The sequence below is a fragment of the Heterodontus francisci genome, chromosome 27 (assembly GCF_036365525.1).
Source record: "Heterodontus francisci isolate sHetFra1 chromosome 27, sHetFra1.hap1, whole genome shotgun sequence".
In the NCBI taxonomy this organism is placed as follows: Eukaryota; Metazoa; Chordata; class Chondrichthyes; order Heterodontiformes; family Heterodontidae; genus Heterodontus; species Heterodontus francisci.
The window spans coordinates 3853076-3976302 of NC_090397.1; the positions used below are offsets into that span (position 1 = coordinate 3853076).

General features: G+C 48.4%; 2 protein-coding genes and 1 pseudogene across 2 annotated transcripts; all 3 read left to right on the forward strand.

Annotated features, from left to right (window-relative positions):
- Positions 1 to 7942: 7942 nt before the first annotated feature.
- Positions 7943 to 79247, forward strand: dldh (dihydrolipoamide dehydrogenase). The gene is made up of 14 exons (XM_068058742.1): positions 7943 to 8023; positions 13110 to 13182; positions 16145 to 16224; positions 30525 to 30593; positions 30739 to 30808; positions 34843 to 34943; positions 35734 to 35877; positions 36213 to 36314; positions 39181 to 39371; positions 39523 to 39693; positions 74624 to 74813; positions 77319 to 77456; positions 77548 to 77637; positions 79010 to 79247. Exons 1-14 carry the CDS (start codon positions 7985 to 7987, stop codon positions 79073 to 79075), a joined length of 1524 nt encoding a protein of 507 aa, XP_067914843.1. The 5' UTR covers positions 7943 to 7984; the 3' UTR covers positions 79076 to 79247.
- Positions 79248 to 82041: 2794 nt separating this feature from the next.
- On the forward strand, positions 82042 to 82172 carry LOC137385058 (U2 spliceosomal RNA; annotated as a pseudogene).
- Positions 82173 to 89059: 6887 nt separating this feature from the next.
- nopchap1 (NOP protein chaperone 1) lies at positions 89060 to 98500 on the forward strand. Its single transcript, XM_068058743.1, has 4 exons — positions 89060 to 89159; positions 90702 to 90785; positions 91395 to 91531; positions 92953 to 98500. Exons 1-4 carry the CDS (start codon positions 89093 to 89095, stop codon positions 93133 to 93135), a joined length of 471 nt encoding a protein of 156 aa, XP_067914844.1. The 5' UTR covers positions 89060 to 89092; the 3' UTR covers positions 93136 to 98500.
- The last annotated feature ends 24727 nt before the right edge of the window (positions 98501 to 123227 follow it).

Consider the following 123227-nt stretch of genomic DNA (forward strand, 5'->3'; position numbering starts at 1 on the left):
GACTGGGTATTGTGCAATGAGAAAGTATTAATTAACAATCTTGTTGTGCAGGGTCCCTTGGGGAGGAGCGACCATAACATGACAGAATTCTTCATTAAGATGGAGAGTGAAGTAGTTGAATCCAAAACTAGGGTCCTGAATCTAAATAAAGGAAACTACGAAGGTATGAGGCACGAGTTGGCTATGATAGATTGGGGAACTTTACTAAAAGGGTTGACGGTGGATAGACAATGGATAATATTTAAAGAACATGTGCATGAATTACAACAATTATTCATTCCTGTCTGGCACAAAAATAAAACCAGAAAGGTGGCGCAACCGTGGCTTACAAAAGAAATTAGGGATAGTATTAGATCCAAAGAGGAGGCATATAAAATTGCCAGAAAAAACAGCAAGTCTGAGGATTGGGAGCAGTTTAGAATTCAGCAAAGGAGGACAAAGAGATTGATTAAGCGGGGGGAAATAGAGTATGAGAGTAAACTTGCAGAGAACATAAAACTGACTGTAAAAGTTTCTATAAATATGTGAAGAGAAAAAGATTAGTGAAGACAAATGTAGGTCCCTTACAGTCAGAAACGGGGGAAATTATAATGGGGAACAAAGATATGGCAGAACAATTAAACACATACTTTGGTTCTGTCTTCATAAAGGAGGACACAAATAACCTCTCAGAAATGTTAGGGAACCAAGGGTCTAATGACAGGGAGGAACTGAAGGAAATCAGTATTAGTAAAAAATAGTGCTAGGGAAATTAATGGGGTTAAAGGCTGACAAATCGCCAGGGCCTGATAATCTACATCCCAGAGTACTAAAGGAAGTGGCCCTGGAAATAGTGGATGCATTGGTGGTCATCTTCCAAAATTCTATAGACTCTGGAACAGTTCCTACAGATTGGAGGGTGGAAAATGTAATCCCACTATTTAAAAAAGAAGGGAGAGAAAAAACAGGGAATTACAGACCAGTTAGCCTTCCATCAGTAATGGGGAAAATGCTAGAGTCCATTATAAAGGATGTGATAGCAGAACACCTGGAAAGCATAAATGGGATGGGGCAAAGTCAGCATGGGTTTACGAAAGGGAAATCATGCTTAACAAAACTACTGGAGTTTTTTGAGGATGCAACTAGTAGAATAGATAAGGGAGAACCAGTGGATGTGGTGTATTTGGATTTTCAGAAGGCGTTTGATACGGTCACACATAGCAGGTTAGTGTGCAAAATCAAAGCACATGGGCTTGGGGGTAATATATTAGCATGGATTGAGAATTGGTTGACAGACAGGCAAGAGAGAGTAGGAATAAACAGGTCTTTTTCCAGGTGGTAGGCAGTGACTAGTGGGGTATCGCAGGGATCAGTACTTGGGTCCCAGCTATTCACAATATATATTAATGACTTGGGTGAGGGAACTAAATGTAACATTTCCAAGTTTGCAGATGACACAAAACTGGGGAGGAATGTGAGCTGTGGGGAGGATGCAAAGAGGCTCCAATGTGATTTGGACAAGTTGAGTGAGTGGACAAATACATGGCAGATGCAGTAAAATGTGGATAAATGTGAGGTTATCCACTTTGGTTGTAGAAAGGCTCACTATTATCTGAATGGTGATAGATTGGGAAAGAAGGAGGTGCAACGAGACCTGGGTGTCAAAGGGATCAAGGGATATGGGAAGAAAACGGGAACAGGGTACTGAATTAGACAATTAGCCATGATCTTTTTTGAATGGCGGAGCAGGCCTGAAGGGCCGAATGGCCTACTCCTGCTCCTATTTTCTATGTTTCTACTTGTGTGGCACGAATGTTACTTGCCACTTATCAGCCCATGCCTGGATATTGTCCCGGTCTTGCTGCATTTCTACACAGACTGCTTCAGTATCTGAGGAGTCACGAATGGTGCTGAACATTGTGCAATCATCAGCGAACATCCCCACTTCTGACCTTATGATTGATGGAAGGTCATTGATGAAGATGGACCAAGCTGAAGATGGTTGGGCCTAGGACACTACCCTGAGGAACTCCTGCAGTGATGCCCTGGAGCTCAGATGATTCAACTCCACAACCACAACCATCTTCCTTTGCGCTAGGTATGACTCCAACCAGTGGAGAGTTTTCCCCCTAATTCCCAATGACTTCAGTTTTGCTAGGGCTCCTTGATGCCATACTCAGTAAAATGCTGCCTTGAAGTCAAGGGCAGTCACTCTCACCTCACCTCTTGAGTTCAGCTCTTTTGTCCATGTTTGAACCAAGGCTGTAATGAGGTCAGGAGTTGACTGGCCTTGGCGGAACCCAAACTGAGCGTCACTGAGCAGGTTATTGCGAAGCAAGTACCGCTTGATGGCACTGTCAATGACACCTTCCATCACTTTACTGATGATTTGAGAGTAGACTGATGGGGCGGTAATTGGCCGGATTGGACTTGTCCTGCTTTTTGTGCACAGGACATATCTGGGCAATTTTCCACATTGCTGGGGAGATGCCAGTGTTGTAGCTGTACTGGAACAGCTTGGCTAGGGGTGTGGAAAGTTCTGGAGCACAGGTCTTCAGTACTACTGCCGGAATATTGTTAGGGCCCATAGCTTTTGCAGTATCCAGTGCCTTCAGTCGATTCTTGATATCACGTGGAGTGAATCAAATTGGCTGAAGTCTGGTCTCTGTGATGCTGGGGGTGCAGCGATTCAAATCAGGAATGCTCAAGAGACCAGAATTGGAGAAGTGCAAATACCTTGGAGGGTTTTGAGGTTGGAGGAGATTACAGAGGTGGGGAGGGGGCGAGGCCATGGGGAGATTTGAAAACAATGCTAAGAATTTTAAAATTGAGGCATTGTTTGACCGGGAGCCAATGCAGGTCAGCGAGCACAGAGGTGATAGATGAAAATGCCTTGGTGTGAGTTACGATATGGGCAACACTGTTTTGAATGAGTAATATAAAAGCAACCTACTGCAGATGTTGCAAATCTGAAATAAAAACAGGAAATGTAGGAAGTACTCAGTAGGTCTGGCAGCATCTGTGGAGAGAGAGAGAAACAGTTCCGATAAAGGGTCACCGACCTGAAACATTAACCCTGTTACTTTCTTCATAGATGCTACCAGACCTGCTGAGTATCTCCTGCATTTTCAGTTTTTATTTCAAAGGAGTACAAGCCAAGTCTATTGAAAGAGAATGTTGATCACTGCCACTTCCTGGGACACAATGCACGACTGGTCACTGTGTAAATGACAGGACATTACTGGAGAACACAGCAGCAAGCTCCAGATGACTGTTAATGGATGCTTTCCTGATCTCACACAGCCCAATCAGCTGATGTGATGCCAGAATTCAAAATTTGGGCAAAACATGCAGCATCTTTGTTATTCATGCTGCAAAAAGCAAGCATGATCCTGCAAAATGGGCCCTGCACAAACATTATTTCAAGGGCCAAGCCCCCAAAGTTAGTATTTTTGGAGCTATTTTGGTTGTTGAAAGTGCTAGAGATTGGTGTTGGACCTGTTAACTGGGGTTCCTGGTCTGTTCACAGTGTGATATTGCAGTGAGCTTCATTCCCTCTGTGCGATGTTCCCGGTCTATTCACGGTGTGATATTGCAGTGAGCTTCACTCCCTCTGCTCGGGGTCTCCTGGTCATTTCACAGTGTGAAATTGCAGTGAGCTTCACTCCCTCTGCACGGGGTTCCTGGTCTGTTCACAGTGTGATATTGCAGTGAGCTTCACTCCCTCTGCACGGGGTTCCTGGTCTGTTCACGGTGTGATATTGCAGTGAGCTTCACTCCCTCTGTGCGATGTTCCCGGTCTATTCACGGTGTGATATTGCAGTGAGCTTCACTCCCTCTGCTCGGGGTTCCTGGTCATTTCACAGTGTGATATTGCAGTGAGCTTCACTCCCTCTGCTCGGGGTTCCTGGTCTGTTCACGGTGTGATATTGCAGTGAGCTTCACTCCCTCTGTGTGATGTTCCCGGTCTATTCACGGTGTGATATTGCAGTGAGCTTCACTCCCTCTGCTCGGGGTTCCTGGTCATTTCACAGTGTGATATTGCAGTGAGCTTCACTCCCTCTGCTCGGGGTTCCTGGTCTGTTCACGGTGTGATATTGCAGTGAGCTTCACTCCCTCTGTGTGATGTTCCCGGTCTATTCACGGTGTGATATTGCAGTGAGCTTCACTCCCTCTGCTCGGGGTTCCTGGTCATTTCACAGTGTGATATTGCAGTGAGCTTCACTCCCTCTGCTCGGAATTCCAAGTCTGTTCACAGTGTGATATTGCAGTGAGCTTCACTCCCTCTGCTCGGGGTTCCGGGTCTGTTCACGGTGTGATATTGCAGTGAGCTTCACTCCCTCTGCTCGGGGTTCCCGGTCTGTTCACGGTGTGATATTGCAGTGAGCTTCACTCCCTCTGCTCGGGGTTCCGGGTCTGTTCACGGTGTGATATTGCAGTGAGCTTCACTCCCTCTGTGTGATGTTCCCGGTCTATTCACGGTGTGATATTGCAGTGAGCTTCACTCCCTCTGCTCGGGGTTCCTGGTCATTTCACAGTGTGAAATTGCAGTGAACTTCACTCCCTCTGCTCGGGGCTCCGGGTCTGTTCACGGTGTGATATAACAGTGAGCTTCACTCCCTCTGTGCGATGTTCCCGGTCTATTCACGGTGTGATATTGCAGTGAGCTTCACTCCCTCTGCTCGGGGTTTCTGGTCATTTCACAGTGTGAAATTGCAGTGAACTTCACTCCCTCTGCTCGGGGTTCCGGGTCTGTTCACGGTGTGATATAACAGTGAGCTTCACTCCCTCTGTGCGATGTTCCTGGTCTGTTCACGGTGTGATATTGCAGTGAGCTTCACTCCCTCTGTGCGATGTTCCTGGTCTGTTCACGGTGTGATATTGCAGTGAGCTTCACTCCCTCTGCTCGGGGTTCCTGGTCATTTCACAGTGTGAAATTGCAGTGAACTTCACTCCCTCTGCTCGGGGTTCCCGGTCTGTTCACAGTGTGATATTGCAGTGAGCTTCACTCCCTCTGCTCGGGGTTCCTGGTCATTTCACAGTGTGAAATTGCAGTGAACTTCACTCCCTCTGCTCGGGGTTCCGGGTCTGTTCACGGTGTGATATAACAGTGAGCTTCACTCCCTCTGCTCGTGGTTCCCGGTCATTTCACAGTGTGAAATTGCAGTGAACTTCACTCCCTCTGCTCGGGGTTCCGGGTCTGTTCACGGTGTGATATAACAGTGAGCTTCACTCCCTCTGTGCGATGTTCCCGGTCTATTCACGGTGTGATATTGCAGTGAGCTTCACTCCCTCTGCTCGGGGTTCCTGGTCATTTCACAGTGTGAAATTGCAGTGAACTTCACTCCCTCTGCTCGGGGTTCCGGGTCTGTTCACGGTGTGATATAACAGTGAGCTTCACTCCCTCTGCTCGTGGTTCCCGGTCTGTTCACGGTGTGATATAACAGTGAGCTTCACTCCCTCTGTGCGATGTTCCTGGTCTGTTCACGGTGTGATATTGCAGTGAGCTTCACTCCCTCTGTGCGATGTTCCTGGTCTGTTCACGGTGTGATATTGCAGTGAGCTTCACTCCCTCTGCTCGGGGTTCCTGGTCATTTCACAGTGTGAAATTGCAGTGAACTTCACTCCCTCTGCTCGGGGTTCCCGGTCTGTTCACAGTGTGATATTGCAGTGAGCTTCACTCCCTCTGCTCGGGGTTCCTGGTCATTTCACAGTGTGAAATTGCAGTGAACTTCACTCCCTCTGCTCGGGGTTCCGGGTCTGTTCACGGTGTGATATAACAGTGAGCTTCACTCCCTCTGCTCGTGGTTCCCGGTCTGTTCACGGTGTGATATTGCAGTGAGCTTCACTCCCTCTGCTCGGGGTTTCCGGTCTGTTCACAGTGTGATATTGCAGTGAGCTTCACTCCCTCTGCTCGGGGTTCCTGGTCATTTCACAGTGTGAAATTGCAGTGAACTTCACTCCCTCTGCTCGGGGTTCCCGGTCTGTTCACAGTGTGAAATTGCAGTGAGCTTCACTCCCTCTGCACGGGGTTCCGGGTCTGTTCACGGTGTGATATAACAGTGAGCTTCACTCCCTCTGCTCGGGGTTCCTGGTCATTTCACAGTGTGAAATTGCAGTGAACTTCACTCCCTCTGCTCGGGGTTCCCGGTCTGTTCACAGTGTGAAATTGCAGTGAGCTTCACTCCCTCTGCTCGGGGTTCCTGGTCATTTCACAGTGTGATATTGCAGTGAGCTTCACTCCCTCTGCTCGGGGTTCCCGGTCATTTCACAGTGTGAAATTGCAGTGAGCTTCACTCCCTCTGCTCGGGGTTCCCGGTCATTTCACAGTGTGATATTGCAGTGAGCTTCACTCCCTCTGCTCGGGGTTCCCGGTCATTTCACGGTGTGAAATTGCAGTGAGCTTCACTCCCTCTGCTCGGGGTTCCCGGTCATTTCACAGTGTGATATTGCAGTGAGCTTCACTCCCTCTGCTCGGGGTTCCCGGTCATTTCACGGTGTGATATTGCAGTGAGCTTCACTCCCTCTGCTCGGGGTTCCCGGTCATTTCACGGTGTGATATTGCAGTGAGCTTCACTCCCTCTGCTCGGGGTTCCGGGTCTGTTCACGGTGTGATATTGCAGTGAGCTTCACTCCCTCTGCTCGGGGTTCCGGGTCTGTTCACGGTGTGATATAACAGTGAGCTTCACTCCCTCTGCTCGGGGTTCCGGGTCTGTTCACGGTGTGATATAACAGTGAGCTTCACTCCCTCTGCTCGGGGTTCCGGGTCTGTTCACGGTGTGATATAACAGTGAGCTTCACTCCCTCTGCTCGGGGTTCCGGGTCTGTTCACGGTGTGATATCGCAGTGAGCTTCACTCCCTCTGCTCGGGGTTCCGGGTCTGTTCACGGTGTGATATAACAGTGAGCTTCACTCCCTCTACTCGGGGTTCCGGGTCTGTTCACGGTGTGATATCGCAGTGAGCTTCACTCCCTCTGATCGTGGTTCCCGGTCTGTTCACGGTGTGATATAACAGTGAGCTTCACTCCCTCTGCTCGGGGTTCCGGGTCTGTTCACGGTGTGATATCGCAGTGAGCTTCACTCCCTCTGCTCGGGGTTCCGGGTCTGTTCACGGTGTGACATTGCAGTGAGCTTCACTCCCTCTGCTCGGGGTTCCGGGTCTGTTCACGGTGTGATATTACAGTGAGCTTCACTCCCTCTGCTCGGGGTTCCCAGTCTGTTCACGGTGTGATATAACAGTGAGCTTCACTCCCTCTGCTCGGGGTTCCAGGTCCGTTCACGGTGTGATATTACAGTGAGCTTCACTCCCTCTGCTCGGGGTTCCGGGTCTGTTCACGGTGTGATATTGCAGTGAGCTTCACTCCCTCTGCTCGGGGTTCCGGGTCTGTTCACGGTGTGATATAACAGTGAGCTTCACTCCCTCTGCTCGGGGTTCCGGGTCTGTTCACGGTGTGATATCGCAGTGAGCTTCACTCCCTCTGATCGTGGTTCCCGGTCTGTTCACGGTGTGATATAACAGTGAGCTTCACTCCCTCTGCTCGGGGTTCCGGGTCTGTTCACGGTGTGATATAACAGTGAGCTTCACTCCCTCTGCTCGGGGTTCCGGGTCTGTTCACGGTGTGATATAACAGTGAGCTTCACTCCCTCTGCTCGGGGTTCCCGGTCTGTTCACGGTGTGATATTGCAGTGAGCTTCACTCCCTCTGCTCGGGGTTCCGGGTCTGTTCACGGTGTGATATTGCAGTGAGGTTCACTCCCTCTGCTCGGGGTTCCGGGTCTGTTCACGGTGTGATATTGCAGTGAGCTTCACTCCCTCTGCTCGGGGTTCCCAGTCTGTTCACGGTGTGATATAACAGTGAGCTTCACTCCCTCTGTCTCAGGCTTCCTCAGAGACAGTTCCCTGAGCCACGCCCCTTCCAAGGACTGGCCAATCCACAGCCGCGCTGTTTCTGTGTCCGGGTTACGGTGACTGTATTTTTGCTTCCGGGTCAGTGTCAGCTGGGACGATGCGGAGTTGGAGTTCGATGTTCCGGCATTTCGTCAAGGTCAGCCCGGTGCCCGTGTGTAGGCCGCGCCCGGAGCCGTGTCCCACTGGGCTCCCTTAACCTCACGCCATAATCTCGAGGGAGACCGCGGACTTGCTTGGCTCCAGGCCCGGCCTTCTCTGCCGTGGTGGCGGCACCGCCCGGGGCTCGGATCGTCCGGGCTTCAAAGTCAGGAGTCGGCGCCCTCCTGCTCAGCGTTCGGTTCCCCACCACCCTCCCCCCCCCGCACCCTCCCTCCCTCCCACCACCCTCCCCCTCACACCCGCCCCCCCCCCCCCTCCCGTCCCCGCCCCCTCGCCCTCACACTCCCCCGACACCCCCTCCCTCGCTCAGTCCCCCGACACCCCCTCCCTCGCTCGCTCAAAGCCCCTCTCTTGCTAACCCCCCCGACACCCCTCTCCCCGCTCGCTCACCCTCTTTCCCCCCCCCCCCCCCCAACACCCCTCTCCCTGCTTGCTCACCCCCCTCCCCAATGCCCCTCTCCCCGATCGTTCACCCCCCCCCCCCCCCCACGCCCCTCTTCCTTGCTCGCTCACCCCCCCCATGCCCCTCTCCCTCTTTCACTCACCACACCCCCTGACACCCCTCTCCCCTTCTCACTCCCACACCTTTCTCACTCCCATACCTCTTTGCCCCTTATTTTGGCTCTTTCCGCTTTAGAGGTTAGGATGACCAGGATTGGGTCCTGAATATTGAGGGTTATATAACATTCAAGAAGAATAGGAAACTATGTAAAGATGGAGGAGTAGCACTGTTAATCAAGGATGACACTGGTGCAATAGTTAGAGATTACCTTGGTTCTGGAGATCAGGATGTCGAATCGGACAGTGGGTCATACATTGGGAATGGTCTACAGGGCCGATAATAGGAACCAGAATGTAGGATGAAGTATATAAGAAATATTGAGTGCTTGTGGTAAATGGATGGCAATAATCATGGGTGTTTTTAATCTACAAATGAACTGGAAAAATCAGATTGGCAATAGTAGCCTGGATGAGGAGTTCATAGAATGCTTTCGAGAGAGTTTCTTAGAGCAGCACGTTCTGGAACCAACCAGATTATATATTATATAACCAGGTTATATTAGACTTGGTATTGTGTAATATGACAGGATTAGTTAATGACCTCAGTAAAGGCACTTCTAGGTAGCAGCGACTACAATATGATTGCATTTTACACCCAGTTTGAAGGAGAGAAACAAAAACAAAAAGTGCTGGAAAAACTCAGCAGGTCTGGCAGCATCTGTGGAGAGAGAGAAGAATTAGGTTTTAAGCAAGTGAAGGGAAGGGGGTGGGGGGGAGAGAACAGATGGGAAGGTGTTTGATAGGGGAGGAGGGATTAAATAACAAAGCTGTCCTGGGAAAAAGGCAAAGTGTGTGTTAATGCTTGTGGTGAAAAACAAAGCATTAGTCCAGAAAGATTGTTAATAGTGGAATAATGAGCAGCTACATGACTACTTGAAAAGCAGGCACATGGTTTTTTAAAAAAAAAATGTAAAAAGGCCAGTCATGCTCTGAAGTTATTGAACTCAATGTTCAGTCCTCAAGGCTGTAGAGTACCTAATTAAAAGATCAGGTGCTGCTCCTCGAGCTTGCGTTGATGTCCAGTGGATCTGCAGCAATCCCAGGACAGAGATGTGGGCATAAGAGCAGGGGGGAGTGTTGAAATGGCAAGCAACTGGAAGCTCGGGGTCATGCTTTCAGACTGAGTGGAGGTGTTCCGCAAAGCGGTCACCCAGTCTGCATTTGGTCTCCCCAGTGTAGCGGAGACCACATTGTGAGCAGCGGATACAGTATACTATATTGAAAGATGTACAAGTAAATCGCTGCTTCACTTGAAAGGAGTGTTTGGAACCTTGGAGAGTGAGGAGGTAAAAGGGCAGGTATTACACCTCCTACAGTTGCATGGGAAGGGGACGAGGTGTTGGGAGTAATGGAGGAGTGGACCAGGGTGTCATGGAGGAAACAAACCCTTTGGGATCATTGAGTTCAATAACTTCAGAGCCTGACTGATCTTTTTTTAATATTTTATTTTTCCGCTATTAAGAGTCTCGGGACTAATGCTTTGTCTTTCACCACAAGCAATAACACGCACTTTGCCTTTGTCCCAGGACAGCTTTGTTATTTAATCACCCTCTGCCTTATCAAAACCTTCCCCTCTGTTCTCTCCTTCACTTGCTTAAAGCCTAATTCTTTTCTAACCGTTGCCAGTTCTGATGAAAGGTCACAGACTTGAAATGTTAACTTCCCTTCTTTCTCCACAGATGCTGCCAGACCTGAGTTTTTCCAGCACTTTTTGTTTTTGTTTTAGATTTCCAATATCTACAGTATTTTGCTTTTATTGAAAGAAAACTAAATATTATAAACTAAAATAAGGGTAACTATGTGGGACCCGGATTACTAGGCTAGGAGATAGCTCAATAGAAAAGCAGTGGCAGACATTTAAGGGGATATTTCAGAATACACACAATAAGTAAAGAAAGATTCTAAGGGAAAGACCCACCATCCTTACTTAAAGAAGTAAAGGAAAGCACCAAACTTAAGGAAAAAGCATATAATTGCGCAAAGATGAGTGGCTGGTCAGAATATAAAGAACGGCAGAGAATTACTATATGGTTAATCAGAAAGAAATTAGTATGAGAGGAAGCTAGCTAGAAATGTAAAAACAGGAAGAGTTTCTGCAGCTATTTAAAAAGGAAAAAACTAAGTAAAGTGAGTGCTGGTCCTCTAGAGAGTGAGAATGGGGAGTTAATCGACACTAAGGAAATGGTGGATGAAATGAACAAATATTTTGCTTCTGTCTTCACTATAGAGGATACAAAAAAACATTCCAGTAGTAGCTGTAAATCAGGAGGTGGAAGGAAGAGAAGAACCTGGTGAAATTACAATCACCAGGGCAGCAAACTGTTGGAGCTGCGGGCTGGCAAGTCCCCGGGTCCTGATGGACTTCGTCCTAGGGTCTTAGAAGAGGTGGATAATGAGGTAGTAGATGTGTTGGTGTTAATTTTTCAAAATTTGCTGAATTCTGGAAAGGTTCATCAGACTGGAAAATAGCAAATATAACCCCTGTATTCAAGAAGTGGGGGGGGGGGGGAAGGCAGAAAACAGGTAACTAGGCCCGTTAGCTTGACATCTGTCACAGGGAAGATGTTAGAATCAATCATTAAGGAGGTTATAGCTGGGCACTTAGAAAAACTCAAGGTAATCAGGAATAGTCAGCATGGTTTTGTGAAAGGGAAATTATGTTTAACCAACTTATTAGAGTTCTTTGAAGGAGTAACATGTGCTGTGGATAAAGGGGAGCCCAATGACATACTGTACTTGGATCTCCAGGAGGCATTTGACAAGCTGCCACATAAAAGGTTATTGTGCAAAATAGGGGGCAACATATTTGTGTGGATAGAAGATTGGCTGGCAGAAAACAAGAGTATGTATAAATGGATCCTTTTCTGATTGTCAGGATGTGACAAGTGGAGTCCCGCAGGGGTCTGTGCTGGGGCCTCAACATTTTACAATTTATATCAATGATTTGGATGAGGGGAGTGATGGCATGGTAGCTAAATTTGCAAATGACACAAAGGTAGATAGGATAGTATGTTGTGAAGAGGACATAAGGAGGTTGCAGACTGATATAGAAAGGTTGAGTGAGTGGGCAAAAATCTGGCAGGTGGAGTATAATGTGGGAAAATGTGAAATTGTTCACTTTGGCAGGAAGAATAAAAAAGAGTATTACTTAAACGGAGAACAACTGCAGAATTCAGAGATGTCGAGGAATCTAGGTTTTCTAGTGCATGAATCACAAAAAGTTAGTATGCAGGTCCAGCAAGTAATAAAGAAGGCTAATGGAATGCTATCCTTTATTTTGAGAGGAATTGAAAATCAAAGTAAGGGGATGTTATGCTTCACCTATACAGGGCATTGGTGAGACCACATCTCGAATACTGTGTGCAGTTTTGGTCTCCTTATTTAAGGAAGGATGTAAATGCATTGGAGGCAGATTGATACCTGGAATGAGTGGGTTGTTTTATGAGGAAAGGTTGGACAGACTGGGCTTGTTTTCACTGGAGTTTACAAGAGTTAGGGGAGACTTGATTGAACTATGTAAGATCCTGAACAGTTTTGGCTGTGGAAAGGATGTTTCTTCTTGTGGGTGAGTCCAGAAACTAGGGGGCACTGTTTTAAAATTAGGTGTCTCCCTTTTAGGACAGAGATGAGGAGAGATTTTTTCTGAGGGTTGTGCGACTTTGGAATTCTCTGCCTCAGAAGGTGGAGGTAGATAGATTGTTGTTAGGCAAGGGAATCAAAGGTTATCGGGTAGATGGGAGTGTGGCACTCGAGTCAGAAACAGATCAGACATGATCTTATTGAATGGTGGAGCAGGCTTGAGGGGCCGAATGGCCTACTTCTAATTCATATATTCATTAGTCAGAATGATACCCTAATGACTTATTGATAATACTGTAGTGATTTGCTACAGCTTAGTACTTTATCGCACTGTCATCGAATCACAGAATTGTTACAGCGCAGAAGGAGGCTGTTCGGCCCATCTTTTACGCACTGGCTTTCAAAGCAATTTGCTCAGTTCCATTCCCCTTCCTTCTCCCCGTAACCCTGCACATTCTTCCTTTTCATATAACTCTCTAATTCCCTTTTGAATGCTTCAGTTGAACCTGTCTCCACCACGTCATGTAGTTATAAAAGTCTAAATTACATTAGGAATTTGTAAAATAAAAATGTGCAATTTTAAATTGTCATCAATTTGTTGAATAATTTATATTTTTATATATAAATCTGCAGACCTAATCAATCCTGATCGGTGCAGATTTAAAGTCCTGACAGTTTGCGCCATCTGTAGTAAGAGATTTTCTTTCAACAGTGGAAATAATTGAGCAGGAGCAAGAGTGGTCTCATTCTGTTTAGTGCAGTGCTTGACCAGGCTTATTTTCAGTGCCTTTCTATGAGAAGAGGGAGTCTGGAGCCTAGAAGATAATGTGTGGGTTGATGGCAGAACTCTGGACTGATGTTTTCAGCTTTTTTCTAGAGGCTGTTTCTAACTTAAATGGTGAGCTGTGTTTTTCTTAATGCAGAGTGGACATGCTTGCCGCAGATTCCAGGGCCTTTCAGCAGTCAGACTGCGGACCTATGCTGACGTTGCACCAGGTATGGTATGTGCATTCAGACCCTGCTAGGTGTGAATTTCTCGCCCTTCCATTGATCACCGAGCTGCTGGTGTGTTCTAACTTCACTGTGATTTTCAACCTTTTGTAACTTTGGGGCAGCACAGTGGCGCAGTGGTTAGCACCGCAGCCTCACAGCTGCAGGGACCCGGGTTCGATTCCGGGTACTGCCTGTGTGGAGTTTGCAAGTTCTCCCTGTGTCTGCGTGGGTTTTCTCCGGGTGCTCCGGTTTCCTCCCACAAGCCAAAAGACTTGCAGGTTGATAGGTAAATTGGCCATTATAAATTGTCACCAGTATAGGTAGGTGGTAGGGAAATATAGGGACAGTTGGGGATGTTTGTTGGGAATATGGGATTAGTGTAGGATTAGTATAAATGGGTGGTTGATGTTCGGCACAGACTCGGTGGGCCGAAGGGCCTGTTTCAGTGCTGTATCTCTAATCTAATGTAAAATTCAGGCACTGATAGTTCACCAGCAACTTTTATTAGTGAACATTTGAACCTGATTGTAAATTATTTATGGTTTGCAAAGAGGAGCACGAAAGTAATGCGCACATTTAAGGGATTAGATGTTTATGTGCTGGAATTAAGTATAGGCTGGCAGAGGTAAAAAAACACTTCTCAGTTCCGAGTAGGCTAGAGTGAGACTGTGCATTGATGAATTTGGAAGCTTTACTTTTCAGGCTAACTAAACACATCTAGATCCATCTTAAAGATGTTCCTGATGAAAAGTGGTGTCTCTGCTCCCTCCAGTTAGTGTGATTAGTGACAGGCGTGTTTTCCCATATGACAGTAAATGATACTGAAGGGTTGAGTCCTCAGATAGGCTCTCGAGAGGCCCAGTGCCACCATCTATAACCACGTTCTCTCCACCTCTGGTTGTGGCCAGTTCAAGTCAGACTAAATCTACTGGTTAAAGAAAATGAAGAAAGAACTCCTATTTCTATAGTACCTTTCATTACCTCAGAACATCCCAAAGTGTTTCACAGCCATCAAAGCACTTTTGTATTGTCATCACTGTTATAATATGGGGAACATGGCAGCCAATTGGCACAGAGCAAGATCCCATCAACAGTACTGAACTAACTAACTTTGTGATGTTGGTTGAGGAACAAATATTGACCAGAGTATCAGAGAGAGTTCCCTGCCCCTGGAATAGTGCCATGGTATCTTTTATGTCTACTTGAAGGGGGCAGATAGGACCTTGGCTTAATGTCTCTTCTGAAAAAGGGTGCCTCAACAGTGTGGCACTGAAGTGCCAGCCTCGATTTTGGGTTCAAGTTTCGAGTAGGAGTTGAACTGTCAACCTTGTCGCCTGAAACCTCTATCTCCTCAATAAGAAAATCGAAAATGTAATTTAAGGAGTTTTGAAGAAATTACAGATGATCTTGTGAATCTCCTCCTGTTTTGCTAAGTCCAAATGAAAGGAAGCTGATTGTGTGTCAGCACAGTAACGCAAAATGGGCCAGTCTTCAAGCAGATATGCTGTTATGTGCAGTGTCCATTTTTACTCTTCTGTGAGAAAACTTGGATGTCTTGAGATGAATCTGCTGCCAGTTTACTGTGCAATCCTTGAATGAGGATAATTTGTTTGGAATTAGATAACATTTGAAGTCTGAGGTAAAGTGCCAGGCTCAAAACTATCTAAAGCAGTTATTTATTTGAACTGTATTTAATGTGTTGGCTGGTTTCACTTATTGCTCCTGGATTGAAGGTTGATAAATCCCCTGGACCAGATAAGCTCCATCCCAGAGTGTTGAAGGAGGTGGCTATGGCAATAGTGAATGCATTTGCGGTTATCTTTCAAAATTCTGTAGATTCTGGAAAGATTCCTGCAGACTGGAAAGTAGCAAATGTAACCCCACTATTTAAGAAAGGAGGGAGAGAGAAAATGAGGAACTACAGACCTGTTAGCTTGGCATCAGTCATAGGGAAAATGTTAGAATCTATTATCGAGGATGTGATAACTGGACATTTTGAAAATAATGATTGGACAGAGTCAACATGGATTTATGAAAGGGAAATCCTGTTCGACAAACCTGGGTTGCAGGTTATGCCTGGTAGTGAAGGGTCACTGCTGGTGGGGGGGGGTGTCGAGTGGAACTCCTGACAGTCCCTTTTGTCAGTTGCACTTTGACAGCTGATTGTTCCATTCAATAATTTCTCAATAACAGAGAGCTCGCAAACATCCTTGTTAACTGAAGTGTGGTTTATACATTGGCTTTATTCTGGCCCATATGTTTGAGAACATACGCTCTCAATGTGAAAGAATTGTGAACTGTACTGGTGACACATGAGCAAGCTGGGACACCGGCAAAGTCTTTCCCTGAGCTGCTTCAATTTTATCAACATAGGAAATTTCAGGACTAGAAAATAAACTGTGGAAACTGCAGTTACTCTTTTAAATGCATTGCTTCCATCAGAAATAATCACGAAAATAAGTTCTTCTGAAAAAGGAAACTTCAAAGAAGCATAATAACAATCAGTAAAATATTTCAATTATTCAACAATTAAGATGGTGTGCATACATCACGAATCACAAATGTGATTTCTTTCAAAGAAAAGTGATTTTTATCAAACTAAGTTTATATTTTATGGCAGAGCAGATTTCAGATCAATTTACACTGATTAGTTATAGATTTAGTTTATCTGTAGATTATTAAACGGATCTTTATTGTACTTTTAATCTACAGAAATGTGTGGCATTAAGTAGCTTTTTGTTCACTTTGCCGTGTTTCAAAGTTCTTGTCCAGTTCCTGCCTCCTGTGGACTAGATTTCACCCTCCCTTACCCCACGGCCTCATTCTTGGGGCTCTGTCGGCTTCCAGTATATCTCAGACTGTGATGTATGAAGGTTCGTGGCCTCTTGATGAGTGTTGGGATATTATTGATGTATTGTATCAGTGATGAAAGGTCATGCTGAAGGTATTGTTTTTCTCATTCCAGTTGATGCAGATGTCACAGTGGTGGGCTCAGGCCCAGGAGGATATGTCGCTGCCATTAAGGCTGCACAGTTGGGATTTAAGGTAAGTGAAAGAATGGCTAGCTGAATATGAATTGGCATCATGTTTATTCTCAATGATTTAGATGAAAGCCATATATCCAAATTTGCCAATGACACAGGCAGTATTGTAAGCAGTGTAGATGGAAACATAAGATTACAAAGTGATATTGATAGAACCAACAAGAGGGAAAAACCTACTAGATGTCCTCGCCAATCTACTTGTTGCAGATACATCCATCCACGATAGTAGTGGTATGAGTGACCACCATACAATCCTGTGAAAACGAAGTCCCATCTTCACACTGAGGATGTTCTCCATCATCTTGTGCGGCACTACCATCATGCTAAATGCTAGATTCAGAACTGATCTGGCAGCTCAAAACTGGGCATCTGTGACGCGCTGTGTAACATCAGCGCAACAATTGTATTCAAGTGCAATCTGTAACCTTGTGAACTGGCACATCCCTCACTCGACCATTACACAGAATAGATACGTTCCAACGAGAAAGAAAAGTTCCAAGGGGAGGACCCACCATCTGTGGTTCGCTAAAAAAGTTAAAGATAGTTATCAAACTTAAGGAAAAAGCGCACAATTGTGCAAAAATGGGTGGCAGGTCGGAAGATTGGACAGAATATAAAAAACAGCAAAGAATGACAAAGATTAAGAAGGAGGGAAAAATTAGAGTACGACAGAAAGCTGGCTAGAAATATAAAAACATAGTAAGAGTTTCTATAAATTTTTTTTAAAAGATTTAACAAAGTGAGCATTGGTCCTATAGAAAGTGAGTCTGGGGAATTAATAATGGAAGATAAGGAGATGGCATTTTGCATCAGTCTTCACTATAGAGGATACAAGTAACATCCCAGAAATAGCTGTAAATCAGGAAATGGAAGGGAGGGAGGAACTCGAAGTTACAAATCACCAGGGAAGTGGTACTGATCAAATTGTTGATCAGGGTTGACAAGTCCCCGGGTCCTGATGGACTTCATCCTAGGGTCTTAAAGGAAGTGGCTAGTGAAATAGTTGATGCATTGGTTTTAATTTTACAAAATTCCCTAGATTCGGGGAAGGTTCCATTAGATTGGAAAATAGCAAATGTAACTCCTTTATTCAAAAAGGGAGGGAGACAGAAAGCAGGAAACTACAGGCCAGTTATCTTAACATCTGTCAGAGAAAATGTTAGTTATTAAAGACTTTAGAATAGGGCACTTAGAAAAATTCAAGGTAATCAGGCAGAGTCAACATGGATTTGTGAAAGGGAAATCATGTTTAACCAATTTATTGGAGTTCTTTGAAGAAGTTGCGTGCTGTGGATAAAGGGAAACTGATGGAAGTACTGTACTTAAATTTCCAGAAGGCATTTGTTAAGGTGCCACATCAAAGGTTATTGTGGAAAATAAAAGCTCATGGAAGCAGAGATGGCATAAATGGGTCATTTTCTGGTTGGTAAGATGCGGGCAGCCATAAAGACAGGGCTAAATTGTGGCGAGTCGAAGAGACTTAGTAGTTGGCAGGAAAAAAGACAGAGGCGCAAGGGGAGAGCCAACTGTGCAACAGCCCCAACAAACAAATTTCTCTGCAGCACCTGTGGAAGAGCCTGTCACTCCAGAATTGGCCTTTATAGCCACTCCAGGCGCTGCTTCACAAACCACTGACCACCTCCAGGCGCGTATCCATTGTCTCTCGAGATAAGGAGGCCCAAAAGAAGAAGATGTAATGAGTGGTGTTCCACAGGGATCAGTGCTGGGGGCCTCAACTTTTTTACAATTTATATAATGACTTGGATGAAGGGATCGAAGGTATGGTTGCTAAATTTGCTGATAACACAAAGATAGGTAGGAAAGTAAGTTGTGAAGAGGACATGAGTCTACACAGGGATATGGATAGGTTAAGTGAGTGGGCAAAGATCTGGCAAATGAAGTATAATGTGGGAAAATGTGAAATCGTCCATTTTGGCAGGAAAAATAAAAGCATATTTAAATGGTAAGAGATTGCAGAGCTCGGAGATGCAGAGGGATCTGGGTGTCCTAGTGCATGAATTGCAAAATATTAGTATGCAGGTACAGCAAGTAATTAGGAAAGCTAATAGAATGTTATCGTTTATTGTGAGGGGAATTGAATACTAAAGTATTACGTTTATGCTTCAGTTATACAGGGCATTGGTGAGACCACATCTAGAGTACTGTGTACAATATTGGTTTCCTTATTTAAGGAAGGATGTAAATGTATTGGAAACAGTTCAGAGAAGGTTTACTCGACTAATATCTGAATAAATGATTTGTCTTAGCAAAGGTTGGACAGGCTAGGCTTGTATCCACTGAAGTTTAGAAGCGTAAGAGGCGACTTAATTGAAACATATAAGGTTCTGAGGGGTCTTGACAGGGTGGATGTGGAATGGATATTTTCTCTTGTGGCAGAATCTAGAACTAGGGGTCACTATTTAAAAATAAGGGGTCGCCCATTTAAGACAGATGAGGAAAAATTTTTCTCTCGGGGTCGTGAGTGTGTGGAACTCCCTCAAAAGGCGATCAGAGTCTTTGAATATTTTTAAGTTAGAGGTAGACAGATTCTTGATAAGCAAGGGGGTGAAAGGTTATCGGGGGTAGGCGGGAATGTGGAGTTGTGGTTACAATCAGATCAGCCATGATCTTTTTAAATGGCGGAGCAGGCTCGAGGATCCGAGTGGCCTACTCTTGCTCCTAATTTGTATGTTCGTATTACCATCAAGCCAAAAAATTAACTCCGGTTCAATGAAGCGTGCAGGAGGGCATGTCAGGAGCAGCACCAGGCATACCTAAAAGTCAGATGTCAACCTGGTAAAGCTACAACACAGGACTACTTGCGTGCCATCAGCGGAAGCAGCATGCAATAGATAGAGCTAAGCGATCCCACAACCACTGGATCAGATCAAAGGCACAGTAGTCCTGCCACATCCAGTCGTGAATGATGGTGGGTGGACAAACAACTAACTGGAGGAGGTGGCTCCACAAATATCCCCATCCTCAATGATGGGGAAGTCCAGCACATCAGTGCCAAAGAAAAGGCTGAAGCATTTGTAACCATCTTCAGCCAGAAGTGCTGAGTGGATTTCCATCTCGGCCTCCTCCTGAGGTCCCCAGCATCACTGATGCCAGCCTTCAGCCAATCGTATTCACTCCACATGATATCAAGAAATGGTTGAAGGCACTGGATACTGCAAAGACTATGGGTCGTGACAACATCCTGGCTGTAGTACTGAAGACTTGTGCTGCAGAACTGGCAAACAAGCTATTCCAGTACAGCTACAACACTGCCATCTACCTGACAATGTGGAAAATTGCCCAGCTATGTCTTGTCCACAAAAAGCAGGACAACTCCAATGTGGCCAATTACCGCCCCATCAGTCGACTCTCGATCATCAGCAAAGTGATGGAAGGTGTCGTCGACAGTGCGATCAAGCAGCATATACTCAGCAATAACTTGCTTGCTGATGCTTAGTTTGGGTTCCACCAGGGCCCCTTGGCTCCTGACCTCATTACAGCCCTGGTCCAAACATGGCCAAAAGAACTGAACTCTAGGTGCAAGTGATTGCCTTGATATCAAGGCAGCATTTGACTGGGTATGGCATCAAGGAGCCCGAGCCAAAGTGAAGTGAATGGGAATCAGGGTGAGGGGGGGAGCTCTCCACTGCATGGAGTCATACCTAGCGTGAAGGAAGATGGGTGTGCTTGTTGGAGGTCAATCATTTCAGCCCCAGGCCATTGCTGCAGGAGTTCCTCAGAGTAGTGTCCTAGGCCCAACCATCTTCAGCTGTTTCATCAATAACCTTTCCTCAATCATAATGTCAGAAGTGGGGGCGTTTGCTGATTTTACAATGTTCAGTACCATTCTCAACTCCTTGTACTGAAGCAGTCTGTGTCCATATGCAGCAAGTCCTGGATAACATTCAGACTTGGGCTGATAAAGTGGCAAATAACATTGTGCCAGGCAATGACGACTTACCAACAATAGAGAATCTCACCATCTCTGCTTGGCATTACTATTGCTGAATCCCCCGCTATCAACATCCTGAGAGTTACATTGACCAGAAACTGAACTGGAGCAACCACATAAATACTAACACTATAGCAGCAAGTCAGTGGCTGGGAATTCTGCAGCGAGTAACCCACCTCCTGGCTCCCAAAGCCTGTCCACGATCTACAAGATGCAGGTCAGGAGTGTGATGGAATACTCTTCGCATACCTGGATGTGTGCGGCTCCATTAAAACTCAGGAAGCGCAATACCATCCAGAACAAAGCAGTCTGCTTGATTGGCACCCCATCCACCACTTAACATTCACTCCCTCCACCACCAATGCGCACTGGCATCAGTGTGTACCATATACAAGATGTATTGCAACAACTCACAGCACCTTCCAAACCCACAGCCTTTTCCACCTCCAAGGACAAGGGCAGTAGATGTGTGGGAACACCACTATCTACAAGTTCCCCTCCAAGCCACACACCCTCCTGACTTGGAACTATATCGCCATTTCTTCATTGTTGCTGGATCAAAATCCAGGAAGTCCCTGCCTGTTAGCACTTGTGGGTTTACCCGCACCAGTGGACTGCAGAGGTTCAAGAAGGCAGCTCAGCACCACCTTCTGAAGGGCAATTAGGGATGCGCAACAAATCTGGCCCTGATAGCGATGCCCACATGCCATCAAACAAATAATAAAAGAAAATTGAATGAGCAAAACTGTGACAAATGGATTTCAATGTAGGCAAATGTGAGGTCATCCACTTTGGACCTAAAAAGGGTAGAACAGGGCATTTTGTAAATGGTAAAGCTAGAAACAGTGGCGGTCTAAAGAGACTGCGGGTCCAGGTATATGTCATTCAAATGTCCTGAACAGGTACAGAAAATAAACAAAAAGGCTAATGGAATCCTGGCCTTTATATAGAGAACAAGAATACAAGGGGGTAGAGGTCCTGCTTCTGCTTTATAAGATCCTGGTTAGACTGCTCCTGGAGTATTGAGAGCGGTTCTAGCAACACATATTGGGCCTCGGAGGGAGTGCTGTGTAAATTTACCAAACTGATATCTGGACTCCAGGAGTTGAATAAAAGCAAAATGCTGCAGATGCTGGAAATCTGAAATAAAACAGTGCTGGAAGTACTCAGCAGGTCAGGCATCATCTGTGGAGAGAGAAGTAGTGTTAACATTTCAGGCCTTGATCTTTCATCGGAACTCTGCTTCTCTCTCCACCGATGCTGCCTGACCTGCTGAGTATTTCCAGCACTTTCTGTTCTTACTCCAGGAATTAAATGATGAGTTTACACAAGCTGGGCTTGTATTCCCTGGAATTTAGAATATTAAGGGGTGAGTTGATCAAAGTTTTCAAGTGATTAAAAGGGAACTGGTAGGGTAGATAGAAACCATTTCTGCTGTTTGGGGAGTCGAGGATTAGGGACATAAACTAAAAGTTAGAGCCAGGCCTTTCAGGAATGAAGTTAGGAAACATGTCCACACACACCGGGTGGTAGAAGTTTAGAACTCTATTCCGCAAATGATGACTGAGGCTAGATCAATTATTGATGGATTTTTGTTAACCAAAAGTATTAAGGAATATGGGGCAAAGGCGAGTATATGGAGTTAGGTCGCAGATCAGCCGTGATCTCATTGAATGGTACAACAGGTTCAAGGGACTAAATTGTCTCTTCCTGCTTCTATATTCGATGGCAATTAAATGTGCACAGTATCATGGAACCACTACGTGTGTATTTACGTCAAGGGTCACCAACACGTCGATCGCGAACTACTGGTAGCTCACGTTGTCCTTTGATTAGCTGGCATAATGCTCCTGATCACTCGTGTCATCCTGCCAACATTAATCCATGCATGCACATCCTGCCGTCACCACATACTGACATGACGCGCATTATGTCACCAAGTACTGACGTCACAACGGGAAGAGCAAGGGGGGGCCCCATCGTTGAACGCCAAGGGAGCGATGAGTTGGGGCCCCGTCAGCGAGGGAGCGGCAAGTGGCGGAATGCGAGTGAATGGGGAGCAAATGGTGAGGGTGCATTCAAGCGGGGGGGTGGCGAAATGAGCGGCGACTGGCGAGCAGCCTGGAGTGGGGGTGTAGAAAACAGCTATAGGGGGAGGGGTTTGCTTGCCTTTTGTGCCACATTGAGCAGTGCATCTTTATTACTGGCAGCTGCCTGTGATGTTGCGGATGTTTGTCATTTGCAGTAAACACGTTCCTTTCCTTTATCAGCGGTAACTCTCGCTCAAAAAAGGTTGGCAATCCTTGATTTACGTTGATATCTAATCAACGCAAAATGGAAAAGCTCTCACAGTCGGTCTATAGTGTTTGAGTCCTGTGAAATAAACCAGCAGGAACTAGGTCTCCCATGATTCTCCTCCATGGCTAGTTTATGATCTAAAGGGCAGTTTCTCCTGTTTGCCATAGTTCCACTGCAGCCTAAAGATGATAGTGCTGTGGTAGATAAAGAGCTATGGTCACATTTAACTTCATATAATTGTAGAATGGTTACAGCATGGAAGGAGGCCATTCAGCCCATTGTGTCCATGCCTGCTCTCCGCAAGAGCAACTCACTGGTCCCACTCCCCTGCCTTTTTCCCATAGCCCTGCACATCTTTTCAGTTAATTATCTAATTCCTTTTTGAAAGCCACGATTGAATCTGCCTCCACCACATTCTCAGGCAGTGCCTTCCAGATCCTAACCACTCACTGCATAAAAATGTTTTTGCTCATGTCGCCCCTGGTTCTTTTTCCAATCACTAAGTTGGTGTCCTCTGGTTCTCCACCCATCTGCCAGTAGGAACAGTTTCTCCCTATCTACTCAGCCCAGATCCAGTCATGATTTTGAACACCTCGATCAAGTCTCCCCTCAAACTTCTGTAAGGAGAACAGCCCCAGCTTCTCCAATCTATCCTCATATCTGCACTTTTCTGCACCCTCTCCAATGCCTTCTCACCTGCCTAAGTGTGGGGCCCAGAATTGGACACAATACTCCAGTTGAGACCGAACCAGTGTTTTTTCAAGGTTTACCATAACTTCCTTGCTTCTGTACTCTATGCCTCTGATAAAGCCCATGATACCAAATGCCTTATTAACTACTTTCTCAACCTACCCTGTCACCTTCAATGATTGTGTACATATATCCCCAGGTCCCTCTGCTCCTGCACCCCCTTCAGAATTGTATCCTTTATTTAATATTGTGCCTCTTCATTCTTCCTACCAAAATCATCACTTCGCACTTCTCTGCATTAAATTTTATCTGCCAAGTGTCTGCCCATTCCACCAGCCTATGTCCTCTTGAAGTCTATCTCTGTCCTCTTCACAGTTGACAATGCTTCCAAGTGTTGTCATCTGCAAATTTTGAAATTGTCCTGAACACCAAAATCTAGGTCATTAATATATATCAAAAAAAGCAGTGGACCTATTACCAACCCCTGGGGAGCCCCACTATATAGATTTTCCTCAGGGCCAAAAAACAGCTGTTCATATGTATGAAGTAGGAGTAGGCCATTAGGCCCCGTCCTGCCTGCTCCGGCATGGCTGATCTGATTGTGGCCTCAATTCCACTTTCCCGCCTACCCCCAATACCCTTTGACTCCCTTGTTAGTCAAGAATTTATCTATACTCCTACTTCCTGTCACTCAGCCAACTTTGTATCCATGCTGTTCTCTTATTCCATGAACTTCATCTTTGCCGACAAGCTTGTTAAGTGCATCAAATGCCTTTTGGAATTCCATGCACATCCGCATTACCCTCATCAGCCCCCTCTATTACCTCATCAAAAATCTCAAGCAAATTCAACTCAATTTGCCCTTAACAAATCTGTGCTGACTTTCCTTAATTAATCCACATGTGACTGTTAGTTTTGTCCCGGATTATCGTTTAAAAGCTTTCCCACCACCAAGGTTAAACTGACTGGCCTGTGGCTGCTGGGCTCTCAACAAAGGTACAACTTCTGCAATTCTCCAGTCCTCTGGCATCATCTCTGTATCTAAGGTGGATTGGAAGATTATGGCCAATGACTCTGCAATTTCCACCCTTACTTTCCTTTATCCTTGGATACGTCTGATCCGGTCCTCATGACATCAACTTTAAGTACAGCCAGTCTTTCTGATACCTCTATCAATTTTTAGCCATCCAGTATCTCAACTACCTCCTCTTTCATAGAAACATAGTAACATAGAAAATAGGAGCAGTAGGCCCTTTGGGCCGGCTCCGCCATTCAAAAAGGTCACGGCTGATCGTCTAATTCACTATGACTCTGGCAGTATCTTCTTTCTTGGTAAAGACAGATACAAAGTAATCATTTAGTACCTCAGTCATGTCCTCTGCCTCCCCCTTTTTCGTCACTAATTGGCATGATGGTATACATTCGGGGGAGTGACCCTGGGAGGCCATAACATCAGCTCTGAACCCCTGAAGTCTCATTGCATCAGGTCAAACATGGGCAAGGAAACCTCCTGCCACCTAATGGCCTGCTCAGGTCAGGAAAAAAAACCTGACCCAAACACAACCACATCCGAGCCGAGCCCGACCCGGCCCGAGTCCTTCCATTTTTTTCCCACCCCCGACCCGACCATCATGCACTCACTGTACTTAACACTTTTGGAAGGAGGCTGCAACATGAACGCGATGATGTCATAGAGACGTTCACTCACTGACTGTGTAGACTGAGTCTCCCTCCTTGACGTCTCCGACTCCAGCTCTGGTAGGCTTTTCAACTTTTGTCTGGACTTCCCTTTTCCTCCCAGCAGAGCAAATGTTAATATTGTGTGTGTCCGACCCGACCCAAGCCCGAAAGCCAGACCCAACCCGACACATGTCGTCGGGTCGCGTCGGGTTTGGGTTGGGTAGCAGGCCTTTACTGCCATCTAAGTGAATTGCTCACTCAAAGAGCTGGTGCAGACATGATGGGCCCAATGGCCACCTTCTGGGCTGAAACAATTCTGTGATCTGTATCGCCATTCCTTCATTGTTGTTGGGTCAAAAATCTTGAACTACCTCCCCAACAGCACTGTGGATGTACCTACACTCCATGGATTGCAGTGGCTCAGAAGACGGCTCACCACCTTCTGAAGGGCAAAACAATACTGGCCTTGGCAGCCTCACCCAAATCTGAGAAAAAAAGCTTCACCTATCTAGAATGCACCATGTCGTGTGACACACTCCTAAATGAGGTGAACAGGAAAATGTTTAAATCCAATGGTGCTTTTGGAAAGCCTCAGTGTGAGGTTATGCTATAAAAGGGACGCTAACCAAGCCACCAAACTTAAGTTCACAAGGGGATAGTTGGAATGTCTTAACTGTATTTGTGCAATAGCTGGCTTACTAATAGTCACCACATCAAATTCAGGACACTTCCTCAACATTGCCTCAGAAAGGTCATGAAAATTTGGTGGTGCCACAAGATTCTTGGCACCCAGGTCCTCAGAAGAGCAAATATGCCAATTGTAAAAGTGCAGCCAAGGTGGGCTGGTCACTTTGTGCAAATGCCAGATGTTAGGGTATGCAGGAAGGTATTCTGCAGTGAGCTGAAGCTCAGTAAAAGCACTCGTGGTGGTCTGTTCAGAGAATCCAAGGGTTGAATCTAAATAAAGGAAACTATGAAGGTATGAGGCGCGAGTTGGCTATGATAGATTGGGGAATGTTACTTAAAGGGTTGACAGTGGATAGGCAATAGCTAACATTTATAGAGCGCATGGATGAATTGCAACAATTGTTCATTCCCATCTGGCGCAAAAATAAAATGGGAAGGGTGGCTCAACCATGGCTTACAAAAGAAATTAGGGATAGTGTTAGATCCAAGGAGGAGAAATATAAAATGGCCAGAACAAGCAGCAAACCTGAGGATTGGGAGCAGTTTGGAATTCAGCAAAGGAGGACAAAGGGATTGATTAAGAAGGGGAAATAGAGTATGAGAGTAAGCTTGCAGAGAATATAAAAACTGACTGTAAAAGCTTCTATAGATATTTGAAGAGAAAAAGATTAGTGAAGGCAAATGTGGGTCCCTTACAGTCAGAAAAGGGGGCATTTATAATAGTGAGCAAAGAAATGGCAGATCAATTAGATACATACTTTGGTTCTGTCTTCACAAAGGAGGACACAAATTACCTCCCAGAAATGTTGGGGAACATAGGGTCTAGGAGAAGGAGGAACTGTATGAAATTAGTATTAGTAGGAAAATGGTGTTGGGGAAATTGATGGGATTGAAGGCCGATAAATCCCCAGGGCCTGATGATCTACATCCCAGAGTACTTAAGGAAGTGGCTCTTGAAATAGTAGATGCATTGCTGGTCATTTTTCAAAATTCTATAGACTCTGGAACAGTTCCAACGGATTGGAGGATAGCTAATGTAACCCCACTATTTAAAAAAGGGGGTAGAGAGATAAAAAGGCAATTGAAGACCTGTTCACCTGACATCAGTAGTGGGGAAAATGCTAGAGTCCATTATAAAATATGTAATGGAGCACTTGGAAAACAGTGACAAATTCGGACAAAGTCAACATGGATTTACAGAAGGGAAATCATGCTTGACAAATCTACTGGAATTTTTTGGAGATGTAACGAGTAGAATAGATGAGGGAGAACCAATGGATGTGGTGTATTTGGACTTTCAGAAGGCTTTCAATAAGGTCCCACATAAATTAGCATGCAAAATTAAAGCACATTGAGTTGGGGGTAAGGTACTGATATGGATAGAGAACTGGTTGGCAGACAGGAAACAAAGAGTAGGAATAAATTGGCCGAGTGGTTAACAGTGAGATGGAGTATCTTAGGTTACAGGAAGATATAGAGGGGATGGTCAAATGGGCAGAAAAGTGGCAAATGGAATTTAACGCTGAAAAGTGTGGAAGGAGTAATGTGACACGGAAGTATTCAATGAATGGCCTGACACTGGGAAGTTCCGAGGAACAAAGGGACCTTGGCATGTTTGTCCATAGATCTCTGAAGGCAGAAGGGCAGGTTAATAGGGTGGTGAAAAAGGCATATGGGACACTTGCCTTTATCAATCGAGGCATAAATTACAAAAGCAGGGAGGTCATGTTGGAGTTGTACAGAACTTTGGTAAGGCCACAGCTGGAGTACTGTGTGCAATTCTGGTCGTCACATTATAAGAAGGATGTGATTGCATTGGAGGGGGTGCATAGGTGATTCACCAGGATGTTGCCTGGGATGGAACATTTAAGCTATGAAGAGAGATTGGATAGGCTTGGGTTGTTTTCACTGGAGCAGAGAAGACTGAGGGGTGACCTGATCGAGGTGTACACGATTATGATGGGCATGGACAGGGTGGATAGGGAGCAGCTGTTCCCCTTAGTTGAAGGGTCAGTTACGAGGGGTCACAAGTTTAAGGTGAGGGGCAGGAGGTTTAAGGGGGATTTGAGGAAGAACTTTTTTTACCCAGAGGGTGGTGACGGTCTGGAATGCCCTGCCTGGGAGGGTGGTAGAGGCGGATTGCCTCACATCCTTTAAAAAGTACCTGGATGAGCACTTGGCACATCATAACATTCAAGGCTATGGGCCAAGTGCTGGCAAATGGGATTAGGTAGACAGGTCAGGTGTCTTTAATGCATCAGTGCAGACTCGATGGGCTGAAGGGCCTCTTCTGCACTGTATTATTCTGTGATTCTATAAACGGGTCTTTTTCCGAGTGGCAGGCAGTGACTAGTGGGGTACCGCAGGGATCAGTGCTAGGACCCCAGCTATTCACAATATATATTAATGATATAGATGAGGGAATTAAATATAATATATCCAAGTTTGCAGATGACACAAAGCTGGGTGGGAGGGTGAACTGTAAGGAGGATGCAGAGAAGCTCCAGTGTGATTTGGACAGGTTGAGTGAGTGGGCACTTACATGGCAGATGCAGTATAATGTGGATAAATGTGTGGTTATCCACTTTGGTGGCAAAAAACAGAATGGCAGATTATTATCTGGACAGCGATAGATTGGGAAAGGGGGAGGTGCAACAAGACCTGGGTGTCCGTGTGCACCAGTTGCTGAAAGTAAGCATGCAGGTGCAGTAGGCAGTTAAGAAGGCAAATGGTATGTTGGCCTTCGTAGCGAGAGGATTCGAGTACAGGAGCAGGGATGTCCTGCTGCAATTATACAAGACCTTGGTGAGACCACATCTGGAGTATTGTGTGCAGTTTTGGTCACCTTATCTGAGGATGGATGTTCTTGCTATGGAGGGAGTGCAGCAAAGGTTCACCAGACTGATTCCTGGGATGGCAGGACTGAAGTATGAAGAGAGATTGGGTCGATTAGGCTTGTATTCGCTAGAGTTTAGAAGAATGAGAGGTGATCTCATAGAAACTTCCAAAATTCTAACAGGACTGGACAGACTAGATGCAGGAAGGATGTTCCCGATGGCGGGGGAGTCCAGGACCAGGGGTTACAGTCTAAGGATAAGGGGTAAGCCATTTAGGACTGAGATGAGAGATTTCTTCACCCAGACAGTGGTGAACCTGTGGAATTCTCTACCATGGAAAGTAGTTGAGGGCAAATCAATAAATATATGCAAGAAAGAGTTAGATCTAGTTCTTAGGGCTAAAGGGATCAAGGGATACAGGGAGAAAGCAGGAACAGGTTACTGAGTTTGGATGATCAGCTGTATTGAATGGCGATGCAGGCTCGAAGGGCCGAATGGCCTACTCCGCTCCTGTTTTTTCTATGTTTCGTTCTATTCGAAGATCAATCTAGAAAAATGTGACATCTCGGCTGACACTTGGGAGGGAGCATTATGTTTGTGATAGGTAAAAGTGGTGAAAGGTGATCCTTGCTGCATGACAGAGCTTGAAGTAAGTCAGATCCACCTAGCCAAAGGAAAGAGAATCTAAAGGAAATCGAGGACCGATCAGCCTTCAGTCAATCTGACATCCCATGTCCTGTGTATGGGGTAAACATGCCTTTCAAAAACCGGATTTTGTACTCCGACAATAGCCACAAGAGTCTTCATTAATCGTAGAGCCCACACTCCAATCTCCAAGTCCAGTTGACCTATCACTCCTCCCAGCTCTGCTGTACTGTCCATTCCCCCTCCTCCTGTTCTATCATTGCTAGGCGGAGCTTTCAGCCATCTTTGCCTCATACTCAATTTTTTCCTGACACCTCTCTGCCTGTCCGGTCCTCACCTTCAAAAGCCTCCTTTAAACCTCTGTCCTGACCATGCTTTGACCAGCTCCCCCTAATTTCTCTCTCCTGTTTGTTCAGTTCTCACTCCAACTGTGAGGCACCTTGGGATTTGTTCCTACATTAATGTCCCTGGATCAATGGAAATTATTGTTTCCCCTACATTCATATTGATAATTTAAATATGAAAATGATGCAAAGGAGCTGTTGGTAAAAGTCGTGATGCAATACTTGAAGTCACCACTTCCTATCCAGGCCAGTGGAATTACAGCAAATTCATCTGACTGCACTTTTAAATTATAGAATATTCTGAAGAATTGAGCAAAACAATCCTAAAAGCCTAAAAAAAGAACAGAGAATGCCGGCAATACTTATCAGGTCTGGCAGCATCTGTGGAGAGAGTGTTTTATTGTTTCAGGTCTTGTGACCTTTCATCAAACCTGTCCTGAAACATTAACTCTGTTTCTATCTCCACAGATGCTTCCAGACTTGCTATTTCCAGCATTTTCTTTTTTATTTCTGATTTCCAACATCCACAGTATTTTGCTTTTGTATTAGTCTTAAGAGCCTACTTATTTCGACTGGTGCTGGTATCCTGCACATAATTACAACCAAATTCTAATTTAGCAAAGGAAAACTGTTGTCATAGGGATATGGGGGTTGGGCAGGAAAGTGAAGTTGAGGCAGAAGATCAGCCATGATCATCTTAAATGGCAGAGCAGGCTGGAAGGGCCAAATGGCCCGCTTGTTTCTTATGTGCTGATATCATAAGAAAGGGCGGCGCAGTGGTTAGCATCGCAGCCTCACAGCTCCAGCGACCCGGGTTCAATTCTGGGTACTGCCTGTGCGGAGTTTGCAAGTTCTCCCTGTGACCGCATGGGTTTTCGCCGGGTGCTCTGGTTTCCTCCCACAGCCAAAAACTTGCAGGTGATAGGTAAATTGGCCATTGTAAATTGCCCCTAGTGTAGGTAGGTGGTAGGGAATATGGGATTACTGTATGGTTAGTATAAATGGGTGGTTCTTGGTCGGCACAGACTCGGTGGGCGGAAGGGCCTGTTTGAGTGCTGTATCTCTAAACACTGTTGGTAATGTTACGGGTCAGACTAAGGGCTGGTGTTAATCCAGCTCACATTTAACACTTTCAAAATGTTAACTTTCATTTTTAAACCTTTTTTAGACTGTCTGTGTGGAGAAGAATGATACATTGGGTGGAACATGTTTGAACGTGGGATGTATCCCCTCCAAAGTAAGTAATTGCTCAATGTGTGATGCACTGCATAATTTTTAATTAATGCCATATTAGGATGCTGTTGTATAGGTCCGTGTCTTGATGCTTTACATATCGCCTGTATGATTAGCTGCTTAATCAAAGTTGTGATTATTGTCCTAAGGCTTTGCTGAATAACTCCTATCTCTATCACTTGGCCCATGGGAAAGACTTTGCCAGCAGAGGGATTGAAAGTAAGTGTATCTTTCATTTACAATAGAAACAGAAAATGCTGGAAATACTCCACAGGTCTGGCAGCATCTCTAGAGAGTGAGAGAAAGAGTTAACACTTCACGTCTGTGACCTTTCATTAGAACTGGGAAAAGTTAGAAATGTGATAGGTTTTATGCAAGTGAATGGGGCAGGTGGGAAGAACAACAAAAAGGAAAGTCTCTGATTGGGTGGAGGGCAGGAGAGATTAAATGACAAAAGGTTTCATGGGGCAAGGCCAAAGGGAGTGGTAATTGGTCAAGTAAAGAAACAAAAGATGTGTCTAGAGGAGGTGTGAATGGCAGGATCCTGAATATCTGCTGTCTGAAAGAAAAGGAAATGAGAGAAATGAAAGGGGAAAAAAGAGCAAAGGAAAGGGAAACAAAATGGGGGCAGAGGTTACGATCTAAAATTGTTGAACTCAATGCTGAATCCAGAAGGCTGTAAAGTGCCAAGATAAAGATGGGGTGCTGTTCCTCAAGCTTACATTGAGCTTCATTGGAACACTACAGCAGGCCAAGGACAGAGTGGGAGCAAGGTGGAAAATTGAAATGAAAGCAACAGGAAGCTCGGGGTAGCGCTTACGGACTGAATGGAAGTGTTCCGCAAAGAGGTCAACCAGTTTGCATTTAGTCTCAAATGTAGAATAGACCATGTTGTGAGCAGCAAATACAGTATACTAAATTGAAGTACGAGTGAATGGCTGTTCCACCTGGAAGAAGTGTTTGGGGCCTTGGATGCTAGGAAGGTGGAGTTAAAAGGGCAGGTGTTGCATCTCCTGCACTTGCACAGAAATATGCCAGAGGAAAGATGGGGGTATTGGGGGGAGTGAGGAGCAGACCAGGGTGTCGTGAAGGGAACAGTCCCTTTACAGTGCTGAAAGGGCAGGGAAGGTGTGTTCGGTGGTGACGTCGGTGGTGGGCAAGGAAACCTCCTGCTGATTACCACCGACTGCCCCCGCCCCCTCAGTTGATGAATCAGTACCCCTCCATGTTGAACACCACTTGGAGGAAGCATTGAGGGTAGCAAGGGCGCAGAATGTTGTCTGGGTGGAGGACTTCAATGTCCATCACCAAGAGTAGCTCGGTAGCACCACTACTGACCGAGCTGGCCGAGTCCTAAAGGACATAGCTGCTAGACTGGGTCTGCGGCAGGTGGTGAGGGAACCAACAAGAGGGAAATATATACTTGACTTCGTCCTCACCAATCTGCCTGCCACAGATGCGTCTGTCCATGACAGTATTGGTAGGAGTGACCACCGCACAGTCCTTGTGGAGACGAAATCCCATCTTCACATTGAGGATACCGTCCATTGTGTTGTGTGGCACTATCACCGTGCTAAATAGGATAGACTTTGAACAGATCTCGCAATGCAAAACTGGGCATCCATGAGGCGCTGTGGGCCATCAGCAGCAGCAGAATTGTACTCAACCACAATCTGTAATCTCATCGCCTGGCATATTCTCCAAATACCATTACCATCAAGCCAGGGGAATCAACCCTGGTTCAATGAAGCGTGCAGGAGGGCATGCCAGGAGCAGCACCAGGCATACCTAAAAATGAGGTGTCAACCTAGTAAAGCTACAACCCAGGACTATTTGCATGCCAAACAGCGTAAACAACATGAGATAGAGCTAAGTGATCCCACAACCAATGAATCAGATCTAAGCTCTGCAGTCCTGCCACATCCAGTCATGTATGGTGATGGACAATTAAACAGCTAACTAGAGGAGGTGGCTCCACAAATATCCCCATCCTCAATGATGGGGGAGTCCAGCACATCAGTGCAAAAAAAAAAAGGCTGAAGGATTTGTAACCATCTTCAGCCAGAAGTACCGAGTGGATGATCCATCTCGGCCTCCTCCTGAAGTCCCCAGCATCACAGATACCAGACTTCAGCCAATTCGATTCACTCCACATGATATCAAGAAACGACTGAAGGCACTGGATACTGCAAAGGCTATGGTCCCTGACAACATGCCGGCAATAATACTTGCAGCGCCCCTAGCCAAGCTGTTCCAGTACAGCTACAACACTGGCATCTACCCAGCAATGTGGAAAATTGCCCAAGTATGTCCTGTACCAAAAAAGCAGGACAAATCCAACCCGGCCAATTACTGCCCCATCAGTCTACTCTCGATACTCGTAAAGTGATGGAAGGTGTAGTCGACAGTGCTATCAAGCGGCACTTGCTTCACAATAACCTGCTCAGTAAGGTTCAGTTTGGGTTCCGCCAGGGCCACAAAGCACCTGACCTCATTACAGCCTTTGTTCAAACATGGACAAAAGAGCTGAATGCCAGATGTGAAGTGAAAGTGACTGCCCTTGACATCAAGACAGCATTGGACCGAATATAGCATCAAGGAGCCCTAGCAAAACTGGAGTCAGTGGGAATTGGGGAAAACACTCTGCTGGTTGGACTCATACCTCGCGCAAAAGGTGATGATTGTGGTTGTTGGAGATCAATCATTTCAGCTCCAGGACATCACTGCAGGAGTTCCTCAGGGTAGTGTCCTAGGCCCAACCATCTTCAGCTGCTTCATCAATGACCTTCCTTCAATCATAAGGTCAGAAGTGGGGATGTTCGCTGCCGATTGCACCATTCGCAACTCCTCAGATACTGAAGCAGTCAGTGTAGAAATGCAGCAAGACCTGGACAATATCCAGGCTTGGGCTGATAAGTGGCAAGTAACATTGTGCCACACAGGTGCCAGGCAATGACCATCTCCAACAAAAGAGAATCTCACCATCTCCCCTCGACATTCAATGGCAATACAATCGCTGAATCCCCCACTATCAACATCCTGGGGGTTACCATTGACCGGAAACTGAACTGGAGTAGCCACGTAAGTACCATGGCTACAAGAGCAGGTCAGAGGCTATGTGGTCCTGTGGCAAGTAATTCTACCACCTGACTCTCCAAAGCCTGTCCACCATCTATAAGGCACAAGTCAGGAGTGTGATGGAATACTCTTCCCTTACTTGGATGGGTGCAGCTCCAATAACATTCAAGAAGCTCGACATCATCTAAGACAAAGAAGCCCACTTGATTGGCACCCCATTCACAAACATTCACTCCCTCCACCACTGCACAACAGCAGCAGTGTGTACTATCTACAAGATGCGCTGGTGGGGAATAGAGGTGTAAAGGGATTGGACATCCATGGTGAAAAGGAGTTGGTTAGGGATTGTTAAAGTGACGGAGGGCATCGGAAGAATCACGGATGTAGGTGGGAAGAGACTGGTCAAGGGGAGAAAAAATAAAGTTGAGATTGGAAGAGATCAGTTCAGTGGGACAGGAACTGACAGAAACAATGGGTCTCCTGGGACAGTCCTGTTTATGGATATATCTTGCATTTATTGTCCTCTGTCTCCCCTTCCCTTATCTTCTCATACTAATTTGTTTTGATACAAGATTTGGCTTATAATTGAAAGTTAGTATTTGGAGTAGGCTGGGGTTGGTTTTGCTCACGCCACCACTTACTAAATTTTCACCTTTAACATTGCTGTGTTTTATATAAAATTTGAAGAACAAATTAATTCTTTAAATTATTCTTCCTATGTTACCCTGCCTCCCTGATTATAAAATTTAAACTAAAGGAATGAAGCTGGACATCTCATGGCTTATTTCAATACTGGTTATGTGATATCACCTCTTGTTGACTTTATCAGTGAGATAAAGGTGATTTTATGCAGGGACTGTTTCATTCACATCTGTTTATTCTGTTGAGGCAAATGTGCTTTGACAATATTGCAGACATTGTGCAAGTATTTGCGATGGGAATTGCATCAAATCCCCTTCAAATTCAAACATCCACCTTCCCTGCAAGTTACAGTCTGTAACTGGGAGTGGGATATTTTCAAACCTAATGCTTTAAGTAGTACAGAATACTTAATTATTTGATTCCTTACAATTTGTTTCATAAGTTACATTTTATCAAAGATAGATTAATGCACAATATTGAAGGTATGTGCGAAGTTATTTTGATCTTTTAAATTACTTCATTTTGTTCTAAAGTTACAGGAATGCATCTAAACCTGGAGAAGATGATGGAGCAGAAGAGCAACGCAGTGAGGTCATTGACTAGTGGAATTGCCCATTTATTTAAACAAAATAAGGTGAGTTCCTGGCATTGATGCAGCATCTTGAACTAATGAGACTGTTTGCAAATGGTGTTGGGGTGAGAGCTTGCTCCGTGCTTTGCCAGCTCTAGTCAGATAATAGAGAATCCAGGCACTGGCTTCCAAGGAGCTGTGACAGAACATGCCCTAGGTTTGTATTTTTAATACCTGTTCTCTTGGCCTTTACCCCTTGAGCATAAGTCAGAATTCAAGTTTAACCTTTTATATTTTGGAATGTATTTGAAAAATTCATATACTTCTAAATGGAGGAAATTCTGTTTTTAAGTTTGCAAATATTGCTGAATTTTACATTTACCACATGTTTTAAGCATGAAATGTAGAGAACCTAAAGTTGGACATTTTTTGTTTTAATATTTCCTGATGTACAGTCTATGTTTTGTTATTGCAGTGGGGCAGTGTGAAATCTCAAACAAAACCATCTGCCTTATTTTCTCTTTGCACAGTCCAATTCTGCAGTTTTACTAGAGGACCATGTCTTGCTTGTGATTGGTCAACCAGACAGATAAAGCAAATCTGAATGATTGCTTCACTGTCCCAGTGAGACATTTAGTACTCTGGTGAGAACTAACATTCCAAATATAAACCTTTGAAATTGGATTATAAAAAGTGCAATCATTCTTTGTCACTAGGCTTATTCTCCCCCTCCCTTTTCTTTTTAAAAAGGGATGACATTTTAACGGTTGCTTATTTGAAAAAATTTGACTTGCAGTTGGATTAAAAAAAATAAAGCTTGTTGATATTTGTCTATATCTTTTCATTTCTCAAGGTGACACATGTCCATGGACATGGTAAGATTACTGGGAAAAACCAGGTAACAGCTCACTGCAATGATGGCAGCACACAAATCATCAACTCCAAGAACATCCTTGTCGCCACAGGCTCAGAGGTTACACCTTTTCCTGGGATTCAGGTAATTATGTTAATTCCAAGAAAAGGATTATTGCTGAGTTTGAAGAGTTCTCCATGTTTTTGCAATAACTATTTGGTTGATGTACCATCTGTTTAAAAATGTATTTTGCGGAAATTGCAGTACAGCAGATGGCCGTGCAACCCATCACGCCTGTGCTGCTGCAGGCTCATGTTGGCGCTGTCCACATTAATTCGGGTCTATGCCAATTCTCCATGTTTGACATCTGTCTACCTTGAAGACAGTGCTTTATATGTGTGGAACCTGTTCATGTTCTTTACCGGATGGTCAATTTCCTAAGAGTCTAAATTAACAACATTAATATGCCGTATCAACAGATTGATGAAGAGACAATTATATCTTCAACTGGCGCCTTATCATTGAAGCAAGTTCCGGAGAAGATGGTGGTTATTGGTGCTGGTGTCATTGGTGTTGAATTGGTAAGAAACAGGAAAACAGGAAGTGGCATAGATTTAAAAGTATTCTTTAAATGATGTAGGAAACTGCAGAAATGAGGGCCCTCTCAAAATGATAAATCATAGAATTATACAGCACAGGAGACCATTCGACCCATCATCCCTGTGCAGGCTCTTGGTAGAGCTATCCAATTTAGTCCCACTTCTCTGCTCTTTCCCAATTGTCCTGCAGTTTTTTTTCCCCTTCAATTATTTATTCAATTCCCTTTTGAAAGTTACTATTGAATCTGGTTCTACTGACCATTCAGGCAGCGCATTCCAGATCACAACACTAAGAAAAATTCTCTTCATCTCCCTTTTGGTTCTTTTGTCAATTACCTTAAATCTGTGTCTTCTGGTTATGATCCTCCTGCCACTAGAAAGTTTCTCCCTATCTACTCAGGTTATAAATGACCTGGATGAGGGTGTAGAAGGGTGGGTTAGTAAATTTGCGGATGACACGAAGGTCGGTGGAGTTGTGGATAGTGTCGAAGGGTGTTGTAGGGTACAGAGGGACATAGATAGGCTGCAGAGCTGGGCTGAGAGATGGCAAATGGAGTTTAATGCGGAGAAGTGTGAGGTGATTCACTTTGGAAGGAGTAACAGCAATGCAGAGTACTGGGCTAATGGGAAGATTCTTGGTAGTGTAGATGAGCAGAGAGATCTTGGTGTCCAGGTACATAAATCCCTGAAAGTTGCTACCCAGGTTAATAGGGCTGTTAAGAAGGCATATGGTGTGTTAGCTTTTATTAGTAGGGGGATCGAGTTTCGGAGCCACGAGGTCATGATGCAGCTGTACAAAACTCTGGTGAGGCCGCACCTTGAGTATTGCGTGCAGTTCTGGTCACCGCATTATAGGAAGGATGTGGAAGCTTTGGAAAAGGTGCAGAGGAGATTTACTAGGATGTTGCCTGGTATGGAAGGAAGGTCTTACGAGGAAAGGCTGAGGGACTTGGGGTTGTTTTCGTTAGAGAAAAGGAGGAGGAGAGGTGACTTAATAGAGACATACAAGATAATCAGAGGGTTAGATAGGGTGGATAGTGAGCGTCTTTTTCCTCGGATGATGATGGCAAACACGAGGGGACATAGCTTTAAGTTGAGGGGTGATAGATATAGGACAGATGTCAGAGGTAGTTTCTTTACGCAGAGAGTAGTAGGGGCGTGGAACGCCCTGCCTGCAGCAGTAGTAGACTCGCCAACTTTAAGGGCATTTAAGTGGTCATTGGATAGACATATGGATGAAAATGGAATAGTGTAGGTCAGATGGTTGGCGCAACATCGAGGGCCGAAGGGCCTGTACTGCGCTGTAATGTTCTAATTCTAATTCTTCTTATCAAAAGCCCTCATAACTTTGGACACCTATTATAAATCTCCTGTTAACTTCCTCTGCTCTAAAGAGAACAATCCCAGCTTCTCTAATCTCAATGTAACTGAAGTCCCTCCATCCCGGGTACCATTCTTTTTTTTAAAAAAAAAAGCAAAATACCCCGTATGCAGGAAATATGAAATGAAAACAGAATGCTGGGAGTACTCAGCACGTCTGACAGCATCTGTGATGAGAGAAACCGAGTAAACGTGACGAGTTGGTGGGGCAGAGTTCTAGTAAATCTTCTGTTTGCACCCTCTGTAAGGCCTTAACATCCTTGCGTAAATGTGGTGCCTGGAATTGGACACAATATTCCAACTAAAGACTACCCAGTGATTTATCGAGGTTCAGCATAACTTCCTTGCTTTTGTACTCTGTCTTTATTAATAAAGCCATTTATTAATGGGGTCAGTGTTGCAAAATGGTGACCAAGACACCAATTTTAAAATGCAGGTTATTTGCAGTCAAGCCGCAAATCAAAACAACTGCTGGTCTCTTGAAAATCTAAGTCTGGCATCCCATACAACAGATATCCAGACAAATCATGGGTTCCAATTTTAATCTGAATGGAAGTAATAAGGAAAATAAATCATGAGGTTTATTAAAACCTATTTAATATGTTAGGTGAACACTTCCTTTTTGGAGTGAGTTTTGGTATCCTGACTCTACAGGATTTCGCAGCCAGCCCTGATCCTGCTTCCCAATAAACATGCTGATGCCCTCTCTAGCAGGCTGTCAAATGTCTAATCAAGGGCTGGAAGCTGCCTGTTCCTTCTCCTACACAGCAGCCCAGCTACGATCAGCTAACTACAGACTGGAAGCCACAAGGTGACTTCTAATCTGTGCAATTTACTGTTTCCACCCACTAGACCATCAGAAGATCAGTTAGAACATGTAGTTAGCTGTGCTGGGGTGAAGGGATTTTGAAGAATTACCAGGATCTCGAGTGTTGCTAAAGATGGCCCAACATGTGACTGCCAGTTTGGCTTCCAGACATTTAGGCCTCATACATTCTACTGGTCTTGTTTGCCCTGCCTCCTGTGGGAGAATGATGTCCTGGGCAATGTTGCCTCTGAGCTGCAAGGGTGCACAGCTACAGAGTCATTTGGACTGTGTCGTTCAGGGAACAGAGACTCTGCACAAGTAGCAGTCCCTTTAAGATGTGCACGTACATGGGCGCACAGCCTTAAAGGGACTTTGCAGTGCCACAGACAGGCCACTCACAGCAAAGTGAAATTAGAGGAGGTGTTGGTCCTGGGCCTGAGGCAACCTCATATGTGTCAGAAACAGCCTGCAGCATCTGCCTCCCTCCCTGGCAATGAGATTGCTCCAGTGTACTTATGTCTGCTATCACCCACCACTGCCAGAGAGGGGGAAATGAAACCAGTGCCCTTGCTACACTTAGCCCTGCTGCTGTATTGGATGGATCAGTGCGTATTTTGCAGCAATGGGTGTTTGGAAGCTGTAATGTTCATCTGTCTCCAGGGCTCCGTGTGGCAGCGCCTTGGTTCCGAAGTGACAGCTATTGAATTCCTGGGACATGTTGGAGGAATCGGCATCGACATGGAGATTGCAAAGAATTTTCAGCGCATTCTTCAGAAGCAAGGTCTGAAGTTTAAACTTAACACAAAAGTTACTTCAGCAACCAAGAGACCTGATGGAAAGATTGATGTTTCGTGAGTACAAAATGAGAATATGTCTGGAATGGATTGATTGGGGGTGTATTGGAAGAAGTAATCACTGAAAACCCCGCATATATTTGAGTGCAGAAAAGCACATTGAACTCACACCAGACACACTTTAAAGTGTTTTATCTGCTTTTTCTAGTTTTGAGGCAGCTGCTGGTGGAAAAACAGATATGATCACTTGTGATGTGCTGCTGGTGAGCATTGGGCGTCGCCCCTTTACTGACAATCTGGGACTGCGGGAGATGGGAATTGAAGTTGATCAGAAAGGTCGGATACCAGTCAACAATCGCTTCCAGACAAAAATTCCAAAGTGAGTGATCCTTTTTCATAGCTATAGCATTACTGAATCCTCTTTACAGCATGATTATTCTAGTGTGATGGCTATGGACAGTTCAGTGTGTGTATTACCGAGCTGTGGACGGTTAGAAACCTGTTCCGTCATTCACTGAGGTCATGGCTGACTTGTGACTCAACTTCATACCCCCACCACAGTAAGTAGCACGGACTCCAGCCCGATGGAGTACTGCTTCGACAGTGTACTTAACTTGGGGAAAATTGGTGAGTGAGGGAATTTCAAGGGTTGATTTCTTGCTAAAATCTACACAAGTTTTGCATTTAACATTTAACTTTAACCTTAACTTGTAGTTTCTGTCACAGTCTTAGTCAGTGGTAAACAAGCTGCCCACTCACAGCTGTTTGACAGTTAATTAGGTGGCTAGTTAGAATCATAGAATGGCTACAACACAGAAGGAGGCCATTCTGCTCTTCATGTCCATGCCAGCTCTCCAAGTGCAAGTCACCTAGTTGCAACCCCCTCATCTTTTTCTCATAGCCCGGAAAATGTATTTTCTTCAGATAATTGTCCAACTTCCTTTTGAAAGCCACGATTGAATTTGCCTCTATCGCTCTCAGGGACTGCATTCCAGAACCTAACCACTCACTGAGTAAAAAGGTTTTTCCTCATGTCGTCATTGCTTCTTTTGCCAATCACCTTAAATCAGTGTCCTCTGGTTCTCGATCCTTCCACCAATGGGAACAGTTTCTTCCTTTCCACTCTGTCCAGACCCTTCATGATTTTGAACACCTCTGTCAAATCATAGAATCATAAAAAGTTTAAGGCACAGAAAGAGGCCACTTGGCTCATTGTGTCTGTGCTGGCTGAAAAATGATCCACCTATTCTAATCCCACCTTCCAGCATTTGGTCTGTGGCCCTGCAGCTTACGGCACTCGAGGTGCGCATCCAGACTCCGTTTTGAATGAGTTGAGGGTCTCTGCCTCAACTACCCTTTTCAGGCAGTGAGTTCCAGACCATCACCACCCTTTGGGTGAAAAAGTTTTTCCTCATTTCCCCTCTAATTTTTCTACCAATCACTTTAAATCTATGCCCCCTCGTCACTGACCTCTCTGCTAAGGTGAATAGACCCTTCACCTCCACTCTATCCAGGCCCCTCAAAATGTTGTACATTTCAATCCAATCTCCCCTCATCCTTCTCTGTTCCAAGGAGAACAAACCCCAGCCTATCCAATCTTTCCTCATAGCTGCATTTTTCCAGATCTGGCAACATCCTTGTAAATCTCCTCTGTACCCTCTCTAGTGTAATTACATCCTTTCTGTAATGAGGTGATCAGAACTGAACACAGTACTCAAGTTGTGGCCTAACCAATGATTTATACAGTTCCAGCATAACCTCCCTACTCTTGTATGCTATACCTCGACTAATAAAGGAAAGGATTCCATATGCCTTCTTAACCACCTTATCCACCTCCTCTTCATCTCTTCGCCAAGGAGAACAGTTCAGCTTCTCCATTCTATCCACATAACTGAAATTGCTCATTCCCAGAACCATTCTCATGAATCTTTTCTTCACCCTCTTGAATGCCTTTGCGTACTTCGTAAAGTGCACAGTACTCCAGTTGAGGCCGAAACTGTGTTTTATACAGGTTTATCATAACTTCAGTGAAGTAAAATATTGCAGATGCTGGAAATCTGAGATAAAGACAGAAAATGCTGGTAATATTCAGGTCTGGCAGCATCTGTGGAGAGAAAAGTTTCAGGTTGATGAAAGGTCGTCGACCTGAAACATTAACTCTGTTTCTCGCCAACCTGCTGAGTATGTTCAGCATTTTCTCTGTTTATCATAACTTGCTTGCATTTGTACTCTATATGTCGCTATTTATAAAGCCAAGGATTCCGTATGCTTTATTAAACGTTTCCTCAATCTGCCGCCTTCAATGATTTGTGCACATACGCACCTTGGTCCCTCTGCTTCTGCACTGCATTTACATAAGAACATAAGAAATAGAAGCAATAGTAGGCCGTTGGCATTCAAGCCTGCTCCGCCATTCAGTAAGATCATAGCCTTCTGGCCCCCAAAACCCTTTACTCCCTTGTAGATCAACAACCTGTCTAGTTCAGCCTTGAATATATTCAATAACCCAGCCTCCACTGCTCGCTGGGGTAGAGAATTCCAAAGATTAAGACAAAGATTTTTTTCTCTGAGAAGAAATTCCTCCTCATCTCCCAGTAAATGGAAAATCCTTTTATTTTGAGACTCTGCCCCCAGTTCTGGATTCCCCCACGAGGGGAAACATTCTGTCAGCATCTACCCTGTCAAGCTCCTTCAGAATCTTCTCTCTCAGTAAGCTCAACACTCATTCTTCTAAATTACAATTAGTGCAGACCCAACCATTTTTTATTTACTCATTCATGGGATGTGAGTGTCGCTGGCTAGGCCAGCATTTATTGCCCATCCCTAATTGCCCATGAGAATGTGGTGGTGAGCCGCTGCCTTGAACCACTGCAGACCTTGGGGTGTAGGTACACCCACAGTGCTGTTAGGAAGGGAGTTCCAGGATTTTAACCCAGCAACAGTGAAGGAATGGTGATATAGTTCCAAGTCAGGATGGTGTGTGGCTTGGAGGAGAACTTGCAGCTGGTGGTGTTCCCATGCATCTGCTGCCCTTGTCCTTCTAGTTGGTAGAGGTCGCAGGTTTAGAAGGCGCTGTCGAAGGACCCTTGGTGAGTTGCTGCAGTGCATCTTGTAGATGGTACACATTGCTGCCACGTGTACATTGCAGGTGAAGGGAATGACTGTTGAAGATGGTCGATGGGGCGCCAATTAAGCGGGCTGCTTTGCCCTGGAAGGTGTTGAGCTTCTTGAGTGTTGTTAAAGCTGCACCCATCCAGACAAGTTGAGAGTATTCCATCACACTCCTGATTTGTGCCTGGTAGACAGGCTTTGCGGAGTTAGGTGTTGAGTTGCTTGTTGCAGCATTCCCAGCCCCTGACCTGCTCTCGTAGCCACAGCATTTATTTATTTATTTAGAGATACAGCGCTGAAATGGGCCCTTCAGACCACCGAGTCTGTGCCGACTAACCCTGCAGTAATCCCATAATCCCTACCACCTACCTACACTAGGGGCAATTTACAATGGCCAATTTACCTATCAACCTGCAAGTCTTTGGCTGTGGGAGGAAACCGGAGCACCCGGCGAAAACCCACGCAGTCACAGGGAGAACTTGCAAACTCCGCACAGGCAGTACCCAGAATCGAACCCGGGTCCCTGGAGCTGAGAGGCTGTGGTGCTAATCACTGCGCCACTGTGCCGCCCCATTGATGTGGCTGGTCCATAGAATCATAGAAAATTTAAGGCACAGAAAGAGGCTGTGTCAGCCGAAAAATGATCCACCTACTCTAATCTGACTTTCCAGCATTTGGTCCGTAGTCCTGCAGCTTACGGCACTTGAGGTGCATATCCAGACTCCTTTTGAATGAGTTGAGGGTCTCTGCCTCAACTACCCTTTCCGGCAGTGAGTTCCAGACCACAGTCACCCTCTGGGTGAAAAAGTTTTTCCTCATCTCCCCTCTAATTTTTCTGCCAATCACTTTAAATCTATGCCCCCTCGTCACTGACCTCTTTGCTAAGATGGATAGACACTTCACCTCCACTCTGTCCAGGCCCCTCAAAATTTTGTGCATTTCAATCAGATCTCCCCCCAGCCTACTTAATTTTTCCTCATAGCTGCATTTTTCCAGTCGTGGCAACATCCTTGTAAATCTCCTTTGTATCCTCTCAAGTGCAATTACATCCTTTCTGTAATTAGGTAACCTGAACTGCACACAGTACTCAAGACGTGGCCTAACCAATGATTTATACAGTTCCAGCATAACCTCCCTGCTCTTATATTCTGTACCTCAACTAATAAAGGAAAGGATTCCATATGCCTTAACCACCTTATCAACCTGTCTTGCTACCTTCAGGGATCTGTGGACATTCACTCCAAGGTCCCTCACTTCCTCTACACTTCTCAGTATTTTCCCATTAAGCGTGTATTTCTTTGCCTTGTTTGACCTCTCCAAATGCATCACCTCACACTTCTCCAAGTTGAATTCCATTTGCCACTTATCTACCCATCTGACCAAACCATCAATATCTTCCTGCAGCCTACAGCTATCCTCCTCGCTATGTACCACACGGCCAATCTTTGTGTTGTCTGCAAACTTCTTGATCATGCCCCTACATTTACGTCCAAATTGTTAATATACACCACAAAAAGCAGGGGACCTAGTTCTGAGCCCTGCGGAATGCCACTGGAAACAGCCCTCCTGTCGCTAAAACAGCCATCAACGATTACCCTTTGTTTCCTGCCACTGAGCCAATTTTGTATCCACCTTGCTGCATTTCCCTGGATCCCATGGGATTTTATTCTTTCAACCAGTCTGTCATAGGGACCTTGTCAAAAGCCTTGCTAAAATCCATGTAGACCACATCAACTGCACCACCCTCATCTATCTCCCTTGTTACTTCAAAAGATTCGATCAAGTTGGTCAAACAAGATCTTCCCTTAACAAATCCATGCTGACGATCCTTGATTAACCTGTGCCTTTCTAAGTGACAGTTTATCCTGCGTCTCAGAATAGGTTCCAATAATTTGCCCACTACTGGGGTTAGACTGACTGGCCTGTAATTATTCGGTCTATCCTTTGCTCCCTTTTTAAACAGAGTACAATGTTAGCAGTTCTCCAATCCTCTGGCACCACGCCTGTATCCAGCGAGGACTGGAAAATAATGGTCAGACCCTCTGCTATTTCCTCTCTTGCTTCTTTTAACAGCCTAGGATACATTTCATCTGGCTTTGGTGATTTATCAACTTTCAAGGATGCTAATCCCATTAATACCTCCTCTTTCCCTATGTTTATCACATCCAATACTTCGCAGTCTTCCTCCTTACTCAATATGTAGATAGCCTCCCCTCTAGTCGGCCTATGTTGGATTTGGTGTTTGGCAACGAACCAGGCCAGGTGACAGATTTCTCGGTGGGAGAGCATTTCGGTGATAGTGATCACAACTCCCTGACCTTTACTATAGTCATGGAGAGGGACAGGAGCAGACGGGATGGGAAAATATTTAATTGGGGGAGGGGGAATTACAATGCTATTGGGCAGGAACTGGGGAGCATAAATTGGGAACAGATGTTCTCGGGAAAATGCACGACAGAAATGTGGAGGTTGTTTAGGGAGCACTTGCTGCGACTGCTGGATAGGTTTGTCCCGATGAGGCAAGGAAGGGATGGTAGGGTGAAGGAACCTTGGATGACGAGATGTGGAACAGCTAGTCAAGAGGAAGAAGGAAGCTTACTTAAGGTTGAGGAAGCAAGGATCAGACAGGGCTCTAGAGGGTTACAAGGTAGCCAGGAAGGAACTGAAGAATGGACTTAGGAGAGCTAGAAGGGGACATGAAAAAGTCTTGGCGGGTAGGAATAAGGAAAATCCCAAGACGTTCTACACTTATGTGAGGAACAAGAAGATGGCCAGAGTGAGGATAGGGTCGATCAGGGATAGTGGAGGGAACTTGTGCCTGGAGTCGGAGGAGGTAGGGGAGGTCCTTAATGAATACTTTGCTTCAGTATTCACTAGTGAGAGGGACCTGGTCGTTTGTGAGGACAGCGTGGAACAGGTTGATATGCTCGAACAGGTTGAGGTTAAGAGGGAGGATGTGCTGGAAATTTTGAATGATATTAGGACAGCTAAGTCCCCGGGGCCAGACGGGATATATCCAAGGATATTACGGGAAGCGAGGGAAGAGATTGCTGCGCCTTTGGCGATGATCTTTGCGTCCTCACTGTCCACTGGAGTAGTACCGGATGATTGGAGGGTGGCAAATGTTGTTCCCTTGTTCAAGAAAGGGAATAGGGATAACCCTGGGAATTATAGACCAGTCAGTCTTAATGTCGGTCGTGGGCAAATTATTGGAGAGGATTCTGAGAGACAGGATTTATGATTATTTGGAAAAGCATGGTTTGATTAGAGACAGTCAGCATGGCTTTGTGAGGGGCAGGTCATACCTCACAAGCCTAATTGAATTCTTTGAAGATGTGACAAAAGACATTGATGAAGGAAGAGCAGTGGATGTGGTGTATATGGATTTTAACAAGGTGTTTGATAAGGTTCCCCATGGTAGGCTCATTCAGAAAGTGAGGAGGCATGGGATTCAGGGAAAGTTGGCTGTCTGGATACAAAATTGACTGGCCCATAGAAGTTAGAGGGTGGTAGTAGATGGAAAGTATTTAGCATGGAGCTCGGTGACCAGTGGTGTTCCGCAGGGATCTGTCTGGGACCTCTGCTCTTTGTGATTTTTAAAAATGACTTGGATGAGGAAGTGGAAGGCTGGGTTAGCAAGTTTGCCGATGACACGAAGGTTGCTGGAGTTGTAGATAGTGTGGAAGGCTGTTGTAGGTTGCAACGGGACATTGACAGGATGCAGAGCTGGGCTGAGAAGTGGCAGATGGAGTTCAACCTGGAAAAGTGTGAAGTGATTCATTTTGGAAGGTTGAATTTGAATGCAGAATACAGGCTTAAAGACAGGATTCTTGGTAGTGTGGAGGAACAGAGGGATCTTGGGGTCCATGTCCATAGATCGCTCAAAGTTGCCACCCAAGTTGATAGGGTTGTTAAGAAGGCGTATGGCATGTTGGCTTTCATTAACAGGGGGATTGAGTTTAAGAGCCCCGAGGTTATGCTGCAGCTCTATAAGGCCCTGGTTAGACCACACTTGGAATATTGTGTTCAGTTCTGGTCGCCTCATTATAGGAAGGATGTGGAAGCTTTAGAGAGGGTGCAGAGGAGATTTACCAGGATGCTGCCTGGACTGGAGGGCATGTCTTACGAAGAAAGATTGAGGGAGCTAGGGCTTTTCTCATTGGAGTGAAGAAGGATGAGAGGTGACTTGATAGAGGGATACAAGATGATAGGCATAGATAGTGGATAGCCAGAGACTTTTTCCCAGGGTGGAAAGGGCTATCACCAGGGGGCATAATTTTAAGGTGATTGGAGGAAGGTTTCGGGGAGATGTCAGAGGTAGGTTCTTTACACAGAGAGTGGTGGGTGCGTGGAATGCGCTGCCAGCGGTGGTAGTAGAAGCAGATACATTAGGGACATTTAAGCAACTCTTGGATAGGTACATGGATGATAGTAGAATGAAGGGTAGGTAGTTAGTTTGATCTTAGAGTAGGTTAAAGGTTCGGCACAACATCGTGGGCCGAAGGGCCTGTACTGGTCTATGTTCTATGTTAACTACAATATCTGCATTGTCCCCCTCTTTTTTGTGAAGACAGGCGCAAAGTGTTCATTAAGAACCATACCAGTATCTTCCGCTCCTACACATTGGTTGCCTTTTTGATCTTTTATGGGCCCTACTCTCTGCTTAGTTATCCTCTTACTCTTAATGCATTGTTAAAACATTTTTGGGTTCACCCTGATTTTGCCATTTTTACCACTATTCTTTCATGCCATCTCTTTGCTTTCTTAATTTCCTTTTTGATTTCACCCCTCCACTTTCTATACTCTCGGCTTTCTGTAGTATTGAGTTCTCAGGTGTCGGATGTAAGCTTTCCTTTTCTGCCTTATCTTACCCTGTAGGCTCCTTGACATTTATGGGGCTCTAGATCTGGCCATCTCATCCTTTTTCTTTGTGGGAACATGTTTACTCTGAACCCCTCTCCCACTGCCACTCCTTCCACCTGCCCATCTTCATTTCCTAAAACTAAGTCTAAAACTGCACCCTCTCTTGGAGTTTCTGGTCAATAGTGACCCCCAGGGTGTTGATAGTGAGGAATCCAGCGATGGTAATGCCATTTAACGTCGAGCCAAGATGGTTAGACACTCTCTTGTTTGAAATGGTCATTGTCTGGCACTTGGGTAGCAAGAAACATTTGTGTCATGTATCAGTCCAAGCGTGAATGTTGTCCAGGTCTTGCTGCATCTGGGCATGGGTTGCTTCAGTATCTGAGGAGTCGCGAATGCTGCCGAACATTGTGCAGTGAATATCCCCACTTCTGACTCTATGATGGAAGGAAGGTCATTGATGAAGCAGCTAAAAATGGCTGGGCCTCGGACACTATTCTGAGGAACTCCTGGGATGATTGACCTCTGACAACCACAACCATCTTCCTTTGTGCTAGATATGACCACTCTAGCCAGCGGAGAGTTTTCCCCTGATTCTCATTGTCTCCAGTTTTGCTGGGGCTCCTTGATGCCATACTCGGTCAAATGCTGCCTTGATGTCAACGGCAGTCACTCTCACCTCACTCTAACCTGCTTAACCTTTTCTCATAGGGCAACCCTTCATCTCAGGAATCAACCTAGTGAACCTTCTCTGAACTGCCTCCAATGCAAGTGTATCCCTCCTTAAATAAGGAGACCAGAACTGTGTGCAGTACTCTAGGTGTGGTTTCACCAATGCCCTGTACAGTATTAGCAACGACTTCCCTACTTTTATACTCCATCCCCCTTGCAATAAGGGCCAACATTCCATTTGCCTTAATTACTTGCTGTACCTGCATGCAAACATTTTGTGATTCATGTGCAAGGACACCCAGATCCCTCTATTGCAGCATTCTGCAGTGTCTCTCAATTTAAATATATTCTTCCCACCAAAGTGGACAACCTCATGTTTTCCTATATTATACTCTATCTGCCAAATTTTTGCCCACTCCTTTAACCTATCTATATCTCTTTGCAGACTTTGTGTCCTTCTCACAACTAGCTTTCCTACCTATAGCTTTCCTGCAGTTCCGAAGAAGGGTCACTGACCTGAAACGTTAACTCTGCTTCTCTCTCCACAGATGCTGCCAGACCTGCTGAGTATTTCCAGCATTTCTTGTTTTTATTTCAGATTTCCAGCATCCGTAGTATTTTGCTTTTATTTTAGCTTTCCTACCTATCTTTGTATCATCAGCCTTCATCCAAGTCCCTTCATCTAAGTCATTAATATAGATTGTAAATAGTGGTGATCCCAGCACTAGTTACAGTTTGCCAACCTGAAAATGGCCCATTTATCTCGACTCTGTTTCCTGTTAATTGGCCAATCAGCTATCCATGTTAATATATCACCCCCAACACCAGGAGCTCTTATCTTGTGCAGTAACCTTTTATGTGGCACCTTATTGAATGCTTTTTGGAAATCTAAGTGCACTGCATTTACTGGTTCCACTTAATCCACCCTGCTTGTTCACCCTCCAAGAACTCTTAAAGTTGTCAAACACGATTTTCCTTTCATAAAACCATGTTAACTCTGCTTGATTGTATTATGATTGTCTAAGTGTCCTGTTACTACTTCCTTAATGAATTCTAACATTTTCCCAATGATAAATGTTAGGCTAACTGGCCTATAGTTTCCTGCTTTCTGTCTCCCTCCTTTCTTGAATAGAGGTGTTTGCGATTTTCCAATCGGCTCGGACCTTTCCAGAATCTAGGGAATTATGGAAGATTATAACCAACATATCTCTGCAGTCACTTTTAAGACCCTAGGATGCAGGCCAACAGGTCCAGGGGACTTGTCAGCCTTTAGTCCCATTGGTTTTCCTAGTACTACTTCTCTAGTGATAGTGATCATTTTAATTTCCTTCCTCCTTTTTGCCCCTTGATTTTTCACTATTGGAATTATTTTCTGTGTCTTCTTTGAAGACAGATACAAAATACTTGTTCAAAATCTTTGACATTTAATTGTTTCCCATTATTAATTCCCTAGTATCATCCTCTAAGGGATCAACATTTACTTTAGCTACTCTCTCCCTTTTTATATACTTGTAGAAGCTCTTACTGCCTGTTAGTTTACACTCATATTCAAATTTCTCCCTTTTTTTGAGTCATCCTGTGCTGGTTTCTAAAATTTTCCCAATCTTCTAGCCTACCACTAATCTTTGCAACAATGTATGCCTTTTCTGTTGATTTGACACCATCCTTATCTTCCTTAGTTATTCACGGATAATACATTCTTTTAAGTCTTTTTCCTCAATGAAATATCTTTGAGAATATAGAATCTCTCCTTAATGGCTGCTACTGCTTAACTACCATGTTACCTACTTTCTCAGTCCACAGCAGCCAATTGTCTTCAAAGCTTTGTAATTCCATTTACACTAGTTTCAGACTCAAGTTTCTTGCCCTCAGACTGAATATGAAATTCATCATGTTATGATCGCTCTTGCTTAGAGGATCGTTTATGAAGCGATCATTAATCTTGGCTCATTACTCATTACACATTGCCAGGTCTAAAATAGCCTGTTCCCTGGTTCATTTTAGAACGTTTTGTCTAAGAAGCTGTCCCGAATACACTCCATGAGCTCATCCTCAAGGCTACTTTTGCCAATTTGATTTGTCCTTTCCATATGAAGATTAAAATCACCTACAATTATTATAGTACCTTTCTTGCAAGTCCCCATTATTTCTTGATTTATACTCTACAGTGTAGCTACTATTAGGGGGCTGATAAACTCCTCCCGTAACTGACCTCTTTCCCTTACTATTTCTTACCTCCACGCAAACTGATTCTACCTCTTGATATTTTAAGCCAAGGTCTTTTCTCACTAATAGTACAGATCTCATCCTTTAATAGAGCCGCCCAGCTCCTTTTCTTCCTATCCTGAAATGTCAAATATCCTTGAATATTCAGTTCCCAGCCTTGCTCACTCTGCAACCACACCTCAATGGCTATTATATCATACCCATTTTTACTTGTACAATCAATTCATCCATCTTGTTAGAAATGATGCATGCATTCAGATGAACATTTAATTCTGTCTTGCCATTTTTCCCTACTCTGACCCTATTTGCCGTTTTACTCATATTTGTAAGCTTTGTCCCGTCCTGTCACATTCTGGCTATCATTCCTCGTATCGCTACCCTGCACTATTGCCTTGTCCTTTCTTCTTAACTTTCTAACTCTCCCCTCACATGAATCCTCCCCCTTCACCACTTAGTTTAAAGCCCTCTCTACAGCCCTAGTTATATAATACGCCATGGCACAGGTCACAGCCCGGTTCAAGTGAAGCCCTTCCCAACAGTACAGCTCCCTCTTTCCCCAATACTAGTGCCAGTGCCCCGTGAATCAAAACCCATTTCCCTCATACCAATCTTTGAGCCATGCATTTAGCTCTCATCTTATTGACCCTATGCCAATTTGCTCATGGCTCAGGTAGTAATCTGGAGATTATTACCCTTGTGGTTCTGCATTTTAATTTAACCCAAGATGCTCATTTTCCTTCATAACCCCTTTCTTAGTCCTACCTATGTTGTTGGTACCCATGTGCACCACAATAACTGGATTCTTCCCCTCCCACTCCAAGTTCCTCTCCAGCCCCAAGGAGATGTCCTTAACCCTGGTGCTGGGCAGGCAGCACTGCCTTTGGGACTCGTGCTGTTGGCTGCAGAGAACAGTATCTATCCCCCCCCTAACTATACTGTCCCCTACTACTACATTCCTTTTTACTCCCTTGCCTTGAACGACGTTGTGGTCAGTTTGCTCATGCTGTCTGCAGCCTCTGCTCTTGTTCACAAGTAAGAACCTCAAACTTTTTGGACAATTGCCAGAGCTAGCTTCCAGTGCTATGTTCTAGATTCACAGAGCAAATCTGAAGTACTTAGCCTAAGAGGTTTGACTGCCTCCTGGAACAAAGTGTCTGGGTATCTTTCCCCCTCCCTAATACATTGCAATGTCTGAAGTTCGGACTGCAGCTCATCAGCTTTAAGCTAACATTCCTCAAGCTGCAGACACTTTCTGCAAATGTGGTTGCTGTGGATCACACTGGTGTCCACCAGCTGCAACACATCACCTGCCCTGCCATCTTTATTGCTGGTTTGCTTAACTAATTAGGGTTTCAAGTTTAGAAATATCACTTAATGATTTATAGTTAGATTAAGTAGTTTAATTAGTTATGCTATAAATTTAATACAGTACTTGTATCTCCCCTGTACTACATCAAACTACTGCTGCAATTTAGAGAAATTAAAAGAAACCTTAAAACTCATCAACCTACTTACCTAATGCCTCTGGACTTCAGCTGTCAGGTCTCGCCATGTCCCACTCCCCCTCTCAGACCACTCCGTTCTGTAAAAGACTGGAACAAGACCTTTTCCCTCACTACGCCAAATTCTCACTCATCAAATTCCCTACTGTCAAAGCAGGACTCTGTTGAATTGGACATCGTGCTACTTAGAATTTATTTTATCTTGCCTCTCCTTGTTCCTCTTAAAATGTAGCACTTCACACTTCTCCATTAAATTTCATCTGCCACTTGTGCACCCAATTCACCAGCCTATCTATGTCCTTTGAAGTCTATTACTATCCTCACAGTTCACAATACTTCCAATTTTGTGTCATCCACAAATCAAGTCCAGGTCATTAATATATATCAAGAAAATCAGATTTCCTAATACCAGCCCCTGGGGAATCACAATATATACATTTCTTCAGTCCAAAAAACAAATATTCACCCCTCCTCTTCTGTTTCTAGTCACTCGAGCAATCTTATTTATTTTTTTATTACTTATTTAGAGATACAGCACTGAAACAGGCCCTTCGACCCACGGAGTCTGTGCCGACCAACAACCACCCATTTATACTAATCCTAGATTAACCCCATATTCTCTACCACACGCCACCATTCTCCTACCACCTACCTACACTACAGGCAATTTACAATGGCCAATTTACCTATCAACCTGCAAGTCTTTGGCTGTGGGAGGAAACCGGAGCACCTGACAGAAACCCACGCAGACATAGGGAGAACTTGCAAACTCCACACAGGCAGTACCCAGAATTGAACCCGGGTCACTGGAGCTGTGAAGCTGCAGTGCTAACCACTGTGCCGCCCTTTCCTATCCATGCTGCTACTGTCCCTTATATTCTGTGAGCTCTAACTTTGCTGACAAGCCTGTTATGTGGCACTTTATCAAATGCCTTTTGGAAGTCCACATACACCACATCAACTGCATTACCCTCATCAACCCTCTCTGTTACCTCATCAAAAAAACTCAAGCAAGTTAATTAAACATGATTTGCCCTGAACAAATCCGTGCTGGCTTTCCTTAAGTAATCTGCATTTATCCAGATGACAGTTAATTTAGGACAGTCACCTGCCCTGCCATCTTTATTGTGGTTTGCTTAACTAATTAGGGTTTCAAGATTAGAAATATCACTCAATGATTGTTTCTAAAAAGCTTTCGCACCACCGAGGTTGCACCGCCTTACCTGTGGTTGCTGGGTTTACCCTTGCATTCTTTTTTGAAGTGTGTAGCATTTGCAATTCTCCAGTCCTCTGGCACCACCCCTTTATCAACAGAGCACTGGAATATTATGGTCAGTGCCTCTGTAATTTCCACCCTTACTTCCCTCAGTATCCTTGGATGCATCTCATCTGGTCTGGTGACTTATCAACCTATCAAGTACAGCCAGCCTATCTAATACCTCCTCTTTGCCAATTTTTAGTCCATCCAGTGTCTCAACTGCCTCATTTGTCACTACAACTTGGGCAGCAGCATCCTCCTTGGTAAAGACATATGCAAAGTACTCATTTAGTACCTCAACACTCCTGTCTTTCCATGTGTAAATCCCCTTTTAGGTCCCTAACCAACTCCACTCCTCCTTTTAGCACCATTTTACAATTTGTATGTCTATAGAAGCCCTTTGGATTCCCTTTTATGTTGGCTGCCAATCTCTTCCCAAACTCTCTCCTTGCTTCTTATTTATATTTTCACTTTGAACATATGTCTTATGCACCCATTTTCTGCTTCATCTTGCTCTCTATCACTTTTGTCATCCAGGGAGCTCTGGATATGTTTGCTCTATCTTTCCCCCTTTTGGGAATATACCTAGGCACCGGAAACGACAATGGCAAACCCAGCCCTGTCAACCCTGCAAAGTCCTCCTTACTAACATCTAGGGGCTTGTGCCAAAATTGGGAGAGCTGACACACAAACTAGTCAAGCAACAGCCTGACATAGTCATCCTCACAGAATCATACACTACAGACAATGTCCCAGACACCGCCATCACCATCCCGGGATATGTCCTGTCCCACTGGCAGGACAGACCCAGCAGAGGCAGAGACAATGATATACAGTCAGGAGGGAGTTTCCCTGGGAGTCCTCAGCATAGACTCAGGACCCCATGTCGCATAGCATCAGGTCAAACAGAAACAAGGAAATCTGCTGATTACCACCTACTGCGCCCCCGCCACTGCGCCTCCCCCCCCCCCCCCCCCCCACCTACCTCGGCTGATGAATCAATGCTTTTCCACGTAGAACACCAATTGGAAGAAGCACTGAGCGTAGCAAGGGCATAAAATTAACTCTGGGTAGGGGACTTCAACATCCATCACCAAGAGTGGCTCAGCAGCACCACTACTGACTGAGCTGGCCAAATCCTAAAGGATATAGCTGCTAGACTGGGTCTGCAGCAGGTGGTGAGGGAACCAACGGGGAAAAAACCTACTTGACCTTGTCCTCACCAATCTACCTGTTGCCAATGCATCTGTCCATGACACTATTAGTAGGAGTGACTACTGCGCAGTCCTGCGGAGACTAAAAGTCCCATCTTCACATTGAGGATACCATCGTGTTGTGTGGCACTACCACTGTGCTAAATAGGATAGATTTCGAACAGATCTAGCAACTCAAAATTGGGCATCCATGAGGCGCTGTGGGCTACCAGCAGCAGTAGAATTGCATTCAACCGCAATCTGTAACCTCATGGCCCAGCATATCCCCCACTCTACCATTACCATCAAGCTGGTGGACCAACCCTGATTCAATGATGAATGTAGGAGGGCATGCCAGGAGCAGCACCAGGCATACTTAAAAATGAGGTGTCAGCATGGTGAAGCTACAACACAGGAGTGCGTGCATGCCAAACAGCGGAAGAAGAATGCAATAGACCGAGCTAAGCGATTCCACAACCAACGGATCAGATGTGAGCTCTGCAGTCCTGCCACATCCAATCATGAATGGTGGTGGACAATTAAACAACTAACAGGAGGAGGAGGCATCACAAATAGCCCCATCCTCAATGATGGGGGATCCCAGCACATCAGTGCAAAAGACAGGGTTGAAGCATTTGCATCCATCTTCAGCCAAAGTGCCACGTGGATTTATTTTATTTATTTAGAGATACAGCATTGAAACGGGCCCTTCGGCCCACCGAGTCTGTGCTGACCAACAACCACCCATTTATACTAATCCTACATTAATCCCATATTCCCATATTAACCCCAACCACTTACCTACACTAGGGGCAATTTATAATGGCCAATTTACCTATCAACCTGCAAGTCTTTGGCTGTGGGAGGAAACCGGAGTACCTGGCGGAAACCCACGCAGTCACAGGGATAACTTGCAAACTAAGCACAGGCAGTACCCAGAATTGAACCCGGGTCACAGGAGCTGTGAGGCTGCAGTGCTAACCACATCTCAGTCTCCTCCTGAGCTCCCCAGCATCACAGCTACTCGCTTGATATCAAGAAATGGCCAAAGGCACTGGATACTGCAAAAGCTATGGGCTCTGACAACATTTCGGCAATAGTACTGAACGCTTATGCTCCAGACCTAGCCGTGGCCCTAGCCCAGCTATTCCAGAACAGCTGCAACACTGGCATCTACCTGGCAATGTGGAAAATTGCCCAGGTATGTTCTATCCACAAAAGGCACGACAAATACAATTCGGCCAATTACTGGCCTATCAGTTTACTCTCAGTCATCAGCAAAGTGATGGAAGGGGTCGTCGACAGAACTATCGAGCGGAACTTGCTCACTGCTCGCTGACGCTCAGTTTGAGTTCCGCCAGGGCCACTCAGCTCCTGACCTCATTACAGCCTTGGTCCAAATATGGACAGGAGCCGAGCTCCAGAGGTGAGGTGAATGTGACTGCCCTTGACATCAAGGCAGCATTTGACCAAGTATGGCATCAAGGAGTCCTAGCAAAACTGGAGTCAGTGGGAACCAGGGAAAACTGTCCATTGGTTGGAATCATACCTAGCACAAAGGAAGATGATTGTGGTTGTTGGTCAATCATCTCAGTCCCAGGACATCACTGCAGGAGTTCCTCAGGGTAGTGCCCTAGGCCCAACCATCTGCTTCATCAATGACCTTTCCTCCATCATAAGGTCAGAAGTGGGGGTGATCACTGTGCAATGTTCACCATTTGTGACTCCTCAGATATTGAAGCAGCCCATGCCCATATGCACCAAGCCCTGGACAACATTCAGGCTTGGGCTGACATGTGGCAGATAACATTTGTGCCGTACAAGTGCCAGAACAAGAGAGAATCTAACCATCTACCCTTGATGTTCAATGGCATTACTATTGCTGAATCCCCCATCAACATCCTGGGGGTCACCACTGACCAGAAACTGAACTGGACCAGCCACATAAATTCAGTGGCTACAAGAGCAGGTCAGAGGCTGGGATTTCTGCAGCGGGTAACTCAACCTCTGTCTCCCAATGCCTGTCCACCATCGACAAGGCACAAGTCAGGGGTGTGATGGAATTCTCTCCACTTGCCTGGATGGATGCATCCAACAACACTCAAGAAGCTGAACACCATCCAGGACAAAGCAGCCTGCTTGATTGGCACCCCATCCACCACCTTAAACCTCACTCCCTTCACCAGCAACGCACAGTGACAGCAGTGTGTACTATATAACAGATGCACTGCAGCAACTCACCATGGCTCCTAGGACAGCACTTTCCAAACCTGTGACCTCTACCACCTAGAAAGACAAGGACAGCAGATGCATGGGAAGACCACCATTTCCCTCCAAGTCACACACCATCCTGATTTGGAACTATATCGCCATTCCTTCACTGTCGCTGGGTCAAAATCCTGGAACTCCCTTCCTAACAGCACTGTGGGTCTACCTGCACCCCAAGGACCGCAGCGGTTCAAGAAGGCAGCTCACTACCACCTTGAGGGCAATTAGGATGGGCAAAAATGCTGCCTAGCCAGTGATGCCCACATGCCACGAACAAGTAAAAAAAAAAGCCTTGACTGTACCCAAACTATCTCCTCCTAAAGGTAGCCTGTTCCATTACAGTTTTGTCTGCCAATCTTTGATTCAAATTTATCTAAGCCAGATCTATTCTCACTCCATTGAAATTGCTGCTTCCCCAGTTTATTATCTTTACTGTGGATTGTTCCTTGTCCTTTTCCATAGCCAACTTAAACCTTACGATACTATGATGACTGTCCCCTAAATGTTCCTCTACTGATACTCAATCCACTTGACCCAATTGATTCTCCAGAACCAGATCCAGCAATGCCTCCTTCCTCATTGGACTGGAAACATACTGATGTAGAAAAGTCTCTTGAACACACTTTAGAAACTCTTTCCCCTCTCTGCCCTTTACGCTATTACTATCCCAGTCTATGTTAGGATAATAAAGTCCCCCATTATAACTGCTCTGTAATGCTTGCACCTTTGTAATTTCCATGCAAATTTGTTTCTCTATATCTTTCCCACTAGTTGGTGGCCTATAGAATACATCCAGCAATGTAATGGTGCCTCTATTGTTTCCTAGCTGTAAACAAATAGATTCTGTCCTTGACCCCTCTAGGATATCCTCTCTTTCCAGCACTGTAAGTTCTCCTTAATCAGTACAGCTACCCCTCCTTTCTTTCCTCCCCTATATTTCCTACCCTATATTTCCTAAACATCTAACCAGGAGATTTAGTACCCTGACCTGCCCTTTTTTTTGAGCCAGGTCTCCCTTATCACTACAGCATCATATTTCCAGGTAGCTATCTGCACCTGCAGCTCACCAACTTTATTTACCACACTCCGCACATTCACATACATGCGCAATAAACCTGAGACCTTGTTACATTGCTTCTTACTCGGACCCCACCTGAAACCTTGCTATTTTCTACTCTAGTGCTGTTTCTCATAATTCTCTGTGCACCTTGGTTTTCCTCTCTAATATTATCTCCTGGTTCCCACCCCCTTGCCAAGTTTATTTAAACCCTCCTTAATAGCTGTAGCAAACCGCACACAAGGACTACTCTGTTCAGGTGCAACCCTTCTGGCCAGTACGGGTCCCAATGTCCCAAATACATGAACAGCTAGAAGATAACTAAAATAGTGGGGTCGATTAGGGACTATAAGGGTAACCAGTGTGTGGAGGTGGAGTATGTTGGTATAGTTCTTAATGAATGCTTTGCATCTCTTTTCACAAAAGAGAGGGACGATTCAGACGTTTAAATCAGGGAGGAGTGTGAAATAGTGGATGAAATTAATGTACTGACAGGGGAAGTATTAAGGCCTTTAACATGTTGGAAAGTGGATAAATCCCCAGGCCCAGACAAAAGGGATGGAAGAGAAGAAAAGGCGAAGACTCTGACCATTCTTTTCCAACCCTCTCTGGCTATAGGCATGGTGCCAGCAGACTGGAGGATAGCTAACGTTGTACTATTGTTTAAAAAGGAAGGGGATAGACTGAGTAATTACAGGCCAATCAGCCTAACCTCAGTGATGAGAAATTATTGGAAAAAAATTCTGAGAGGCAGGATAAATCTTCATTTAGAAAGGCATGGATTAATCAAAGACAGCACAGATTTGTTGAGGGAAGGTCAAGTCTGACTAATATGAACAAAGAACAAAGAAAATTACAGCACAGGAACAGGCCCTTCGGCCCTCCAAGCCTGCGCCGATCCAGATCCTCTATCTAAACATGTCGCCTATTTTCTAAGGGTCTGTATCTCTTTGCTTCCTGCCCATTCATGTATCTGTCTAGATACATCTTAAAAGATGCTATTGTGCCCGCGTCTACCACCTCCGCTGGCAACGTGTTCCAGGCACCCACCACCCTCTGTGTAAAGAACTTTCCACGCATATTCCCCCTAAACTTATCCCCTCTCACTTTGAACTCGTGACCCCTCATAATTGAATCCCCCACTCTGGGAAAAAGCTTCTTGCTATCCACCCTGTCTATACCTCTCATGATTTTGTACACCTCAATCAGGTCCCCACTCAACCTCCATCTTTCTAATGAAAATAATCCTAATCTACTCAACCTCTCTTCATAGCTAGCGCCCTCCATACCAGGCAACATCCTGGTGAACCTCCTCTGCACCCTCTCCAAAGCATCTACATCCTTTTGGTAATGTGGCGACCAGAACTGCACGCAGTATTCCAAATGTGGCCGAACCAAAGTCTTATACAACTGTGATTATATTTTTTGAGTAGGTAACAGAGTAGTGGGGGAGGGTAGTGCATTTGATGTAGTCTATATAGATTTTAGCAAGGTTTTTAATAAAGTCCAACATGGCAGACTGGTCATGAAAGTAAAAGCTCCTGACATCCAAGGCGAAGTGTTTGATCCAAAATCAGCTTAGAAGCCGGAAGCATAGTGATGGGCGTTTGTGTGACTGGAAGGTAGTTTCCAGTGAGGTTCTGCAGGGCTCAGCACTGGGCTGCTTGCTTTTTGTGGTATATGTCAATGATTTGGACTGTACTTAGATTTCCAGGGGGCATTTGATAAGTGCCACCTCAAAAGTTATTGCGGAAAATAAAAGCTCATGGTATAGAGGGTAACATATTGGTATGAATAGAAAATTGGCTAGCTAACAGAAAACAGAGTCGGCATAAATGGGTCATTTTCTGGTTGGCAAGATATGATGTGGTGTGCCACGGGGATCAGTGCTGGGGCCTTGACTTTTTACAATTTATATAAGTGACTTGAATGAAGGGACCAAAGGTATGGTTGTTAAATTTGCTGATGACGCAAAGATAGGTAGGAAAGCAAGTTGTGAAAAGGACATAAGGGGGCTACAAAGGGATATAGATAGGTTAAGTGAGTGGGCAAAGATCTAGCAAATGGAGTATGATGTGGGAAATTGTTTATTTTGGTAGGAAGAATATAAAGCATATTATCTAAATGAGATTGCAGAGGAATCTGGGTGTCCGAGTGCATGAATCGCAAAAGATTAGTATGCAGGTATAGCAAGTAATTAGGAAAGCTAAATGGAATATTATCGTTTATTGTGAGGGGTAGTGAATACAGAAGTCGGGAGGTTATGCTTCAGTTATATAGGGCATTGGTGAGACCACATCTGGAGAACTGTGAATGGTGTTAGTCTCCTTATTTAAGGAAGGATGTAAATGCCTTGGAAGCAGTTCAGAGAAGGTTTACTAGACTAATACTTGGAATGGGCGGGTTGTCTTATGTAGAAAGGTTGGACAGGCAAGGCTTGTATTGGCTGGAGTTTAGAAGAGTAGAGGCAACTTGATTGAAATATATAAGATCCTGAGTGGTCTTGACAGGGTGGATATGGAAAGGATGTTTCCTCTTGTGGGGGAATCCAGAAGTTTAGTTTAGTTTAGAGATACAGCACTGAAACAGGCCCTTCAGCCCACCGAGTCTGTGCCGACCATCAACCACCCATTTATACTAATCCCATATTCCTACCACATCCCGACCTGTCCCTATATTTCCCTACCACCTACCTATACTAGGGGCAATTTATAATGGCCAATTTACCTATCAACCTGCAAGTCTTTGGCATGTGGGAGGAAACCGGAGCACCCGGAGAAAACCCACGCAGACACAGGGAGAACTTGCAAACTCCACACACGCAGTACCCAGAATTGAACCCGGGTCGCTGGAGCTGTGAGGCTGCGGTGCTAACCACTGCGCCGCCCCTAAGTAGGGGTCACTGTTTACAAATAAGGGGTTGCCCATTTAAGACAGACGAGAAAATTGTTTCTCTGAGGGTCATGAGTCTTTGGAACTCTCCTCAAAAGGCAGTGGAGTCTTTGAATATTTTTAAGACAGAGGTAGATAGATTTTTGACAAGCAAGGGGGTGAAATGTTATCAGATGTAGGCGGGAATACGGAGTTGAGGTTACAATCAGATCTGCCATGATCTTGATGAATGGCGGAGCAGGCTCAAGGGGCTGAGTGGCCTGCTCTTCCTAATTCATTTGTTTGTATGTCTGTATAAATGTGGGGGGTATGATTAAGAAATTTGCAGACGCTGCAAAAATGGCCAGGTGGTAATGAAGAAGAAAGCTGTAGACTGCAGGAAGATATCAATGGACTAGTCAGGTGGGTGCAACAGTGGCAAATGGAGTTCAATCCGGAGAAGTGTGAAGCAATGCATTTGGGGAGGGCAAACAAGACATGGGAATACATAATAAATGGTAGAATTCTGATAATAGAGGAACAGCGGGACCTTGGAGTGCATGTCCACAGATCCCTGAAGGTGGCTTGGCAGGTAGATAAGGTGGTCAAGAAGGCATGCGGGATACTTGCCTTTATTAGCCAAGGCATAGAATGAGTTATGCTGGAAATGTATAAAACACTAGTTACTGGAGTCCTGTGTGCAGTTCTGGTCACTGTGCTATAGGAAAGATGTGATTGCTGGGCTGGTGTGTGGCACTACCACTGCAAAATGGGCTAGATTCAGAACAGATCTAGCAACTCAACCGGGCATCCATGAGGCTCTGTAGGACATTAGGATAATAATCCACCAAAATCTGTAAACTCCAGGCCCAGCATATTCCTTACTTTACATCAAGCTAAGGGACCAAAGCTGATTCAATGAGGAATGTAGGAGAGCATGTCAGCAGCAACACTAGGCTTACCTAAAAGTGTGGCAACCTGGTGAAGCTGAAAGTTTGCTTAGTATTTTTAGCAACGGATCAATTAGTGTGTCAGGGAGAGAGATTAAAAGCACTTATTGACATCAGCACAAGGAAAGGAGCTGATTTGTGAATAGCTGGTGAGTTTCTTTTGACCAAATTCAGGGGCAAGTCTTAAGTTTATTCCTGGTAAGTTTGCAGGGCGTCTCAGTCCTGTTGAATGCACATTCAGTTCCATGTGGGAACTCCAGAGTACGCCTCATGTCCAAGCGAACCATGTGCAGGAAGTGTCGTCAGCTACAGCAGCTCAAGCTCCTGGATATTGAGCTTGAGCCGCATCTGACATCATTGCTGCACATCCTAAAGGCTGAGAGCTATGTGGAGAGCACGTTTCAGGAGGTGGTCACCCCACAGCTTAAGAGTATGCAGGCAGAAAGGGAATGGGCAACTGCGAGACAGACAATGAGGACCAGGCAGGAAGTGCAGGAGTGCCCTGAGTGCATCCCACTCTCTAACCATTATTCTGGTGAGGGCAGTGGTTCCTTTGGAGTATAGCCAGAGCCAAGTCCGTAGCACCATGGGTGACACAGCTGTACAGGGGGTGGGAGGGGCAGTGGTGATGGGGGAAGGTCAGAAACCGATAGTGACAGGGGATGTGCTGTAACAATTCTGCGATTTGTTAGGGGAACAGACGGGCATTTCTGTGGCTGCAGAACTCATTTCTGGATGGTGTGTTGCCTCCCTGGTGCCAGAGTGAAGGACGTCACTGAGCTGCTGCAATGCATTCTGAGGGGGAGGGTGCACCTAAGCACATAGTCCATATCAGTACCAAAGACGGGTAAAAAGAGGATGTCCTACAAGCAGATTTTAGGAAGCTCGGGGGGAAAAAAGCAGGAACTCAAAGGTAGTAATCTCTGGATTACTCTCAATGCCACGTACTAATGAGTACGGAAATAGGCAGGCTTTAGAGTCCTGTGGCCAGACAGATTGCACCTCTAAAGGGCCAGGGCCAGTATAGCCACAGGGAGCTTTACTGGAGCTGTTGGGAAGGGTTTAAATTTGCTTGATGATGGGGGTGGGAACCTGAGCATAGATACAGAAGGGAGAGAATCAAACTGGAAATGGGAGGCAGAAACTTTTTAAATGAGTGTAGAAAGCAGAGAAATCAAAGGAAAAAACAATGTGCAACGAAGAAGTTGTTCAGTGCTTAATATATACTTCAATGCCTGGAGTCTAACGAATAACACAGATGAGCTGAGGATACCGATAGGCACTTGGAAATATTTCATAACCATTACTGAAACGTGACTTAGAGAAGGGTAGGAATGGTAGCTCAACAGTTTTCAGACCAGATAGAGAAGGGGATGGAAATGGATGGGGTGTCACAATATTAGCTGAAGAAACAATTACAGCTGTGAGGAGGGATGATGTGCGAGAAGGAGCATCAAATGAAGCCTTGAGTTGAACTGAAGAACAAAACCGGGGCAGTCACACTGCTGAGAGTGTAGTATAGAACCCCAGGGATAGAAGAGCAAATGTCGACAAATTTCTGAGAAGCGCAAAAACAATAGGGCAGTAATTATAGGGGATCTCTTATTAACTGGAATAGAATCAGTGTCAAAGTTAGAGAAGGCGCAGAATACTTAATGTGCATTTCGGAGAACTTTTTTAGCTAGCATGTCGCAAGTCATTTTTTATTCATTCATGGGATGTAGGCGTCGCTGGCTCGGCTAGCATTTTTTGCCCATCCCTAATTGGAACCACTGCAGTCCATGTGAGGTAGGTACACCCACAGTGCTGTTAGGAAGGGAGTACCTGAATTTTGACCCAGTGACGTATATAAAGAGCAAGAGGGTAACCAAGGAAAGGGTTGGCCCACTCAAGGACAGAGAAGGGAATCTATGTGTGGAGCCAGAGGAAATGGGCGAGGTACTAAATGAGTACTTTGCATCAGTATTCACCAAAGAGAAGGACTTGGTGGATGATGAGCCTAGGGAAGGGAGTGTAGATAGTCTCAGTCATCTCATTATCAAAAAGGAGGAGGTGTTGGGTGTCTTGCAAAGCATTAAGATAGATAAGTCCCCAGGGCCTGATGGGATCTACCCCAGAATACTGAGGGAGGCAAGGGAAGAAATTGCTGGGGCCTTGACAGAAATCTTTGCATCCTCATTGGCTACAGGTGAGGTCCCAGAGGACTGGAGAATAGCCAATGTCCCTCCTTTGTTTAAGAAGGGTAGCAAGGATAATCCAGGAAATTATAGGCCGGTGAGCCTTACGTCAGTGGTAGGGAAATTATTGGAGAGGATTCTTCGGGACAGGATTTACTCCCATTTGGAAACAAATAGACTTATTAGCGAGAGGCAGCATGGTTTTGTGAAGGGGAGGTCGTGTCTCACTAATTTGATTGAGTTTTTTGAGGAAGTGACAAAGATGATTGATGAAGGAAGGACAGTGGATGTTGTCTACATGGACTTCAGTAAAGCCTTTGACAAGGTCCCTCATGGCAGACTGATACAAAAGGTGAAGTCACATGGGATCAGAGGTGAGCTGGCAAGATGGATACAGAACTGGCTCCGTCATAGAAGACAGAGGGTAGCAGTGGAAGGGTGCTTTTCTGAATGGAGGGATGTGACTAGTGGTGTTCCGCAGGGATCAGTGCTGGGTCCTTTGCTGTTTGTAGTATATATAAATGATTTGGAGGAAAATGTAGCTGGTCTGATTAGTAAGTTTGCGGACGACACAAAGGTTGGTGGAGTTGCGGACAGTGATGAGGATTGTCAGAGGATACGGCAGGATATAGATCGGTTGGAGACTTGGGTGGAGAAATGGCAGATGGAGTTTAATCCGGACAAATGTGAGTTAATGCATTTTGGAAGGTCTAATGCAGGTGGGAAGTATACAGTAAATGGCAGAACCCTTAGGAGTATTGACAGGCAGAGAGATCTGCGTACAGGTCCACAGGTCACTGAAAGTGGCAACGCAGGTGGATAAGGTAGTCAAGAAGGCATACGGCATGCTTGCCTTCATCGGTCGGGGCACAGAGTATAAAAATAGGCAAGTCATGCTGCAGCTGTACATAACTTTAGTTAGGCCACACTTAGAATATTGCGTGCAATTCTGGTCGCCACACTACCAGAAGGACGTGGAGGCTTTGGAGAGGGTACAGAAGAGGTTTCCCAGGATGTTGCCTGGTCTGGAGGGCATTAGCTATGAGGAGAGGTTGGATAAACTCGGATTGTTTTCACTGGAACGACGGAGGTGGAGGGGCGACATGATAGAGGTTTACAAAGTTATAAGCGGCATGGACAGAGTGGATAGTCAGAAGCTTTTTCCCAGGGTGGAAGAGTCAGTTACTAGGGGACATAGGTTTAAGGTGCGAGGGGCAAAGTTAAGAGGGGATGTGCGAGGCAAGTTCTTTACACAGAGGGTGGTGAGTGCCTGGAACTTGTTGCCGTGAGAGGTGGTGGAAGCAGGTACCATAGAGACGTTTAAGAGGCATCTTGACAAATACATGAATAGGATGGGAATAGAGGGATACGGACCCCGGAAGTGCAGAAGGTTTTAGTTTAGGCAGGCATCAAGATCGGCGCAGGCTTGGAGGGCCGAATGGCCTGTTCCTGTGCTGTACTGTTCTTTGTTCTTTGACAGTGAAGGAACAGTTATATAGTTCCAAGTCAGGATGGTGTGAGACTTGCAGGGGAACTTGCAGGTGGTGGTGTTCCCATGCATTTGCTGCCCTTGTCCTTCTAGTTGGTAGAGGTTGCAGATTTGGAAGGTGCTGTTGAAGGAGCCTTGATACATTGCTGCAGTGCATCTTGTAGATGGTACACACTGTTGCCACTGTGCGTGGGTGGTAGAGGGGGTGAATGTTTGTGGATGGGTTGCCTATCAAGCGGGCAGGGTAAGCAGTTTTATGCTTAGTTTTAAGGAATGAAACCAAGCAGGTGAAAGGGGTGTTGGTGGGAGAGCATTTTGATGATAGTGAGCATAATTCAGTCAGATTTAGGGTAGTTATGGAAAAGGACAATGTTAGACCGAGAGTGAAAATTCTCAATTTGGGGAAGGGCTAATTTTATTAAGTTGAGATGTGATTTAGCAAAAGTGGACTCGAAACAACTACTTGAAGATAAATCAGTGTCAGCAATGGGGGGTATTCAAGGAGGAGATAGAGGGGGTTCAGAACAAATACATAAAGAAATAAGAACATAACTAGGAGCTGGAGAAGGCCAGAGTTTTCATAAAAGGCCTGCTTTGTTTAACAATACTGTGCTGTACTGTTCTTTGTTCTTTGAAGTTGGGAATTTGATGCAAGTTGGATCTCTGGGAAGTATTTCTCAAGCTGAAATTTAGATTAACAATTGGAATATGAATCAGAACTTAAAACTATAAAAGAAACTGCAGATTAGCTAAAATACCTAGTTAACAGAAACTGCCTGTCAATGTTGGTGGCAGTTAACTGTCAATCAGTTGAAAGTGGTTACCTGAATAGTGTCAATTACTGTAGCAGGAAGCTGATCTCGCTGTTATAACTTGGGTGTGGGTCATTAGATCTATATAAGTAGACAGCATTTGCTGCACAGTTTTCATAAACGTCGGGCATTTGGTGCAAGTGGGATCTTGGTGCCGAGGTGGAAGGAGGTGTTTTTATTTTTGTTTGACCTCCAGAAGCTGGTGAGTGTTTTTGTTTTGCCTCTAAGACTGTAACTTGCTATTACTGTACTAAACTAGTAACTAATCAAAGAAATTGAAATCAAAGAAATCCAGGCGCTTACCCATTGTCTCCCGAGACAAGGAGGCCAAAGAAGAAGAATCAAAGAAATGATTAAATTGAGACAGACATGGCAGGGAAGGTGGTGTGCTGTAACTGCAGCATGAGAGAGTTTGTGGAGAGCATTGCGATCCCAGACAGCTGTATCTGCAGTAAGTGTTTGCAGCTCGAGCAACTTCAGCTCAGAGTTGTTGAGCTGGAGTCTGAGCTACAGACAATGCAGGGCAGCAGGGAGGGGAAGAGTTACCGCGAAACTTCAGTCGTACCCCTTGGGTTAAGTAGAACTTTAGAGTTAGTCAATCATCAGGGACAGGAGGGTGTGACTGCCAGTCGGGCAGGTGTGGAGATGCAGTGATGGAGCCTCGATTTTTGACTTTGACCAACAGGTATAAGGCACTTTCTACGTGTGTGGTTGATAACAAGGTCTGCATGGGGGATGGGCAAACATACCTTGGCACCATGGTGCAGGAAGCCATTCAAGTTGGGGGGATTGAAAAGGAATGCGGTAATGATAGGGGACAGTATAGTCAGGAGGATAGATACTGTTCTCTGCAGCCACAACCGGGACTTCTGAAGGTTGTGTTGCCTGTCCTGTGCCAGGGTTGAGGACATCTCACGGCTAGCGATAAACTTGGAGTGGAATGGGGAGGATCCAGTTGTCATAGTCCACGTAGGAGCCAATGACATAGATAGAACTAGGAATGATGTTCTGTTGAGAGAGTTTGAGGAGTTGGGGTCCAAATCAAACAGCATAAGGTAAATTCTAGATTATTACTGACTCATGTGCCAATTGGGTCAAGACAATTAGAGAATTAAATGCATGGCTCAAACTGTAGTGTGAGAAGAATGGGTTTCGATTCATGGGGCACTGCACCAGGACTGGGAAAAGAGGGAGATGTTCTGTTGGGATGGCCTCCACTTAAACTGGGCTGGGATCAGTGTCTTGCAAATTGTATAATTTTATTTATTTATTTAGAGATACAGCACTGAAACAGGCCCTTCGGCCCACCGAGTCTGTGCCGACCATCAACCACCCATTTTATACTAATCCTACACTAATTCCATATTCCTACCACATCCCCACCTGTCCCTATATTTCCCTGCCACCTACCTATACTAGGGGCAATTTATAAAGGCCAATTTACCTATCAACCTGCAAGTCTTTGGCATGTGGGAGGAAACCGGAGCACCCGGAGGAAACCCATGCAGACACAGGGAGAACTTGCAAACTCCACACAGGCAGGACCCGGAATTGAACCCGGGTCGCTGGAGCTGTGAGGCTGCGGTGCTAACCACTGCGCCACTGTGCCGCCCATCATATAACTACAGCTATGAGTGGGGCTTTAAACTAAAAGGGGGGCTGGGTCAGGGAAAGGGATATTTAGAAATCTAAAGACAAAAGCTGAGGCAATAGAGCAGTTTAGCCATTTGGGTAAAGACGAGCAGAGCAGAACAGGAACGACCAGAGATTAACGGAAAGCATGCATCAGTGCATGAGGTCCATACAAAAAATAGCAGTTAAAAAATGAAATTAAAGGCTCTATCTGAATGTGGAAAGCATTCGTAACAAGGTAGATGAACCAGCAGCACAAAGGTAAAGAGTTGATCTAATTGACATTACAGAGACATTGTTACAAGCTGACGAAGTTTGGGAAATAAATATTCCATGGTACGCAATGTTTCAAAAAGACAGACAGAATGGAAGAGGAGGAGTTGCAGCCCTGATGGTAAAAGTTGACATAAGGACGGTAGTGAGAAATGATCTTGTCTCAGAAAATCAGGAAGTAGAATCAGTATGGGTGGAGATTATGAATAACAAGGGTCAGAAAACACTGGTGGGAGTAGTTTATAGGACCCTTAACAGTAGTTATACTGTTGGACAAACCATTAAGCAAGAAAAAAGTTGATGCTTATAGCAAAGTGTTACGATCAGGTGAGAAAGGTGTCGAAGGATCTTTTACTGTCTTCACCTAGTCTTATTGTAACAGGGTTTAATTTTTAAAGAGTGTTTTGAGCTCCCCCTTGGTGAATCCTTGTTCACCGCTTTCCAATTATAAGGCAAAGAAATGAGCACACCAGGTTTTCTTGGGTTTAAAGAAGAAAAGTGAAATTTATTAAAACTTAAACTCTGATACGGTTAACGCCTACAGATACACGTTGCGCCCCACGCTAGCATGCATACGCAATACGCACATGTAAATAGAGACAGAAAAGAGAAGAAAAGTAAAATGGAGAGGTTTGAGGCAATCTCTGAAGAGGGGGTTTTTACTGTGCTTCGAGCTCGCTGTAGGGTCCTTGCTTGTAGGTCATTCTTGCTTTTCGTTGGGGCCCAGGATTCTTCTTAAACCTTGTTCACTGTAGGAGACTTTTCTCTCTTGGGGTTCATATGTCTTTAATGGTTTCCGAAGCTGGTGAGAGCGAGATGAGAGCAGACAGGAGACAGGTCTTTTCCAGTCCAGGAGCAAACAGCTTTGAGTTTTAACCTTATGGCCAGTTCAGATTCAAAAAACTCCAACAGTCAGTTCATCATGTGACTCAACTGGTCTGACCATGTCTGTTTGTGTATTCGGCCATCTTAATAGTTAACCTGGAATGCTTCAACGTCTGGTAATCAAAAGTCCATTGTGGATTAAATTGGAGCAGGGAGTGGCCCCTTTGTCAAATCCAAGTACTGTCTGTTACTATGCAAATGTCTTACCTGTCAGGGGTTTGGCAATTTCTTGTGATAAGCCGCCTTTTCTTCCCAGCCACAATTTTAAGTTTTAATGTTCATGTGGCGAAATGTGTACCTCAGACTTGGCAGGTGGGGGGGCCTGCCTGAGAAAAGGCAGTGTAATATGGGAGATTTTAATCTTCATATAGACTGGAGAACTCAAATGGGCAAAGGTAGTCTGGAAGATGAGTTTGCAAAATGCGTTCACAGTATCGCCTTTAACGTCATAAGATGTCCCAAGGCACTTCGCAGGACCATTATAAAATAAAATGTGACACTGAGCCATATGAGATATTGGGTCAGATGACCAAAAGCTTGGTCAAAGAGGTAAGTTTTAAGGGAGGAAAACGAGGTAGAGAAATGTAGGAAGGGAATTCCAGAGCTTTGGACCTAGGCAGCTGAAGGCACGGCCACCAATGGTGGAGCAATTAAAATCGGGAATGGTCCTAGAACAAAGGTTGTGAAACGAATGAGGGCCAAAGTTATTTTAAATCTTGTATTATGTAATGAGGTAGGTTTAATTAGTGATCTCATAGTGAAAGATCCTCAAGGAAAGAGTGATCATAATACAATTGAATTGCATATTTCATGAGTGACATGCTTGAGTTCAAAAGGAGAATCTTAAATATAAAGCCAATTGAATAGTTATGAGGGGAGAGCTTGCTGAGGTTTATTGGGTAAATAGATTAAAAGGTATGCTGGTAAATAAACAGTGGGAAACAATTAAATTATTCAAAATGTTCAACAAAAATACGTTCCATTTTTTAAAAAAAACTTGGTGAGAAAGATCTGTGGCTTACGAGGGAAGATTAAAAGAGACTAAAATATTGCAAACAGTAGTAATAAGCCTGAGAGAGTTTTAGAAACAAGCAAAGGCTGACCAAAAAGTTGATGAGGGAAAAAAATAGAATGAGACTAAACTAGCTAGGAATCCAAAAATGAATTTTAAGAGCTTTTGCAAATATATAAAAAGGATAGTAGCTAAAGTAAACATTGCTTCCTTAGAGGCAGAGCTGGAGTAGGCCACTCAGCCCTTCAAACCGGCTCCGCCATAATTATTCTCTATAATATCAGGGCCCATGTTTACTTCCACTAACCACCTCTTTTGTTTGCATGCCAGTAGAAATGTTTACAGTGGTTTCTTTTTTACATCTCTTGATAGTCGACTTTCATTCATTCATTCAAATACAGTCCCACAAAGTTAGAGTAGGATTCCCAACTCTAGAGGCCCCGGATGTCGAGCATACAGAGTAGAATAAGGCAAAAAAGGGAAGCCTATGCCAGATACTGCGAGATCAATACTGTAGAAAGCCAAGAGGAGTGTAGAAAATGTACGGTTGAATTTCTTTTTAAAAATGGGAAGCAAAGAGGACATGGAAAGATATACATGAAATGTAAGAGAATAACTAAGGAAGAGTAGGGACAATTGGAGACCAAAATTGTAATTTATATGGAGAGGCAGATGATGTGGGCATGGTTCATAATGAATATTTTGCATCCCTCTTCTCAAAAGAGGTGTTGATGTAGACATTATAGTTGAGAAGGAGTATGACATATTGGATGGTATCTGCATAAGAGGAAGTATTAAGTGGTTTAGCATCTTTGAAAGTAAATTAAATGTATCCCAGGATGGTAAAAGAAGCAAGAAGCAGAGACTGACCATTATTTTCCAATCCCCTCTGACTACAGGCTTGGTGCCAGAAGATTGGAAGATTGCTAAAAGGGAAGAATAGACTGAATAATACAGGCCAGTTGACCGAATCTCAGTGGTGGGGCAATTATTGGAAAAATTCTGAGGGACAGGTATTAATCCGTGCCCTTTCTAAATGATGATTAATCAAGAACAGTCAGCTTGGATTTGTTAAGGGGAGGTTGTGTCTGATTAACTTATTTGAATTTTTGAGGTAAGGAGGGTTGATGAGGGTAGCACACTTGATGTAGTCTACACAGATTTAAGCAAGGCTTTTAACAAGGTCCCACATGGCAGACTTCAGAAAATTCAAAGCTCCTGAGAACAAAGGGTAAAGTGGCAAATTGGATCCAAAGTTGGCTCAGTGGCAGGAAGCAAAGGATTATGGTTGACGGGTGTTTTTGTGACTGTTTCAAATGGGGTTCTGCAGGGCTAGATCCCTTCATTTTAGTGGTATATATCAATGATTTAGACTTAAATGTAGAGAATTAAGAAGTTTGCAGATGATACAAGATTTGGTAGTGTGGTTGATAATGAGGAAGAAAGCTGTAGACTGCAGGAAGATATCAATGGAATAGTCAGGTGGGCAGAAAAGTGACAAATGGAATTCAATCTGCAGAAATAAGGTAGTGCATTTGGGAAGGGCAAACAAGACAAGGGAATACTTCATAACACTGAGAAATGTAGCGAAACAGAGGGACTTTGGAGTGCAAGTCATCCCTGAAGGTAACAGGGCCCAGTAGATAAGGTGATTAAGAAGGTTTATGGGATACTTTCCTTTTTTTGAGAGGAGATTTAATTAAGGTGTGTACAATTATGAGGGGCCTAGAAAGAGTGGATAAGGAGGACCTATTTAGCAGTGCTGTCAATAACCAGGGGTACAGACTTAAAGTAATTGGAAGGATTAGAGGAGTGTTGAGTAGGCATAAGTGGGTCATTTTCTGGTTGGCAAGATGCAAGGAGTGGTGTGCCACGGGGATCAGTGCTGGGGCCTCAACTTTTTACCATTTATGTAAATAACTTTGACAAAGGCAGGTGGGATTAGTATAGATAAGCATTATGGTCGTCATGGACGCAGTGTGCCAAAGGGCCTGTTTCTATGCTGTACGACTCTAAAGGGACTGAAAGGTATGATTGCTAAATTTGCTTATCACACAAAGATAGGTAGGAAAGTAAGTTGTGAAGAGGACATGAGGTGACAAAGGGATATTGCTAGGCTAGGTGAGTGGGCAAAGATCTGGCAAATGGAGTATAATGTGAAAATGTGAAATCGTCCATTTTGGCAGGAAGAATAAAAAAGCATATTTAAATGGTGAGAGATTGCAGAGGGATCTGGGTTTCCTAGTGCATGAATCGTAAAGGGTTAGTATACAGGTACAGCACGCAATTAGGAAAGATAATAGAATGTTATCATTTATTGTGAGGGGAATTGAATACAAAAATAGGGTGGATATGCTTTAGTTATACAGGGCATTGGTGAGACCACATCTGGAGTAATGTGTACAGTAATGGTCTCCTTATTTAAGGAAGATAACTGCATTGGAAGCAGTTCAGAGAATGTTTACTAGACTAATACCTGGAATGGGAAGATTGTCTTATGATGAAAGGTTGGACAGACTGGGCTTGTATCCGCTGAATGTTAGGAGAGTAAGAGGTGACTTGATTGAAACATACAAGATGCTGAAGCAGCTTGACAGGGTGGATGTGGAAAGGATGTTTCCCCTTGGAGAATCTAGAACGAGCGGTCATCTACTTAAGAATAAGGGGTCGTCCATTTAAGACAGAGATGAGGTGCAATTTTTTTCTGAGGGTCGTGTGTCTTTGAAATTCTCTTCCTCACAAGGTAGTGGAAGCAGAGTTTTTGAATATTTTTAAGGCAGAGGTAGATAAGCAAGGGGGTGGAAGGTTACTGGGAGTAGGTGGAAATGTGGAGTTAGTCAGCAGCCATGATCGTATTGGATAGCAGAGCAGGCTCGAGAGGCCAAGTGGCCTGCTCCTGCTCCTAGCTCATATGTTCTTATGTTAGTATGATATTAAGGAGGCCTAGCAAAATTGAAGTCAATGGGAGTGTGGGGGTGAACTCTCCACTGGTTGGAGTCATACCTACCTGTGGTTGTTGGAGGCCCCAGGACTTTGCTGCAGGAGTTCCTCAGGGTAGTGTCCTAGGCTCACCAATCTTCAGCTGCTTCATCAATGATCTTCCCTCTGTCATAAGGTGAGAAGTGGGGATGTTCACTGATGATTGGTACTGAACATCATACATTCACAACTGCTCAGATGCTGAAGCAGTCTGTGTCCATATGCAGCAAGACCTGGACAACATCCAGGCTTGGGCTGATAAGTAGCAAGTAACATTCGCGCCTCAAGTGCCAGCCATTGAAGAAAGTCTAACCATCTCCCTCTGATATTCAACGGCATTGCCATCGCTGAATCCCCCACTATCAACATCTTGGGGGTTGCCATTGACCAGAAACTGAGCTGGAACAGCCACATAAATATGGTGGCTGCAAGAGAAGGTCAGAGGCTGGGAATTCTACAGTGAGTAACATCATCTGACATCACCCCACCCTCCAACCAAAGCCTATCCACCATCTACAAGGTACAAATCGGGAGTGTGATGGAATATTCTCCACTTGCCTGGATGGGTGCAGCTCCAACAACACTCAAAAAACTCAACACCATCCAGGACAAAGCAGTCTGTTTGGCACACCTGAAACATTCACTCCCTTCACCGCCGACGCACAGTGGCAGCAGTGTGTACCATCTACAAGATGCACTGCAGCAACTTGCCAAGGCTCCTTCGGCAGCACCATCCAAACCCATGACTTTTACCAACTGGAAGAACAAGGGCAACGGGCATATGAGAACACCACCACCTGCAAAGTCCCCTCCAAGTCTCTCTCAGTGCTAACTTGGAAGTAGTTTGCTGGTCCATCATTGTCACTTGCCAGCGATACCCACATCTCATGAAAGAAAAAAAATGTAATTTCTTTTTGAACACCTCCCACTAATTGTCATTCTGCCCATTAACAGATTTGCCCAGTTTACTGTTGACTGGTTCAATGTCACCCCATTGAAGTCAGCCTAAATCTAGAATCTTAATAGCTTTCACGTTTCTCCCTTTCAAATACTGCATTGAGTCCGATCAGATTATCATTAAATAAATGTACAGGGACTGTTAGGCTGTTAACTAAACCTGGCTCATTGCTAAATCTAATATGGCATGGTCTCTTGTTGGTTCTGGGACATGTTGCAGAAAACTATCCCAGAAACACACAAGAAATTCACTACCTTTCTGATGTGCTTGTCTGTTTGTCCTAATCTATATGAAAGTTTAAAATCTGCCCCCATTAAAACCACTGTCCTTTTGCTATATTCTTGTCTAAACTCTGCATTTATTCAAGACATTTCACAGCGCCTACCATGCAATTCCTGCTGCAATCTTGAATCCTTTTCTGTTTCTTCATTCTGCCCATAATGTCTCCACTGCCTGCTTACCTTGTTATATCCTATCTTATTATATCCCCTCTTACTATTGAAGTGACTAAGGTTGCTCTTCCCTCTACCATTTTCCCTATCTGTCCTGTAGATTTATATTTACCTTATATTTACTTCTCCGTACTCCAGCTGGGGTCAGACTAGTCTTTCATACGGTTTAGCATACCCTCCTGGCATTTGTACTCTATGCCTCTATTTATAAAGCCTGTATGCTTTGTTAACCTGACCAACCACCTTTAAAGATTTGTACACAAACACCCCCAGGTCTTTGTTCTTGTATCTGTTTTAAAATTGTACTATTTAGCATGTATTGTCTCTCCTCATTCTTCCTACCAAAATGTATCCCCGCGCACCTTTTTGTGTTGAATTTTGTCTACCATGTGTCTGTCCATTCCACCAGGCTCTCTTGAAGTCAACTACTATCTTTCTCACTGTTTACTATGCTTCCAAGTTTCATGTTATCTGCAAATTTTGAAATTGTTCTCTGTTGCCCCCGCCCCCACCCAAGTCCAAATCATTATTGTACATCAAAACCAGCAGTGGTCCTAGTGCTGAACCTTGGGGAACTCCACTCAGCATATATTAATATTTCATAACGTAAATAGGTTCTTCATTACATGAAACTGCAATCACATTGAAAATGTCTCTTCCTTTCCACAGTATCTTTGCCATTGGGGATGTGATTGCTGGCCCCATGCTGGCTCACAAGGCTGAAGATGAGGGGATAATCTGTGTGGAGGGAATAGCCGGAGGAGCTGTTCACATTGACTATAACTGTGTCCCGTCTGTTGTATACACTCACCCAGAGGTTGCTTGGGTTGGCAAATCTGAAGAGCAGTTGAAGGAGGAGGTAATACTAGTTCTAAATCTTTGCACTTTTGACTTCAGAACAAAGCATTGAACCCTAGCTCTCATATTACCAAAAATGGTTATTTTAAAATCTGAGCATTTACCCACTTCCCCCAAAACACTAAAGTGGTTGCTGATTAGTTTTTAACTAAATTCAAGTGTGTGAAAGGGCCAGCGATTATTCACACGGACACCGAAACCCCTGCCAGGATTGTAGTTAGTGCACTGAGCATGTGTACACAATCATTCAAAGCAAGCCTTGTCCTTGCACTATTGCATCCTTTGGGGAACCGGGTTAGGAAAGAGAGAGAACTTGCATTTATATAGTGCCTTTCATGACTTCAGGATGTCCCAAAGTGCTTTGTAGCCAATGAAATACCTTTGAAGTCGAGTCACTGTTGTAATGTAAGCAGCTAATTTGTGCACAGCAAGATCCCACAAACCATGTGATAATGTGATGTTGGTTGAGCAATAATGTCCAGGAAACAGGAGAATTTCCTTGCTCTTCCATAGTGGCCATGGGATCTTTTGCATCCACCTGAGAGGGTAAATAAGAGCTTGGTTTAACATCTCATCCGAAGACCAGAAGCTCCCTCAGTACAGTAATGGGAGAATCAGCCGGGGATATATGCTCAAGGTGCTGGAGTGCGACCCATGAGTCACTGCTGACCAGGGATGCAAATACTGAGAGTTCAACTTTGTAAACCATTTCAAATCGCAATCGGGAGGGTGGGGGTATGTATGCTGAGGGTGGGGTTGGTGGGTATGTGTACGCCAGGGGGGACAGTGGGAGGGATCATGTACACTGAGGGTGGGGGTACGATCAGGAGGGTAAAAAGTGCTCATTTTGATCCTTTCCAATAGAAAGAAATGGTTAGTCTTCCAAGCTGATCTGAATTTGCCAGTGATAAAAAGCTCCTGTGTAAACCAGGAATCTTCCTTTTTTTTTTATTCGTTCAGGGGATGTGGGTGTTGCTGGCTAGGCCAGCATTTATTGCCCATCCCTAATTGCCCTTGAGAATGTGGTGGTGAGCTGCCTTCTTGAACCGCTGCAGTCCTTGGGGTGTAGGTACACCCACAGTGCTGTTAGGAAGGAAGTTCCAGGATCATGTACTTCTCCACTCCAATGATGGCCAAATAAATGGAGTCAGCAAGCAAATCAGCCTCCGTTGAGAAAGTCAGGTTGATATTTTTTGCTCTGGAACCTTGTTAAATGATCGGTTTCGTAAAGTTTCATGTATCTCTGCAGAGGCTGGCTGACTGCGTGTTTCCAGCATTCTTGGTCTTTATTGTATGTAAAACTGATACTTGGTTAAACATTGAAAGTATCAGGGTATATAATTAAAAAGTGTTGTCTTGTGTTTTAGGCATTGAAGTAAAGACCTGTGACTTCAAACCAGAAAATATTGGCGTAACATTTCATTTCAATTTCCGGTTTTAAAACTGAAATAGTTCTTGTTAAAATAGCTCAAGTTTGGGAACTTTGCTTTTGTGTGTCTATATTCCGTTATGTGTGGGAACAGAATCTTACCAGCTGTCGATCCTTAGTTGCTGTATTTGCCTTTGCCAAAACCAAACTGAAGCCAACTAATCGGTGACAAATATAAAATGCTGGTAATACTCAGGTCCAATAGCATCTGTAGAGAGAGAAAGAGTTAATGTTTCAGTCAATGGTCTTTCATCAGAACGGGAAAATACTGGTTTTAAACAAGGACAGAGGGAGGGGGAAGGACAAAAGGGAAGTTCTGTGATAGGATGGAAGACAGGAGAGATTAAATGATAAAAGAGATAACGGTGCAAGGCCAAAAGGAGTGGTAATGGGACAAGTAAAGAAAACATTGGTCTGGAGATTTACTCATGTAGCATATAAGGGGAAGGGAATAGAGGGTTGTAATAGATTTAGATGAGGAATGATGGGAGGACGCTTGAGTGGAAAATGAACACTGGCATGGACTGGTTGGGCCGAATGGCCTGTTTCTGTGCTGTATATTCAATGTTAATTCTATGTAAATGGCAGCAGCAGAATCAGTACCAGCATTTGTTGCTTTAAAAAAAAAAGGGAGCAAGGTTAGGATCTGAATTGTTGGATTCATTATTGAGTCCAGAAGGTTGTAAAATGCCTAATCAAAAGATTAATCCTTGAGTTTCATTGAAAGAGTGTAGGAAGTTAAGGGAGAGGTGAAGAGTGGGGGTTGGGGGTAATTAAAATGGCAAGCATGCTAGCGGACTAAACGGAGGTGTTCCGCAAAGCGATCATTCAATCTGCACTTGGTCTTCCCAATGTAGAGTAGACCGCATTGTGAGTGACAAATGCAATATACTAAATTGAAAGCATTACGTAGTGGAGTGAGCGTTCCAAGTTAAGTGTACGGATGCTGGCGAGTCATTTTGCATATAGCTCATTTCCTACAAACACAGGTCTGCCTCACAAGTAAAGAATTGACCAAAGTGTGTGTGAGCCTGTTGTAATATGTAGTTAACTTCATTCATTTTTCTCCCCTCACAGGGTGTTCCGTACAAGATTGGCAAATTTCCATTTGCTGCTAACAGCCGAGCTAAGACTAATAATGATACTGATGGTCTAGTAAAAATCCTTAGCCATAAAGAAACAGACAGAATGCTAGGAGCACACATCCTAGGGTCTGTAAGTAGCAAAACTTTCAGTGCATCAAAATAGAATATAACCTGTGGATTCTGTTTATCCTGTAGTTATACATGGCTTTCTTTATATTAAGGGCGCTGGTGAAATGATCAATGAAGCAACCCTTGCTATGGAGTATGGAGCATCATGTGAAGATGTTGCCCGAGTTTGTCATGCCCATCCAGTAAGTGACACTGGGAAGGAATGGAGTAAGGGAGAAAAGCTTTCTGTGATATTTCACAGTGCTAGCAGATCATAGAAATCAGAAAAACACGGAGCACAGAGAAAGCCATTCAGCCCATTGTTCCTGTGCTAGCTCTTTGACAGAACAGTTGTACTTAGTCCCACATGCCTGCTTTTTGCCTGTAACCCTGTAAATTCCTCATCCTCGTCCATTTCCCTTTCAAAATTATTTATGGAACCAGCTTCCACCACCTTTTTGCTAGAGCATTCCGGATCCCAACTACTCTTGAGATATCTAACGGTACCCCACAGGCTAATATTGTAAATTTATTACCTTTGTGTTTGTAACAAATTGTTCCTGACATCCCTTCTGACTGACTTTTAAATTCAGACTGCTGTTATTTACAATGCTTTGCCTTATGATCAATTTGTCCTAATCAGTCTCCCCAATATCCTTCATAATCTGGAATGAAATCAGACCATAGACTGTCTGCTAAAGAAAATATCATAATTAGTTCACTTCTCATCACTAAAGGTTACCGATCAAGGAACTATCTTGATTACAGGATCTTGAAAACATTTCCAAAGATCATAATGTCCTTCCTATGATTTGATTGCGAGGGTAAACTGCACTTACTAGCATTTGTTGCTAAACAAAAAAATGGGGGCAGGGTTAGGATCTGAATTGAGTTTTATTGCGTCCAGAAGGTTGTAAAATGCCTAATCAAAAGATTAATCCTCAAGCATCATCAAAAGAGTGTAGGAAGTCAAGGGCACAGGTGAAGAGTGGGGGTTGGGGGTAATTAAAATGGCAAACATGCTGGCGGACTAAACGGAGGTGTTCCGCAAAGCGATCGTTCAATCTGCACTTGGTCTTCCCAATGTAGAGGAGTCCGCATTGTGAGCAGTAGTGTGGCAGTAAGAGCTCTCTCCAATTTATACTGCATCCCTTTAGAAATAACAGTCCATCACCTTATTTGCCATTTTTATACTATTTCATTTAATACCCACTCACATTTATACAAATTATTTTGCACTTTCTGCACAATTGAAACTACCAGCTGCCAGGACTCCTTCCTCCCACTTCCTGCCCTGCCCTCTTCCCCCACGTTCCCCCCCCCCCCCCCCCTCCCCGCCGCCCCTCTCACCTGGTTTCTACATTATTCCCGTCATATTCCGTCACTGTTTTTCCTAGTCTTTCCTTTTCTAGTTTATATTTAGCTTGGAAATTGATAGCAAATGGAGTCCTGATGTCTGTTTTGAAAGCAAACGGTGTAGACAGGTTATTCCGACACCAGACCTTTGCCAAGCCTGTGTGAAACTAGTAATTAAACTGGTCTAGTCCAGCTCATTGTCTTTCTTTTCTCTTGCAGACTGTTTCAGAAGCTTTCAGAGAGGCAAACATAGCAGCGTCATTTGGCAAAGCCATTAACTTCTGAAAGATTTGTGATTTGTATATAGACTAACTGGGCGTTTGGACTGTTGGTAACTTGATATTGTGATGAAGAATGAAGTTAACTGTTGTCTTTAAGCAGAAGTGTAATAAACAATTGTTGTCTAATGATGGCACATTACTTGTATTTTAACAGTAATAAAACTGAGGGAATGATGCACAGATTTCCGATTTAATTATTGCCAATGTTATGATCCAAAAGTCACTTTTGTTCCTGTGTTCAAACTCACCAGCCATGGTGAAAGGGGAAGTGGGAGGGAAGGGTAGGAGAGGCAGCAAAGGGGAGTGATAGGTGCAGTGTGAGAGGACAGAGGTGAGAGCAGTTTGGATGAGAGCGCTGGGAATTGGGGTGGGACAAGAAGTGATAATGGGATGGAGAGGGGGCTGGGTGGACTGAGGGGATTGGGAGTGAAGCTGCAAGATGAGGAATTGGGGCCCCTGGAAAGGGGTGGGTTGGTGGTTTCATTCTCCTGCTGAGGCTCACTGCCAGGGCTTCCAGGTTTGCTTATGTTTGGAGGGTTAATCCACCTTCAGAAACTTAGACCAGGATTTCAAGGGCCCTCCCTTATCATTCTCTTGAATTAACCCAGAACCAATGCCTCATAGACGTAGCTGCAGGTTTATGTCCCCATTTCACTTAACTGCAGAAACACTGCTGTCAAACACCACCTCGATTTCTTTATAAACACAGAATGTTGAAAATGCATAGCACATCAGACACTATCTAGAGAGAACGCAGGTAAGTTTAAAAATTCAGGCACTAGCCTTTCAGAACTGAAAAATGGAAGCTGAGTACATGGAACAAGGGGAAGGAAAATAACAAAACTGGGTAACACTGGGAAGGCCACATTTATTACTCATCTGTATCTCCCCAAGAAGGTGGTGGGTATTCTGGAATCACCATAGTCCCTGTAGCGAATGTGCTCCCACAGTTTATGGAAGGAGTTCCAGGATATTGAACCAGTGGCAATGAAACAATAGTAATTGTGTCCAAGTCAGGATGGATGGTGACTCAGAGGCGATGTTCCCATGCTATTGCTGCCCTCAGTGATGGAGATTGTTGTGGAACATAGGAACAGGAGTAGGCCATCCAGCCCCTTGAGTTTATTCCACCATTCAAATTAAACATGACTGATCTGTATTTTAACTCCAATTACCCGTATTGATTCCATATCCCTTAATACCTTACCTAACAAAAATCTATCACAGTTTTGAAATTTACAACTGATTCCCAGGCTCAACAGGTTTTCTTGAGGCTAGAGTTCCAGATTTCCACCACCCTTTGTGTGAAGTGTTTCCTGACAATCACCCATGTGTCCTAGGCCCAACCATCGTCTGCTGCTTCATTAATGACCTTCCCTTCATCATAAGGTCAGAAGTGGGGACGTTCACTGCGCAATGTTCAGCACCATTCACAACTCCTCAGATACTGAAGCAGCCGGTGTTCATATGCAGCAAGACCTGGACAACATCCAGGCTTTGGCTGATAAGTGGCAAGTAACATTTATGCCGCAAGTGCCAGGCAATGACCATCTCAAACAAGAGAGAATCTAACCGTCGCCCCTTGACATTCAATGACATTACCATCACTGAATCCCCCACTATCAACATCCATTGACCGGAAACTGAACTAGACCAGCCGTATAAATACCGTGGCTACAAGAGCAGGTCAGAGGCTAGGAATTCTGCAGCAAGTAACTCATCTCCTGACTCCCCAATGCCTGTCCACCATCCACAAGACACAAGTCAGGAGTGTGATGGAATACTCTCCTCTTGCCTGGATGGGTGCAGCTCCAACAGCATTCAAGAATAGGAGAGGCAGTGGTGTAGTGGTATTGTCACTGCACAAGTAACCTAGAGACCCAGGGTATTGCTCTGGGGACATGGGTTTGAATCCCACCATGGCAGAAAGTGAAATTTGAATTCAATTAATAAATCTGGAATTAAAAGTAAGGCTTGTAATGGCCATGATATCATGGTCGATTGTTGTAAAAATCCATCAGGTTCACTAATGTCCTTTTAGGGAAGGAAATTTGCTATCCTTCCCTGGCCTACATGTGACTCCAGACCCACAGCAATCTGGTTGACTCTTAAACGCCCTCTGAAATGGCCTAGCTACTCAGTTGCATCAAACCGCTACGAAGTCGATAAGGAATGGAACTGGATGGACCAGCTGGCAACATAGGTACACCCAGCCCTGTCGACCCTGCAAAGTCCTCCTTGCTAACATCGGGGGGCTTGTGCCAAGTGGGGAGAGCTGTCCCACAGACTAGTCAAACATCAGCCTGACAATCAGACAAACTGAATCATGCCTTACAGACAATGTCCCAGACACTGCCATCACCATCCCTGGGTATGTCCTGTCCCACTGGCAGGACAACCCACCAGAGATGGCGGCACGGTGGCATACAGTCGGGAGGGCGTTGCCCTGGGAGTCCTCAACATCGACTCCAGACCCCATGAAGTCTCATGGCATCAAACCTCCTGCTGATTACCACCTCCTGCTGATTACCACCTACTGCCTCCCACCCCTCTCCCCCACCACCCAGCTGATGAATCAGTACTTCTCCACGTTGAACAGCACTTGAAGGAAGCACTGAGGGTGGTAAGGGCGAGCAATATACTCTGGGTGGGGGACTTCAATGTCCATAACCAAGAGTGGCTCAGTAGCACCACTACTGACCGAGCTGGCTGAGTCCTAAAGGACGTATCGGCTAGACTGGGTCTGCAGCAGGTGAGAGAAAAACATACTTGACCTTGTCTTCACCAATCTGCCTGCCGCAGATGCATCTGTCCACGACAGTATTGGTAGGAGTGACCACTGCACAGTCCTTGTGAAGGAAAAATCCCGTCTTCACTTTGAAGATACCCTCCATCGTGTTGTGTGGCACTATCACCGTGCTAATTGGGATGGATTTTGAACAGATCTAGCAATGCAAAACGGCATCAATGATCGCTTCTTGGCCTTTTGGCTAAGATCAAGCGTAGTATCTGTTCTTATCAGTGCTTACTTGGTTGAGAAGAGACCATGATCATTGCCTTTTGATCCTGGCTAGGCTTTGAGTAAAATGGCTATAACCAATCTTCGAGCTTCGGGCCAGGGAGAGCACAACACCGTTCGGGTGGTCGTGAAGGACAAGGAAGGAGATGCACCGGTCGATCGCACCTTCTTCATCAGGAGGATCCTCCTCGAGTGCTGTGGATTTCAAGCGACGGACGTCTTCTGCCTGCAGGATTTCCCCAGCAGTGGATACTTCGACGTGACGTTCCGGAACGTGGCGGGATGCATCAAGTTCCTGAAGGCGTTCAAGGAGAAAGGGGACCGGGCGCCACTGTCGATCCTCACAGCGGAGCCGCTCTTCACGCTTCCGTCACAACGGGACTGGGTGGTGACGATTCACCTCTACAACCCCCATGTTCCGGTGGTGGATGTACTCACCTTTCTCGCCAGGTACGTCGAGGTGGCCGGCAGCAGCATTGATGTCAAGGACCCCTTTGGGATTTGGACCAGCACGCGGCAGGTCAAGGTGACCTTGAAGGTCGATTCCAGTGGAGCCATCATCCACCCTCCCTCCAGCTTCGCTTTCGGGGGAAGTCGAGGCTTCTTGGTCTACGCTGGGCAGCCCAGAGTTTGCCGCACCTGTGGCAAATCTGGTCACGTGGCAGCCAACTGCAGCACGATTGTTTGCAAGAACTGCAAGGAGGAAGGCCATCAGACCAAGGACTGTAAGCAGACTAAGTGTTGCAACTTGTGCGGTGTGGCAGGCCATCTCTACAAAACCTGCCCCAAACACTGCCTCAGTTATGCTCAGGCGGCAAGGTCCAAGGAAAGGCCGGTAGAAGGTTCGACAAAGACGTCCGATGTTCGAAAGGAGACCAGCAACCTTCTCCGCAGTGAGAAACTTCAACCTGAGAAGGAGAAGAAAGGGGAGGCAGCTGAAACCAGCAACCCAGCACCTACCCTGCACCTGGAAACCCCTCCTCCACAGACAGAATCAATGGAGGAGGAGGCAGCAGATGGACAAACAAGTCAGTGGCAAGTGATACAAAGGAAAACCACAAAGAAAAAACATCCAAAAGCGGAACAGGCCACCACCCAAACCAGTGGCAAGAGGAGGCTACCTTCTGAATCAGACTGCAACAACTCCTCTTCACTGGACGGGGGAATGCTGGAACGACAGCCCCTTCAAAAGAGGCGACAGAACTCCAAGGAGATGGAAGATAAAGCATCCCAGCCCCCGAGCACTGGAAGCTGTGATGGGCCCGGCGTGCCCCAACTCCAAAGCGCCACACGTAACGACGTGGCCAACGCATCTCAGCTCCGGGAAGCCGGGAGCAGTGATGTTTTCGAGGAGGAACAGAGGGAAGCAGTAGAGGACAACCCAATCCTTGCTGCCTACAAGAACCCCCCCCCACCCCCAATGTCACCCCAGCGGAACAAACCCGGCATGAAAAACCAGGAGGGGTTTCTGAGCCGAACTATTGTGAAACAGCTTGCTCACACGATGAGTATGCAGGAACATCCCGAAGGACTGGGACTAGCAAGGACAAATGCTATGGGAAGCAACAACTAACTTTAAAAAAATGGGTGCAAGGATTGCTTCCATTAATGTGCGTAGCATTAAATCGACTACGCGATGTGTTTCAACCTTGGATTACCTTGCCAAGGTCAAAGCTGACCTACTGTTTCTGCAGGAGTGTGGAATACCACACCTCAGCACCTACAGGCAATGGTCGCGATGGTGGTCCCACGGGCCATCGATCAGGTCGGGGGGTAATGATTGCCGTTCCTCAGGCCTGGGTATTCTGCTGCGGGGAGGTAACTTCACCATCTCCGAAGTTAAGGAGGTGGTGGGCGGCCGCCTCCTCGTAGCAGACGTGATGTACAACAATGCTCCGCTCCGGTTGATCAACGTGTACGCCCCGGTACAACGCAGCGAGCGGCTGACCGTCTTCCAGCAGCTCCCACTGCTGCTGGCGACGTCCAGGCCGGTCATCCTAGGCGGTGACTTCAACTGCATCATCGATGCGGCTGGACGATCCGGCAGTGACGACAGCAAACTGGACGCTACGTCCAGATTCCTAATAAAAACAGTTAAAGATGCCAAACTGCACGACGTCTTCAGCAAACCTGCAGACAGATCGCAGCGTAGATACACATGGTCAAGAACAGACGGGTCTGCCCGTTCCAGGATTGACTTCCTGTTTGTGTCCCGTGCTGTCACGGTCGGGTCCACCGAAGTCAAGCCGGTGTTCTTCTCCGACTACTGCCTCTTACTGGCCGACTGGCACTTACAGGACGACCAGCGGGTTGGCAGAGGGACGTGGAAGCTCAATGCGACACTGTTGACTCCAGAGAACGTTGAGGAACTCAAAAGGGATTACAAAGGTTGGAGGACCGTGAAACCCCTCTTTGAGTCTCCAGTTCACTGGTGGGAAGCGATTAAGGAGAACATCAAGAGGTTCTTCATCCACATAGGTGTTCAGAGGGCGAGAGAGAGACAGAGGGAAATGTCCCGACTCCAGAAAAGTATGCAAAATCTGCTCCGGTTGTAGTCAATGGGGGTCGAGGTCAAGGAGGACCTCCAAGAGGTGAAGAGCCAGCAGGCCTCGCTCTTTGCCAAGGAGGCCTCCAAGATCATCTTCCGGTCCAGAGTCCGCTCCATCGAGCAGGATGAGACGTGCTCGCGTTACTTCTTCCAAAAGGTACACAGAGAGCTGTTATCAGCAGCCTGAAGGAAGAGGATGGCTCGGTAACGTCTTCGCAGCCCGACATACTCAGGATCAGCAAATCCTTTTATGCTGGGCTGTATGACGCGAAGCCCACAGACAGCAGAGCCTCCCAGTCCTTCCTGTCATCTATCACAGAGGTCTTAGATGACAGCACGAGGGAGAGACTGGACAAGCCGTTAACTCTGGACGAGCTGACAAAGGCCGTCGAGTCCTTCGAGACGAGTAAAACTCCCGGAAGCGACGGCTTACCGGTCGGGTTGTATTCGGCCCTGTGGGACTGGGTCGGCCCGGACCTGCTGGAAGTATACGAGAGTATGCTCCTGGCCGGCAGCATGTCAGAATCCATGAGGAAAGGCAACATCACCTTCATTTACAAGCAGAAGGGGGAGAGGGCAGAAATCTGAAATTGGCAGCCCATCTCACTGCTTCATGTTGACTACAAGATTCTGTCCAAAGTCATAGCCAGTCGAGTCAAGTCTGCTCTGGAGTTGGTGATCCACCCCGATCAGACCTGTACTGTAGCCGGCAGGAAGATCTCTGATAGTCTCGCGCTACTCAGGGATACGATCGCCTATGTGCGGGACAGGAGGATATCGCACACCTACATGATGGATGTGCTTTCCAAAATGGGGTTTGGGGAGGGAATCTGCAATTGGATCAAACTGCTCTACACAAACATCAGTAGCGCAGTCTCAATCAATGGGTGGGAATCAGAAAGTTTCCCGATCCAATCTGGAGTCAGACAGGGCTGTCCTCTCTCCCCGGTCTTGTTTGTTTGCTGTATTGAACCCTTTGCTGAGTCTATTAGGAAGGATGCAAGCATAAGAGGGGTGACAATCCCAGGCAGTGGAGGCACTCATGTGAAAACCTCCCTGTACACGGATGACGTCGTCGTCTTCTGCTCGGACCTGCTGTCTGTGTGAAGACTGATGAACATCTGCGACCGGTTCGAACTGGCCTCGGGAACCAAAGTTAACCACGTCAAGAGCGAGGCCATGTTAGAACATAGAACATAGAACATTACAGCGCAGTACAGGCCCTTCGGCCCTCGATGTTGTGCCGACCTGTGAAACCATCTGACCTACACTATTCCATTTTCATCCATATGTCTATCCAATGACCACTTAAATGCCCTTAAAGTTGGCGAGTCTACTACTGTTGCAGGCAGGGCGTTCCACGCCCCTACTACTCTCTGAGTAAAGAAACTACCTCTGACATCTGTCCTATATCTATCACCCCTCAACTTAAAGCTATGTCCCCTCGTGTTTGCCATCACCATCCGAGGAAAAAGACTCTCACTATCCACCCTATCTAACCCTCTGATTATCTTATATGTCTCTATTAAGTCACCTCTCCTCCTCCTTCTCTCTAACGAAAACAACCTCAAGTCCCTCAGCCTTTCCCCGTAAGGCCTTTCCTCCATACCAGGCAACATCCTAGTAAATCTCCTCTGCACCCTTCACAAAGCTTCCACATCCTTCCTATAATGCGGTGACCAGAACTGCACGCAATACTCCAGGTGCGGCCGCACCAGAGTTTTGTACAGCTGCAGCATGACCTCGTGGCTCCGAAACTCGATCCCCCTACTAATAAAAGCTAACACACCATAAGCCTTCTTAACAGCCCTATTAACCTGGGTGGCAACTTTCAGGGATTTATGTACCTGGACACCAAGATCTCTCTGCTCATCTACACTACCAAGAATCTTCCCATTAGCCCAGTACTCTGCATTCCTGTTACTCCTTCCAAAGTGAATCACCTCACACTTCTCCGCAATAAACTCCATTTGCCATCTCTCAGCCCAGCTCTGCAGCCTATCTATGTCCTTCTGTAACCTACAACATCCTTCGGCACTATCCACAACTCCACCGACCTTCGTGTCATCCGCAAATTTACTAACCCACCCTTCTACACCCTCATCCAGGTCATTTATAAAAATGACAAACAGCAGTGGCCCCAAAACAGATCCTTGCAGTACACCACTAGTAAGTAAACTCCAGGATGAACATTTGCCATCAACCACCACCCTCTGTCTTCTTTCAGCTAGCCAATTTCTGATCCAAAGCTCTAAATCACCTTCAATCCCATACTTCCGTATTTTCTGCAATCGCCTACCGTGGGGAACCTTATCAAACACCTTACTGAAATCCATATACACCACATCCACTGCTTTACCCTCATCCACCTGTTTGGTCACCTTCTCAAAAAACTCAATAAGGTTTGTGAGGCACGACCTACCCTTCACAAAACCGTGCTGACTATCGCTAATGAACTTATTCTTTTCAAGATGATTATAAATCCTATCTCTTATAACCTTTTCCAACATTTTACCCACAACCGAAGTAAGGCTCACAGGTCTATAATTACCAGGGCTGTCTCTACTCCCCTTCTTGAACAAGGGGACAACATTTGCTATCCTCCAATCTTCCGGCACTATTCCTGTCGACAATGACGACATAAAGATCAAGGACAAAGGCTCTGCAATCTCCTCCCTGGCTTCTGTCTGCACGGAATGTCCTCAAGGCCCTACGGGAAAAGGAGACAGGGGATCCTGTCGGATGATTCCCCGAGCAGACTGCCAGAGTCATTTGGCGGAATGCCTCATCACCAGAACTTTCAAACAAGCACCAAGACGTAGCTTGGCTGGTGGTGAGAAGGGACCTCCCCGTCAGATCCTTCCTGCACGCCCGAAGTCTCGCCCCCTCCGCGCAATGCCCCTGCGGTGGCTGTGGTGGGGAAGAGACGGTTGCCCACCTCCTCCTGGAATGTGTCTTTGCAAAGCAGGTGTGGAAAGAGATGCAGTGGTTTTTGTCGAGGTTCATCCCAAGCAGCTCTGTAACACAGGAGTCTGTGCTCTACAGGCTGTTCCCAGGGACGCACACCGAGACAAACATCAACTGCTGCTGGAGGACTATCAATTCGGTGAAAGACGCCCTTTGGTCTGCCCGAAACTTGCTGGTCTTCCAGCGCAAAGAGTTGTCCATGACCGACTGTTGCAGACTGGCACATTCCAAGGTCCAGGACTACGTGCTGAGGGACGCACTAAAGCTTGGGGCAGCCACAGCAAAGGCTCAATGGGGAAAGGCTACAGTGTACGGTCGCCCCACCAAGCTGAACGGAGGGGCTGGATCCATGGGAAACCCCTCGAACTGTATCGTGAATATTTTCATTTGCTGTAAGATGTTAAAATGTTAATGGCATGACAAATGAAATGGAAGGGTTGTGAGGCAACTCATGATTGTATAGAAGGACACTGATCACCTTTGCACTGTTTGAATTTTCTGACTTGATGATGTTTTAAACTGTTTGGGAATGTAATTTTTACAGATTTTTATGAATAAAGTATATTTTGGAAATTAAAAAAAAAAAATCAATGAGACACTGGGCCATCAGCAGCAGCAGAATTGTATTCAACTGCAATCTATAACCTCATGGCCCGGCATATCCCCCACTCTACCATTACTATCAAACTGGGAGACCAACCCTGGTTCAATGAAGAGTACAGGAGGGGATGCCAGGAACAGCACCAGGCATACCTCAAAATGAAGTATCAACCTGGTGAAGCTACAACCCAGGACTACTTGCATGCCAAACAGTGTAAGCAGCATGTGATGGAGCTAAGCGATCCCATAACCAACGGATCAGATCTAAGCTCTGTAGTCCTGCCACATCCAGTCGTGAAAGGTGGTGGATAATTAACTAACTAGAGGAGGTGGTTCCACAAATATCCCCTTCCTCAATGATGGGGGAGCCCAACACATCAGTGCGAAAGATAAGGCTGAAGCATTTGCAACAATCTACAGCCAGAAGTGCCGAGTGGATGATCCATCACGGCCTCCTCCTGAAGTCCCCAGATGCCCGTCTTCAGCCAATTCAATTCACTCCACGTGTTATCAAGAAATGACTGAAGGCACTGGATACTGCAAAGGCTATGGACTCTGACAACATTCCGGCAATGGTACTGAAGACCTGTGCACCAGAACTTGCCGCATTCCTAGCCAAGCTGTTCCAGTACAGCTACAACTGGGTTCCCAAGAAGGGTCACTGACCCGAAACGTTAACTCTGCTTCTCTTTCCACAGATGCTGCCAGACCTGCTGAGTGAATCCAGCATTTCTTGTTTTTGTTGCTTTTATTTTAGCTTTTATGGGATATTCGCTCCACTCCGGGCTTTGCGGGATCTCTGCTCCGGGTTTTGCGGGCTGCCGGGCGCTAGTTCCTCCGGCCGGCAGGTGGCGGCCGTGTCTCAGATTCCGGCTTCAGTCACTCACATGGCGGCCAGTGGTGGCGGGGAATCGGCGCGGTCAGCGGAGCTGCTGAGTGCGGGGAATGGCCGGGGTAAGTGCGGGGAGGCTTCGGGCCCCGATGGCGGCGGTTCTCCGGGCCTTGGCTTTGCCGTGGGGCCGCCAACCTTCCCCCCGCGCCCCCGCGCTCTTTCCCCCCTCCCCCCGCGCTCCTTTCCCCCCCTCCCCCCGCGCTCCTTTCCCCCCCTCCCCCCGCGCTCCTTTCCCCCCCTCCCCCCGCGCTCCTTTCCCCCCCTCCCCCCGCGCTCCTTTCCCCTCCTCCCCCCGCGCTCCTTTCCCCCCCTCCCCCCGCGCTCCTTTCCCCCCCTCCCCCCGCGCTCCTTTCCCCCCCTCCCCCCGCGCTCCTTTCCCCCCCTCCCCCCGCGCTCCTTTCCCCCCCTCCCCCCGCGCTCCTTTCCCCCCCTCCCCCCGCGCTCCTTTCCCCCCCTCCCCCCGCGCTCCTTTCCCCCCCTCCCCCCGCGCTCCTTTCCCCCCCTCCCCCCGCGCTCCTTTCCCCCCCCTCCCCCCCGCGCTCCTTTCCCCCCCCCTCCCCCCCGCGCTCCTTTCCCCCCCCTCCCCCCGCGCTCCTTTCCCCCCCCTCCCCCCGCGCTCCTTTCCCCCCCCTCCCCCCGCGCTCCTTTACCCCCCTCCCCCCGCGCTCCTTTCCCCCCCTCCCCCCGCGCTCCTTTCCCCCCCTCCCCCGCGCTCCTTTCCCCCCCCTCCCCCGCGCTCCTTTCCCCCCCCTCCCCCGCGCTCCTTTCCCCCCCCTCCCCCCGCGCTCCTTTCCCCCCCCTCCCCCCGCGCTCCTTTCCCCCCCCTCCCCCCGCGCTCCTTTCCCCCCCCTCCCCCCGCGCTCCTTTCCCCCCCCTCCCCCCGCGCTCCTTTCCCCCCCTCCCCCCGCGCTCCTTTTCCCCCCCTCCCCCCGCGCTCCTTTCCCCCCCCTCCCCCCGCGCTCCTTTCCCCCCCCCTCCCCCCGCGCTCCTTTCCCCCCCCCTCCCCCCGCGCTCCTTTCCCCCCCCCCTCCCCCCGCGCTCCTTTCCCCCCCCCTCCCCCCGCGCTCCTTTCCCCCCCCCTCCCCCCGCGCTCCTTTCCCCCCCCCTCCCCCCGCGCTCCTTTTCCCCCCCCCTCCCCCCGCGCTCCTTTCCCCCCCCCTCCCCCCGCGCTCCTTTCCCCCCCCCTCCCCCCGCGCTCCTTTCCCCCCCCCTCCCCCCGCGTTCCTTTCCCCCCCCCCCCCCCCGCGCTCCTTTCCCCCCCCCCTCCCCCCGCGCTCCTTTCCCCCCCCCCTCCCCCCGCGCTCCTTTCCCCCCCCCCTCCCCCCGCGCTCCTTTCCCCCCCCCCTCCCCCCGCGCTCCTTTCCCCCCGCGCTCCTTTCCCCCCCCCCCTCCCCCCGCGCTCCTTTCCCCCCCCCCCCTCCCCCCGCGCTCCTTTCCCCCCCCCCCCCTCCCCCCGCGCTCCTTTCCCCCCCCCCCTCCCCCCGCGCTCCTTTCCCCCCCCCCTCCCCCCGCGCTCCTTTCCCCCCCCCATCTTCTAATGGGCAAGCAGCGTAACCTGCTGTTTGTGAGCCTTTTGGTGTAACCTGGGCTATTTTCTGTCGCAGGTATTGAGCAGAAGCTTCTGATCAATGCAAAACATCCCAGGAACTCTGCCCCTCCCCGGATTGAGCGGGTCCCCAGGAGTGGCGGTGAGTATAACAGCTGAGTCTCTCTAGTTCGGGACTGGCTCTGGGGCTGACAACCCCAGAACGCACAGGCGACAGGTATTGAAGCTTTTGTTGCAATCACATTTCCTCTTGCAGTCAGGTATTTTATTCACCGATGAATTAACCGTAAACTGAATTGTTATCCGAATGAAATGATTGTTGTATGAATTATTGACTGAGTTATTAATTGATTGCGGCAGTTTATTTAATTGTGGGATATAGAGGAGAAAGTGATTCGATGGTAGGTTTGCAGTATGGAGTGGCACCACAGGGTGCATTGATGGTTCTGGTGCTGAACTAGCTGTTGAGGGGTTACGAGTGAGAGTCTCGCGCGGGCTGGCACCAGGACACGCCAACTGGTTCACTCGCCCTCCTCAGTCTGGGCTTTCCATGATTCTGTTCCACTTGACCAGCTGAGGAGACCCAACACCACCTGGGAATGAACAGTAACCGTGGGTTTACCAGTATCACCCACCAGTTAAAACAAATGCACCAATTTAATCATTCATTCTGACACCTATAGACAGACTCGACATATTAAAACTTTACGAATGTAAATCTTCATTTCTGGACGTGCTGCTTTGTCTCCAGTGTTGGACCGACTGCAGAGCTTTCTGCCGCAGATCGCCAAAGCTAATGAGGAGCTCAGAAGACAAATGGAGACATCAGAACCGGGTCGGTTTGATATTGAGAATATAGAGGACTGTCCAGACAAGGTGATTGAAATGGTAAGTGAAGAGCACGGTTAGATGGCACACACACTGGAGCCTGGGCACATCATTTGTTATTTGAATGAGAAAGGCATAGAGAGATATGGAATTAATGCAGGCAGGTGGGATTAGTATAGATAGACATTATGGTCGGCATGGACATGGTGGGCCGAAGGGCCTGTTTCTATGCTGTACGGCTCTATGACTCTATAACGCTCAGAACCTCTTCAGAACTAGAAGCCGCTGGAGCACGTGCAGTTAATGATCACAGAACACTTTGTTTTCTCTGCCTCTCTCTCCACAGACCTGCTGAGCATTTCCAGCAGTTTTTGTTTTTATTTCAGATTTCTAGCATCTAGTATTTTGCTTTTATTGCTTTGTTTTCTATTTACTCTCTCTCTCTCTTCTGTATCATGATCTTAATATTTTTAGTTAATTCTGCAAACTGATCTTGCTTCCTGTGGAGAACAGCTGAAATAAGAATTCTCAGGAGTTGTTCGTTTGCAAAGCTTGATTGGTCCAGCTCCTTGATGCTGCTTGTGTGCTGTGTACCTGTCACGTCTGTTCACATGGAGAGTGTGTACCTGGCACATCCATTCACTTGTGGTGTGCCCTCTTCCCCCTTCAGCAGCCCTTTCTCTCCCCCCTCACTTTACATGTGCTCCCTCAACTCCTTCACTGCTTGTGACTTCAGTCTGTCAGCTCCTGTCTGGACTGCATTACCACCTGGCTTCCCACTAGGCAAGTCATGCTGCAGCTGTACAGAACCTTAGTTAGGCCACACTTGGAATATTGCGTACAATTCTGGCCGCCACACTACCAGAAGGACGTGGAGGCTTTGGAGAGGGTACAGAAGAGGTTTACCAGGATGTTGCCTGGTCTGGAGGGTATTAGCTATGAGGAGAGGTTGGATAAACTCGGATTGTTTTCACTGGAATGACGGAGGTGAGGGGGCGACATGATAGAGGTTTACAAAGTTATGAGTGGCATGGACAGAGTGGATAGTCAGAAGCTTTGTCCCAGGGTGGAAGAGTCAGTTACGAGGGGACATAGGTTTAAGGTGCGAGGGGCAAAGTTTAGAGGGGATGTGCAAGGCAAGTGCTGCTGGGGGAGGTGGTGGAAGCAGGTACGATAGCGACGTTTAAGAGGCATCTTGACAAATACATGAATATGATGGGAATAGAGGGATACAGTCCCCGGAAGTGCAGAAGGTTTTAGTTCAGACAGGCATCAAGATCGGCGCAGGCTTTGTGGGCCGAATGGCCTGTTCCTGTGCTGTACTGTTCTTTGTTCTAACATCGTCCTATTCAGCCCTGACCCCCACCTAACCCCTTTCAGTTCTCCTGAACCTTCCCCCCCAACCCTGAGATCCATTGAACCACAAATTGTTGCTATCTAATTGCTCCCTGATGCTACCTGTACCCATTGTACCATTTCAGAATGTGTCTCTGTTTGAAATGAGTGATTCTGATGAAAGTGAAGACGAAGCGTTAAAAGATGAGATTTCTCCGTCCGACTGTGAATCATTTGGGGAAGTAACGGAAGCAAATCTCAAACTACACAGAACCCGGGGACAAAGGAAAAATAAAATAGAAGTTCTGACAAGTGATGGCACTGAGTAACTGCCTGAAGGATTGGATTATGGACATTTATTTCCTGCTGTATTAAAGGGATGGGAGCACGCAGTGCAATCAGTCCAGTTATTCAGTTCTCGGTTTCATGTGTAACCATCACACAGGATGCAGCAGCAAACAAGTAACGTCTCTGAATGGATCGATGTACCAAACTAACCAATAACCAGCACTGCAAGATCAAATCTTGCAAAAGGAATAAAACTAATCCGTGGCTGTCCAGGAAATCAGCGTCTCATGCTGATCTTATGTTATTTCTATGTCTCGCATCAGCCTGTGCACTTGCAAAAGCCGATCAAAGCAACATGCCGCTAGAAACAGAGCAGTGCATTTCTGCTTTCTGTTAACTACTGATGAAAATACTTTCGCCAAAAGTCCTGGAATTGGAATGACAGAAGGACTTCCCTTTCATATGATGAAGCTTTGATTCAGAGTTAAGCTCAGTAATGACCACGCAATAGACAGGCCTCACTTAAATTATTGCTCCACATTTAAGGGAGTTTGTTGTCTTCATGCTATTCGAGAGTGTTAAACAGATTGACAAAAAGTGTACTTATTGGATGAAACTTAAATCAGTGAAAAGAGCTGAAACTTTGAAAAATGTGACATTAAGGTGATATCTGGCTATATGTTAGAGCTCGTACTGCTGGAGGGAATGTGCAGTGGGAGTATTCCAACAAATAAACCCTTTCCCCTTCCAAGACTAAATAGATCTCTGACAGCTTGCCATGCCGAGCAGTCTGAGACATCCCTTTATATTAAGAGCTGGTGGATAATTTGATTCAATTCCTTCAGATCGTAGAAGCAAATTCCTGTAAGCTATAAAAAGAATACTAGTTATATTTGACACTGACAGCAATGTGTCCTGTAATTATTGAAAACCATCTTACTACTTAGTGTCGAACCAAAGGCCAATCAAGGCACCTGTCCTGCTCCATGGCCTTTACCTGTCATTTGGGATTGTGCAGCATTACTGCTGTGTACACAGCTTGACCTTTATGGAAATAGGCACCCAGTCAGTGAGATTCTAGCCTGGGCAGTCCTACCACAGTTAGTTCCTTAACTTTCGAGGAATAAGTAACCTCCTTATACCTCCTATCAAATTGAACCTTCTCACACTGCTATTCTATTTTACTTGTCATTTAACCACCTGTTCTGCTTTCTGTCCTTTGGTGCAGTTTCCACATTATTACCTGTTTAAAATATTTGATATCATCTGCAAATTTCAACACCGTACCTCCGGTTCCTGATTCCGAATGATGAACAGTGATCCCCTTACAGATCCCTGGTGAACAGCAGTGGTTCTAGCACCATTGTTCCCTCTAAGCTGCACATCCCACAAACTCCTCTGAATGCTAGTTTTTATTCCTTTTACTGTAACCACCAGTGAAAGCATATATATAAAACAATGCGAGTAAATAAAGTTTATACTTATTGAACATGAATTATAGTTACGTTATGCTGGAAATTTCACCTGTCTTTGTTTTCTTGTGATGAAAAATTGTCACTTCTGACCTCGTGATGGAGGCAAGTCATTGATGAAGCAGTGTTGGGCCTTGGACACTACCCTGAGGAACTCCTGTAGTGATGTACTGGGACTGAGATGATTGACCTCCAACAACCACAACCATCTCCCTTTGTACTAGGTATGACTCCAACCAGCAGAGAGCTAGGGCTCCTTGACGCCATACTCAGTCAAATGCTGCCTTGATGTCAAGGGCAGTAACTCTCACCTCAAATCTACTAATTGCTTATTTTATTTTTTCCACAATGATAAATTTATTGTCTTTGTACTGCTTGCAGATGTGATTGGTTATTGTTCCATCACTTGGTGTCTGTGAACAGGTTTACGCACATTTTCTGTGCCGTAATCAAATTTGGCCGAAACTGTTCGATATTATCGAATGCAGACCATTGAGTTCATTCTCCGGAAATCAATCATCCATGGTCTTGTAATGAGACTGAGAATGCCTGTTGTATTGACAATATTGGTGAGAGATGTCATTTGTGTTTCACCTCATTCCAGTGAGTCTTTTTTTTTCTGAGGTACTGGGCAGCATTTTTCAATTTTGGTCTTTGCACGGCAATAGGCTTCAATCACACGGAGACACCTTCTTTGAAAATGTGGCACAGTTCAGACAAATACTCAACTTGTCACCTAGTACACATAGATAGGGTAGATAGGAAGAAACTTTTTCCCTTAGTGGAGGGGTCAGTAACCAGGGGGCATAGATTTAAGGTAAGGGGCAGGAGGTTTAGTGGGGATCTGAGGAAAATTCTTTTCACCCAGAGGGTGGTTGGAATCTGGAACACATTGCCTGAAGAGGTGGTAGAGGCAGGAACCCTCACAACATTTAAGAAGTATTTAGATGAGTACTTGAAATACAAGGCTACGGGCCAAGTGCTGGAAAATAGGATTAGAATAGATGGGTGCTTGATGGCCGGCACAGACACGATGGGCTGAAGAGCCTGTTTCTGTGCTGTATAACTATGACTTAGTGGAATACAATACTTAGGATCTGTAAGCTTTGTGAGATGGATCATTATGATTAGCTTCCACTGCGCAGTAAATTGTGCATCGTAAATTCTGAGAAGGGCATTCACAGCAAATATACCAGTGTACTTCATTCAAAGGCCTGAATAATGCATCCATTTCCAAAACGTTAGCTCTTCAAACTGAGTTTTCTTAACAGATAATCTACTAAAATATTGCATATAAAGTTTGTGATAGTGTTCCAATTTCTTTCTGCATTGGAACAGGTTTCCAAACATCATCGGTTCTCAGATCATCTTGATGGGTAACACTGTTGTTCTAGTAAATGTGATACACACACTCTAAAGTGGGCAGCTACACCTACCTTGCATGACAGATTGCCATTCTCTTTAGGTTCAGATTGTGATCTGTGTAGAATTTCTTGATATCAGCTGTAATATTCTCAGCATTGTATGCAGGTGGATAATACCAGGAAACAGCCTTGTGCTGACATCATTCTGGCCTCAAACCTTGAAGTACAGAATTAACGTTTTATGCATAGCAATGTCGGTGCTCTCATCAACAATCAGCATATGAGCTCAGGAATTGTGTACAGCAGCCTATATGTTATTTTGGATTACAGCAGTAATACAAATTCAAAGAGATAGCTTGTCATTTGACCAGCTGCAGACGCATTAGCATATTTCACTGTGGTTATTAATCGTCTGTACTAACAACATGGAAATGTTTATATTTATAGCAGGAAGAACATTGTCAATCTGAATTTTTATTTTGTCTGGATTTGCTTGCTGACCTTCCCCCATTTCAATGCGCTGGAGTTGGTTTTCAGCAAAAGCTGAATTCCAGTGCCGCGTTGCCATTTGCTTAAAGCAGTGTTTCAGATAGTCCAGTTTCCATTCCGTCCATCTTGTACTACTTGTAAATGTTCCATTAACTTTTTCTTCAGAACATAATTTACACACAACCCCAGCACTCACTGAATACTGAGAAAATGTCTCGGTTTCATAAGGCCCCTACCAGAGGCATTGGTTATTTGTGAGGCACTGTTGGTGCCTGGGCGTCCAATTGAAAATTATTTAGGCAGTAATGCGAGCACAGTGGAACTCTCTGCCTCACCTTTTTTCAATGCCCTGCTCAGGTTGGGCCTCACCCTTTCTGTCACTCTGCTGTCACCCTCGATCTCTTTCATCCACTGTTGCCCTCAATCTCCTCCTTCACCTTCTGCCTTACCCTTTTCAATGCTCCAGTGTGAATGAGCATTGAGGTGGTTCTGTAAATACTCAATTATTGGTCAGATTGAAGAATACTGTAGGGTGGTATTGGCATTGAAAGCCCCTCCCTGCATTTGTGTGTGACCCCCTCCAATTTACTGTACATTGCATTTCAAATCATTTTGCAGCTATGCATGTGCACAGTTCAGAGGCAGTGTTCTCTGGCACTAATCCCTGGTGAACAGTGATCCCAACACAGATCCTCAATGCTTTTAAAAGGTACCTGCACCTGAAGTGCTGTAACCTGCAAGGCTGCAGACCAGGTGCTGGAAGCTGGGATTAGATTGGGCGGCTAATTTTTTCGGCTGGCTGAATGGCCTCCTGTGTCGAAATTTTTCTAATGTTCTATGATCCCAGGTGATGACAATAGTCCCAGTGCAGATGCCTGGTAAATAATGGTCCCAATGCATGCTAAATCACACAACTCAGAGTTAAAAATATTTCTCATCTCTGCCAATTATCTTAAATCTATTTCCTCAAGTTACTGACCCTTCTGCCAATGGGCACAGTTTCTCCTTATTTGCTCTTCCAAAAAACCTTTTGTAATTTTGGACACCACTATTTAATCTCTCTTTAACCTGCTCTAAGAAAATAATCCCAGCTTCTGCACATTTTTTAAAAATTCTTTCTTGGGATGTGGGCATCACTGGCAAGGCCAGCATTTGTTGCCTATCCCAAATTGCCCTTGACCTGAGTGCCTTGCTAGGCCATTTCAGAGGGCAGTTCAGAGTTAACCACATTGCTGTGGGTCTGGAGTCACATGTAAGCCAGACCAGGTTTCCTTCCCTAAAGGATATTAGTGAACCAGCTGGGTTTTTATGACAATTGATAGTTTTATGGCACCATTACTGGGCCTGGCTTTCAATTCCAGATTTTAATTGAATTTAAATTCCACCAACTGCTGGATAGGATTTGAACCCATGTTCCCAGGGCATCAGCCCAGGCCTCTGGATTATTAGTCTAGTGACATTACCATGATGCTACCGTCTCCCACATAACTGATGTGCCTCTTCTCTGAGACAACATGTATTAATATAGCACCTTTCAGGTAATCAAACGTCCCAAGGCACTTCACTGGAACGTTATAAAATAAATATGACACCTAGCCACATGAGGGAATATCAGGTCAGATGACAAAAATCTTGTTCAAAGAGGTAGCTTTTAAGGAGTGTCTTAAAGGTGGAAAGTGAGGGAGAGAGACTGAGTGGTTTAGTATACCAGAACTTCGGGTCGAGGCAACTGAAGGCCCAGCCACCAATGGTAGAGTGATTAAAATTTGGCTGCACGAGGCCAAAATTAGATGGGTGCAGATAGCTCAGAGAATTGCGGAGCTACAGGAGACTATCAACTTCTGTCTTCTATATCAAGGGTTCTCCTTTTTGCTCATGAAGACTTCCCATGTTATAAAAATTTCACAAACCCTTGTAACACAAGATTTTTTTCTGTATAAAAATTATACAATTAAACAGTTATTTTTACTTGATGTAAAATTTGTAGCTGGTACAGAGTGGCTCCTGTCATCTGGTAGAAATCCACAGCAAATTCACACACAGCAACAGAAAATTGCCATATAAAATGTGCACCTAAGTTCCAGACTCACTTCCCAATGCAAAATGATGGGTTTTTTCATTTCTGAAAAGAGTCAACTTTCATGGTCATCTGCACCTCACAAGTGATGCCCTGTAACTCAGGCCTGGTGGCAGCAGTGTGGAAGTGAGCAGAAAGGCATGGCACTATGCTTAATGGGAAATATAGCCAAGTTAGGAATTGTAGCTTTGCTGAGCTTTGATTTTAAGTGGCAGAAACCACAATGAGATAGTTAAAAGTAAAGTCTGAGAGTGTGAGATTGCAAAGAATAGCCGACACCGGTAATTAAAAAGACATCTGTTCTTTATGGCCTGATTGTGTGACTCCCTGTGGTTTGGAACAAATGGACTCCTGTGAATCAAATGATGTCCATCCCTGTGTGAGTGATAAGGAGTGCTAGGCCCCTCTTATCAGTATATACTACCCTGCTTTGGGTAACTGCAGACTGCACGAAACACTCAGGAATGTACACCTAATAGAGATAGCAGGATGCGCCACAATTACTTGTCACAAGGTAGAGACAGAACTCGTGATCAATGTAGGGAGTGAGACCAGAATGTTTATTGATGATTCCTATGCTCTTGCTAATTAGCTTGCTTGTCCGCTTTCTTTTATCTTGCTGGTACAAAACAATATTTTATTAGTAACAAGTATGTATTGAGAATGGAGTGTATTGTTAACCTCAGTAACAGATGTACTGCATGTCACCACGTGGGTGAAGTCGAATTGTACCGCACTGATTGGTTAAACAAGGAGGTGTAGCATGAATCTTAATGTATAAACAGTAGTACCTGGATCACAAACTTCACTTACTCTGGTGGAGTCAGTGTCGTCGTATTAGAGTAAGTCAGCCGGCTAAATGCGCAAATAAAGTAATTGATTTTACCTAAACATCCGACTCAGTATATTTACTGAACCAGACTGAATGCAAAAAGAACTCAGATTTACAGCAGCAGGCAGTTTGATCAGCCTCCCATACCACGCTCACTATATAAACAGACGCCATACAAGCAGCAACCAGCCACATTAAGACTGACAGTGAAGCTAGCCGAACACTCTGACACTCTTAGGTTAATTCTCTGTTACCCCACCAAGCGGACATCAAACCCCACTGCTTTGTTGCTCCATTTACTCAATTTAAATTAGGCAGGCAGGTCAGAATACACCATTCAACCAATGGGAAAAGCAGCGACTTCCAATTGTCACAGTGGGGTCTGGGGGAGGAGGTGGGGTGGGGGGGATGTTCTGGGGGAGGAGGTGGGGTGGGGGGGGATGTTCTGGGGGAGGAGGTGGGGTGGGGGGGGATGTTCTGGGGGAGGAGGTGGGGTGGGGGGGGATGTTCTGGGGGAGGAGGTGGGGTGGGGGGGGATGTTCTGGGGGAGGAGGTGGGGTGGGGGGGGGATGTTCTGGGGGAGGAGGTGGGGTGGGGGGGGATGTTCTGGGGGAGGAGGTGGGGTGGGGGGGGATGTTCTGGGGGAGGAGGTGGGGTGGGGGGGGATGTTCTGGGGGAGGAGGTGGGGTGGGGGGGGATGTTCTGGGGGAGGAGGTGGGGTGGGGGGGGATGTTCTGGGGGAGGAGGTGGGGTGGGGGGGGATGTTCTGGGGGAGGAGGTGGGGTGGGGGGGGATGTTCTGGGGGAGGAGGTGGGGTGGGGGGGGATGTTCTGGGGGAGGAGGTGGGGTGGGGGGGATGTTCTGGGGGAGGAGGTGGGGTGGGGGGGATGTTCTGGGGGAGGAGGTGGGGTGGGGGGGATGTTCTGGGGGAGGCGGTGGGGTGGGGGGGGTTCTTGGGGAGGAGTTGGGATGGGGTCTGAGTTGGAGTGAGGTTTGGGGAGGAGGAGGGGTGGGGTCTGGGGGAGTAGTTGGATGGGGTCTGGGGGAGTAGTTGGGAGGAGGGGTGGGGTCTGGGGGAGTAGTTGGATGGGGTCTGGGGGAGTAGTTGGGGTGAGGTCTGGGGGGGAGGTGGGGTGGGTTCTGGGGAAGTAGTTGGGTGGGGTCTGGGGTAGTAGTTGGGGTGGGGTCTGGGGGGGAGGTGGGGTGGGGTCTGGGGGTATAGTTGGGTGGGGTCTGGGGGAATAGTTGGGTGGGGTCTGGGGGGAGGTGGGGTGGGGTCTGGGGGAGTAGTTGCGGTGGGGTCTGGGGGGGGAGGAGGGGTGGGGTCTGGGGGGGTTGACGGGTAGTGTCTGGAAGATTAGTTGGGTGGGGTCTGGGGGGGAGGTGGGGTGGGTTCTGGGGGGGAGGTGGGGTGGGGTCTGGGGGTGGGAGGGGTGGGGTTTGGGGGGGAGCAGTTGGGGAGGGGTCTGGGGGAGTAGTTGGGTGGGTTCTGGGGTAGTAGTTGGGGTGGGGTCTGGGGGGGGAGGTAGGGGGGGTCTGGGGTAGTAGTTTGGGTGGGGTCTAGGGGGGAGCAGGGGTGGGGTCTGGGGGAATAGTTGGGTGGGGTCTAGGGGGGAGCAGAGGTGGGGTGTGGGGGAATAGTTGGGTAGGGTCTGGGGGAATAGTTGGGTAGGGTCTGGGGGAGTAGTGGGGTAGGGTTTGGGGGAGTAGTGGGGTGGGGTCTGGGGGAATAGTTGGGTGGGGTCTGGGGGAGTAATTGGGTGGGGTCTGGGGGAGTAGTTGGGTGGGGTCTGGGGGAGTAGTTGGATGGGGTATGGGGGAGTAGTTGGGTGGGGTCTGGGGGAGTAGTTGGGTGGGGTCTGGGGGAGTAGTTGGGAGGAGGGGTGGGGTCTGGGGGAGTAGTTGGGTGAGGTCTGGGGGGGTGTTGGGGTGGGGTCTGGGGGGGAGGTGGGTTGGGTTCCGGGGGAGTAGTTGGGTGGGGTCTGGGGGGGAGTTGGGGTGTGGTCTGGGTGGGGAGTTGGGGTGGGGTCTGGGGGGGAGGTGGGGTGGGGTCTGGGGGTACAGTTGGGTGGGGTCAGGGGGAATAGTTGGGTGGGGTCTGGGGGAGTAGTGGGGTGGGGTCTGGGGGAATAGTTGGGTGGGGTCTGGGGGAATAGTTGGGTGGGGTCTGGGGGGGGGAGGTGGGGTGGGGTCTGGGGGGGGAGGTGGGGTGGGGTCTGGGGGAATAGTTGGGTGGGGTGGGGTCTGGGGGAGTAATTGGGTGGGGTCTGGGTTAGTAGTTGCGGTGGGGTCTGGGTTAGTAGTTGCGGTGGGGTCTGGGGGGGAGGACGGGTAGTGTCTGGAAGATTAGTTGGGTGGGGTCTGGGGTAGTAGTTGGGGTGGGGTCTGGGGGGGAGGTGGGGTCTGGGGTAGTAGTTGGGGTGGGGTCTGGTGGGGTGGGGTCTGGGGGTGGAAGAGGGGTGTGGTCTGGGGTAGTAGTTGGGGTGGGGTCTGGGGGGGTAGTTGGGTGGGGTCTGGGGTAGTAGTTCGGCTGGGGTCTGGGGGGAGGTGGAGTGGGGTCTGGGGGAATAGTTGGGTGGGGTCTGGGGGAGTAATTGGGTGGGGTCTGGGGGAGTATTTGGGGTGGGGCCTGGGGTAGTATTTGGGGTGGGGCCTGGGGGGGGGAGTAGTTGGGGTGGGGTCTGGGGTAGTAGTTGGGTGGGGTCTGGGGTAGTAGTTGGGGTGGGGTCTGGGGGGGGGGAGGTGGGGTGGGGTCTGGCGGGGGGAGGTGGGGTGGGGTCTGGGGGAGTAGTTGGGGTGGGGTCTGGGGGAGTAGTTGGGTGGGGTCTGGGGTAGTAGTTTGGGTGGGGTCTAGGGGGAGCAGGGGTGGGGTCTGGGGGAATAGTTGGGTGGGGTCTAGGGGGGAGCAGGGGTGGGGTCTGGGGGAATAGTTGGGTAGGGTCTGGGGGAATAGTTGGGTAGGGTCTGGGGGAGTAGTGGGGTAGGGTGGGGTCTGGGGGAATGGTTGGGTGGGGTCTGGGGGAGTAATTGGGTGGGGTCTGGGGGAGTAGTTGGGTGGGGTCTGGGGGAGTAGTTGGGAGGAGGGGTGGGGTCTGGGGGAGTAGTTGGATGGGGTCTGGGGGAGTAGTTGGGTGGGGTCTGGGGTAGTAGTTGGGGTGAGGTCTGGGGGGATGTTGGGGTGGGGTCTGGGTGGGAGGTGGGGTGTGTTCTGGGGGAGTAGTTGGGTGGGGTCTGGGGTAGTAGTTGCGGTGGGGTCTGGGGGGGAGGAGGGGTGGGGTCTGGGGGGGAGGACGGGTAGTGTCTGGAAGATTAGTTGGGTGGGGTCTGGGGTAGTAGTTGGGGTGGGGTCTGGGGGGGGGAGGTGGGGTCTGGGGTAGTAGTTGGGGTGGGGTCTGGGGGTGGAAGAGGGGTGGGGTCTGGGGTAGTAGTTGGGCTGGGGTCTGGGGGGAGGTGGGGTGGGGTCTGGGGGAATAGTTGGGTGGGGTCTGGGGGAGTAATTGGGTGGGGTCTGGGGGAGTATTTGGGGTGGGGCCTGGGGTAGTAGTTGGGGTGGGGTCTGGGGGGGAGGAGGGGGGGGTCTGGGGGAGTAGTTGGGTGGGGTCTGGGGTAGTAGTTTGGGTGGGGTCTGCGGGGAGTAGTTGGGTGGGGTCTGGGGTAGTAGTTGGGGTGGGGTCGGGGGGGGGGAGGTGGGATGGGGTCTGGCGGGGGGAGGTGGGGGGGGTCTGGGGGAGTAATTCGATGGGGTCTGGGGGAGTAGTTGGGTGGGGTCTGGGGTAATAGTTGGGGTGGGATCTGGGAGAGTAGTTGGGTGGGGTCTGGGGTAGTAGTTTGGGTGGGGTCTAGGGGGGGAGCAGGGGTGGGGTCTGGGGGAATAGTTGGGTGGGGTCTAGGGGGGAGCAGGGGTGGGGTCTGGGGGAATAGTTGGGTCGGGTCTGGGGGAATAGTTGGGTAGGGTCTGGGGGAGTAGTGGGGTGGGGTGGGGTCTGGGGGAGTAATTTGGTGGGGTCTGGGGGAGTAGTTGGGAGGAGGGGTGGGGTCTGGGGGAGTAGTTGGATGGGGTCTGGGGGAGTAGTTGGGTGGGGTCTGGGGTAGTAGTTGGGGTGAGGTCTGGGGGGGTGTTGGGGTGCGTTCTGGGGGAGTAGTTGGGTGGGGTCTGGGGTAGTAGTGGGGTGGGTTCTGGGGGAGTAGTGGGGTGGGTTCTGGGGGAGTAGTTGGGTGGGGTCTGGGGTAGTAGTTGCGGTGGGGTCTGGGCGGGAGGAGGGGTGGGGTCTGGGGGGGGAGGACGGGTAGTGTCTGGAAGATTAGTTGGGTGGGGTCTGGGGTAGTAGTTCGGAGGAGGGGTGGGGTCTGGGGGAGTAGTTGGATGGGGTCTGGGGGAGTAGTTGGGTGGGGTCTGGGGTAGTAGTTGGGGTGAGGTCTGGGGGGGTGTTGGGGTGGGGTCTGGGAGGGGAGGTGGGTTAGGTTCTGGGGGAGTAGTTGGGTGGGGTCTGGGGTAGTAATTGGGGTGGGGTCTGGGGGGGTGTTGGGGTGGGGTCTGGGGGGGAGGTGGGGTGTGTTCTGGGGGAGTAGTTGGGTGGGGTCTGGGGTAGTAGTTGGGGTGGGGTCTGCGGGGGAGGTGGGGTGGGGTGGGGTCTGGGGGAATAGTTGGGTGGGGTCTGGGGGAGTAGTGGGGTGGGTTCTGGGGGAGTAGTTGCGGTGGGGTCTGGGCGGGAGGAGGGGTGGGGTCTGGAGGGGGAGGACGGGTAGTGTCTGGAAGATTAGTTGGGTGGGGTCTGGGGTAGTAGTTGGGAGGAGGGGTGGGGTCTGGGGGAGTGGTTGGATGGGGTCTGGGGGAGTAGTTGGGTGGGGTCTGGGGTAGTAGTTGGGGTGAGGTCTGGGGGGGTGTTGGGGTGGGGTCTGGGGGGGAGGTGGGTTGGGTTCTGGGGGAGTAGTTGGGTGGGGTCTGGGGTAGTAATTGGGGTGGGGTCTGGGGGGGAGTTGGGGTGGGGTCTGGGGGAATAGTTGGGTGGGGTCTGGGGGAATAGTTGAGTGGGGTCTGGGGGAGTAGTGGGGTGGGGTCTGGGGGAGTAGTGGGGTGGGGTCTGGGGGAGTAGTTGCGGTGGGGTCTGGGGGAGTAGTTGCGGTGGGGTCTGGGGGGGAGGAGGGGTGGGGTCTGGGGGGGAGGAGTGGTGGGGTCTTGGGGGGAGGACGGGTAGTGTCTGGAAGATTAGTTGGGTGGGGTCTGGGGTCGTAGTTGGGAGGAGGGGTGGGGTCTGGGGGAGTAGTTGGATGGGGTCTGGGGGAGTAGTTGGGTGGGGTCTGGGGTAGTAGTTGGGGTGAGGTCTGGGGTAGTAGTTGGGGTGAGGTCTGGGGGGGTGTTGGGGTGGGGTCTGGGGGGAGGTGGGTTGGGTTCTGGGGGAGTAGTTGGGTGGGGTCTGGGGTAGTAGTTGGGGTGGGGTCTGGGGGGAGGTGGGGTGGGGTCGGGGGGGAGGTGGGGTGGTGTCTGGGGGTATAGTTGGGTGGGGTCTGGGGGAATAGTTGGGTGGTGTCTCGGGGAATAGGTGGGTGGGGTCTGGGGGAGTAGTGGGGTGGGGTCTGGGGGAATAGTTGGGTGGGGTCTGGGGGGGGGAGGTGGAGTTGGTTCTGGGGGAGTAGTTGGGTGGGGTCTGGGGTAGTAGTTGCGGTGGGTTCTGGGGGGGAGGAGGGGTGGGGTCTGGGGGGGGAGGACGGGTAGCGTCTGGAAGATTAGTTGGGTGGGGTCTGGGGTAGTAGTTGGGGTGGGGTCTGGGGGGGGAGGTGGAGTCTGGGGTAGTAGTTGGGGTGGGGTCTGGGGGTGAAAGAGAGGTGGGGTCTGGGGTAGTAGTTGGGCTGGGGTCTGGGGGGAGGTGGGGTGGGGTCTGGGGGAATAGTTGGGTGGGGTCTGGGGGAGTAATTGGGTGGGGTCTGGGGGAGTAATTGGGTGGGGTCTGGGGGAGTATTTGGGTGGGGTGCGGGGGAGTATTTGTGGTGGGGCCTGGGGGGGGGAGTAGTTGGGGTGGGGTCTGGGGTAGTAGTTGGGGTGGGGTCTGGGGGGGGGAGGAGGAGGGGGTCTGGGGGAGTAATTGGGTGGGGTCTGGGGTAGTAGTTTGGGTGGGGTCTGGGGGGAGTTGTTGGGTGGGGTCTGGGGGGAGTAGTTGGGTGGGGTCTGGGGTATTAGTTGGGGTGGGGTCGGGAGGGGGAGGTGGGGTGGGGTCTGGCGGGGGGAGGTGGGGTGGGTCTGGGGGAGTAATTCGATGGGGTCTGGGGGAGTAGTTGGGTGGGGTCTGGGGTAATAGTTGGGGTGGGGTCTGGGAGAGTAGTTGGGTGGGGACTGGGGTAGTAGTTTGGGTGGGGTCTAGGGGGGAGCAGGGGTGGGGTCTGGGGGAATAGTTGGGTGGGGTCTAGGGGGGAGCAGGGGTGGGGTCTGGGGGAATAGTTGGGTCGGGTCTGGGGGAATAGTTGGGTAGGGTCTGGGGGAGTAGTGGGGTGGGGTGGGGTGGGGTCTGGGGGAGTAATTGGGTGGGGTCTGGGGGATTAGTTGGGTGGGGTCTGGGGGAGTAGTTGGGAGGAGGGGTGGGGTCTGGGGGAGTAGTTGGATGGGGTCTGGGGGAGTAGTTGGGTGGGGTCTGGGGGAGTAGTTGGGGTGAGGTCTGGGGGGGTGTTGGGGAGGGGTCTGGGGGGGAGGTGGGGTGTGTTCTGGGGGAGTAGTTGGGTGGGGTCTGGGGTAGTAGTTGGGGTGGGGTCTGCGGCGGAGGTGGGGTGGGGTGGGGTCTGGGGGAATAGTTGGGTGGGGTCTGGGGGAGTAGTGGGGTGGGGTCTGGGGGAGTAGTTGCGGTGAGGTCTGGGCGGGAGGAGGGGTGGGGACTGGGGGGGGAGGACGGGTAGTGTCTGGAAGATTAGTTGGGTGGGGTCTGGGGTAGTAGTTGGGAGGAGGGGTGGGGTCTCGGGGAGTAGTTGGATGGGGTCTGGGGGAGTAGTTGGGTGGGGTCTGGGGTAGTAGTTGGGGTGAGGTCTGGGGGGGTGTTGGGGTGGGGTCTGGGGGGGAGGTGGGTTGGGTTCTGGGGGAGTATTTGGGTGGGGTCTGGGGGAGTAATTGGGTGGGGTCTGGGGGAGTAGTTGGGGTCGGTTCTGGGGGAGTAGTTGGGGTGGGTTCTGGGGGAGAGCAGGGGTGGGGTCTGGGGGAATAGTTGGGTGGTGTCTGGGAGAGTAGTGGGGTGGGGTCTGGGGGAATAGTTGGGTGGGGTCTGGGGGAATAGTTGGATGGTGTCTGGGGTAGTAGTTGGGGTGGGGTCTGGGGGGGGAGCAGGGGTGGGTTCTGGGGGAATTGTTGGGTGGGGTCTGGGGGAGTAGTGGGGTGGGGTCTGGGGGAATAGTTGGGTGAGGTCTGGGGGAGTAATTGGGTGGGGTCTGGGGGAGTAGTTGGGGTGGGGTCTGGGGGGAGCAGGGGTGGGGTCTGGGGGAATAGTTGGGTGGGGTCTGCGGGAGTAGTGGGGTGTGGTCCGGTAGAATAGTTGGGTGGGGTCTGGGGGAGTAACTGGGTGGGGTCTGGGGGAGTAATTGGGGTGGGGTCTGGGGGAGTAATTGGGGAGGAGTCTGGGGGGGGGAGCAGGGGTGGGGTCTGGGGGAATAGTTGGGTGGGGTCTGCGGGAGTAGTGGGGTGTGGTCCGGTGGAATAGTTGGGTGGGGTCTGGGGGAGTAACTGGGTGGGGTCTGGGGGAGTAATTGGGGTGGGGTCTGGGGGAGTAATTGGGGAGGAGTCTGGGGGGGGAGGTGGGGTGGGGTCTGGGGGAATAGTTGGGTGGGGTCTAGGGGGGAGCAGGGGTGGGGTCTGGGGGAATAGTTGGGTCGGGTCTGGGGGAATAGTTGGTTAGGGTCTGGGGGAGTAGTGGGGTGGGGTGGGGTGGGGTCTGGGGGAGTAATTGGGTGGGGTCTGGGGGATTAGTTGGGTGGGGTCTGGGGGAGTAGTTGGGAGGAGGGGTGGGGTCTGGGGGAGTAGTTGGATGGGGTCTGGGGGAGTAGTTGGGTGGGGTCTGGGGGAGTAGTTGGGGTGAGGTCTGGGGGGGTGTTGGGGTGGGGTCTGGGGGGGAGGTGGGGTGTGTTCTGGGGGAGTAGTTGGGTGGGGTCTGGGGTAGTAGTTGGGGTGGGGTCTGCGGCGGAGGTGGGGTGGGGTCTGGGGGAATAGTTGGGTGGGATCTGGGGGAGTAGTGGGGTGGGGTCTGGGGGAGTAGTTGCGGTGGGGTCTGGGCGGGAGGAGGGGTGGGGACTGGGGGGGGAGGACGGGTAGTGTCTGGAAGATTAGTTGGGTGGGGTCTGGGGTAGTAGTTGGGAGGAGGGGTGGGGTCTGGGGGAGTAGTTGGATGGGGTCTGGGGGAGTAGTTGGGTGGGGTCTGGGGTAGTAGTTGGGGTGAGGTCTGGGGGGGTGTTGGGGTGGGGTCTGGGGGGGAGGTGGGTTGGGTTCTGGGGGAGTATTTGGGTGGGGTCTGGGGGAGTAATTGGGTGGGGTCTGGGGGAGTAGTTGGGGTCGGTTCTGGGGGATTAGTTGGGGTGGGTTCTGGGGGAATAGTTGGATGGTGTCTGGGAGAGTAGTGGGGTGGGGCCTGGGGGAATAGTTGGGTGGGGTCTGGGGGAATAGTTGGATGGTGTCTGGGGTAGTAGTTGGGGTGGGGTCTGGGGGGGAGCAGGGGTGGGGTCTGGGGGAATAGTTGGGTGGTGTCTGGGAGAGTAGTGGGGTGGGGTCTGGGGGAATAGTTGGGTGGGGTCTGGGGGAATAGTTGGATGGTGTCTGGGGTAGTAGTTGGGGTGGGGTCTGGGGGGGAGCAGGGGTGGGTTCTGGGGGAATAGTTGGGTGGGGTCTGGGGGAGTAGTGGGGTGGGGTCTGGGGGAATAGTTGGGTGAGGTCTGGGGGAGTAATTGGGTGGGGTCTGGGGGAGTAGTTGGGGTGGGGTCTGGGGGGAGCAGGGGTGGGGTCTGGGGGAATAGTTGGGTGGGGTCTGCGGGAGTAGTGGGGTGTGGTCCGGTGGAATAGTTGGGTGGGGTCTGGGGGAGTAACTGGGTGGGGTCTGGGGGAGTAATTGGGGTGGGGTCTGGGGGAGTAATTGGGGAGGAGTCTGGGGGGGGGAGGTGGGGTGGGGTCTGGGGTAGTAGTTGGGTGGGGTCTGGGGTAGTAGTTGGGGTGGGGTCTGGGGTAGTAGTTGGGGTGGGGTCTGGGGTAGTAGTTGGGGTGGGGTCTGGGGTAGTAGTTGGGGTGGGGTCTGGGGGGGGGGAGATGGGGTGGGGTCTGGGGGGGAGGTGGGGTGGGGTCTGGGGGAGTAGTTGGGTGGGGTCTGGGGTAGTAGTTGGGGTGGGGTCTGGGGTAGTAGTAGGGGTGGGGTCTGGGGGAGTAGTGGGGTGGGGTCTGGGGGAATAGTTAGGTGGGGTCTGGGGTAGTAGTTGGGGTGGAGTCTGGGGGGGGAGGTGGGGTGGGGTCTGGGGGAGTAGTTGGGTGGGGTCTGGGGTAGTAGTTGGGGTGGGGTCTGGGGGGGAGCAGGGGTGGGGTCTGGGGGAGTAGTTGGGGTGGGTTCTGGGGGAGTAGTTGGGGTGGGTTCTGGGGGGGTAGGTGGGGTGGGTTCTGGGGGAGAGCAGGGGTGGGGTCTGGGGGAATAGTTGGGTGGGGTCTGGGGGAGTAATTCGTTGGGGTCTGGGGGAGTAATTGGGTGGGGTCTGGGGGAGTAATTGGGTGGGGTCTGGGGGAGTAATTGGGTGGGGTCTGGGGGAGTAATTGGGGTGGGGTCTGGTGGAGTAGTTGGGGTGGGGTCCGGGGGGGGCGTAGTTGGGGTGGGGTCTGGGGGAGTAGTTGGGTGGGGTCTGGGGTAGTAGTTGGGGTGGGGTCTGGGGTAGTAGTTGGGGTGGGGTCTGGGGGGGAGCAGGGGTGGGGTCTGGGGGAATAGTTGGGTGGGGTCTGGGGGAGTAGTGGGGTGGGGTCTGGGGGAATAGTTGGGTGGGGTCTGGGGTAGTAGTTGGGGTGGGGTCTGGGGGGGGAGCTGGGGTGGTGTCTGGGGGAGTAGTGGGGTGGGGTCTGGGGGAATAGTTGGGTGGGGTCTGGGGTAGTAGTTGGGGTGGGGTCTGGGGGGGGAGCTGGGGTGGGGTCTGGGGGAGTAGTTGGGTGGGGTCTGGGGTAGTAGTTTGGGTGGGGTCTGGGGGAGGAGCAGGGGTGGGGTCTGGGGGAATAGTTGGGTGGGGTCTGGGGGAGTAGTGGGGTGGGGTCTGGGGGAATAGTTGCGTGAGGTCTGGGGGAGTAATTGGGTGGGTTCTGGGGAATAGTTGGGGTGGGGTCTGGGGGGAGCAGGGGTGGGGTCTGGGGGAATAGTTGGGTGGGGTCTGCGGGAGTAGTGGGGTGTGGTCTGGGGGAATAGTTGGGTGGGGTCTGGGGGAGTAACTGGGTGGGGTCTGGGGGAGTAATTGGGGTGGGGTCTGGGGGGGAGGTGGGGTGGGGTCTGGGGGAGTAGTTGGGTGGGGTCTGGGGTAGTAGTTGGGGTGGAGTCTGGGGGAGGGGGAGGTGGGGGGGGGGTCTGGGGTAGTAGTTGGGGTGGGGTCTGGGGGGGGGAGGTGGGGTGGGGTCTGGGGGGGGAGGTGGGGTGGGGTCTGGGGGAGTAGTTGGGTGGGGTCTGGGGTAGTAGTTGGGGTGGGGTCTGGGGGGGAGCAGGGGTGGGGTCTGGGGGAATAGTTGGGTGGGGTCTGGGGGATTAGTGGGGTGGGGTGTGGGGGAATAGTTGGGTGGGTTCTGGGGGAGTAATTGGGTGGGGTCTGGGGGAGTAGTTGGGGTGGGTTCTGGGGGAGTAGTTGGGGTGGGTTCTGCGGGAGTAGTTGGGGTGGGGTCTGGGGGAATAGTTGGGGTGGGGTCTGGGGGAGTAATTGGGTGGGGTCTGGGGGAATAGTTGGGTGGGGTCTGGGGGAGTAATTGGGGGGGGTCTGGGGGAGTAGTTGGGGTGGGGTCTGGGGGAGTAGTTGGGGTGGGGTCTGGGGGGAGCAGGGGTGGGGTCTGGGGGAATAGTTGGGTGGGGTCTGGTGCAGTAGTTGGGGTGGGGTCTGGGGGGGGGAGTAGTTGGGGTGGGGTCTGGGGGAGTAGTTGGGGTGGGGTCTGGGGGGGAGCAGGGGTGGGGTCTGGGGGAATAGTTGGGTGGGGTCTGGGGGAGTAATTGGGTGGGGTCTGGGGGAGTAATTGGGTGGGGACTGGGGGAGTAATTGGGTGGGGTCTGGGGGAGTAATTGGGGTGGGGTCTGGGGGGACGTGGGGTGGGGTCTGGGGGAATAGTTGGGTGGGGTCTGGGGGAGTAATTGGGTGGGGTCTGGGGGAGTAATTGGGTGGGGTCTGGTGGAGTAGTTGGGGTGGGGTCTGGGGGGGGGAGTAGTTGGGGTGGGGTCTGGTGGAGTAGTTGGGTGGGGTCTGGGGTAGTAGTTGGGGTGGGGTCTGGGGGGGGAGGTGGGGGGGGGGTCTGGGGGAGTAGTTTGGTGGGGTCTGGGGGGAATAGTTGGGTGGGGTCTGGGGGAGTAGTTGGCAGGAGGGGTGGGGTCTGGGGGAGTAGTTGGATGGGGTATGGGGTAGTAGTTGGGGTGAGGTCTGGGGGGGTGTTGGGGTGGGGTCTGGGGGGGAGGTGGGGTGGGATCTGGGGGAGTAGTTGGGTGGGGTCTGGGTTAGTAGTTGGGTGGGGTCTGGGGTAGTAGTTGGGGTGGGGTCTGGGGGGGAGGTGGGGTGGCGTCTGGGGGAATAGTTGGGTGGGGTCTGGGGGAATAGTTGGGTGGGGTCTGGGGGAATACTTGAGTGGGGTCTGGGTTAGTAGTGGGGTGGGGTCTGGGGTAGTAGTTGCGGTGGGGTCTGGGGTAGTAGTTGCGGTGGGGTCTGGGGGGGAGGAGGGGTGGGGTCTGGGGGGAGAAAGGGTAGTGTCTGGAAGATTAGTTGGGTGGGGTCTGGGGTAGTAGTTGGGGTGGGGTCTGGGGGGGGAGGTGGGGTGGGGTCTGGGGGTGGAAGAGGGGTGGGGTCTGGGGGAGTAGTTGGGTGGTGTCTGGGGTACTAGTTGGGTGGGGTCTGGGGGGAGGTGGGGTGGGGTCTGGGGGAATAGTTGGCTGGGGTCTGGGGGAGTAATTGGGTGGGGTCTGGGGGAGTAATTGGGTGGGGTCTGGGGGGGAGTACTTGGGGTGGGGTCTGGGGGGAGGTGGTGTGGGGTCTGGGGGAGTAGTTGGGTGGGGTCTGGGGTAGTAGTTGGGGTGGGGTCTGGGGGGGGAGGTGGGGGGGGTCTGGGGGAGTAGTTGGATGGGGTCTGGGGTAGTAGTTTGGGTGGGGTCAGGGGGGGAGCAGGGGTGGGGTCTGGGGGAATAGTTGGGTGGGGTCTGGGGGAGTAGTGGGGTGGGGTCTGGGGGAATAGTTGGGTGGGGTCTGGGGGAGTAATTGGGTGGGGTCTGGGGGAGTAATTGGGTGGGGTCTGGGGGAGTAGTTGGATGGGGTCTGGGGGAGTAGTTGGATGGGGTCTGGGGGAGTAGTTGGGGTGGGGTCTGGGGGAATAGTTGGGTGGGGTCCGGGTGAGTAGTGGGGTGGGGTCTGGGGGAATAGTTGCGGTGGAGTCTGGGGGAGTAGTTGGGGTGGGGTCTGGGGGGGAGCAGGGGTGGGGTCTGGGGGAATAGCTGGGTGGGGTCTGGGGGTGTAGTGGGGTGGGGTCTGGGGTAGTAGTTTGGGTGGGGTCTGGGGGGAGCAGGGGTGGGGTCTGGGGGAATAGGGTGGGGTCTGGGGGAGTAGTGGGGTGGTGTCTGGGGGAATAGTTGGGTGGGGTCTGGGGGAGTAGTTGGGTGGGGTCTGGGGGAGTAGTTGGGTGGGGTCTGGGAGAGTAGTTGGCAGGATGGGTGGGGTCTGGGGGAGTAGTTGGATGGGGTCTGGGGGAGTAGTTGGGTGGGGTCTGGGGGGGTGTTGGGGTGGGGTCTGGGGGGCAGGTGGGGTGGGATCTGGGGGAGTAGTTGGGTGGGGTCTGGGGTAGTAGTTGGGGTGGGGTCTGGGGGGGAGGTGGGGTGGCGTCTGGAGGAATAGTTAGGTGGGGTCTGGGGGAATAGTTGGGTGGGGTCTGGGGGAGTAGTGGGGTGGGGTCTGGGGGAGTAGTGGGGTGGGGTCTGGGGGAGTAGTGGGGTGGGGTCTGGGGGAGTAGTTGCGGTGCGGTCTGGGGGAGTAGTTGCGGTGCGGTCTGGGGGAGTAGTTGCGGTGCGGTCTGGGGGGGAGGAGGGGTGGGGTCTGGGGGGAGGAAGGTTAGTGTCTGGAAGATTAGTTAGGTGGGGTCTGGGGTAGTAGTTGGGGTGGGATCTGGGGGGGAGGTGGGGTGGGGTCTGGGGAGGAGGTGGGGTGGGGTCTGGGGGAGGAGGTGGGGTGGGGTCTGGGGGTGGAAGAGGGGTGGGGTCTGGGGGAGTAGTTGGGTGGTGTCTGGGGTACTAGTTGGGGTGGGGTCTGGGGGGTGGTGGGGTGGGGTCGGGGAATAGTTGGGTGTGGTCTGGGGGAATAGTTTTGTGGGGTCTGGGGGAGTATTTGGGGTCGGGTCTGGGGGGGGACATTTGGGGTGGGGTCTGGGGAGGGGGGGAGTAGTTGGGGTGGGGTCTGGGGGAGTAGTTGGGTGGGGTCTGGGGTAGTAGTTGGGGTGGGGTCTGGGGTAGTAGTTGGGGTGGGGTCTGGGGGGGAGGTGGGGGGGGTCTGGGGGAGTAGTTGGGTGGGGTCTGGGGTAGTAGTTTGGGTGGGGTCAGGGGGGGAGCAGGGGTGGGGTCTGGGGGAATAGTTGGGTGGGGTCTGGGGGAGTAGTGGGGTGGGGTCTGGGGGAGTAGTTGGGGTGGGGTCTGGGGGAATAGTTGGGTGGGGTCCGGGGGAGTAGTGGGGTGGGGTCTGGGGGAATAGTTACGTGGGGTCTGGGGGAGTAGTTGGGGTGGGGTCTGGGGGGGAGCAGGGGTGGGGTCTGGGGGAATAGTTGGGTGGGGTCTGGGGGAGTAGTGGGGTGGGGTCTGGGGGAGTAATTGGTGGGGTCTGGGGGAGTAATTGCGTGGGGTCTGGGGGAGTAATTGGGTGGGGTCTGGGGGAGTAATTGGGTGGGGTCTGGGGGAGTAATTGGGTGGGTTCTGGGGGAGTAATTGGGTGGGGTCTGGGGGAGTAGTTGGGGTGGGGTCTGGGGGAATAGTTGGGTGGGGTCCGGGTGAGTAGTGGGGTGGGGTCCGGGGGAATAGTTGCGGTGGGGTCTGGGGGAATAGTTGCGGTGGGGTCTGGGGGAATAGTTGCGGTGGGGTCTGGGGGAGTAGTTGGGGTGGGGTCTGGGGGAGTAGTTGGGGTGGGGTCTGGGGGGGAGCAGGGGTGGGGTCTGGGGGAATAGCTGGGTGGGGTCTGGGGGTGTAGTGGGGTGGGGTCTGGGGTAGTAGTTTGGGTGGGGTCTGGGGGGAGCAGGGGTGGGGTCTGGGGGAATAGGGTGGGGTCTGGGGGAGTAGTGGGGTGGTGTCTGGGGGAATATTTGGGTGGGGTCTGGGGGAGTAGTGGGGTGGGGTCTGGGGGAGTAATTGGTGGGGTCTGGGGGAGTAATTGCGTGGGGTCTGGGGGAGTAATTGCGTGGGGTCTGGGGGAGTAATTGGGTGGGGTCTGGGGGAGTAGTTGGGGTGGGGTCTGGGGGAGTAGTTGGGGTGGGGTCTGGGGGAGTAGTTGAGGTGGGGTCTGGGGGGAGTAGTTGAGGTGGGGTCTGGGGGGAGTAGTTGGGGTGGGGTCTGGGGGAGTAGTTGGGGTGGGGTCTGGGGGAGTAGTTGGGTGGGGTCTGGGGTAGTAGTTGGGGTGGAGTCTGGGGGGGAGGTGGGGTGGGGTCTGGGGGAGTAGTGGGGTGGGGTCTGGGGGAATAGTTGGGGTGGGGTCTGGGGGAGTAGTGGGGTGGGGTCTCGGGGAGTAGTTGGGGTGGGGTCTGTGGGGGAGCAGGGGTGGGGTCTGGGGGAATAGTTGGGTGGGGTCTGGGGGAATAGTGGGGTGGGGTCAGGGGGAATAGTGGGGTGGGGTCAGGGGGAATAGTGGGGTGGGGTCAGGGGGAATAGTGGGGTGGGGTCAGGGGGAATAGTGGGGTGGGGTCAGGGGGAATAGTGGGGTGGGGTCAGGGGGAATAGTTGGGTGGGGTCTGGGGGAGTAATTGGGTGGTGTCTGGGGGAGTAGTTGGGGTGGGGTCTTGGGGGGGTGGTGGGGTCCGGTCTGGGGGGGGGGAGGTGGGGTGGGGTCTGTGGGAGTAGTTGGGTGGGGTCTGGGGTAGTAGTTGGGGTGGTGTCTGGGGGAGTAGTTGGGGTGGGGTCTTGGGGGGGAGGTGGGGTCCGGTCTGGGGGGGGGAGGTGGGGTGGGGTCTGGGGTAGTAGTTGGGGTGGGGTCTGGGGGGGGTGGTGGGGTGGGGTCTGGGGGAGTAGTTGGGGTGGGGTCTGGGGGAGTAGTTGGGGTGGGGTCTGGGGGAGTAGTTAGGGTGGGGTCTGGGGGAGTAGTTGGGGTGGGGTCTGGGGAGAGGGAGGTGGGGTGGGGTCTGGGGAGAGGGAGGTGGGGTGGGGTCTGGGGAGAGGGAGGTGGGGTGGGGTCTGGGGAGAGGGAGGTGGGGTGGGGTCTGGGGGGGAGCAGGGGTGGGGTCTGGGGGAATATTTGCTTGGGGTCTGGGGGAGTAGTGGGGTGGGGTCTGGGGGAATAGTTGGGTGGGGTCTGGGGGAGTAATTGGGGCGGGGTCTGGGGGAGTAGTTGGGTGGGGTCTGGGGGTGGGGAGTATTTGGGGTGGGGCCTGGGGGAGTAGTTGGGTGGGGTCTGGGGTAGTAGTTGGGGCGGGGTCTGGGGTAGTAGTTGGGGTGGGGTCTGGGGCGGGAGGTGGGGTGGGGTCAGGGGTAGTAGTTGGGGTGGGGTCTGGGGGAGAGCAGGGGTGGGGTCTGGGGGGGTAGAGGGGTGGGGTCTGGGGGAGTAGTGGGGTGTGGTCTGGGGGAGTAGTTGGGGTGGGGTCTGGGGGAGTAGTTGGGGTGGGGTCTGGGGGAGTAGTTGGGGTGGGGTCTGGGGGAGTAGTTGGGGTGGGGTCTGGGGGAGTAGTTGGGGTGGGGTCTGGGGGGAGTGGAGGTGGGGTGGGGTCTGGGGGGAGTGGAGGTGGGGTGGGGTCTGGGGGGAGTGGAGGTGGGGTGGGGTCTGGGGGAGTAGTGGGGTGGTGTCTGGGTGAATAGTTGGGTGGGGTCTGGGGTAGTAGTTGGGGTGGGGTCTGGGGGGAGCAGGTGTGGGGTCTGGGGGAATAGTTGGGTGGGGTCTGGGGGAGTAGTGGGGTGGGGTCTGGGGGAGTAGTGGGGTGGGGTCTGGGGGAGTAGTGGGGTGGGGTCTGGGGGAATAGTTGGGTGGGGTCTGGGGGAGTAACTGGGTGGGGTCTGGGGGAGTAGTTGGGTGGGGTCTGGGGTAGTAGTAGGGGTGGGGTCTGGGGGGGAGCAGGGGTGGGGTCTGGGGGAATAGTTGTGTGGGGTCTGGGGGAGTAATTGGGGTGGGGTCTGGGGGGGGAGGTGGGGTGGGGTCTTGGGGGGGAGGTCGGGTGGGGTCTGGGGTAGTAGTTGGGGTGGAGTCTGAGGGGGGAGGTGGTGTGGGGTCTGGGGGAGTAGTTGGGTGGGGTCTGGGGTGGTAGTTTGGGCGGGGTCTGGGGGGGGAGGTGGGGTGTGGTCTGGGGTAGTGGTTGGGGTGGGGTCTGGGGGGGGAGGTGGGTTGGGGTCTGGGGGGAGCAGGGGTGGGGAGTAGTTGGGTGGGGTCTGGGTTAGTAGTTTGGGTGGGGTGTGGGGGAGTAGTGGGGTGGGGTCTGGGGGAGTAGTTGGGTGGGGTCTGGGGGGGAGCAGGGGTGGGGTCTGGGGGAATAGTTGGGTGGGGTCTGAGGGAGTAGTGGGGTGATGTCTGGGGGAATAGTTGGGTGGGGTCTGGGGGAGTAACTGGGTGGGGTCTGGGGGAGTAATTGGGGTGGGGTCTGGGGGGGGGTGGGGTGCGGTCTGGGGGGGGAGGTGGGGTGGGGTCTGGTGGAGTAGTTGGGTGGGGTCTGGGGGAGTAGTTGGGGTGGAGTCTGGGAGGGGGAGGTGGGGTGGGGTCTGGGGTAGTAGTTGGGGTGGGGTCTGGGGGGGGACGTGGGGTGGGGTCTGGGGTAGTAGTTGGGGTGGGGTCTGGGGGGGAGCAGGAATGGGGTCTGGGGGAATGGTTGGGTGAGGTCTGGGGGAGTAGTGGGGTGGGGTCTGGGGGAATAGTTGGGTGGGTTCTGGGGGAGTAGTTGGGGTGGGGTCTGGGGGGGGAGGTGGGGTGGGGTCTGGGGGAGAGCAGGGGTGGGGTCTGGGGGAGAGCAGGGGTGGGGTCTGGGGGAGAGCAGGGGTGGGGTCTAGGGGAGTAGTTGGGGTGGGGTCTGGGGGGGAAGTGGGGTGGTGTCTGGGGGAATAGTTGGGTGGGGTCTGGGGGAGTAATTGGGTGAGGTCTGGGGGAGTAATTGGGTGGGGTCTGGGGGAGTAGTTGGGGTGGGGTCTGGGGGGGAGTAGTTGGGGTGGGGTCTGGGGGGGAGTAGTTGGGGTGGGGTCTGGGGGAGTAGTTGGGGTGGGGTCTGGGGGGGGAGGTGGGGTGGGGTCTGGGGCAGTAGTTGGGTGGGGTCTGGGGTAGTAGTTGGGGTGGCGTCTGGGGGGGGGAGGTGGGGGGGGATCTGGGAGAATCGTTGGGTGGGGTCTGGGGGAGTAATTGGGTGGGGTCTGGGGGAGTAATTGGGTGGGGTCCGGGGGAGTAGTTGGGGTGGGGTCCGGGGGAGTAGTTGGGGTGGGTTCTGGGGGGGGGAGGTGGGGTGGGGTCTGGGGGAGTAGTTGGGTGGCGTCTGGGCTGGTAGTTGGGGTGGGGTCTGGGGGGGGAACAGTGGTGGTGTCTGGGGGGGGAGGACGGGTCGTGTCTGGAGGATTAGTTGGATGGGGTCTGGGGGAGTAGTTGGGGTGGGGTCTCCCCTCCTCTAACATCAGCGGCAGCACAACTTTTGTTTTCTGTCAGTCCTCTTATGCTTGCCCCCGTGCTGGCAATTGCAATGTCATGAACTGTACTCCCAGTGCATGCTGGGAATAGCAGAGTGAAATTTGTAATCACAATTGGAGTTTTCAAATGATTTTATATTTGAACGATGATGACTTGGCATATCTCTTGAAATGGAGATTACTGATCCCCAGTTGAGAACCCCTGTTCAGTGTGATGGCTGTTATTGTTTTTTTGCAATTATAATTTTTGTTTGGACTGTCGGGATGTGGATATTGCTGTGGCATTATTGTCCATCGCTCAGTGTCGTGACAAGATGCTGGTGAGCCTTCTCCTCGAACAGCTGCTTTTTGTGTGGAGGTGCCGCTCCCACAGTGCTGTTAGACGGGATAGAGTGAGCAGACTGAAACTGAATACTCCCACTTGTCCACTCACCAACCCTGGGCAGTGTGAACTTAGAAATCTGTGGCTGCTCAACCAAGCTAAAGTAAGAATTTCACTATGAGGAATGATTGGATAGGCTGGAGTTGTTTTCTTTGGAACAGTGGAGGCTAAGGGGAAATTTAATTGAGGTGTATAACAATATGAGGCACCTAGATAGTGAATAGGAAGGACTTATTTCCATTAGCAGAGAGGTCAATAACCAGGGGCCATGGATTTAAAGTTATTTGTAGAGGGATTGGGGGGAGTTGAGGAGTAATTTTTTCACCCAGAGGACAATGGACATCTGGAATACTGCCTTGAAAGGCTGATAGAGACAGAAACACATTGCATTTACAAACATATGAAATAGGACCAGCAGTAGGCCACTTGGCCCTCGAGCCTGCACCGCCATTCAACAAGATCATGGCTGATCTGATTGTAACTTCAACTCCACATTCCCGCCTATCCTCGATAACTTTTCACCCCCTTGCTTAGCAAGAATCTATCTACCTCTGTCTTAAAATATTTAAAGACTGCTTCCACCGCCTTTTGAGAAAGAGAATTCCAAAGACTCACGACCCTGAGAACAAATTTCTCCACCTCTGTCTTAAATGGGCGACCCTTTATTCTTAAACAGTGACTCCTAGTTCTAGATTTTCCCACAAGTGGAAACATTCTTTCCACATCCACCCTGTCAAGATCACTCAGGATCTTATGTTTCAATCAAGTTGCCTCTTATTCTTCTAAACTCCAGCAGATACAAGCTTAGCCTGACCAACCTTTTCTAAGACAACCCATCCATTCCAGGTATTAGTCAAGTAAACCTTCTCTGAACTGCTACCAAGACATTTACATCCTTCCTTAAATAAGGAGACCAATACTGTATACAGTACTCCAGATGTGGTCTCGCCAGTGCCCTGTATAACCGAAGCGTGTAAAATTAAAGCCGATGGGATTGGGGGTAGTGTATTGCGATGGATAGAAAATTGGTTGGCAGACAGGAAACAAAGAGTAGGGATAAATGGATCTTTTTCCAAATGGCAGGCAGTGACTAGTGGGGTACTGCAGGGATCGGTGCTAGGACCCCAGCTATTCACAATATATATTGATTATTTAGAAGAGGGAACTAAACGTAATAACTCCATATTTGCAGATGACACAAAACTGGGTGAGAGGGTGAGTTGTGAGGAGGATACAGAGAGGCTTCAGGGTGATTTGGACAAGTTGACTGAGCGGGCAAATGCATGGCAGATGTAGTATAATGTGGATAAATGTGAGGTTATCCACTTTGGTAGCAAAAACAGGAAGGCAGATTATCTGAACGGCTATAAACTGAGAGAGGGGAAGATGTAGCGAGACCTGGGTGTTCTCGTACACCAGTCGCTGAAGGTAAGCATGCAGGTTCAACAGGCGGTAAAAAAGGCAAATGGTATGTTGGCCTTCATAGTGAGAGGATTCGAGTACAGGAGCAGGGATGTCTTGCTGCAATTATACAGGGCCTTGGTGAGGCCACACCTGGAATATTGTGCGCAGTTTTGGTCTCCTTATCTGAGGAAGTATGTTCTTGCTATAGAGGGAATGCAGCGAAAGTTTACTAAGCTGATTCCTGGGATGGCGGGACTAATGTATGAGGAGAGATTGAGTCAGTTAGGATTATATTCGCTGGAGTTCAGAAGAGTGAGGGGGGATCTCGTAGAATCCTATAAAATTCTAACAGGACTTGACAGGATAGATGCAGGAAGGATGTTCCCGATGGTGGGGGGAGTCCAGAACCAGGGGTCATAGTCTAAGGATATGGGATAAACCTTTCAGGACTGAGATGAGGAGAAATGTCTTCACCCAGAGAGTGGTGAGCCTGTGGAATTCGCCACCACAGAAAGCATTTGAGGCCAAAACATTGTATGTTTTCAAGAAGGAGTTAGATATAGCTCTTGGGTCTAAAGGGACCAAAGGATATGGGGGGAAAGCGGGAACAGGTTACTGAGTTGGATGATTAGCCATGAATCATCATGATCATCATGAATGGAGAAGCAGGCTCAAAGGGCCGAATGGCCTACTCCTCCTATTTTCTATGTTTCTATGGCCTCTTTCTGTGGGTAATTAAAATCCCTACTATTACTGCCCTATTGTTCTTGCACTTCTCAGAGATTTGCCTACATATCTGCTCTTCTACCTCCCTCTGACTGTTTGGGGGTCTATAGTACATGTCCTGCAGTGATTGTCCCTTTTTTGTTCCTTAGCTCAATCCATGTGGCCTCATTTGATGAACCTTCCAACATATCATCCCTCCTCACAGCTGTAATAGTTTCTTTGACCAAAATTGCCGCTCCTCCTCCTTTCTTATCCCCCTCCCTATCGCGTCTGAAAACCCTCCTTAAGCCATGTTTCTGCAATAGCTATGATATCATACTGCCACGTGTCTATCTGTGCCTTCAGCTCATCTGCTTTATTTTCTATACTCCTTGCATTGAAATAGATACTCTTGAGCACTGCCAAACGCTTTTTATTTTCTAACTCTCATTTCCTCTGTCTTCCAGACACATCCGTTAATTTTCCACCTTCCATTTTAGTTTCTGATTTTGTCCCAACTGAGTCTACCCTCAGGTCCCCATTCCCCTGCCAAACTAGTTTAAACCCTCCCCAACAGCACCAGCAAAATGTCCTGCAAGGAACTGAGTCCCGGCTCTGTTCAGGTGCAACCTATCCAGCCTGTACAGGTCCCATCTCCCCCAGAGCCAGTCCCAATGTCCCAGAAATATGAAGCCCTCCCTCCTGCACATCTTTCCAGCCATGCATTCATCTGTCTTATCCTTCTATTTCTATACTCACTAGCGCGTGGCACTGGGAGTAATCCGGAGATTACTACTTTTGAGGTCCTGCTCGCTAATTTCTTACCTAGCTCCTTAAATTCTGACTGCAAGACCACATCCTTCTTTCTCCCTAAGTCGTTGGTTCTGATGTGGACCATGATTGCTGGCTGTTCACCTTCCCCCTTCAGGATGCTCTGCAGCTGCTCAATGACATCCTTGACCCTGGCACCAGGGAGGCAACACACCATCCTGGATTCACGTTTGTGGCCACAGAAACGCCTGTCTGTTCCCCTGACTATTGATTCACCTATCACTATGGCTCTTCTAGTCTTCCCTGTACCCCCCTGTGCAGCTGAGCCACCCATGGTGCCATGGACTTGGCTCTGGCTGCACTCCCCAAGTGAAGCATCACTTTCTTCAATATTCAAAACTGAATACCTGTTAGAGAATGAGATGCACTCAAGGGTCTCCTGCACCACCTGCCTGATTCTTTTTGACTGTCTGGTGGTCATCCATTCTCTCTCTCCCTGCATACTCTTGAGCTGTGGGGTGACCACATCTATAAACATGCTATCCACGTAGCTCTAATCCTCATGAATGCACCGCAATGTCACCAGCTGCCACTCAAGTTCCAAAACCCGGAGCTCAAGCTGCTTCAATTGACGACACTTCCTGCACAAATGGTTCTCCAGGATACGGGAAGCATCCTGGAGCTCCCACATAGCACAGAAGGTGCACGCTCGAGGTTGAAGCACCCCTGAAGACCTGAGTGTTCTTCCCGCAGATCTTTATTTATTAGTTGACCCTTTGCTACTGCTAAAAAAAAAACCTTACCAATACTATAACACCTTAGAATTATTAATAAAACCTTACTAGTGCAGGTAAATCCTACTAAAAATCAATACAGTTCACTAGTTAAAATAAACCTTACTCAAACAAAATACCAGCTATTCACTTGTTCCTTCTTAAGCTATTTACATATGCACCCTAACAGTAGTGTACTAACCTAGCTATTTAGAGTTATTCCCTAACCGCAGTTACTCACCAACCAATCACCTTGCAGCTTTCATGTGACGTCACTGTTCGCTTTGTTTTCAATCTCCTGTGCACCTGGACTCCTCCCCACTGCTCTCCCGGAAGGTAAGTGCTGTAGGCCGTGATCCTCGGGCTGTATTTATCCACTCCTTGCTCTGTGTTCTTCCCGCAGGTCTGCTCCTCTCCCATAAGGTAAAGAAATCTAAGTACAGTACATCCACCGGTTCCCCTTTATCCACAGCACATGACTTCTTCAAAGAACCTCAATAAATTTGTTAAACATGATTTCCCTTTCACAAAATCATGTTGACTCTGCCTGATTACCGAATTTTTCTAAGTGCCCTGCTATAACTTCTCTAATAACAGCTTCTGACATTTTCCCCAAGACAGATGTTAAGCTGACTGGCCTATGGTTTCATACTTTCTGTCTCCCTCCCTTTTTGAATAAAGGAGTTACATTCACTATTTTCAAATCTGATGGAACTTTCCCTGAATCTAGCAAATTTTGGAAAATTAAAAACATTTAAAAAACACATGGATATGCACTTGAAGTGCCATAACCTACAGGGCTACGGACCAAGAGCTGGAGGGTAGGATTAGGCTGGATATCTATGTTTCTAAGCCATGGTTCAGTTCGTTATGTGATCAGGAGCCACTATCACTGTAAAGTTAGTAAAGACAAAGCCCAAAATGCATTGGCAGATTTATTTATTGAGTCATGGTAAGCTGACAGGACAGTGAAGGGGAGTTTGACACAACTCCATATTTCTGTATAGTCCCCACTTTCCATGACCAACAGTGCAGTTACCAGTGCACATCTGAACCTTTGTATTTCACTCCGTTCTCTACCTCACCTGACATGCTTCCTTAATGGAATTACAGAAATTTCATGGAAAGCAGGCTGTTCATCCCTATTAGTCCGTGTTGGTATTTATCCACAGAAGTAGTATCCTAATCCCCTCAGCCTAAAATTATACCCTAGTACATGAAATGACAGAGGAGCTGAGCACATCTCTATCAGCCCTTCCAGTCTGTCTACTACCCATCCTACCACAACAGTACAGAGAGGCACTGTGCAGCTATCTCTACACAGGCAGCAGGCAAAGCCCACCCGCCGTGAACTGGACTTTCCAAATGACAGCCCACCTCCTACAGGCAGTGAAAATGTTGTATTAAACTATAAAGCCACAACTCAACTGTTTATTTCCCACCAATCACTTAGCCTCCCAAAGTCAATGCTTCACACTTCATTTTAAACTGAAAAGATTACAAACTCATGCAAAGACTTAAGTATAATGCAACTTTAAAATGAATGGGAGGGAATTCGCAGTCTGGCCATGTGTGAGTGGCATTCCCAGACACACCACCTATAAATTACTGGGTTTACTCCAAGTACATTCCAGCCAAGCATGTGGTAGAACAGCCAATGAGGACTGCTGCAAACCGTAATAGCCAGCATTAAAAGCAGTGGAAATTTAACAAGAAATGGGCTTGACATTGGCACAGCAAAGCTTTATTTATTTTATTTAGAGATACAGCACTGAAACAGGCCCTTAGGCCCACCGAGTCTGCGCTGACCAAGAACCACCCATTTATACTAACCCTACTGTAATCCCATATTCCCTACTACCTACCTACACTAG

Excerpts from the sequence above, each read along its gene's own strand:
- nopchap1 (XM_068058743.1), top strand. The coding sequence starts at position 89,093 with ATGGCGGCCAGTGGTGGCGGGGAATCGGCGCGGTCAGCGGAGCTGCTG. Across the intron at positions 90,786-91,394 it reads GCGGGTCCCCAGGAGTGGCG|TGTTGGACCGACTGCAGAGC; the intron begins GTGAGTATAACA and ends CTTTGTCTCCAG. Across the intron at positions 91,532-92,952 it reads CAGACAAGGTGATTGAAATG|AATGTGTCTCTGTTTGAAAT; the intron begins GTAAGTGAAGAG and ends GTACCATTTCAG.
- dldh (XM_068058742.1), top strand. The coding sequence starts at position 7,985 with ATGCGGAGTTGGAGTTCGATGTTCCGGCATTTCGTCAAG. Across the intron at positions 34,944-35,733 it reads ATTTATTTAAACAAAATAAG|GTGACACATGTCCATGGACA; the intron begins GTGAGTTCCTGG and ends TCATTTCTCAAG. Across the intron at positions 77,457-77,547 it reads GAGCACACATCCTAGGGTCT|GGCGCTGGTGAAATGATCAA; the intron begins GTAAGTAGCAAA and ends CTTTATATTAAG.